Source organism: Cyrtonyx montezumae, unplaced genomic scaffold (assembly GCF_038088225.1).
Source record: "Cyrtonyx montezumae isolate F1298 unplaced genomic scaffold, pur_monq_1.0 scaffold_2, whole genome shotgun sequence".
NCBI lineage: Eukaryota > Metazoa > Chordata > Aves > Galliformes > Odontophoridae > Cyrtonyx > Cyrtonyx montezumae.
The window spans coordinates 5,302,247-5,446,425 of NW_027071936.1; the positions used below are offsets into that span (position 1 = coordinate 5,302,247).

General features: G+C 39.0%; 2 protein-coding genes across 2 annotated transcripts; both read left to right on the forward strand.

The window, feature by feature from the left end:
• The first annotated feature begins 370 nt into the window (after positions 1–370).
• Positions 371–76,281, forward strand: SH3RF1 (SH3 domain containing ring finger 1). The gene is made up of 12 exons (XM_065736302.1): positions 371–430; positions 901–1,390; positions 38,484–38,759; positions 40,087–40,182; positions 47,470–47,772; positions 48,578–48,688; positions 59,085–59,242; positions 62,045–62,215; positions 62,366–62,625; positions 66,187–66,545; positions 68,631–68,965; positions 75,151–76,281. The coding sequence occupies exons 2-12, from the start codon at positions 1,004–1,006 to the stop codon at positions 75,317–75,319; spliced, it is 2,625 nt and encodes an 874-aa protein (XP_065592374.1). The 5' UTR covers positions 371–430; positions 901–1,003; the 3' UTR covers positions 75,320–76,281.
• A 15,090-nt stretch (positions 76,282–91,371) lies between these two features.
• CBR4 (carbonyl reductase 4) lies at positions 91,372–96,424 on the forward strand. The gene is made up of 6 exons (XM_065736284.1): positions 91,372–91,463; positions 92,779–92,921; positions 93,445–93,565; positions 93,968–94,104; positions 94,683–94,817; positions 96,119–96,424. The coding sequence occupies exons 2-6, from the start codon at positions 92,780–92,782 to the stop codon at positions 96,295–96,297; spliced, it is 714 nt and encodes a 237-aa protein (XP_065592356.1). The 5' UTR covers positions 91,372–91,463; position 92,779; the 3' UTR covers positions 96,298–96,424.
• Positions 96,425–144,179: the final 47,755 nt, after the last annotated feature.

The following is a 144,179-nucleotide window of genomic DNA, read 5'->3' on the forward strand; positions in this document are numbered from 1 at the left end:
CGAGCAGCAGCTCTTACCACCCCGTCAGCCGCGGGCCCGAACCCGGCACCTCTCCCACCCGCTTCCCTTCCCGCCCCGCCCCGTCCGGAGTACAGCTCCATCTCAGCACCTGGCGAGGGGGCGGAAGGGGCGGCCCTACGGCCGCGGCCCCCTCTGTGGGGTGGTGCCGGGCGGGGCGGAGCCGCCCCTCACGTCAGCCCGGCGCTGCGGGCGGGAGGGGCCGGCGGCCTCGACGCTGCCGCGGCGGGAGAGGCGCCGGTGGGGTTGGTGGCGGCGGCTTCTCTGGGGAACAAAGCGGGGCCGGCAACGCACGGTGAGAGGCGGGAGGGCCGCGGCTGAGGTGGAGTGACAGCTCCCGTCCCTCTCGGGCCCGGCCAGCGCTGAAGTGGGGAACGGGCGGGGAGGGAAGAAGCGGCGAGCCAACATGGAGGTGCGAGCCGCCTCAGGTAGGCGCGGGGTTGGGGCGGGCCGGCGGCTCCCGACGGCTCGCAAGCGCGGCCGCTTCCTGCTCGGGGCTCGGGCTGGCGGCGGTATTGCGGCCGCTCCTCTCCCTCTTTGTGGCTGCATGCGTGTTGTGGTTGCGCGGTTGCCGCCCGCTCCGGGTCGCCTGACGAAGCGCGGAGCCCTCGGTGCGTTCGGGGCCGGGGTACAGGCAATCTCCGGGAGCTCGAATTTAATGCCCCCGGCTGTTTGTTATAGTACTCGATCTAATCGGGTACTTAAGAGGTAAGCTGCGGCATCATTTAGTGCTATTGTAATATTTCTTTCCTGTATGGAAAACGCTCTACTGAATTAGAGAAGTGCTACGTTTGGCTCATTGTCGGAATATCTTTAGATAAAATGCTCCTGATGGTGTTTTTTCAGTCTTCTTTATTGCTTTTCTCCCTCAAAAAATTTCAGACATATTCCGGAAGAGGAATGGATGTAACATGATAGCCCTGGAGTCCTCAAAACACGCACATTCTGCGAAGATTTGTTTTTTTTGTTAATTGCTGCAAAGAAAATGGATGAATCAGCTCTGCTGGATCTGTTGGAGTGTCCTGTGTGCTTAGAGCGCCTCGATGCCTCGGCTAAAGTCTTACCTTGCCAACACACGTTCTGCAAACGCTGTCTGCTGGGCATCGTGAGCTCTCGGAATGAGCTTCGCTGTCCGGAGTGCAGGACTTTAGTGGACTGCAGTGTTGATGAACTTCCAAGCAACATTTTGCTTGTTAGACTCTTGGATGGTATAAAACAGCGGCCATGGAAGCCTGGCACTGCTGGTGGGATGGGAGGCACAAATACTTTGAGGGCCCCCATCAACGCTGTTGCTAATTGTGTATCCAAGGACCTGCAGAGCTCTCAGGCTGGACAGCAGCAAAGGGTGCAAGCATGGAGCCCTCCTGTTAGGGTAAGTATCCAGGGAATGTGGTATATTTTGTTGCGATCCTCTTCCTCACTGTTTCAAAACATTACTTGCCCTTGTTTCAGGATAAGAACAGTTAGATAGTAAATGTGGCAAAACAAATCATTTTGGACACTTGTAGATATCTAGCGTCAGTTCTCTTATCAGTGACGGTTTATTTTGATGTAAATATTGACAAGGTAGGAATGATACTTTCATATTGGAGAATTTACTTTGTCTCTTGCCCTTTCTGGTTATCAGTAAGCTTCCTGCGAAGTAGATATGATTGAGTTTAAAAGCGGGAGGAAAGTTAATGCTGTGTTGAAAATGATGAAAGTTTTTCCTTTGGCTTCTAAGGAGCTAGGCTTTTACTTTGAAAAAGAAAAGAACTTTGAATTGACATGGTCTGGTAAGTTTGTTTGTACTTTCAGTCCTCATCTCTTCAATTTTTTTCTTCCTGAAAGTATTTTGTGAAGCAATTAGAAGAATCTGTGTGGTGTAACTGGCAAACATCGTCTCATGTCTGTGCTCTGGTTCCTTCATGGGATCCCTACAACCTGTAAACTTTGTTGTGCCTTGTAATCAAGACTGCAGTGGCCTCAACTATGGTTATCCATTCTAGAGCCCTTATCAGGAAATACCCATTTATGAGACTACTGAGAAGATTGGCTTCCCTGAAGGGTCCTGCTGCCCACTTGGATATGTTGCCTGTCCCGAATCCTTGTGGTGGAAATGAGATTTCTGAATGATTGGTATTTTTTCCTTCTTGTGAGACATCCTATGGACTTTCAAGGAGAGACTTTTAAGTATTAGGCAAGGCTAGTCCTTATCTTCAAGTACATCTGAATGTTTTTGCTTACTTACCAAATGAGGAAAAGCTTGTAAATGCTACTGGAGACAAATAAGCATTATGACTGGAATCTCTAAAACAGCTTAGATACAGCCCTTAATTTTGCATGAGAATTTCAAGCACAGGCGTTCCTTAATCAGATTGTATTGTTTTATCTGCTGGGGTAATCTCATTAGGTTCTTTTCTCTAGAATATAACAGTAATTAGTGTCATGGTGCTTCCTGCTAATGAGTTTGGATCTGTGTGTATGCATGTTGAGGGGAGGTGATGTACTTCTGTTTCAGAAGCTAAGCCTTAAAATAATTCTGTGAAGAAACTTCAGCAGAATAATAAACAATCATCTGGTCTTCCCATAACCTTAAGGAGTTAGCTGTGTCATCTTGTGTTTTCAAAAGCTCCTCAGTTCAAAATAAAGCAAAAATATCCATGTAACTTGCTTTTGTGTGGTCATGCATGTTTTTCAGAGACGTCTTTTTCCTACAGAAAGGCTTCTGGTGTAGCAGTGTACTGCATATGTGAGTGAGTGCACGCTGGAGTTTCTCTAAGTCTCACTAAAAAAAGAATAAAATAGAGTATGGAATATTCTTTTCTAATGTTCCACTATATCCTGTTGTGCAGTGCTGACATTTACAGATGTACGAAGTAGAAAGTGATAATGTATGGCATGTTGCTTCAATTCATTAGCTGTTTTATACCATGTGCCATTTAAATTGTGACTATGTGGATTTCTCCTGCAGTTAATTGGTACTCCGTGTATGTTAGTGGTACACGTCACTGTTTTACAGTAAGTCTGAATACGTCTTTGTTTCTGATGCTTCAAAACTGTGTAGAGTAAAACAGTCAGTTCTTGTGTCTTATTTCCTTTGGGAGACAGGGAAAGATGATCTCTCATCTTCTGTCCACTTAGTCAAGAGTCTTCTTTTAATGAGGATGGCAGTACTTCCAAGAATGAGCCTACTCTGAGTAATGGCAATGGGAGAAAGGAACAATTTTTCCTTTTTCTATGTTAAAGGTTTATAAAAAGAAAGTTCAGAAAACAAATTGCCAATTTAATGGGCAGTACTGAAGTGAATGTTGTATTTGTTTTGGAAATTATGGCATAAACGTGGTTTCAAATACGGTTTGTCGCTGGGAGAAAAATCTGTTTCTAAATGAGGAGCAGTCAGATTTCCTGAACTAATTTGCTGAAGAGGAATTAATAAATGAAAGTTGCTGTTGGCATTAAATGAAGTGAATGTGGATGAAGGCTGTCAAATCATAAACATTCTGCTTATACCCTGAAGTAATACTAAACTCAAAAAATGCCCTTTCAGAAGATGCCATAGTTTTGAGAGAAGGTTAATACAGCATGTTGCAGTGCTGTTTCCTAAACTGTATCAATTGCTATGAAACTGCCAGTGTTGTTTTAGTTCTACCTATGTTGCATTCTCTGGGTGCATGTGATGACACATGGCAACAAACAAATGCTTCCTTGTATCTCAAATCGAATAAAGCTGGGGGTGGTGGGGGTTAATGTGTCTTGCTCCTCGTATCCCTCCCTCTGCAGTAACCCCGTTTCTCTCTGTAACCTGTATAATTTCTCACCACTAAACAACTGCAATTTCTTGTTAGAAATTCCTGACCTCTTTTTGTTCCCTTCTGTTTTAATGCTGAAAGCCCTCTGCAACTTTCCCTGGCTGCCAGTTGGACAAAGGCAGCACAGCACTACACCTGATGGAACTTCCCTTAGCTGAGTATCCAACTCTGCTCTTCTGAGTAGTCACCTTGTCTGGGAGAACAAGTGATGGTTGAGCTCATGCTGCAGCTTTCTCTTTGGTGTGGATGATAATTTAGTGCCTTTTTAAGTGAAAACTTTTCAGCTAGGTTGACACTTTGACAGAGCTTTAAGAACTGCAGCATCCTGTTAGATCTATTTGGGCCTGGGCATCAGGAGCCAAGGTATTGTGGTCTGCTGTGAGGGGCTGCGTAAAGACATCAGCTTTCTTAGGAGGAGTGTGTGAAAATTTGAAGATGCTTGCTTTCAAATTTCTGCTCTTATTATGTATCTTGTCACTTCCACAGAGTATGTTGAACAGGTATTATCTTAGGTTCCCCATGGCAGTTTTATGACATGCTTGTCGCTGGAGGCTTAAAACTAGCTGTATGCATAAGTTAGTAGGTGTTGAAGAGTGTTGTAGTTGCTGTACCAGAGGATAGGATTAAATTGATAGACAAAAATTTATGTCTTGGACAATGAAACTTCAAGGAGAAAAAAAAATACAGATTTTTCCTGCTAGTTTATTTATGGTCTGAGTAGTCAACAAAGTTAGGGCTGTCTTCTTTGCAGAATCTAGAGTGGGGTCATGTAGATAGTCTGAAATGTTAGCACTGTTGAAAATGTTTTGTTGTTCTTCTGTTTTTCATCTGTTGCCTGGTCCAAGTTTAGGCAGAAGAGAGGAGTGAGAGATTAAAATGTTTTTTCCTTTCCAGAAGAAAAATATGAATAGCTCAAAAATTGGCCAAGCCTGATGGAGTTGATGCTTATGTTGAATGAGTACTGATGGTGTAATCTGAGTTATTTATACTGTCAGTGAGAAATGTTCTAGAGAAATCTTACAGTGCAGAAATTGGAACAGTCATGAAGTTTTTTCCATTTTTTTCTTAATTTTCATCTTAAAAATGGTGAATGGTGATGTCTCCTTGAAACAGACAGTTGAAGGAACATTACAGGTTCTTAGGAGATGCTCCCTTTTGATGCTCACGCGGGCTTTCTCATTTCTTTAATTCCTCAAGCTTTTTCTTTTCAGAGTTACTAACATCTCAGGTGTTTTGAGATATATTCTTTTAAACGACTTTTCTTTTTAAAAGACTGAAAACAAGCCTGTGGAACAAGCTTTTCTGCTAATGAATACATGGCTCTGTGACATTGGGTTGTAATCCAGTGCCTGGTTTACCCCAGGTTTGAACAGTAAGGTTTAAGGCATAGTAATAGTTTAAAACTCCATGTTGTTACTGCAGCAGTGAATGCTGTATTCTAACAGGTTTGTCTGTTATCAGTACCTGTGCTGCTGAAGCAGCTGCAAGGCTGAGAAGAGAGAGATTGAGATTCTTTTCCAAGTGGTGATGTCTGAACTAGGCACATAGCTTTGGGCAGCAGGTATGATGTACTGCCTTCTCTTCTGTCAGGATTTGGGGAAGCCTGACCCATTTATCTGTTGAATTTGATGTGTGGTGCTGGCAATGGGTTTTCCTTTTTGCTCAAAAGCTCTGAAGAGCCCAGGCTGGCAGTCTGCACAGCTGGATGTTTGGGCAGGACTCATGGACCCTCTGTGAGCTAAAGTGAGTGTTGCTGCTGTAGGCATGGTGCTCACTGGCCAACTGATACCTTGTCAGGACTTTATGTCAGAAGAAAACACTGGGATTGCAAATGTGCTATTCATACATCTGTAACTTTAACAAAGGATTGAAAAAAAAAACATGGGTCCAGTTGGGGTTCTGACCAAGCACAACATCAGATGTTGAGTGGAATATATGTTTAAAAACTGCTCTGAACAAGAGTTAGCAAAACAGAATAGTACTGGGAAATGTCCTTTTGGTAAATATCTGCTGGTCAGAGGCCCATGCTGTGATGACAGGTCAGATTGTAAAGTGGGCCTCTTTTAAAAAAAAATTCACTGTTGTAGAAACATGCAGTTGCTAATTCAGTTAGTTTCAAGCCTGGTATTTGTGCAGATAGGCTAGCAAGGCATTACCTGGCTTTGCTTGAGTTTTGAGGACTATACTTGTACAAAATCTGTTTTTTTTTAAGGTGTAGTTTACTGTTGTCTGTGCAGTTTTAATCATATTTCTGCATGTATTTTTTCCTAGAAAAGTAGAAAGATGCAAGGTGCAACTCAAAGGGATTTCTTACATTGATTGCAGGGGGAGATGCCCATTTGTATTTAGCAGACATGATTAGAAAATATTTTGAGAAATGTCTCTAAAACATGGGCGTGCACTTCTGTTGCCTCTCACACTTTCTGAAACAACAGATTCTGGTTTTATATCTGAAATTGCTTGTACCACTATAATTACTTCTTTGTAAGCCTTCTTTATGCTATGTTAAGCTAGATAAAAATTTAATGGAGATTGTAAATATAAATGAACAGCACATTCTCTTATATTAATGTGTCTGGCTGCGAGATAACTAATTGAGTAGAGAAAAGGAGTAGGAAAAATGGTCTTTCTCTGAAAATACTGGGCTCAGAGTCAGTGCTTCCAGCTCAGTTCCTGACTTTCCCATAGTTATGTTATAACCTTGCACCAAGTCATCCACAGCCCTTTGTGCCTCTGTTTCCCATCTGCAGATACGTCTGATTGTATGTTCTTTGTCTCAGTTGCTATTTAAACTGTATGTTCTGTAGAGCAAGGATTGACTTTTTATTTTGGATAGATGTGTTTTACAATGGATTCACAGCCTCAGCTAAGGTCAGAAGATACTGCAGTGCACTCAATAAATAGTTGACTTACAGATTACTGAAGAGCTGTTGATAATCCATTTCCTGTACCAGAAATGGTCCAGTGCCCAGTGTTGATTTGTTAAAAGGATTTCCTTTTAACAAATTCCATTGTGTTTGGGTGTTTATGTGACTATCAAACATCTTGGTGAAGAAAAGCCAGACACTTAAAAATAGTTGGAAGCTGGTGTTCCATTCTTTATTTTGGGAAATTTATATCTGACTGGAAGACTTATGTAGACTTGAAGTGTATTTTGAAAGGAATGAAAAGAGAATATCTAATGTGAACGACGCTGGTAGCACTGAAATATTTAATTTCATGCTTTGAACCTTGATAGCAGTCTTCTTCTGCAAGCTAACAGTGATCTGCTTGATGTAGTAGGTGAGAAACCACTGTGATTCTTTTATTATAACTAATTAGGTTTTGGAGTAGCTTGACCTAAAAACAAAAACTCAAAAACGAATTCACAGTGTTTGTTTGGCACTTAAATCTTCTGGTTTTGTTGCTCTGTCATATTTTTGCATGTTAATGTTTAACAGTATTGTATGAGGGCTGCTCTGAAAGTAATGCCTCCTGTGATATTTACCCATGACACCACAGGCAGATATTGATGGTATGGCAGTAGAGGCTGAACCTTCCCACCAGTGTTCCAGTCCAGTTTGTTGCTGTGTGTCAGATGGCAGAAGAACAACCTAACAGAATGGCTTCTGATGTTGAAGTGTATATGAAACAAAGGTGTGTTGTTGCATTTCTCCATACAGGAAAAAATGTTGCACAGTGACATCATTAGTGGTGACAGGTAATGTCATGTGGTATTGCTTCTATGAGATGGGAGTCAAGATGGCAGTCCACAGAGTGATGACATGTGAGTTTTGCATCAATGGAAAAAACTCAAGATGCTCCCCTTGGCGGGTAAAGTGTGTCTTCTGGGATTGGAAAGAGGTCATCCTTATGGAACCTGGACAGACTATGCGCTCTGATATCATCTGACTGTGATGCTGAAGGCATGAACTTCCAGAGTCAGGCCACAGAAGAGAACCTTTCTCTTGCAACATGGGAGCCCCAGGCTCCGTAGCAGGTTCAAAACTGTAGTGCACGTTGCCTATATTGGCTGGAAAGTCCTACTATATCTACTGTGAAGTCTAGATCTGGTGCCTTCTGTCTTCCATGCAAATTAAAGACGGACTGTGTGAGCAACATTTTCCTAGCAATGATGCTGTGATAGCAGCTGTGACATAGTGGGTCATCTCTGCTGATGCAGATTTATTTTTACAAGCACAGCATGCAGGCTTTTCTTGATGCCTGGCAAAAATGCATAGCTAATGGTAGTAACTGTGTTTAAAAAAGTACTGTTTTGCAGCTGAGAAATTGCTCTGTTCAATGGTGTTATTGTGCTCTTCGTATCTGTTGTAATTTTCATCGAAATAAATAGGAAGCATTACTTTCATAGTGACATATCTATCATTTTTTTCCTTTACAGGAAGAGGAGGGGACTGTCTTCACTTCCTTTCTTTTCTTGATTTAATATTGGTATTTGTGCATCGCTATAGAAGTGTTTAAAACTTAGCGATAATATGGTCTTTTTTTTTTGCATTCTAACTTGGCCACTGGGTTACAGGTTATTGCTTGGATAATTCAGGAAAATGTAGACTTCTGCACAAAAAAAGCTTCAAGAATTTTTTTTAATTGTCCGATGAAGGGCAGCAGTCTTTCTTTAAGGATATGAAAGTCTTTTTTACTTTTTCTCTCTACTACCATAGAAATTGGTATGAATACAGTTGCTTTACATAGATGGTCCAGGTTCTAGTTTAAAGAAAAAACACAACACATTGCAGTAGTACTATTGCTGTGTTCTTTTCATGCATTGTGCTGAGCTTTTTATGATTGGTGTCTCTTGTTCTGTGGCTTAATAGATGCACTGTAATGTAGGAGAAACTAGAGGAAGAAGGTGATTAAAATGGGGCTCACCTAGAAATCTTTCTTCCCTCTTCTTTACCTGAGTGAAATGGTTTTCAGGTGGTATTTCCTTTTCTTCCTCATTTTACATGTTCTTATAGGCCTGCTGTTCTTTGCGTTATGCAACTGCAGCTGTAGTAATAAAACCTGGAACTCTTACCTTCAGTTGTTTGTTTTTCAGTAGACTTCCCATTGCAGTGGTTTCTTCGTTTGGCCCCATTGTTCAACTATCTAATCTTTGATCTTAAATAGTGTACTTCTTCCAAAGGGAAAGAAAACATATCTTGCTTCCCTTTTGTGTCCAACTTGCCATGCATTGTGTCAAGCATAAGGAAAATGAAATAAACAGTAAGGAAAAAAAATTTCTGCAATCCAGACTCTGAAGCGTCTGGATTGCAGAAACTCATGTGGTATTTGTGATTATCTACTGAATGAATGAAGACTATAAAGCATATATAAAGCATAGGTTAATGCTATGTTGGTTAAGTTGTAAAGGAGTGCCTTCTCCTTTTTATCACTTGCTATATGTATAGGAATGTGTCTTTGTAATTGAAGCTGAAATATCATCTGGTCAGTTCTGTCCACACATGTGCCTTTTTAGTGTGTGCACAAAGGGAAGTGTACATCTGTTATGTCTCAGTCCCAGTCAGATCCCAGGCAGAAAAGCTTCATATCAGAAAATCAACTGTGAACTCTTGGGTCAGCTGTATTATGCTTTTCTTTTCATGTCATCACATTGGAATCTTTTTAAGAGCAGCTCTTTTGGACCAAGAATGCCTGCTTTGAGGTGAGCTGGATTAATTTTAGGAAGTAAGCAGCCCTGAAGTGGGAGAATAGCGTATTCAGATAAAGCAGCCTATTATGCACATTCCTCACCTTCCATGCTCGTGAAGATTGCAAAGTAAAGCATCTTGATGAAGTAATTGATACCTTGACTCTGGCACATGTTCATGATATTGAAGAACAATGATATAGCAAGTGTTATTTATAGATTTCTACCTTCCTATTGATCTGAATTGAGGAAAGAAATCCTGTCTGATGGAAGAGCTTCAGAGGTAGCTTCCTTAGAATTGTGCCTGCTTTTTGAGTAATGTGTTGCAGTATTATTCGTGGACTGTAGTTATGCTTTGATGTCTGCAGTCCAAGAAGTGTTAACATAAAGAAACAGTGGCTCAACTATCTTAAAAGTCCTTTGTTCATGTTTGGTTTCTGAATCTATCATTTTCTGGCCAAGCAATGCTGACAGTTGAAAATAGCATCTTGACAGATATCTCCTAGGCATTGGACTGCCTGTGCAGCCAGGACTGTCGTATGAGTTGTCATGTTTGATCATCAGGCTGGGGGCATCATCCAAGTTTAAACCTTGCTGCACTGTGTGTGAGTAACAGCTTTCATTTGTGCTCATCCTGTAGGTACTGCTTGGGCTGTGTGTCAGTTGAGCCCCTAGCTGGTTTGGTGAGCACAGAGGCAAACAGTTAAGCCTTTTCTTCCTCAGTTCTCTTAAGTGTCAGGTAATCATCAGGACTCAGGTGTTTTTCTACAGCATCCACATGTAATCATCTTGTTTTCTTAAAGGTACTCCCTAATCAACTAATTAATATTCTGTTGTTTCTTCCAGGAGTTAGAAACATCAGGTGGTTCTGGGAGGGGGATTAGACGCTGTACTTTGAACTCTTCATGTTCCATTTACAGACAGACACCAGTGCTAAGGTGTCTGGGACTCTTAGCCTGCTGGGTGAAAGTCTGTTGTGGGAAATGAGCAATCCATCATGGAGTCATTTAGCCTGTGTACTCTTACAAGCTTATATGATTGTGACAGTCACTTGACACTTAAGCGTCTGATTTTCATTATTCAACATAAGGTTTTTGTAGTATAGGAATATCAGTGCTTCAGAATTTAAGGTAACTGAATGTATTGTCTGGGCCTTCTCTCTTAGGTGACTCTTGATTGTGTTTTTCCATCTGCATTGTAAGTGCCTAAACTTTAAAGTATAAAAACAGAACCTGCAAGAATGTGTCTTCTGTCCTCAAAATTATTCCCTTTGATGCATTTATATGCTATTTCTTTTGTGCAGTGATTTTGTTTAAAACAGTACTGATAAATTCTGCCTTCCATGCAGAAGGCTTAAAACATGACATAAATGCGTGGATGTAGTGTTCACTTGTTAGCTTTTGAAATGAAAGGTCTTAGGGTAAGAACAGTTAAACTCCCCCTCTATTTCTTTAAAGCTGAGTTGGTTGGTCATTTCTGTGTTCTGTAAATGTGTGAAGTGTAACTCAATTTCTAGCTGGGGAGTAAGCTATTTATCTTATATGTGTTTTGGACTGCAGGTGAGCATTTGAAAAGTGCTTAAAAACTGATACAGATGTCCTTTTCTTTCTCTGAAAAGCGAGTTCCTTCAGCATTGCGCAGCACCCTAATTTTCAGCCTAAAATGAAGTCAGACACCAGTGAATATTTTATAGAAAACTGATTTTCTTCATGTCCTTGGCATTACAATAAGATGAGATAACCATTCTCCTTTTAATCAGGATATATATATTGCCTCTCTTGGATTCCTTTTCAGTACCTGAACTTTGAAAATTTATATGGACATTCAAAAGCTTTTTGAAGAACAGAAGCACTTTTATTTTGTGTGAAGCACAATTTTCCAAGGCAAGCATTTGAGAAGTTCTGGTTACAGACAAAAGTACCCACTCCTACTAGTCTTTCATAACTGCTGAACTAAGGGAACGTAGTCTTGCTTTCACAGGGATGTGAGAGGATCAATGCTGAATAATTTGGAACAGGTCTTCTGAATTATTCTTTGTTAGCATACTTTATTACTTTAGGTTATATACTTTACATTTTATTTGGTTTTTTTTTTTTTTTAATATAGACCCTTTTGACTGATTTACATGCTAGAAGTATTCAAAGATGATCAAATGACTGACTTGACACACACAGGGCATAGTTATTCTAGAAACTTATTTTAAACAGAGTAAAGATGCAATTGGTGTGCTGTGGTAACCCACGTTAAGAAAAGGTGAAGCTTTTATTTTGAAGCTTGGAGATTGCCAGGAGAAAGCTTGAGGACTTTCGCTTGTTTGTATATGTCAGTACACTGCTGTCTCACATAGTTGTCTTTTTCATGAGCTAGATAAAGATCTGAAGGGAGACTCTTAAATCTTATCCACACTAGCAGAGTTAAGCTATTTTCAAAACCTGTTTAATTTAACACAGTTTTAAACCCATAGCCTTATTAAGTTAACAAGCCTTCAGCCTTGCCACTAGGTTCTGTAATCCTCTTAGATCTTCAGTGTAAGCAGGGCAGGGATAGTCAATAAGCAGATGAATAGGTAATCTTTCAAAAGACATATAGGTCTTCCAGAAATAAGTCTTGACATCTAGACTGGTTTTTGAAAGGCTGAGAAATACTAGTTTGAGTTTGGTTTAGTATAAAATGTACTATCACACTAAGTGAATACAGCTAAGCGCTATTGCTTATTTGTTGGAGGAGGGAGGTGGAAAGTTTTTCTACTCATTTTTACAGCCCAAAACAGTTACTGCAGTGCAAGAGATTTTAAATATAAAGTAGGGTAAATAAAAATAAGATTGTTTCATTTGCATACAGCCAAAAACAATGAAAAGCTTCTTTGTGGTTTCTTCCTGTGCTATCTTTTAAATCTTTCATGCAATCAGTAATCCACAAATCACAGTTTTAAAAGCGTGAATGCAGATAATGTGGTATTTGCTACCACCACAATCTATTCAATTTTGGCTCTTCAAGGCATGTCAGTCTTAAGCTGTATCTGTCTCCTGAACAGGGCTGTGGAGATAGGTAGTGCAGCTAGAGGAAGGGGCTGGGAGAACCATGCTGGGGAAGAAGTCAGCCTTAGGATCTGTGCCTGGCACACCCACACAGTGTGGGACCAGGAGCAGGGGAAGTATGTGTGGGGTGCAGGACAGGGCTGGGGATCCCAAGGTTGACCTTGCACTTGGGAGAGCAGAAAAGCTGAGTAGGTACATGGAAAGGGTGAGGTGTGAAGGAGATCACTTACCTCGTTGGAGGAATGGATGAATGCTTTGGGATAACTGAGAAGCAGGGAAATTTTGGTGCTGGTGGGTGCTGAAGAGCAGAAAGGTAATGTGGGATGATTGTGAATTAGGATGAAAGAAAACAAACTACGTCAGTATATTCAGGATACAGCAGTCGACACACTGGAGGAGAAATAGAGGAGGAGGAAAACTGGATCAAACAGCTTACTCACTGTAATTGAGCTTGACACTTGAGGAGGAGAAAATGCACTAGAAACTAGTTGAAGAAGTAACTGGATTTTTTAGGAAGGTTCTGGAAAGTGTAAAAATAGAAGAGCTGAGTAGACAATAGGTGAGAATGGGAATTATGTTGACTGCTATGACCTCTGTATTACTCTGGTATATGTGTATTTTAGCTTTAAAATACTGTGTATGGTTTTGTTTGAAATAGTGTCATGTGCTGTGTGGCATTAGAATATTTCAGTTCAAGTAAATGCTGAAGGTTGAAGAACTTCTCGTATGGCATTGCAAAGTATGTCTAGCCCTTTGCTCTTACCAGTGCAGTGTTCTCTTGCGTGAAATTGCTATGAGGTATGTTCCAAGTGGTAGAAAAAAATAAATTTTAGGAGCTCCAAGTTATCACTGGGCATTTGAAGGCCTCATTAGTTAATTTTTATTTAAACTGAAACACTGAGCAATGTGATGCCATGATTTTTTGTCTCCCTTTTGGAAGAGCAAAATAGAACCACAGTCTTCTGCCTCCTAGGCAAGAGAGCAACGAGGGCTGTGCAGATGTAGTGTTATTGAGAATTACAAGTGTATACTCGTCTTACAGCTCCAGGTGATGTGTAACTGTTCTACTTTACTCATGCATGTGGGGAACATAATAGCAATTGTGATATGCTATATAAAACGTTGGCACTAGAAAACTGAACTGCTGTTGTATGGAAATTATCTCTTTGTTCTCTTTTCACAGTCTTCATTAACCCTATGCTGTATTTTAAATAAAAATCAAAATTATAATTTTCATGAGTTTGTCATTATGTATGTAGTTATGTATTACTTGATTATTTTTTAAATGTAAATTGTGTTGCTTGAGTTGATTTTCTTGATCTCTTTTGACTTCAAGGTGCTTCAGTGCTGACTTTTCTCGAACTTGTTGCACTTTGTCTTGGTGTCAACTATTTTTTTTTTAATTTTTTATTTAGAAGGTTGGCTGCCAGTGTGTGCAGAGATAAGGCTGTTGGACTGACTTTACACTCCGTGGTCTAAGTTCCTCAGGAATAATTAGTACAGGCATTACTGATTGTTCCAGCCAGGCTGCATTAGTGCTGAGTCTCTAATGAACCTCTTGTGTCTCGTTTTGTTTCATTAGTATTGGCAATGGTAGAAGCAGAGGAGTGCTGCCAAGGTTATTAACAGTATATGACCCGGACTCTTCCTTTTTCTGAGGGTGTGTGGAGAATGTTAAACTGCTGGAGCCTAGCTTGCATCAGTACTCTGCTTTGGATATAACTTAGGCCAAGGATGGCAAAATCTGTAGATTTTTCCACAAAAAGGAAGGCTAGTACATATTTTTGATCCAGGAAGATCAATTAAAAATGCCTCCAAATCAGTATGAGGGATACTATACTGTCTTCATTTTCTGAAGGCAAAATTAAGGTTTGTTTGTTTTATGCTTGTGATGAGGGTATTAAGCAACTCTGGTAGCAGTACACTAACATCGTGATATAAAACTGGCGAAATAGATGTAAGGTAGTAAGGAGAGAAGTTTTAAATTAGAACAGAACAGCCACAGCTGAGGATCCTGTGTAGACAGAGTATTATGTTATCGGTCAGATACAACCAAATTCATGCACAGTGGGAAATGTGTTTCTGTCAGGCTTTTAGGATTTTTTTGTTACCCTTTTCTTGCTTCTCTGTAAATATGGGAGTTACACTAGAGGACACAGTTTTAAGAAAACAAACTGTAAATAGGTGCCTCATGGTGCTTAGATTTATGTGAACTTCCCAAATAAAAATCAGGCTGATGTACTTCAAGTAGAGAAAGAGGTGTCAGCATTTTGACTGAGCAAATAAGAATTGCCTCCAGTCACTTCATTTACCAATACAGTTTATATTTTATTTTTGACACTTTGATGTTCAGTCAACAGTGACTTTCAGTATCAGTATTCAGAATTGACCTATATTACTGTATTTAAGTATATATCCAGTATGGATTTTTTAACGATCTTACATAAAATCATTTGAGATTAAATAGTCTTTGGTGATGATGCTCCATGCTACTATTGGTACTCAGCTTCCTTATAAAAAATGTGAGGGAGAAGTCCCTTGAAAAATAAAATCTGTTGCACTAGAAGCTTTGAGAGCATAGGGAAATTACCACTAGAATGGAAAATATGTCTTCAGACATAACAGATTACCTCATGTTATCCTGTTCATATTAATTCATGGTTTTTAAAATGTGGGAATTAGAGCAGCTCAATGCTACCATTACACCTAGGGTTACCTTAGTGCTGGAACTATTGTAGTGGAACTGTATTGTTTTGAAATCATGTATTTTTTAAAAAACAAAGTTAGGAAAAAAGATTTAGGTGAAATAGAGACTACTGTTTATGTCCTTTTCACAGAGGAAATAATCCTTAGCTTTGAACTGCTGATGCATAGTTCGTGTTGGACAAATGAGGCAAAAGACTTTTCAGGATGATTTAAAAAAAAAAACTGTAAGGTTGTTTTATGATACTTTGAACCATAATTTTCTTATCATAAATAATTTTCCTTTTGTATCAGAAAGTAGTATTTCTGACTTGGAAAATGACTGCGATATGAGCTATTCTGCACTTCCTACACTGCGGTTGTTCCATGGCATGACAGTGATCAGCTATGTATATTTTGCTTCTTAATTTTAAATTGAATGGTCTAATTTAAAACTTAAGATGTAGATGAAGGAATCAAGAATGATAAATTGTAGACTTAAGTGGTATGAAAAGGAAAGAGCCAAGATTTCAGGTCTGTTACACCTCAGATATCCAAAAAATGCCTCTTAAAAATATATAACTTGAATGTTATGATTAAGAAAGCATTTAATTTAAATTTCTGCTGAGACAGATTATTTCCTGTTTTCTGTAAGTATAATATACAGAAAAAATATTTTAAGTGTACAGGTACTGTACACAACTGTTTAAAAACATCACAAGAAGGTGGTGTCAATTAAGAATTGGTATTTTGTTTAATAGCGATTCACTTGGGTATGTTATGGCAAACTATTTTGTTATAATAAGAGATTAAGTCAGTATTGCTAGATTTTAGGGAGGAGAAGGACAAAAAATAGCATTCTAATAGTTTTATCTGGATATTTATCTTCTACTTAACAAACGCCATTTTTTTTTTTCCTTTTGAAGGATTCACCATATTAGTCTGAGTGCTTGTTAAAATGATTATGTTATGATACTACATTGTTTTATATGGAATATGTTATCTATGAGTTGGATTGCTTTTTAGGTCCTGTTCCCAGCATGGGGAAATGAGGCCCATAATTCTAAGGAAGTAAATTTGAGTGGAACAAAGTTAAATCGAATCCAGTTCACAAGCCCTATAATGAAGATGCTTTTACAAACTGGGTGATATACATTTTCACTTTGCTGAAATTTTAGGGCAGTTTGTCTTAATGTCAACTGCAGTAACTATGGCAAGTTACGAAAATACGGTGGTATTTTCAGAGTTCTGATTGAAGCCCACTATTTCCTTTCAGACAAATAATAGGTTGTATGAGAAAGCTGTTTTTACTTCTGTATGTGTGAATGTGCAAACACAGTAACTGCATATATGAATATATTGATATAGTAGTCAGTGTATTTATACCTTCATAAATATTGATCTGTGTGTTCAGCCAGTGTTGCACGCAAGGGGTATGCTACCTCCTCTCCACGTTTTTATTTCCTACTGTATTGGCAGTTTTTCTTTTGTGCTTGGGTTTCATGAACTAGTGGAAACCATTATTATTATTATTACTATTACTATTATTACTAATATTCTAGACTTCTTTCATTGCTTAACAGTACAGATTAATCATCTCCCATATTCCTTCTACTGTGGTGAGCTCAAGTATTTGTATTGAATAAGTATGGTATACTTTTGAAGCAAAACATGAAATTCCATGTTATGAAATGAGACAGCTTGGCCTTTTTAATCAGAAAAATGAAAGGAGAAATAGCAAGTAAAGTTGATCTCTGTCCATTGCTGTGGACAGTTAGCTGTATTTGTTTTCTACTAAAGCAATTGCTTCTTCCGGGGTTTTTATTTCTCAGTTTTCTTCCCTTTCACTGATTGACTCCTGTTTTTGAAAAGAAGGACAAAGGAAACATTACTGTGAAGAGAAATGATCGACTCCAACTGAATGTGCTGAAAATTAGATGACCCTATATTATAACTTTGGAGTGAATCTAGCTATTTCAATTCAGATTCATACCTTCAGGGTTGCTCACTAGCCTATCTGTACAAAAATACGACACTGTATGAATTTAAAAAAAATCTGTTTTGCAAGAGATAATATTCTAGATAAGCTGCAATGTTTTTGCAGTTTTCTGTAGGTTTGTTTTTAAGCAGAGTTTTATGTGACAGAACAGAAAAGTGGAAGCATTTAAAAAATAGGAAGTAGAGAATGAATTCAAAAACTTCATTTTTTACCCTCAGTAATAAAATGTGCTAATGAACAGTATCTTGTGGATAAGGCTAACAATTATAGTGTTAAGTTCAAGCTCTTAAGCTGAATATATGCTGGACAAATCACTAAGTCTCTATGTGAAGTGAATCAGGATCTTTGACAGGTTTATCTGAGGCAATTTCAGCTGTTATCACTCCTGTCTTCTGCTGAAGGTTGTGACAAAGTCAGTTGAGGCTAATCTGCAGGTTATGAGCTGGGCCTGCTGTTGTGCTAGCGTGCAGGTTTTTCCTCTTGTCCTTGCTAAAGGGACAATAACCCACTGTGGGAATGTGGGGTAAAAAATAGAGGCAGTAACATCTTAGATGCTGTTGTGATGTCTTCTAGAGACAGTGAATTAATCTTCCATTTTTCCAGTGTGGAATGAATATGACACCTTTCCATGCTTTCTCACTTTTTAAAAACTGTTTATTGCTAGCTTACTTTGTACATATGATTGTAGAGGGTGGAGTTACAGAAATCATTTTAGCCACTGGATTGATGGCACATCAGAGAAGTTGTGCCTTTTTTTAGTTTATTTATCTCTCAGTTTTATGCTTGTTGAAATCCATGATGTGTCACTTATTAAATACATGAAAAGTGCATTCTTTTCTGTTAAATAATTAACCAATAAATACCTATTACCCACTGTTTTGCTTCTAGCACATTCTGATCTTCATTGTGGGTGTAATAGATAAGAAATCTCAAACATGGAAGTACTGCATATTGATGATGTTTAGAATTAGAATTCTGTGTGGTGCTTTTCAGATGATATATCTTGCTCTGGGATTCTGTAGCACAAGAAATTACTTACTTGTAAATGTGTTTTTAACTATTCTGTGTACATGCTTGTTGAAATGGAGTCATCGTACTGATGAAACAGAATGAACAGAAGTTTCCTAATGGTGAGAAGGGTATTAAAAGAATGTGTGCAACTATTGGCAATTTTTTTTTTTTAAAGCATAAGTTGCTGTAGGGTGAATGACCTGAAGGAATAGTATCCACAGAAAATAATGAGGTGGATGGTACACTTTGCTTGGCTTATCTGGGTGGTAAATAGACTACCAGTAACTAAAGAAAGGATCACCAGAAACTCTGCAAAGGAGGGATTTCCAACAAGAGATCCTTCCCCAGCGGTGGTCAGCCCTTCAATGGGGTCTGGGAGAGGTGGAGCCAGACTCCACCCCTTCTGGTCACACAGGTGCATTGCCTTCACCTGTGCTCCTGCAGCTGACTTCAGTGCTTGCCTCTGGTGATCAATCAGTAGTTCAGGCCACGATTCAATAGTTAGATTAACTGTATAATGCGCTGTGTTTGTGGGTGACTTTATTAATTACTCTTTTATCCATTCAATAAACGGGAACGTGGTATGTGTCTATCACTTCACTAATACTGGGTTGCCTATTCACTTCAGAAAATTGCAGTTGAAGTAGCATACAGTCTTGTCTTTAGCCTTTTAATCTTGGGGCCCTTAATTACTTTAGTTATGACTTCTTTTAATAGGGTTTTAAAAATTTTGGATGTATGCATATTTTGATCTCTTTAGTTTGATAAAACCTTAATCTGTATGCAGGAGAGCTGGTGAGGAGCAGCTCTGTGCCCTGCTGCCTGCTGGGCTGCAGGGAAGTGAACATATAAGGCTGTTTGCTCCTCCTCTGAACTTTCTGACATTTTGATGAATATGTAGGAGGCTATTTAATTTTGTTCAGTAGTTAACTGTTTTGGGACAGTAGTTAACATACCTGCGTAGGAATGGGTACTGGTGCCCTCTCCTCTGTCTGGTGCTGGTGTTGGTTGCCCTCTGGTAGAAGAGAAGGAGAGTGAACTGGCAGCACCTTGCTGTGTGCATGACTTGGCATCATGTTTTACTCTTCCTGCTCATGGCACAGTATATCAAGCTTTTGGAACTGTAGAATTACAAATAGGAAAAAAAAAATTTCCTCATCATTTCCTCATCATTCCTCATCATAAATCATTTGTACCACAGACACAGAGAGCAGTATCTGGTGAACTAGAAGAAAAGGAGCAGAAACATTTTTCCCTCCAGGGTTGCTGGTTCACAGTAGATGGTCGTAATTTTGGCTACCCAGTATCTCCTCATCTACATCCTCTTATTTTTTATTCTGCAGAGATTTAAATTGAGCCTTTCTCATTGAACAGTTGTCAGTGTGAACAGTGTTGCCTTGTTAACAGCAATGTTTTGTATCATTTTTGTAACAGCAAGTTATTCACAACTGTTTGCATGTAATGTTTATTATTCCCAAGGATGATATAACATACTTATTTTACTATGTGTTGCCACTTATATTTCTGAGAGTTAGGCTTGGTTGTCAAGGTATGTTTTAATACCTAGAAGCTGTCAAGAGTTTAAAATGTTGAACTTTAGTAGCTGATGCACTCCAGCAATCTTTGGATACTTTCATTTTTTGTTGTTAATATCTTCACTGCTCTTATGCAGAGCTGTGGTCAAGGAGGATTGTTAGTCTGTATTGCAGGATGTGAAAATGCCATTATTATATATTAATTGAGGAAATTGAATGGCATTTTTGTTTTTCGGTGCTTAAGATGAACAAACATTTTTAAGTACTTTTTCAAAGACATTTGCAAAGAAATGTGGTCTTACTCTGTTTGGTCAGCTAATGCTGGCTCAGCTGGAGATCTGCCTTTGTCCTTTGGCTTCAGAAGTAGCATTAGCAACAGTGCAAATATTTTGTGAAAACTACTAGTGCAGGAAAGGGTTATACCTTTACTAAATGATTCCTAAGGGAAAGGTCTTTATGGAATGAAGGATACGTGTGGATTGATCCAGGATGGCAACACAACTCCTTTTCCATTATGAACTAATGTGTCCCGCTCTCTCTCCCAATGTATATATGCTCTTCTGAAGACGTAAACAAAAGTGGCAGGAAAACTAAGGCAATAATGAGTTGAAATGTGCTACAAAGGGATGAATGACATTCCTAAGGGAAACAAAGTAGGAGGGCAAGGCAGAGGTCATTTAAACACTGGACAGTAGCAGCTATTGTCTGCTGGGAAAATGGAGGGCTAACAAAAGCCTATTCCTTCTCAACAGTTTATATTCCCTATTACAAACGTTCAGGGAAAACAAAACAAACTCTAATCTTTGGCACTCAAACTGCGTTTTTCTATGAAATGAGGCTTTTTGCATGACTACAGAACTTACACCTACTCCAGAGGAAGTTAGTTATCTTTTGACAGTGTACGATCATTTCTCTAATTAGACTTTGAGGGATTGGATTGGAGAATTGTGTATTTTCTAAGTCATGCATTAAAGTAGTCCCTTTTTGACTGTGTCCAAAATGTTCTTTAGTAACACTGGCTAACTTCTAAACTAATCCGATATTAGCCCACAAGTTTTGAGAAACAGGAAAATAGTTAAATCTTTTTTTAAAATGAGTTGAAATATAATAAATGCACAAAACCTGCTATAGTAAGAATGCTGACTACCATTATAGTGACAAGCAGTTTGGAAGATGAGTCTGTATGCATTGCCATGGGTGTAAAGGGATATTTTTAAATAATCATTTATTTAGAAAGTCTTTCACAAGCTGTGTCTTAATGTAGTCAGGAACTATTGCATTAAGTATTTTTGAGATACTGAATGTTTTTTCTTGAATTTCCTGACATAATTTATTTATTTTTTGGAGTGACCAGAGTCTCACTGCACATCTGGAGATAGCTGATTTCTAATTCATAGATCCTTTGAAATGCAAATGTACAAACAGTATACAGAAAATAGCTAGCTGATGGGCATTAGCTTTGCATTTTCAGTTTCCCACCTCAAATACTGTAATCCTAACTATGAGTCAGACTTCAGAATACTCTGTGAGATTAGGAAAGTGCAGGGTGAATTTAAATGGCTTATTTGAAAGAGCTTTTTTATAATATTAACTGAGTAGATTTCTTTTTTACTATTGAACATTAGGAAATACATTTGCAGAGCACAATTTTTCCATTTTTGAAATAGAATGTGGAGGATGAAGGGAGAAATAAGGATGTTCTTGTTTAATCAAAGGTGAAAGTGTACCACAGTTGCAATTTTTTTTTTACCATTTTGTACTTAAAACTCAAGCGTAATCTAAATTTTAAAGATTTCCTAATGAAGTACAGATAACAATGGCCTATAAGGCTAACCCAGTGATTCAGTTCCATCTCAGTTATCCTCTCTCCCTTTTGAGGAAGACATAAATGAGACTGTCCATGAGGGAAGGGAAGAGTCTTATCTGGGCAAGGAAAGGGTACAGACTGAGAATAAACTAATTTTAAATGTGTGTAAGTTCGTTAATTTTAAATGTGTACAGCCAGTTTCTCCTGGGCAATTCTCATATTTACACAAACTTATCTACAGCTAACTAAAAGTTCAGTTTATGTCAGGGAAGCATAGAAGACTTAAAGCAAGGGATGAATTCTATAATCTAATGCATATCTATGGGATGTAAATAGTGCTTTGTTACAAAAACTTGTGTTTGAGTTATTTTAATCATGCACGTGTTTATAAGCCTTCCATCCTGCAAGGCTGCTTAAGCTTTTTTTTAGCTGGTCTGCTGAGCCAGAATGGACTGGAAAAGGCTGCAAACGAGAAATGCAGGGAAGGAATTAGTTTCCTCCAAAGGCCAATACTTTTGAATCTGTTATCAGAGAAGACTGAATCCAACAACCAGTTCACTGTGGACAGCCACAGATGTCAGAGGCTGATAAAAGCAATACTGCTTAAAGGGAGACCCATCCAAATCTCATCTCAAGCATCCTAGATAAATAATTCTTTCATATTTTCGCTTATTAAAGTTTGGAAAGGGAAAGTGTGCTTCCTCTTCACCTGTGGTCCATTAGTAGCCATCTGAGTACTTCAGGTGTTCGTAGTGGTTGCATGATGTCTTGCATTTCTCCAGACTTTGTAGTTAAACAAATTTAAGTGCTAAGTAGTAACGTATTATTAATTCAACAGCATGCAGTAGTTTCCTGTTCAGAAAAAATGTGCGCATTGATATTCATGTTGAAGACATCTCTGGTACTTGTTCTGGGTGTTGCTGAACACTCACTGCCTGCTTTCTGTATCCTGGGAAGGAGAGCTGGAAGAGAGAGCAACAAAACAAGTCACCTAAAAGGAACAAGGGATTGTGTTAGCTTTTTGCTTCCATGTGAGTCAAGAAAGTTACACCACTCCTTCATCTCATCAGCATTTATGAATATTTATAAGTAACAAGATATTGCTTACCATAATTAAAACCTTAGTAAGGTAAATTAAGACTTAGTAGTTGGGGTTGGTCAAATGATTAGGACATGGAGACGTAAGACAACCAATCAATTGTAAGAAAAGAATATAACAGTATCTCCTCTAAAAACTAGAACAGTGATCATGTAATTGAAGATTATAGTTCAGAGGGATAAGGTAAAGGTCTTAAGGCTCTATTAGCTCAGCATTTCTGACTGTAAGGACCTAACTCCCATATTACTGATTTTTAACATAAATTGCAATTGAAGGGAAGAGGCTGTAGAGGAGTTCCCTTGTGCCTACATGTTAAGTTCTACTAAATAACTACTGCGACTATTGTTGGAGGAGTTGCTTTGCTTTGAACAGAAATGTCTTTTATCTTCAGATCCCATTATAAACATCGGTAGGTGTATAACAGTCTCTGCTACTCACTTTTCCATCTCTCCAGGGAAATTAGCTTATTACCTTTTTATTGTTGTCTGGACAGGTTAAGCTAAGGTTGGCATCATACGGATTTTGCTGTATTTTTAAAAATCCCTTTGGTTAAAAATAGGTGGGATAAGGAGAACTACTTAGATTCTACAACAGGTTGACTTTTGTTGAGCTGGTGACTGACTGGCAGATCCAGCAATGTACCAGTATGATTTATGAAATTCATTAAATAAAAAACATTAAATAAACAATTTGTATTTCAGACTTCCTCAGGATAATGCAAAAAGTTGACATTAGATTCAAATCCTTATTTTTGTTACAGTGTGTCCTATTGATAGCTTTCCTCTTAAATATAAAATGGTGTATTACCTTTCAGGAGAGATCTCTTAAGTTACACAGGGCAGAGCCTCTCTTACCTTTGTCCTCTAATTTGCCACACATCCTTTACCTATCCTTCATTTTTTCACTTGGGTGTTGGGTTAAATTCCACAAATAATTCGCTTTCTGATGAAATGCATTAAGATGCTGATTATCTGAAAGCTATCTCTGTTGCAAGTCCAGATTTCCATGGCTCTGTTGTTTGTGCTTCATTGCTAAACAAACCAGAATTGAACATCTTACGTTTCTGAAAGTGATGAATGTCAGTCACTTCATCAGAGTAAATGCTGAACTCCTTGAGGAGTAGATTTGCTCGAGTAATTTGTGAGGGTATAGACCTGGCCATGGGGGTACTTGTGCTGTTGAAGCCTTTTTGGAGGCATCTTATTCCAGGCTTACAGAAACAGCTTAGCTAGAATCCTTTCCTACTGCACTTAGTTGTATCTGGTGGAAATGAGTGAATCACAGAATTGTAGGGGTTGAAAGGGACCTCTAGAGACCATCTAGTCCAACCCCCTATTCCAAAAGCAGGCTCACTAGGCCAGATTGCACAGGTAGGCATCCATGCGGGTCTTGAATTTAATCTCATAAAAAGGTGTCATTAAAATTATCTTTTAAGGTGAGATGTGATGAGATCATTGTCTTTGCTTACGTAAAGTAGCTTAGTACGTTCTGTGTTACAAAGCATAAGCTGTATTTTTTTATTTTTATTTTTTGAAAATCTGGAATTAAGTCTACTTTGCTGACTGCATGTTGATGTGATGGAAAGTAACAATTCAGAAGAAGCAATAAATGATTTCCATGGAATGACTTCAGTACTGTTTTAGAAAAATATGCACTTTGATGTATTCTGTGCCAGAAGGTGAACTTTTATGTGGCAGGATGCAGGTAGTCCTGATCCATACTGAGAGACAGGTGAGTAACAAGTGACCTGTGGAGCTACTGGGGCCTCTTGCAACTGTGCAGGACAGGTTTTGAAAGCTGTGCAGGTTTCCCAGTGTGAGCAGTGTATTAAATGTCCTTATTCTCCGTGGTCACCATGTTACACATTGCACAAGTGGCAAGTTGAGATTTGCTTCTATTTTTGTGGTGAACGAGTTATACCATGAGACAGGAGCAGTATTCTTATCTTATTCATGCAGTAGTGAAGCAGTTACTGCTCTGGAAGCACTAGGGCCTGAATTTTGGTAGTAGCCTCTTGCAATGAAACTGAATAAAAGAAAGTACTGCTTTTATTCTTATCCATCTACGTTATTTCACCAATGTGAACGCACGCAACTTTCTGGAAAGGCATTTAAACTTTTAGTCCTCTTCAATTAAGAGATTTGCTTATACCAACCCTGTGGTAAACTCCAATGACTCCTTGTGTACTGCGTTGGCTGCTACCACAGTATTTTGACTGCTTATCACTCGTCCCTTGCCAGCAAGTTGGAGAAGAGACACCTCTGACTGGTGCCCAGCCGTGCATGTTGGCACCACAGATCCAGCAGCCACGGGGAGCATGGCATGAGTACGGCACTCAGCCACTCTGTGTGCCTGCTTGCTTTAATGCAGCTCTGTGGAGAGGGGAGCAGAGCTGGCCAAGGCAGCAGGGATTCCTTTTCAAATGTAACCAAGCTAAAAATTGCTTTTGGCTCAACAGCAAGCATGGCACATCTCAAACAAATTGGAGTTTTTCATAAAGTCACGATTGGATCGTGGAATTTTCATCCGTGTTATTAAGGTTTATATTCTAACTCATGCTTACAGCAGATGTTAATAATAACAGTTATTGTGTAGAACAAGTTTCCAAAGTATGTGTGGCTTTTATTATTATTGTCTTTAATATTTTAAGAGAAAATCAAGAACATGCTTTTGAAATGACAGTGCTGATTTTTAAAATATGGTTGCTTCAGATACTAAGTTTTTATGCTAACCTCTTCTGTATAGGAATCAAAGACGTGGAGTTTAAACAGAAGATTGGCATGCAGTTAATTTTAAAGTCAGTGTTACAGATGTAGATTGAATTGGTAAGGAATATTTTTAATGGCTTCTCGTATTTAAATAAATAGCATTTCATAAAAGCTTCTGTCAGTTGCAGAGAACTGAGGAAACTGAACTCTACTGTGTTACACATCTGGCAAAGCTTTTACTTGTAATTAGCTATTGGACTTTTTTCAGAGGCCATTGTGTTATGTTTATGCTTACAAAACTATTAAGTGAACTCCTAGAAATTTTATTTATTAGTGTTGTGCTTTTTAAGCTGAGGAGAGGCTGTATTGCATATCTGAACCTGCTAAGCTGTAGTAACTTCTACATTTAATTGGAAAAGCCAGCTGTCAAGTCTTATGTTACTAAGCTGTCCAACTGTATAACTCTGCAAAAACTGTGTATATTTAGTACTCCCAATTGAAAGAGAAATAAAAAAATAATAGTGTTAGGAGCACTGGAGACATCATGTTGCTGAGCTTGGCCATTCTTAGTTAAAACTAACTATCTGCTGTTCATCTGAATTTTATACTAAATATAAGCTGTTAATTTACACATAAAAACAGCATGGAAGTTAAATTTGATGACTTGAATAATGGGACAATAGGTTTGGTTTCCTTTAGGTAGTGTTTTGAAGTTCCAATGTGGGTTTTTTTTCTGATGCATAGGTGTTACATGCTGATTGCAGCATTGTGTGTATGCTGCAGAGCAGCATACCTGGAAGAAGCATGGTGTCACACTCATTTTTTTGGAAGGCTACAATATTGTTTCTGCTGCAGGATGGTTGTGCTGCTGCCTAAAATGAAAGTGGCCTTTACTTTCTTAATTATATTAAGACTGTTAAGGGATTCAGAGAAAACTCATTTAAGTCTATTAATAGAGAAGACTGGAGTTTTTCTGAAGAGGAGACAAAGTGTACTTTGAATACGTTTGCTAGTAGGTGTCTTCTTTCATGTACTCCAAATTTCAGTTAAGAGACATTAGAGAGACTAGTCAGTCTCTGATACTGTCAGTTGAAACATTCAGAATAGAGTTGGAGAGCCTCCAAATTCATGCCTAAGGAAAAAAATCTCATTTGGAGGTAACAGATTTTGAAACTACAGCCCTTTTTTTCTTTTTTCCAGAGCTAGAAGGTTTTTATCTTTATTTTGAATACATCAGAGAGTATATTTAAATAACAGCGAGCCCACTGTTTTGAAATATTAAAATCTGAAAATGACTGGAAATCACAGAAACTGGAATGATGTGCCAATTTTCATACGCTTCTGGAATTTGCAGTATTCGGAGTTACTCATGTGCTACTTATGTGTAAATGCTGCAGAGCTTGTGCTGGTGTGACTTGTTCCTTCTGTTTTAGAGAAGAAAACTTGCAGTACAGCAATGATAACAGCAATATTGATGCAACCATTCTGATCTGTGAAATCCTAACTTGGAAGATACTTCCTCGGGGTTTGTTACTGATAAAGAGAATAGGGGAATTGCCTCCAGGTAGCTGCAAGCAACAGCTTGTCGAATTGTAAGTATTGTTAATGCATTTAGGAGTAGGCTGTAGGTATTCTTACAGTCTGTCTTCTATCTCCTCCAGGATTCATAACTGATATATATATGACGAAGTATGATCAGCAGAACTTAGTATTTGAGAGAAGTTAATTTGCTGGGAAACATGAGGAGACCTTAAATAGTATTTCAGGAAAGAAGAGAGCCAAGAGAAATTATGCCTAATTATATGTCAGCTCTTTAAATGATTAAAAAAATCCACCCTCAATGTTACATTAAGGAAATTAAACTGAAAATTTTCAGGATAACAGTCTTATTCTGAAGACCTTAAGCAACTCGATTATCATAATTTTAGTTTCTTAATAATGTAGGTGATTATTTTCCTGTATAGAATATAGCAAAATATGTAAAATATGATTGAAATATAACTTCCTGGTCTGGGATCTCAGTCATTTTGGCTGTTGTAATGAAGGTAGAGACAAGTAGTGGTTGCTTATAAAGACAGTAAATTCTATGAAGTATTAGCAACTTCTGACTTGGTAAGTCAAGAGAGCTACCACCCTACAGCGGAAAAAACCTGAAGGTCGAGTAAAATTAAGGCTTCTATAACAAGTGAGAGAGAGAGGGTATAGTGATTAATATGGATTACAGCTTTATGTAATCAGAATGGTGATGATAAAGGACAGGCTAGAACTACCAAGAAACAGTACAAATACATGAAGGACTGTTTGTCTGTGATGTCCTAATGATGTCAAGTCAGAAGATTTAGGATGGACTGCTTAATTGCAGTCATCAGCATTTTGATACTGTACTTTCCAAAACTGATCAGTTCAGATGCTAAACCTCAGCCTTCCTAGAAAGAGAGAATTGAGTTGACTGGCAAGAATAATTCGAATCTTAAGATAACTTGATAGGGAGAACAGTTAGGAGGAATGCAGGAGTTTTGTTGCATACAAGTTGTTTCACTTGGAGCTCATTGAGGGAGGGTTTGAAGAGTGTTTCACTTGCAAGAAAGTTTAATGTATGTGACAACTACATGTTTGTTGGCTTCATATCACTGTTGTCATGTCATGCACCTACAAGAACGTATATTCATGACTTTCAGTTCAGGACAGCATTTCTCTGTCAACACTAATTCACACAAATGTGCTGAATGAAACAGTTACCAAGTGTTTATTATTGTAGTTGTGATCCATAGGGTTTTCGCAGTGTTTATGGGTTGTTGGTGTTTTTTTTTCTTTTTTTTACCTTAAAGAGTAGTTGATTGATGTGGTTTTGTCTAGATGAGGTAGAATTTCATGTGAGATCTGAGAAAAGCCAGCTCTGGTAGTGGTGGGACCCCAGGCTGCAAGCTCTTCTACCAACATGGTCAAAACAGGGACAAGAAATCACAAACAGATGGTTGAGTTTCAGTCAGTCTGAGCAAACAGCTCGAGGAGTCATCTTGCATCAGGCCATGCAGGAGTCTAAATCAAAGTCCTCAAAAGCAGCACTAACAACATCTATTTTTCAAATATATCTTAAACAGTTTAGTAGCATGAGTACTTGAGAGAGAATTAAAGCACCATCAGCCTTTCATTATCCTATCTTAAGTCTTGGCTCCGAAGCAGAGCTTTCCATTATAATAGATTATGATTGAACCACATAATTAAAATACTTTTTTATCTAAATGGGAGAGTTGTACATATTGTAAGCTGTTCTTTGGAATTTATTTGTGAGACATAATTATTCTGTGTTTCCTATTAAAGTAAGTAGATGGTTATTAATTTTGCTTACTGTGGAGTCTGAAGAGCCAGAGGTACTTATGCAGTAGATCTTGACAGAGTCCTTAAAGTTTTAGAAGTTAAAATTGCTCAAGAAGTGGCAGTGCCCAAGTGCATGGTCTTAACCCACCGGAAAAGCTTTCTGTTTCCTACAAAAGAGTTTATGACACCTAGTTGGTTCTTGTTACTGAGAAGTTTTACTGTCCTTAGAAGGCAAGTTTGGGGGAAAAAAAAGTCTGGGTAACATAGAATTAACTTTCATGGAATAAGCTTCTAGTAGGGTTAACCTGGCTGGAATAAGAAGTGTTTTAATTATTCAAAGAAGATCATGACATATATCACATCTGAGAACCAGATGACTGAAATCTTCTTTAGGTTGAGAAAATTTTATTGACATTAGTCATATATAGTGTGAGTGGGTCCACTTGATACTGTAGACTTTGTGGTCATATCCTGTATTTTTTTCAGACGTAATACATTTAGCCAACTCTGTTTTCAATGAATGAATAATCATCAGATTTATTGTTAGAGCATATTTTCCATTTTATTTTCATCAAAAAGTGGTGCAGTTCTTGCAGTTTAAGACTTCTCCAAAATGGAAAAAAAAGGTAAGAATGTACTACTTATAAAGCTTTATCATTCACATAACCAGTTCACAGAATCACAGAATTGTAGGGGTTGGAAGGGACTCGAGGTCATCGAGTCCAACCCCCTGCCAAAGCAGCTCCTTAGCCCAGGTTGCACAGGTAGGTGTCCAGGTGGGTCTTGAATTTCATCTCTAGAGAAGGAGACTCCACCACCTCTCTGTGCAGCCTGTGCCAGTGCTCCGTCACCCTTACAGTGAAGAATTTCCCATTCACATTTGCATGGAACTTCTGTGCATCAGTTTGTGACCATTTCCCCTCATCCTGTTGTCACACACCGCTGAGAAGAGTCAGGCCTTGTCCTTTGCCTCCTGCACCTTATATATTTCCTCTGAGTCCTCTTTTCTCAAGGCTGAACAGCCCCAGGTCTCTCAGCCTCTCCTCATAAGGGAGGTCTTCCACGTCCGTTGTCATCTTTGTAGCCCTCCGCTGGACTCTTGAGGAGATCCCTGTCTTTTTTGTACCTGGGAGCCCACTTGATTAAAATGAATATATATAGAGAGATGTTAATTTGTGGCATGAATATAAATAAAAACTACTAGTAGATCTGAGACAGCTAATAGTATTAAATATGAATCTACCTTTGTTAGTTGAAGAAAAAATGTAATTTTCATTGAGCTGGATAAGAGAATGTGTTTATATCGTAGGCAAATGGGAAAAGTTGACTAATGTTTTCTAGTATTTGAAGGTTAAAAACACAACAAAACTCGTGTAAACTTATTTTTCATAAATGCAGAGACTGATGAGTAGTGATACAAGTCCAGGAGTTATTTTGGACTTCATTTTACAAATGACTGTCAAGTTCTTGTAACATTTGGAGAGGTAAAGGACTTGTAGAGAATTTTGTCTAACCATAGGGTGCAGCCGGTGTTAGAGTGCTGTTTGAAGAAGAAAAGATGTGTACTTTGAAAAGGAGGGCTTCTTCTGAGGAAAGGCTTTCTGCAGATAATACTCTGTACCATTTTGAGGCAGTATCTACCAAATACAAAAAGAAAAAAGATGGGTGAAGATTTCCAGGTGAAATAGTCTGTAAACAGAAATGTGATATAATCTGTTATAACACCACAGTAATGATTTACTTGTTATTCTTGAATTTCCTTGACTTTCTGTGCTGAATGCAAATACATTAACTGAAAGACCATTGTTGTAAATAGTTAAAATATTTCTATGCTCTGTGGCATTGTGAAATCTGTCCTTTGGTGTAAATACTACAGTGTCAACAATGTACCAGTGCCATTAAGGACATTCTGGAGCTTGTTAATTTGGATGAAAATTTGGCCACATTCCACTGGATTGGTACCTTATTTAGGTATTAGTTCCCTCCTAAAATCAGTGGTGAATCTTAGAGGAATGAAGGGTTAATGAATATTCAGTGGTGGATTTTCTGCCATGCTTTCAGAGCTGGTCACGTACTGCTGGAAATGGGTTTGCTGGGTGAGGGAGTGGGCTGGCACCAGGGCCCAGGAGAACAGAAGCCCTGGTCTGGGTAAGGCAGGGAGTGGGGTGGGCCTGGTGGGAGGCAGAAGAGACTCCTCACTGAGCACTATTTCACAGTGGAGGGTGCAGGGAGGATGGGAACAGGGACATGTGAAGCTTGAGGCATTTGGCAGCCCTTAGTGTGTAGGTGTGGAACTGATGAAGCCAAAGCCTCCAGACCTGCAGCTGCGAAGGATGTGGAGGGCAGCAAGAGGGGCCTCTCTTAAGGCACAGGAACAGCAAAAGGGGAGTGTGGTGATACATGGTATGTCTGAGAAATGCCTGTGTCTCAATTGATAAACTTGAGACACATTGATTAGTTTTGCACTCTACGCCAATACTTCCATACTAAAGCTGTTTGTTTGAGCAGTATGTAACATGAAGTGTGGTGATATGTTTCAGTATGCGTAATAGATTCAAATCTCTTCTAGTGGGACTGCGCTCAGCAGAAGGCACACGGTAGCTGGGCCCTTCATATACCTTTTACAGTCTAGCTTGGATTGTGAGGTGCAAACTCCAGCTTGTCATTGCACAGAAGATAAATGTTAATGTAGCGTTTTTCAGGGTCAGTCAGCTTTTCTGTTATAGTAAGGAACATTTCTTTTGCAAAAACTGCTCAATTTGGCTGGGATTAGTTGCCTTTTCAAAAGACCAACCAGCTGCTTCAAGAAGGCAAGAAAAAATTAAAGGATACATATAAATAAATAGCAAATATAATTTGTCACTCACTCTGTACACACAGCATACATAAAGATCTTCAAGGAAGTGATAGGGTCTCAGGAGACCTGGTATTGCTTCCAAGTCAAGCTTAGCAGAAGTCTCCCTTGACAAAAGGTATCTATCTATGTGACACCAGACAGCAGTGTGTGACAGAAATATCAAGTTCATCCAGATGATTTGATAAGCAGATGAACATTTACAGAATGCTGAAGGTGACAGGAAGTAAACTTTAAAACACTTTATTGTCAGGTAGTAGAGTGTCAGATGTTATCTTTTTCAAGATCCAATTCACATAAGAGGGGTGTCTGTGATTCGTTTGTGTTTGTTTTTTTTTTTTTAATTTGGCAGAATGGTTTTAATTTTTGTCCTTATGTTGTTTTGGCTTTAACACCTGAACATGATGAAAAGCAAAATATGCTCAAATAAAGTGGCAACCTTAATAGAATTCCATAAAAAAGATGCAGCAACCTCCTCATTTATTACTTTTTTCCCATTGCCCAATTTTAGGCTGCTAAGTATTTCAGAGATTGAAGATGTGTTTCTTCATCCTGAGTTCATCAAGAATGAACTTATAAAGTCATTCTCTTGTTCAGAGTCACTTTTGCTGGCTTTGCTTCTTCTGTATCATGTTCAGACTCCTCACCTTCAAAGCTCAATAAGCCTTTGCTTTCAGCAATCTAATTTCTCTCCTTTTTTCTTCTAGTTTTTTTTTTTTTTTGTATGTATGTCTTTATGTGTGGAATTCCCTCTGCTTTTCTTGGTGCACTAAGTAAACATACTGGTTTTCATATCACAGTGAGCAAAGTTTTGTTTATGCTCATATTCTAAGTGTAAAAGCTTTTAGAACCGTACAGAGTGCAACTCTCAAATTATTACGTTGTTGATAAAACCTTGGGGGAGGGGATTTGATACTTATGCTGAAGCAGCAGTTCCCTCAAGCAGGGACAGGGCCTCCTGTGCTTCAGTGCTCTGTTGGTAAACCAAATGTTGTAATCTCTTCTGCATTAAGTAGATTAACTGCTTTTTTTTTTTTTTAGTGTGAGCAAATAATGTGTTTTGTAAAGTGGTGTTTTAAAGCTTGGATTCATGAAAGAAAATGTGCTGAGGAAGCTGGCATTCTGAAGGCACTCAGTTTTTCATTTTGAAAGAAGTTTACAAAAACAGAGATTGCACAGAAAGTGATGCAGCGGAGTGCCTTTGGGAACCTTTGTAAAGGTCCCTTTCTAACCTTCTGTGCTATTACTCCGATTGTTTTTGCCCTAAGGCAACATTTTTAAATTCCTTACATTCTCATGTATTCCAACTTTTAATTTCAACACCTTTGTGGGAGATAGTTTCACATACTTACGGCAAACAACCTTTTATTTATTTCTTGACATCAGACAGGAAAAATATGCCAAAATATTTTCTTCTGTGTATGCTAAAAACAGTTAAGTCAGAGGAAGCAAAAATGTCTTTCATAAACCAACTCTATTGCTTTGAGTTACCCACTGGTAGTTTACACCAAAAGAAGATATGAAAGTTATTTGGGTATGGAGAGGTGCAGCCCTAATCTTCAAAGTGCAAGATTTTTCTGATCCTGTCTTGTGGAGTTCTGCTGAAAGTTGCCAAGAGCAAATTTAACTGATAAAGGACTTGTAAGAGTTGGGCAGCCAAAGGGCTCTAGCAGTACATGCAACTCCAAGCTGTTAAGGGTCTGAAACCTGAAAGTTAACATTCTTTACTTTGAGTAGTATCCTGATACATCTAGTACTAGAATGGGTGTCAAGAATCAGTTTAGAATAGGAAAAAAAGTGTTTTGTGGTAGCTAGCTGTTAGCAGAGGATAGAATTTTTGAAGATCTACTAAAGAGACCTGAACCTGATCGTTGAGTTAAATAATTGTAAAAATAGTGTCTAGTTTCTTCATTAGTCTAGTATTTTTCCTGATTGATTTGTTTAGCTTCTCCAAAAGTATAAAAACTTTGTTGATGAGATTGTACTAATTGTCCTGCATCCTGCTTTTTTTTTGAAGTTTGTTTCAGAGCTCTGATGTGGGGCACTGCCAATTTGCACAAAGATGGTGGATTTCAAGGGGTAATGTGACTAGCTAATTTTCTCATGATGCTATTTGTTTAAAAAAGCTGAATAAAGAACTGTGCAAAGTGTAATGTAGGTAGATATGGTGTTTCAAGACAACTATAAAATCTTTTTGGTACTTTAAATCAAATGTGTGACTGTCTTATAACCTGAGAAGAATGAGAACTAGTACAGCTATCTCATAAACAAATAGAAATGGATGTAGTTGCCCACATTAACATTGCCTACTTCCCTAATCTAGTGAGCTGTCATAGGAAAAAAAGTGAGTTGTCATACACTTTTTCATGATAGTCAGCAATAGTAATTCACATCACGTGAATACCAGAGGTTTGTTTTTATGGATACTGCAGCATTCTGACAACCTGGTAGAACCTCCTGACACAGAAGTATCTTTTTCATCATTTTTACTGCAGGTAATTCATAAGCTCTCTAACTAGAAATCATTTCATTTATGCTCATGACCTCTGCAGTCTTCCAAAAAAGTTCTGGTGTTATCAGAATGTAAAATGCATTCCACTAATAATTTAGTATTGGGTGCAGGTTAATGGTGCTTCACTGTAGCCTTTCTTTGAGCAAATTTGACCTTGTTTGTGTCATTCCTTGAATAAGGAAAATAAAACAAAAGTTTTGTTTTTATGATTCTTCTTGGACAATGGAAACACTTTGTGTTTTAGAAATCAAAAAGAAATTGAGAGATTTAGTTGAAAATGTTAAACATCTAGGTTTGTGTTTTCTGTAAATCTGGCTGTTCAGATTTGTAGGTAGGACTGAGTATTTTGGTAAACATGAAACAAGGCAAGAAAGGAAAAATGCATATCTAAAGAAAAATGCAATTGAAGGATCTAAGGCAAGATGAAGGAGAAGGAACTAGAAGATTAAAAGAAACAATACTCTCATTGAAAAGTTTTTTTTTCAATGGGAGTCAAAAGATGAAATCTTTGGGCTACCTGCATCTGCTGGAGTACATACGTGCAAAGAATTTGCTTGACCCAAATCTGCCCTCTAAACAAGCTGACTGCATGTTTACTGCAGCATGTTAACACCTTTCTTAAGTAAAGACAGTTTTTACTGGTAACTGAGTGTTGTACAATACTGATTCTCAAGGCAAAAAAAAGTGTTGCTTTGATAAAAGTACTTCTATAACACTGCCATATTTGTACTTACTATTACCCTGTCATTGGAGATTTTCAGAAATCAATTTCTAATCTTGTGTTGGTTATTAATGTGCTTGGTTTAGGAGCTCCATAGAAAAGCAAGTAAAAAGAGAGGAAGGAAATCCCATTTTTCTGCCTTTGCCTGTAATAAAATCGGAAATAACTGCTGATAATTAAAGATCCTGTTATAATATGGATCAAAATGATGGTAATTCCCAGTTTTGGATTTTCCCAATGAAAAGGCAGGGGTTACATAGGGAAGCTGGGCATAAAAATTGTTGCTGAGTTGTCTTTTTAGAGGCAAGACAGTGCTTCGGTTTTGCATTTAGACAGTTCCAGAAAGCTTTTTTGTCTGTCCCGTGCTCTGTAAAAAGAAGACAGCCTGCTCACTTGGAGGCACTCAGTGTCTGGGAATCTGGTATAGCTAGAAGCTCCATGGATATTGTATCTAAGTTCATCTGGTTCAGAGGGTCTCTCAGGACACATTGCAGCCTGGCAGCAGGAGAAATCCGTCTTGGAAAGGGATGACCAGCAGTGCTGCAGTGGAGGCTGGTGAGGAGAATTGCCTGGGGAATGCTTTTCCCAGTGAAGTAGGAGTTGGGAGGCTATTCTTGTGCTCCTCAGCTTACACCATTTCTCCAAATGAAAGAAGTTACACAATGAGCCCTGTTTTATGCCAGTGTAAGCATATTTACATTTGGGCTTCTGCCACAGAAACTTCTTTTTAAAAGGAAATTGGATCTCATGTTTCTGTGGAATAAGTTTCTCTTGGCTTAAGCTCATGAATAATATAAACAGTTGCGCACTGTCCGTTAAAAAGGTAAAAGTAAAGTTAGAAATAAGGAGACTAAAGAGAAAGCGTAAATCCACAGGGAATTCTGTAAGTTTCTAAGGCAGAGTATCTGGATGGGAAGAAATAAAAGGAAGTGTAAGAAATCCTAGCCTCATATAAATAAATGCGTATGCACTTCCTGATATTCTTGTTGAGCTGTTTGTTTTGCCATTGTATTTCTTCTGTAAAGGAATCTTGCAAGTGAAAAATTATGTATATCTATGTCTTAGCTAAAACTAAGTTTAAACTGTTTGTATGTAAGCAGTAGCATTGAAAATGTGAATAAATATGGAATATTAATAAATATGCATAGTGTAAATATGCATAAAGATGACTGAGGGAATAATTCTAAGAAATGTGTTTTACATGGACTCTTTCTGAGTTTTTTAATTTAATTTTCTAAAATGTTTTTTGTCTCTTTCGATTTCTTTCTGAATGAGCTTCAGGGTAAATGGCAGCTGTAAACCTCAGGGCAGCCTGCAAAGTTTTTCTTCCAAAGCCTTCCTTTCATGTGTAGCCAAGTGAAAGGCAGCGTGAGCTGAAAACTCTGGCTCAGTGTTATCGCTGCAGCTGGCTATGGGGCTGGGAGGCTGGGAGGCTGAGCAGCAAGGTTGTCTGGTGCAGCAGCCAAGAGCTGTGGCAGCCCAGAGGACTGTGTCCTGAGCACATGTGCCTGTGTGCACCCCGTCATGCCTGCTTCAACCTTGGCCTATTGCAGAAGGCATTTTCTGTCTTTATTTTTCTGATTGTTTAAGCGTTTATCCTTAGTTGCTGGCAGCTGACTGAGAACAAGTTTGTATTTTGTTGAAGGTTGTTCTTTTGGAGACTGTTTTTATTTAATGCTATGAAAAGGCTTTGGAGAAACTCGGTCTGTTCATCAGTAGTTAATTCTTTTAGGCTTGATATGAAAGTGCAAGTGTATAAAATACACACAGATGTTTGTGTGTTTGATTGAAGCTTCATTCATGTGGGGCTTTGTGATAAATGCAACATCGAGTTCACTTTGACATAATCTGTTCCACTCCTATTCTGGTTTTGTTTGTGTATCCAAAAATGTTTTTTTTTTCTAAACAGTCTTAAGAGTTCTTCCCCACTACAGGAAGACAGGTGACTTTATCCTGGGACACCTACAGTTATTCTTCTCAGTGAAAGACACAGACTGTCTTGTCATAGCCACAACCACTGGGTGCAGTTTTCTACTACTGATGTTCTTGGGATAATAATCTGTGAAGAGCATCTGGGTTTTTTTTGTTAGTTTGTTTGATTTACTGTGGAAGGAAATGGATGAACAGACCAGTGGTTCCTTTGTTATCCAGAGGCATGCTTCTTCTGTGGCCCTGAATTTCCCTTCAACCATTTAGTGCCCACAAATTCTCTAGCTAATATCTTTGTCTTTTTCCCAGTCTGGTCTCATACAGGGTATGCCCTCATTGTTTGTAATGTGCATCAGTGCAGTTAAGTGTGGTCTGGAAAACATACATTATTTTCATCAGCCTGAAGATCTCCAGATTTTTGTGAACAATTATGTGAATAGCGATAATATAAAGGATTTAGTGTCCATCCTAGTTGTTATAGAATGAACTGTGGCCTGCCTGTATTCCTGTGTAAATCAAACTCATCCAAAAATCTGTTTGTGTATGTATATATTATTATCCTTTGACACTGATATAGGAAGAAAACTGTAAAATAAGTTTACGAATAGATAATACTTTTAAAATAAAATTATTACTGTGATTGTAAAGTCATGCACAGAATGTCAGAGTCCAAAGAAATTGGATTCCATTGAAAGATAAAATTTCAAATAGTAAATATGAAATAAATTATCAAATACTCTGCTTTCTGACTAACAACACAGACTTTGAGTGGTAATTCCTTCTGAGGATTTCCTGGTATTGCACACCTCTTGAGATAGATTGTACACTGCAATTGCACATGCACTGTGATTGTAGAGGAGAGACATACCATCGTGTAGACCTTTCTGAGTAATATTACCAGCACTGAGTTTCATTGCATGTCTTTTCTATTATATCTTTAACGCAATTCCATAAAAAGTACTGTACCGTAGTTGACTATAAATGCTACCTTTTTTATGGAAAAACATCTTGGTAATGCAAGTTGCTGCTGCTTACATTAGTAAGGGGTTGCACTCCCTTCTATATATTTATAATTAGAGAGATAAGAGTTCTGAAGGAAGTAGCTCTAATGCTGGACTTTTATGGTTCATTCTTTAAGGAGGGATGACAGTATTGTTTTGTAATCCTTGCATGTAGCACTTATCACAGTATTCAGATACTACAGAGGAATTGGAGGAAAAGACAAGGATGGTCACTTTAAACTGTTTTATTTTTAGTAATTCTTTTTAGATATGTTTGGAAAATAAATTATAGTGGTTGTTCAGGATGAAAGCTCTCATCTTTAATAAAGTGAGATTTGTTTTTCAGACTGGAAAACACCTCCCTTATGTCCTCATTGTCATCATTAATAAGCAAGCCAGACAGGCAGAAAACGTGCCTCAGAGGTCTCACAGCAAATTTGTTATTCTAATGCTGTATTTTCTTGCAGAATTTTTCTGTCATCTCTGTCACGTGGTCAGAGTAGTTTCCACTACTGCTGCTTTCCTCCTCCCTTTTTTTATATATTGAACTGATAAAGCCTAGTGCTTTTGCATATAAACATCTAGGTGCAGTGGTTTTTATTTTGCTTCTTTTGTGTCTTGTAATGCTGCAGTGTTGCTAAAAAATAGAACTGAAACTCTTAAGACAAAGTCAGTAGAGTTACTACAAGTGACATAATTATATTATGTATAATTTTACTTCTCAGTTTTCTATGTTTACTTTCATTCATCACTCCCCAAAGAATGTAGTATAAATTCTGTTTAGTGATAGTTAACCAACTCTACTAATCTTTTCTTTTTCTTATTCTATAGGGTGTACCTCAGTTACCATGTGCCAAAGCACTGTACAACTATGAGGGAAAAGAACCTGGAGATCTTAAGTTCAGCAAAGGAGACATCATCATTTTGCGTCGACAGGTGGATGAAAATTGGTATCATGGAGAAGTCAATGGCATCCATGGCTTTTTTCCTACCAACTTCGTTCAGATTATTAAACCTTTACCTGAACCTCCGCCTCAGTGCAAAGCACTTTATGACTTTGAAGTAAAAGACAAGGAAGCAGATAAGGACTGTTTACCGTTTGCAAAGGTAAAATCTGAATAAAATAAATATTTTCTTTGAATAATTTCACTCACTTAGAAAAGAAATAATAAAATGTATGTAGTCTTGTCTAGATTTTTCATGGATCTATACAAATATGAAAAGGGCAGATAATTCTGTAGGTATTTTATTTCTCTTACATAAATTAGTTTTGCATTCCTTTTCTTCCTAAGTTGCATACATTTTCTCTATGGTTTAGTTTTTATAGATGCAGATTTTCATAATTGCAGGAGTAGCATTCTTAATTTCTAAGAAATAACCTACATTATGAATTAAGTGTTCAGTCTTTGGAAGATAGTAATATTCTTCATATTCTCACCTATACATATTGTATGATTTTTAGGCTCTAGATACTAAATACAAAGCACTAATCTTTGTCATGATATTATCATCACTAATTGCCTTTTGGAAGATATGACAATCTTAAATTGTCACTGTTCATCTTTTAAGGCTATGTTTTAAGAAGAATTAGACATCTTCCTTTTTGTGTTTCTGATTCTTTATCAGATTCCACAAAAATGTTTCAGGATCAGATGTGACCTAATTGCATTTTCATCCTTGCCTATTAAAAATGGAAAGGATGGCTAATAATTCTAAAAGCAAAAGGTTTTATCTTTTCATGTGAAAACCGTACATGTGGACAGGCAGTGGTTTTTACTATATGTAGCTGTTAATGTTGAGGATGGTTGTCATTAGCTTGTATATTTTGATTAGATTGTAGGCAAACTGTATTTTTTGATCCTCAGTCATGCTTGAATTGGCATCCTATGTTTCCACATGCTTTAACATATCTGAAACAAAGATAAATCTCAGTATTGCAATGTTTTATAATCACATGATGCTGTTTTTAGGTCATGCTGAAAGCCATATCAAGAAATGAAAACTCAGGATGTATCACAAAGGAGCCTTGCCACTTACATGCTCCTAAATGTTTAAGTAGAAAAGCAATGTCTATGGAGCGTTACTGATAATGAGTCAGCTGAGATGTAAGAATAAGTAGGGGTCATGGATTAATGTGAACATTTAAAAAGGGGATTGATTGAGTACCACAGGCTAAACATGCCTGGGAGTCTGTTATGAAAGGCAAAGTCAAATGTCTGAGGTTGGCTGTGGACAGTTAGTTTACTTTCATCAAAGTAGGAAAAGGAACACCTGGAACAGACATCAGCCCCAAGTATGGCATATTTGTATTACAGAATGTTTTCTGTGTGGTTTTTGTCCCTGTATCACCTTCTCTCATCATGTACTATGGAGGGAAATTTAATGAGAAGTTTAATTAGAGTTGGGAGACATTAATTGCTGTATGTTCCCACAGGATGATGTTCTGACTGTAATTCGCCGAGTGGATGAAAACTGGGCAGAAGGAATGCTAGCGGACAGGATAGGAATATTTCCAATCTCATATGTTGAGGTGAGTTGTGCTATCAGTAAGGTTGTGCCCATTGTGTACTTCATCTTCTACAAATGAAGTATTGCAATTAATGAATAGCATTTCTAAAATAGTGGGTATTGTTGATGATTCTAAAGTAACGTGAGATAGACTATTCTGGGTCTCAAATGATTTCTAAGATCTGTGTGCTTAGTTTGGGGAAGTTCATGTCTTCACCAGTTGAACCATTGGTTTTTACATTGTCATTTGATATCTGTTTTCATCAAATGAAATTGGAATGAAAGTGTTGGAGGCAGGTAATGTATTTACTTGTTAATACTGTGAGTTATGTAGTCAATCGCAGATCACACTTAACCACAAAAAGAAAGCAGTCAGCTAGGCAGAAAATAGTGATACTGTCCCTCTCAAACAAAATCAACACAGCTAGAAAGTTAGAGAAGATAGGCTGTTGAGCAAGCAAAGCATTGTATTTTATGTCAGATAGACTTGCATAACATTTTCTGTCTTCCCGCATTTCTTGAGGTAGTGCTTGAGAGAGTCTCCCCCAACATTTTAGGGTGTCACATTTGAAAGCTCTTTATCTTCTGTATGAGTAAGTAATTAAGAAGTTTCTACAACTGCAACAGTAGTTACTGTAATCTTCATCGCAGAAAGATACAGAGGCTAGGAATAGCGTTTGTCTTTTTCTAGTAGGTACACTGTGGTTATCTGTTAACAGACTTTTTGCACCGAAGTGACTTTGTTTAAATAAATGAGATGGGATGATAAAAGGAAGCATTTTCACATTATAGTTGGGATGAGAAATTTGTACCTTATGTCACAGGAGAAATGTGTAACCATATTATGCATTCAGTCAGGTGTTATTAATGCAATTCCTGAATTCCCTGCAGAGATGGGAACTTGCTAAAAAATAAAAATAAAAAAACCATACTGTTTTCAGACAACATAGAATACTTTCTTAAAAAAAGGAAAGATGTGTGTATTCATATTTGTAGGTTGGTTTAAGGATCTGTATACCTGGGGAGGGAAAACTTCAAATGACTTAAAAATAAAAACTATTTCTAATAATAAATCACAAGAAAAACATTTCGATCTTGAACAGAAGACAAAATTGAACTGAGAAGAAGATTTCAGAAGCTGATTTAAGATATTCTTGCCCCTGGCTACTCATTTCTAGCTCCTTGCAGTTAACTGTCTCTTCAGCTCCAGCTAGCACAGCTTTTTCTGGTACATCTTTGAACTAAATCACTTGAGTCAAGCAAGTTAGAAAAAAAATGTTCTCTAGGGCTGCCATTTGGGCTACCTAGCTAACTGTTCAGATCCCATTTCTATGAAAATCTGCAAAATGGAAATTTACTTTTGAAAGCAGTTTATATAAAAACGATAGTCACAAAATTTCACAGTTTCACTTAAATTTTCAAATAAATTCTATCAGCTAAGAAAATGTCTTAAACTAACCCTTTTAGATAAACTAACAGTTTTAGAACAGGCACAAGCACTTTTATACGCAGTCTCAAATCCTAGTATCGTTTTGAGAATCTAGAATGAACTAAATTACAAAAGCAAAGGACAGTGGAAGTTGGAAGGGACTGTTGAAGATCATCTGGTCCTGCTCATGGAAGGCTCCCCTAGGGTACATTACCTAGTCCCGTGCCCAGATGACTATTGACAATTTCCAGGGAAGGGAATTCCACAAGCTCTCTGGACAGCCTGTTCTAGTATTTAGTCACCCATACAGTAAAGTTTTTCCTCACATTCAGGTGGAACCCAAAGGGTTACTTCAGATCATGTAGGTGTTTTTTTGTTTTTTTTTAAATATATATTGACCTACTTGTATACCAATTACTACTTTTGTACTTAAATACTGCACCTGCTGTAATGAAGAGCAGTGAGCTATGTCAAAAAATAAATGTTTGAAGTTTGGAATTTTTATTTTCCAAGATTATGTAACCATTGCAAACAGTTGATGGAACCAAGTGAACTGAACCATTCATAGGTACATTATATTATATTTATTATATATGAAGACTAAAGTAATTTTTTTTTAGTCCTTTTGGTATGTTTTTTTAGATATATTTACTACTCCTGTAATCATTACCTGTTTTTGTCACAATGACAGATGCATCTCTGCCTTGTACATGTCAGTACATATTTTTTAATTATTTTTTTGATCACGCAGTAGCTGCATTTACTGGAAGTCTTAATGGCTTCTGTCATTAAGTTTAAAATGAGTATAATCTGTCCTGTTTATTCTGTAAGAACTTAAAATATGTCTTGCACTGTGATGTCATGGATGTCATCACTTCAGTTATCTTGAACTCTGTGATAGACTCTAATTGACTGTGTTTGTGGACAAAATACTACCTGGAAGAATATCCCCTAATTCAGTGATTGCCAGTCTGCTCCATTCATTTATATAACGTAACCATATTAAGTATGTGATAATAATAAAAGTTAAGACTGACAGTGGTTTGAAAGGTATTTTAATAGTGATGACATTAAGAGAGTAATTGTAACTGACTCTCAAATCATTGTCTTTATTGGTAGACCCATGACACTGTTAAATAATCATTTCTCTCTCTGAGTGAAAAATAAATACTGCAAAACATTACTAAAAAAGAATGTCTGTTTTCTAAGAAGGAGAAATGCTAAGACAAAATACTAGAAAAAGCCCTCTAGCTTTATTAGAGTAAGTCCTAACAAATATTATCTAAATGACTAAACTTTCGACTGGCAGAATTTCAACATATTTACTTTAAAAGTAGATACAGTTCTGAGTAGAATATAAATTAATTGGCACATCAAATTCGATAGTTTGATGTGGATTGACATCTAGTAAGCAGACTCAAAATCTAAAAACTATTTAATTTATTGCAAGTCATTGAGAACTCTTGAAAAACAGCTAGAAAAATACAAATATCCAGAATGGAAATAAGACTGCAAAATAAATCATTTTTCAATTAAAATGGCAGTAGAAAGTAAAGACAGCTCTCGTTTTCCCAACTTAATGGGAACTGGGAAACACCTCTTTATTAATCTATGTCCTCTAGTTTTATTTATAAGCGGTCTTTCAGAAGTACAGTGAAGTACTGTTAGCTGTATCTTGAATGCTCGTTGTATAGCTGTGAGTTTAAGCTGCTACATCCATCAACTAATGTAACATTTTCAAAAATGGTAAGATAAGATTTTATGTACCTACTGTGTCATGGTTGTTGTGTTTTTTTAATTAGTATCTTTTCCAGTACTAAACAAGAAGTTTCAAAACTTTTTTTTAACGTTTCTGTAAATTTCAGATGATTTTTAGATTGGATTTTTCTTAAACATTATACTTACTAGACTCAATAAACATTATACTTACTAGACTCAACTTTCTATCACTGTTAGATGGTGTGATCTAATGGAAATAGTTTCGTAGCAATACTGACTCAGAAGAATACTTAGACTCTTTTGGCTGACCGAAACAGAAAATCTATGCATGAAGTGGATATTTTATATTATGCTTGTACCCTGAAATAGTTAGGTTTAAGTAGAAAATGATAGTCAAATTCACATAATATTTGAATGTGGTAACCTTAGCGTTGCCATTTCAATAACAATTACCAAGTGTTATAATTCTGATCAGTTTACCCTACAAAAATTGCAGTGCAGGACTCATGAGTTTATTTTGGAAATTAATATAAACGCAGCTCTGCTTCTGGCTGTCAGCTGTTGAAGTTTTGTAAAATGATTCTTCTACTGGTTTGGACAGAGTATATTCTGAAACCTTAATTACAAAGCTGAATTTAGATTTCTAAGCTATTACCTGCCTTCCAGGGGGGATGTTTAGCAAGAGTAGTAATGTAAGTGAGGACAATATTTGCCTCTGGTTGCACTTAGATTTTGTTTGAAAATACATGGGTGAAAGTGAAATGCAGTATAGGAGGTTGTATTTGACCAGCAGTGTTGGTGATGGGGGAAAAACAGCTCCTTGATGCGTGATAATGGGGTAAAATTCTGTGAGTAAAAATTCTGGATGAAGTATAATGAGGATGACTTCAGGGAGCAGGCTTTGATTTAGTTTCAGAAGGCGATAGTATTTGATATTCCATCTGTCTACACGTGAATGAAAAGTACTGGAGTTCATTTGTTAAATAAGTGAAGTAAAGCACAAGTAGAAGGCTGGTGGTAGCCATTTGTGGTGGTCTGCCTGATCCTTTCTCCAGACAGCTGCAAGGAGATGGAAGCCCTGACCCCTGCAGGGCCATTGAGCTGCTTTGAAGCCTGCTGACTGTGCTGTTACCATCTGGGAAATTGTTATATTTCCTGGGGATTGGTGGAGAGGGGACTTGGTTTTCAGGTGACTGGATAAGGCAAAGATTTTATTAATTACAGAGTAAAATTATGTGAATGTGAAAGTTAAAGGTGTTTCTATTTAAATGTGTCTCCTCAGGAAAACCTATGATAGAAAGTAAGGAAATAGATGCAGGGGCATTTGTTGGAGAAAGGAATACTGTATTCAAACACTTGGTAGTAGTGGCTAGCCATTTCTTTGGAAATGGCTTTAATTTCCCAACAAATGGATGAGGTATATTCTCTAAAGTACTGTTGTCCTCAGGTTGTTTCTTTGAAAAGGCCTGCCATCCATTCACAGCCATCATTAGGTGGCATGTTACCATCCTGTGCTTGTTTCTGGCTTTAAGCAAGATCATTGTAGTGCTCATATTTGAATCGTTCCCATGAGCAGGCTTTAACTTTTCTCTAATGTTGTTTTCTTTATAAAATAACCAGATTCTGCAGGCATTATTAGTTTCAGGAGGTTAACAAACATAATTAGCTGTAACTGTGGTGTCCCAGGATGCTTCTGGCAGTGAGGCTTTTTTGTTTTCATTTTGTTTTTCACTCATGGGCGATCCCTTTTCTGATTAGATAATTCCTATTTTAGAAGTGTGTACTGTCTTTCTTTTTCCAATCTATGTTATTTGTGAACAAAGTGTTAAATGAGTGATAGAGAACAGACTGGATAAGTTTGCCAGTGTTATAAGACAATGTGAAATACACAACGGATTCTCAGGTAGGGTGTGGAGAACTCAGTTTTAAGTTGAAAAATAGAAAATGACTACCAGTACAAAATACAGAAAACTATTAGTCTATGAAAAGCCTGCCTGTTCTTCCATGTTGAAGAGTAGGTAGCAGAACAGTCTTTCTTTGGGCCTATTTTGCTGTTTGTTTCATATCCTTCAATCTCTTGTTGGTGTTCTGTGCTAAAATAATTGTTTTCACTAGTCTTTTAAAAGTATGTACAATCTAAATTTAAAATTCAACAACAGAAAAAAGTAAAAATACAAATAATGAATTTATGAATTAGTTGTAGAAAGCTGCATGGATGCTCTATATACTATATAGACAATATAAAAATATTTTATCTGTATGATTCATGCCCAGTGGGAGGAAAACCTAGTGTTTACACTTCTCTCAGGAGTGTTTATTACTGTGCCATGGTTCTCTACTATTCTTCCTTTCCAGCTACATTTTAAAGAACCAAAAATGTGAACTAGTATGAATCTTTTCTGTGTTGTCCTCTTCATATCCTTTTTCAAACCCTCCTTTGTTCCCATCCTCCTCTGTACCATGTTGTGGGTTCTTTTTCCTTGTTAAGGCCTTTCATAACTTCATCTTTCCTGCCTTTATGACCTAACAGGTTTTTATGTCAGTTCCTCATTGTTCAGTAATTCCCATTTTGGTCCTTGTTTACTTCTTCTGTCTATGCATGTAATTTCCTCTAGAACTTGTCTTTTAAATACTGTTTGAAAATCTTTTGTTTATTTAACGTATTTGTGTGTGTATGGTGCGTATGCATATGTGTGTAAGCATATGGTGTGTATACACATATGCATACACATTTTACCACTTTATATTATCTATTTGTTGTCAGAGCTCAGAAGGTGTTCAGAATATAAGCTACTGACATTTCTATGACACACACTTAAGTCAGTGTTGATACTAAAATGGTTAATAATGTGAAACTTGTGTAGAAAAATGTTGATGGGACAGATACTTCAAAACTCCTTATGAGCATAGTTTGGTGTCTTAAGATTTGTCGGAAAATAATGAAAATAAATAGAAAAAATACATTGAAAAGAAGAAGTAGAGCTTCCATAGTTGCTAATTTCGTTCTTTCATTGTGTTGTATTTGAGATAAGTTTTTTTTTCTTCCTAATGGTTTGAATTACCTGAGTAACACGATTCATATTTAATGGCATGTATTAACATTAATCTATTTTTTCAAAAAATTGGTGCTTTTTTACATCAGCTTATGAATAAATGAGAGTCCTGATACTATTGTTTATGGTAACTTTAAAATATTCATGAGATGAAATCAAGGTTTTGTGAAAAATCTAGATTTGTTCCCTCTTTCTGCCTAATCTACTGTAACAGGAAAATGTACAGGATTCCGTACTTCGTTATCAGAGAGGAAGGATTTGTTTCCATTTTATGTCATATTGTTACAACAAATTAGCAAACAGGGACTGTTTTGTTCTGGGGAAAAAAAATCCCATTAGATAAACTTAAAAAAGAAGAATTGATTTTAAGCTCTTCCATGCAAATGCTCTGTCTCAGCATTGGAGAATTCAGAGGCTACAGATTGTTTAAAACTGAGAAGATATTTCCACCAGGTTCTTGATGTGTGTTTCTCTTCTCCTTATCCTATTCTATAGTTGTATGCTGCTTGTTGTCAGGCAGTATGTGGATATAGCTGGATCCACCCTACTACGTATTTAAATCTGTGTTTAAGAAGCCTATTTTTCACTATTGCTAGTGTTAAATATAAGTGCATAGATGGAATGAGATGCTAAGAGGAACATCTTCAGGAGCCTACATGCAAAGGTTGGTGTTGATAACATAAACAACAAAAAAGGCTTAAAATGAAATGAAGCTTTTATGCAATACAGATGCTTATATTATAAGGTCAAAGGAGACTGTTCTGATTTAGTCTGACTTCTAGATAACACAAACCACAAATATGGATGAATTAATCCAAGTTCGGACCAGTTCATTTTGTCCTTTCTGCACTGATGTTATACCTCCTGTAGGTAGTCCACGCCAGTCTGAATTTAGCCATGCTAAGTTTGTATTGAAAGACTCATAAATCTTTGTCGACTAATTTGTTGGTCATTATGGCACATTTTTGAGTTGTATGGTTTAAATTTTGTTATAATATGAATAGTATAATTAATTAGTTAAATAGGAAAATAAATTTTGGTTGTCTATAGGTGATCTTTATAAAGAAAAGAATACTAATTTTTCATGTGTGAATATTTTTTTTTGTAGTTCAACACAGCAGCCAAACAGCTGATAGAATTGGATAAGCCCTCAGGTTCTGCTGTAGACTCTGGAGAAGGTACCTCTGGGGCAGCCCTCAACAGTTCAGTCCAGAAGCATGCTGATACTAAGAAAAACACCAAAAAACGACACTCTTTTACCTCCCTCACTATGTCCAACAAGTCCTCCCAGTCTTCTCAACATCGCCACTCGATGGAAATTAGTCCTCCGGTCCTCATCAGCTCTAGCAACCCAACTGCAGCAGCACGTATAAGTGAGCTGACAGGACTTTCTTGTAGTGCCCCTTCTCAGGTAATTTATGTGAAATTAAGTATTAATCATGCTTTATTTTTCTTGTTCCATTATTTACTCCAAATTATTTCTTATATGCAATTAATATGACGACTTCACAAAGCTCATCTTCTAACTTTTTTTAAAGAAGATTTTAAAGAAGAATTTAAAGAAGAATGTTTACAGATTTTAAAGAAGAATGTTTACAACAGTCCCAAAAAATGACTGCAGATATTTTTAGTCTTGTGAGTTAGTTTTTTTCACTGCTTATGATTTCTTAAGAGTCACAAGTGGTTGTTAAAGTTTAGAAGTGGTGACTTAATTTCTTCATTTTCTTTTAAATTGAATATAAAATTGGATATTAATAAAGCATTTGAAAGAAAAAGGTAAATTCAGTGTGATAATTACATACATTCCAGAAACATACCACATTAATCTTAAGTAAAAGTAAGTAGTAGTTATCTGGCTTAATTTATTCATTAACCTCATGCTTCTTCAGTGCCTTTATTTACAAGTGACAGCAGTTGGTGAGCAATTGTCTGCTTCACATAAAGAATACCCTTTGAGAGTGAAGTGTTCAGTACGTAGTTCAGTGCAACTCCAAAATTGCAGAAACATCAGAATTTTTTTTAAACTGAGGACTATGATGCAGTACCTTTCTCATGAGTAACTAACCAAAAAAAATATTTCTACTGTAAAACTTTGGATAATAGAATGCTGGTGATTTTGGCCATGAAGCTTACAGCTGTGTCAAAAACTGTTGCCATAAAACTAGGCAGAACTGACTCTGTAGCTCTTCGTTTGTTTTTTTTTTTTTTTCCAACAGGTTCATATCGGTACTACAGGGCTAATTGTGACTCCACCCCCTAGCAGCCCAGTCACAACAGGTCCTTCATTTACCTTCCCATCAGAGGTTACCTACCAAGCTGCTCTTGGTGTAAGTACTATTTAGGTAGAACACAGCCATCTCATACATCTTTGGTTTGTGCAGTCACTTTTCTTTCTGGAATTCTGATATGCTGGTTTGAAATAATGGTCTTATGATGATAATCTGTGTAGTAGATGATGGTATAAATTACAGTGCTAAATGCAATATGGCATGAACCTTCGCCACGTGATTGTCCTGTATCCTGCTGTGATGCTTTCTCTTTGTGTCAGCCATTCCTCCTAGCTTTGTATCATCAGCAAACTTGTTGAGGGTGGGCTCTATCCCCTCGTCATTGATGAGGATGTGGGCCAGGATCAGACCCAGCACCGACCCCTGAGGAACACCACTAAGTACAGGACTCCAACTGGACTCTGCTCCACCAGTAGCAATCCTCTGAGCTCTGCTAGTCAGCCAGCTCCCAACCCAGCTCACCGTCCGTGCATCTATTCCACACTTCCTCAACTTTGTTATAAGGATGCTGTGGGAGACAGTGTCAAATGCCTTGCTGAAATCAAGGTGGACTACATCCACTGCTCTCCCCCCATCCACACATCCAGTAATGACTTCATAGAAAGCCACCAGGTTGATCAAGCATGACCTCTCCCTGGTGAAACCATGCTGACTCATCCTGATAACCCTCTTCTCATCCTGTTGCCTGGAAACAGCATCCAGAACAAACTGTTCCATCACCTTTCCAGGGACAGATTTGAGGCTGAGGGGCCTGTAGTTCCCCAGACCCTCCTTCTTGCCCTTTCTCATTGACGTACTTAAAAATCCCCTTTCTTATTATCATTTATCTCCTTTGCCAGGTTCAATTCCAGGTTGGCTTTGTCCTTCCTTGTTGCATCCCTGCAGGTTCTGTGTTTAGAACATTCCTGTATGAAACATTCCTATATTCTTCTCAAGTGGTCAGACCCTTTTTCCACATTTCTTGGACCTTTCTCTTCCCTTTGAGTTTATGCATGAGCTCCTTGCTCATCCACACAGGTCTCCTGCCACCTTTGCTGATTTCTTACTCACAGGGATACATCGATCCTGAGCTTGGAAGAAGTGCTGTTTAAATGCTGACCAGCTCTTACAGCCCCCTTGCCTTCTAACACCCGAGCCCATGGAGTAACTCCAAGAAGGTCCTGGAAGAGATCAGAATCAGCTCTACAGAAGTCCAGGGTAGCAGTCCTACTTTTTGTTTTGCTTCTTCCACTCAGGATCTTGAACTCCACCATCTCATAATCACTGCATCCCAATCTGCCCCTAACCTTCACTTCCCTAACAAGCTCATCCTTATTGGTAAGAAGAAGGTCCAGCAACCCCCCACTTCTCCTCGGCTCCTGCACCACCTGTATCAGAAAGTTATCTTCAGCACACTGCAGGAACTGTTCGGAGAGTGCATGCCTGGCCATGTTGCTTTCCCAACAAATATCTGTATAATTGAAGTCCCCCATAAGAACCAGCACTTAAGATCGTGAGGCGACTTCTAGCTGCTTGTAGAAGGTGTCATCAACTTCCTCATCAGGGGGCCTATAATGCACACCCACAGCAGTGTCACCCACACTGGCCTGCCCCTTAATTCTCACGTACAAGCTCTCCACTGGTACATCACCTTCCCCCAGCTGAAGTTTGATATATTCCAGCTGCTCTCTCACATAAAAAGCTTTCACCACCCCACCTCACCATCCTGTCTTTCCTAAAAAGCACGTAGCCATCCATGACAGCATTCCAGTCTTTGAGCTGTCCCACTACATCTCTGTGATCTCTATGAGACCATGGCCTTGTGACCACATGCAGACCTCCAACTCTTTTTGTTTATTTCCCATGCTGTGCACATTAGCATACAGACACTTTAGGAAAGAACAGGTGCAGCAGGTATCCCTAAAGGGACTGGAGAAGATTTCAGGCAGGGAATTCGCAATGGTAACTCCTCTGGGGAATCCTCACAAGATCCTACAGGACAATTCAGATTTATTTCTCTGCAATCACCTACAACAAAAACATCCCCAAGCCCTTCTCTGTCCCATTGACCTCCACCCTTTCTCCATCAGATCTAGTTCACAACTCTGAATTACTCGCTCCACCCTAGCAAGGGACATTTTCTCCCCTTCCCCCTTCATACCTAGTTTAAAGCTCTCCTAATGAGCCCTGCCTGCCAGCTCCTGGCCTAGAACCTGCTTTCCCCTCGGAGACAGGCGAGAACCGTCTGCAGCCATCAGGCCAGGTGCTGAGTAAAGCACCCCATGATCAAAGAACCCAAAGTTCTTGTGGTGGCACCAGCCCTTCAGCCACTTATTCAGAGCCTGAGTTTTCCTAGACAGCTCTGTATCCCTCATCACCCCAGAAGGCAGGGAGGAAAACACCACTTGTGCTCCCACTCCCTCAACCAACCTCCCTAAACCCCTGAAATCCCTTTTGGTAGCTCATAGGCTTCCCTGAGAGGGAATTCATCACTGCGTGCCTGAACTATCAATAACAGATAATAATCAGAGGATCAAACCAGACCTGGGAGCTTTTTAGTGGCATCCCTGACCCAGGCCCCAGGGAGGCAGCACACCTCTCTACAGGTTGGGTTGGGTCTGCATATGGGACCCTCTGTTCCCCTGAGGGGGGAATCACCTAACACAATTACCCTTTCTGTCTTTCCTGGCAGAGGCGGTCTCAAGGCATGGGGATGACTGCTTTGCCCTAGTCCCCCTCTTAGGTGGATCCTCCCTTGTCTCCCCACTCACCTCCATCAGTTTCCAGCACCATAAACCTATTGCTTAGGGGGACCTGGGGTAGCGGGGTAGGCAGCCATGACTTTTTTCCAATCCTTCTTACGTGTCAGATCTGTCTGACACAGGAAAGAGAGTCCACCACTTTATTGAGAGTATCTCCCTGGCATCTCTCCCTTTGACACCTCAGGGATTCACTGCAGCAGTCAACCTCCTGCTCACACTCCCTGATCACTCTCAGTATCTCCACCTCCTCCCTGAGTTCCACCACCAGGCTGAGCAGCTCATCCACCTGCTTGCACATCACACAGATGAAATCCTGGCCATCTTCCCCCAGCAGCAGCAGGCTCAGGCACTCCATGCAGCCAGGTGCCATACTGCCACATTTCTAGGCAGGCTCTCCATCTGACTTGCTACAGTCTTCCTGTGGGAAGCAACAGCACTTGTACACCCTTGCCACTCGACCCACCTCCCCTTCCTGCTGCTACAGTACTGTGTAGGCAGTATGGGCTCCCCTCACACTCTGACTTCCCCTTTCTACTGTCAGTGAGCCGCAACACGCTTTCTCACTTGATACGCTGGGGCTGTTTGTAGCCTTGCAGCCAAGGGTCAAGGTCAGAGTCAAGAGATAAAGAGTGGGTGGTGCCAGCTCCACCCCTGCTAGCTAAGCAGTCTGCCTGCAAGCTGCCAGTCCTGGCACAGGCATGGTGTCTTGCTGCCTTCAAAAAAGCCCTAAGAAGAGCTTTTTGGTTGGCCTTTTTTTGCTTTAGATCCCTTGCCTAGTGCAGTCTTACTCTGCCTTGAAGCTGGTTTGTGCAGAAATGACTGGTTCACACGTCAGTAGGGTGTTTAAACTTACTGTGATTGTGCCAGCTCCACCCCTGCTGGCTAAGCAGCCTGCCTGCAAGCTGCTGGCACAGGCACAGTGCTTTGCTGCCTTCAAAAAAGCCCTAAGAAGAGCTTTTTGGTTGGCCTTTTTTTGTTTTAGATCCCTTGCCTAGTGCAGTCTTACCTGCCTTGAAGCTGATCTCTGCAGCTATCAGCTGTAGCTGTTAAGCTACAGAACAATTGTGCTGAATGATACAATATTCCAGTGATTGGCCTGGGTCTTTTTGCTGTTCTATTTATTTTTGCTTGAGTATAAGCTCTTGCACTTCTCAAAGCTTCCTTTACCTTTTTTCTTCATTTATGAATACTAATCAAATGACAGGAGGGCTGGGATGGAACAAGGGTGTTTTTCACATGAGTATGATTTATTTGGATACTGTATCTGTTGATCATTTTGGTGTTTATGACTATTTGAAGTAATCGATTATTTTTTGAGAACAAGCCATTTGATGCAACTTTTTTCACTTTGTGCTGAACTCAGATAAAGGGTGAAGGAATAAATAAGAAAATATGAGTATACTTCACAACCAGTTATGAACAGAAAGATATATTCCTTTGCTATAATTAAAGTAGATTTGATTAGGAAAGGGGTGTACAGTGCGACAGAAGAGCGCGTCAAATCCTCAGATTTGTCCCAGAGGAATTTGGGGAGAACTTCTCCAAGAAGATAAAGTGACTTATAGCCCATCTAAAGTGCCAATGTGCACAGCATGGTAAATAAGCAAGAGGAGATGGGCACTGTGGTGAATTAGAGAACTAGGACCTAATTGCTGTCATAGAAGCATGGTGGGATGAATTACACAGATGGAATACTATGATTGAGGGCTATAAGGTTTTCACAAGGGATAGGCAGGGTAGGAGGGGTGGGGGATTTAACCTCTATGTTCAGAGGTGGATGGATTACAGAGAGCTGCCTCTGAGAGACAGTCACAACCAGGTTGAGAACTTGTGGGTTAAAGTCAAGGTCTGGGCCAGTAAAGGACTCTGATAGTTGGGGTTTACTACAGGCATGATTAGGGGGAGCCTGTTGATGAGGACTCTGTGCTTTAAGATAATAGGAGGCATTGTGCTTGCAGACTCTCATGATGGGAGATTTCAGCCAGTCAGATGTCAGCTGGGAAAGCAACATGGCCAGGAGACTTCCTGGTCCAGATGCTGGACAGACTGACCAGAGATGAAGCATTAGTGGACCAAGTGAGTGCTCACAAATGCAGGAGAGATAATTCAAGAGGTTAAGATTGAAAGCAGTCTGGGCTGTAGTGACCTTGTGTCATGGTTTTATGATTTTTGGTACTGGTATTCCAGATCATAACATCGTGTAGTGCATTTAGAGTTAAAGAGTTAATGCTCCAGCTCCGTGGATCATCGATAGTTCCAGGTATACCTGTCTCAGAAGAGCAGAAGAACTCCATTCCCCAGAGGACTTTGCGATGCTTTGCGTTCTTATGTGTTTACGCTCAGAGGGAAAGATAAAAACTGTCTGTGGTCACAGGACACGCTCTTTCCTTTGGGATGGACTCAGCAGTGGGTGCTCGCTGCCGTCCGCCTTCAGCGTTAGCGTAAGGCCTTCGGTTTATCGGACACTCTCTCTTGCTCATTTTATTTGATTTATTAGCTTCAATTCCAATTATATTGTATTATATTGTGTTATTTTGCTTTCCGATATCTATTTATTAAATTAGCTTTCCTCCTCAGATCGTTGCCGCTGTTTTGTTTCTAGGCCCATCTCCCATTTCCCTTTCCTCTTCCCCTTTCCTGGGGCGTGGGTCCGTGGGTCCCCCGCACCAATTGTCACGGAACTGGGTCGAACCTGCCCGTAAACCGTTGACACCTTGCACTGACCTTGCACTGAGTTTGTCATCTTATGGAATATGGGCCTGGCATATGGCAGTCAGGACCTTGAACTACAGAAGAGCAACCTTCCAGCTGTTTAAGGAAATCAGGGAATTGTAGGGGTTGGAAGGGACCTCTGGAGATCAGTGAGTCCAACCCCCTGCCAAAGCAGCTCCCCAGCCCAGGTTGCACAGGTAGGCATCCAGGTGAGTCTTGAACAACTCCAGAGTAGAAGACTCCACCACCTCTCTGTGCAGCCTGTACCAGTGCTCTGTCACCTGTACTGTTTGTGGCCATTTCCCCTTGTCCTGTTGCTAAAAACTGCTGAGAAGAGTCCAGTCTCGTCCTTTTGCCTCCTGCTCCTTAGATATTTCTAGACGTGGATCAGATCCCCTCTGAGTCTTCTTTTTTCAAGGCTGAACAGACCCAGGTCTCTCAGCCTCTCCTCCGAAGGGAGAAAAAACTGTCCTTAGGGACAAAGGAACATTACAGAGCTGCTAGTTCTTTCAAGGAGACATTTCTGAGGGAACAAGAGGTTTCCATCCCCCAACACAAGAAATCAAGCAGAGGAAGCAGAAAACTGGCATGGCTGAGTGAGGGACTGCTGGTTAAACTGTGGGAAAAGAAGGAAATGTACAGGCAGTAGCAGCAGGGACTGTGACCTGGGAAGAATACAGGGATGTTGTCCAGATGTGCAGTGAAGACAGGCTGAGGGCTCATTCAACCTGAAGAATAGAAGGCTCCAAGAAGACTTCATTGCAGCCTTCCAGTACTTGAAGGGTACTTATAAACAGGATGGGGACCAGCTGTTTGCATGGTCTAATAGTGATAGGACAAGGGGGAAAAAGGGAAACTGAAGAGGAGAGATTTAGGTTAGATGTTAGGTGGAAATTCTTTACTCTGAGAGTAGTGAGGCACTGGAACAGGCTTCCCAGAGACTTTGTGGATGCCTCACTCCTGGAGGTGTGCAAGGGCAGGTTGGAAACTTGATCTAGTGGTTGGCAACCCTGCCCACAGCGTAGAGGGTTGGAACAGAATGATCTCTGAGGTTGCTTCCAACCCTAGCCCTGTGATTCTATGAGAATACTGTATTTATGCTTTTTTTGTTGCATTTATCTGTCCTGAATCTACAAGTGAAGAAAAGTTAGACTGCTCTTACCTTCTGTAAGACATATGTGGATTTTTTAGAGAAGTTATTTTTACCTGTCTTGTTTGGGTAGAAAGTAACTTTTACTAAGATGGTTGAAATGACTTCCTAGCCTCCAAGTTTGTAACTCTTGTATCTGTGTACAGTTATAGGATGACACTTTATTACATTGCTTTTTGGGAAATAATACAGTAGTTCAGAAGATTCCACTTGCATTCATTTTATTTTGTTGACAGTCTTTTGTAGATGATATTTGGTAACAGAAGTTGTATGAGTTGTATGTTAGAAATTTGTAGCCCAAACTGACACAAGTAAGAATTGAATGTGTTGAATGGCTATCTACTGCATGTATCCCATTGGCAAATTTGCATTAAGAAAGTGTGGTAATTCAACTTTTATTTTACAGCAGCAGTTCTTTTAACTAGTTCATTTGCTAGGAAATCTCATTTTGAGGTTTGGTTCTTTGAAATTGAAGAAGCTATGAACTGAGACAAACTTCTCATAGCTGAGGCTTTTTATCTATACTATCGCTTACACTGTTCTCTGGAACTTCAGACTGCAGCTTTGTCCTTAATAGAGGCATTAATTGGTCTTCTGTTCTTGGCTACTGGTGTTGTTGAACCTTGTAGATACTTAGCATATTTGAAATTGTTTATAAATAGCAAGTGTCAAGTTCAGTAGTTGTTGGGTGAAAATAGGTACACTCAGTTATGTAATCCTCATTTACTTGGGAGGAAGCTCTTGGATATAGTTTATAAGACAGTTATATAATAGAGGAGATCTAGATGCCATAGTCTTTGCCAGAAAGAAGTTAGAGGAAGTATGTGTCTTGAGCCATGATACAAAATAAAAAGATGAAATCCACCACAGCAAAGTTCATTACATTCATAAGCAGTGTTAAGAAAAACAGACTAACAGCAACAGATAGCTTACCATCCTTTCATTCTATCTTTATATTCCCTTGAGATGTGGAGTGTGTGTTGGACTGTATTTGCCTAGATATCCGTATTCCTATTTATTCAAGTTAAGTATGTTATATTCGAAAGAGCAGTATATGCAAAATAGATTATCTGTATTTGGATGATTCACATTAGTTTATGTGCTGAAGGTTTAAAAAATTTAAAAATTCCTTCTCTCTCTGTTTCTGTTTGTTCTCTCACCCACCCACACAAAAACTGCCCTTTTGTGCTAAAGTACATAAGGTAGTCTGATCTGTTAGTGATGAGACACAAGCTGTGAGAATTAAAGTGTATTGATGAGTTTCAACTCTCTTTCATGTTGTTCCAGCAGGTTCAGTACTGTTCGTCAGGAGGAGGTTTAAATGAAAACAATCTGAGTTTAAACTGACAAGTATTCAAATTAACTTCTGGTTAAAGAAATGATGAGGTTTTATGTGAGAGGCCTGCTCTTGTTAGCGTACAGTTCAGGAATTGTGTTACATATGAGTTTTAATTTCTTAGGTCTGAGGGGATTTTGTGTGCTGGGTGTTTTTTTTTTTTCAAGTCCTTGTGGGGATGAAGGTAGTTAATATTTTTTTCCACCGCTGTGCCTTTTGTTATTCTTTGGTGAGCTCGTTGCTGGTCTGCAGCTGACTGATGAGAATGAAGCCTAAATATATTTAAAATGAGTGATATGCACGAGTTTCTAGAACGTGCTTAGAAGTTGTATTGTGTAATGTTTCATCTTTCAGTTAAGAAACAATCATCACACTTGGGAGATGCATGTAAGATGCCATTTTATGTTGAAAGTACATTTGCTGTATAAAGATTAGTTGCAGAAAGTTTTTTTTACCAACTCAACTGCCTGATTAAAAAAAATATATATTTTGATAAGTATATTTTATTTAGTCATAAGGGACTTGCATATATTCTTTCACAAAATATTGACTATGGAAACCATCAAAACTAGCCTGTGCCAGAGGTGGGTATTTTTTTCAATAGCTTCAAATAGCTTAGGTGTTGGAAAACTTAGTAAAAAACTTGGCTATAGCATTTGGGGCCATTTTATTAAGCTGCAAGCTGAGAAGCAGTTGTCTTCTAAAGTCTATCAGGTAGTTTGTTCAGATTTCTAAGTACTAGCCCAGTCTTTAGGAGCTTAATTGAGCTGTGGTTCACTGCAGGTTTCATTACCATAGCAATAGACACGGGTAGGGGAGCAGAACCTGAATGAAACAAAATAAAGCAGAGCTGGGAATGTGCCTTTATTGCAGCTGAAAATTCTATCTATATTGTGTGATCTGATGAATAAATACAACAGCCAGCATTTATAGCTTTAGAGATACAGGAAGTATGAAATATTGACAACTTGATATTGTGCATGAATAGGTGTAGAGGTCTTCAACTAATATCTCTAATATGAATTAATAGACTCCACAATGTATAACTGAACCTGCATTCCTAAAAGAAGAATTTATATTATTTAGACCAGTTGCCTAAAATTTAGTTGCTTACATTCAACTTGGATTCATATACAGTGCTTGCAGAAGCTGATTGAGAGAGGAAATTAACTTCTGCTGTGAAGCAATTAAAAGAGAAATGCTAGTATTTCAGTATGGAAGATATTTTTTAAATATTGTTGACTCGGTAGGAGTCTAGAATGTGAAGCAAGTATGTGTACAGTTCTTTCAAAAGTTGTTAATATCAAAGCTCACAGTTATTTTTCATGTCTGCTTTGTGTTGGATACAGTTGGTCTGGTTTTAAAAAAAAAATGCGTTAATAAATTCATTAGGAAAATAAAATTAAAGAAAAAAGTACTTTGCAGTTTACCTTTCTGTTCATACCTAGTTTAGTGTAAGAAGTTTGACAGAAACTATGATTGCTGTAAGAGATGGTCAGTCTTCTCTAGGTTTTGTAGCTTTTAATTGTGTAATACTTTACACTGTCTTGACAATGTAGGACTAGTTCAGAGAATCATCTTTTATTAACACTTGACAAAATGCAGCGAGGTACTAATCCTACATGGTGTAGAACTACTTTGTACCTTTTTGTTTAGGAAAACAATAGGTTTTCAAATGTAGGCTGTTTGAGGGGAATTAAAATTACTTTTCAGTGTGTTTATATGCAGATTTACAGAGTGAGCCAGGCAACATTTCAGTACGTTTTGTTAATTTCTATTTTTGTGGGTTTTTTAGATCTCAGTCAGCATGAATTAGAGTGTTAAAGATTGATTTAAGTCAGAGATCACATATGAAATGAATTCTGTTTTACATTTTGAAATATGTGAGGGTTTTTTTATTTGTTTGTTGTAATACAAATAATTATTTTTGAAAGGAGGAAGGGAACATTCTGCTTTTGTGAGATAATTTTCCCAGGAGTGTCAGTACACAAGCTCCTCAATAATGCCTGTGGCTTTATAGAGCAGAAGGTAACAGTTGCTCCACTGAGTCTCAAAAGGCATAGAATCCTGTAGGCAGAACCCCTGTTAATATCTGCCTGTAAAGCAACGTTTTACTGGTGTGTTTGTTAAAGATTACCAATCTTGATATTACTGAATTTCAAAAGTAAGTGAAAGCAGTAACAGTAGCTCAGTACTATGATCTCATACTGTGCTTGCTTTTTGTTACCCATACATCAAAAAAGACTTCCCCCCCAAAGGGGGTGGTTTTGGGTGCACTGCTGTTGAATAGTATATTATGTTTCAGCTTTAGGTTACAAAAACAATAATGTTTTGAAGTACAGTCAGAAGTGGGATGCAGAATCAAGAAGGAGGTTTTTTTTCTTGTTTGTTTGCTTTCTTAGCATATCATACTTTCGTTTGATAAGTTGAAACAGCTGGGGAAAAAAAAGATCATTTGTTGCTTTCTGTTTTTTTGTTCCTTTTTACCCCTCAAAGCATCAGAATATGAATCCCCCACTTCCACCACCACCTCTGTCTGCTGCAGTCATTGCATCGGCCTCTTCTGGACCTCAGTCTGCAGGTGTAATTCAAAGGTCTGCATCAGGATCAGCTGATCAAATGGCACATTTAAGACCACAAACTCGTCCAAGCGTGTAAGTAAAATCGAAACATTCTGCCAGTCACAAAAATGCAACGAGATCAGTAACTTCATTTTGTAATTACTTCATGTCACGTGGTTATGTTCTGCTAAAATTCCCATGAAGCTACACATACTACTTTAAAAAAAATGCAGCAAGGCATACACAATGGTGATATCCTCAAATGGCCTTAGTACTGAGTGTTATTTATGTCCTAAGTAAATATCATCAGCTGATGCCATGTGTTAAAAAAACTCACTTCAGAACTATAAAGTATTTATCGTACAGAATATGAATGAATATTGAAGTTAGTGATGAAAACTGTATAGCTTGCTAGTGGCCAACACTGGAGTGAATTTATTCAATGTTTTCTGTTACAAATGGAATGAAAATACTTTTCTCATATGGAACAATTTAGGCTAAAACGTAGAAATGCTGTTCTCGTTTAGTCTGTTACATGTGCATGTCACTGTTAGAGTCTGCTTGTGTAAGTTGCAACTGAGATTTGATTGAGAATTCTATGGTTCATTTAATTACTGTGTGTCAATTTGAAACGAAGGCGGAAAGCTGCCAGTTAGTATTATGTTTTCACATTTATACAAGCAAAAGTGCACGATCTTTCTAGATGAAAGTATTTTTTTATTAACATCATCATTATATTGACATCATCTTTATTCTTGGGAACTTCATTGTATGCAGTTCAGAGAATAAGAAAGGAAAAAATCAAAATTAAGGAGTGGCTGAGCCATCTGATATGACACATTTGAATAATGCAAGGACCCCTATTGTACTGTCTGCTTTTATCACTACAACAGGTTTCCTTCCACTCCAAAAGAGAACCCATCTTGTTTATCAGGTGCCTCTTGATTTGGACTGTTTCTTTGGTGTCAAGCATTTTTAACATTGCTTCTCATGGATCATTGTTGCTTAGTGCCATTAATAAAGTTCCATCTCTTTTAATTCCCTCCTCCATCATCAAAGGATTGCTTTATTTGAGGATGCTAATGAAATTTTGAATGATTTGACTAAAAGGGAAGTTAATGAACACCAGTTAAAGCACACTGTTTGCTTTCCCATAGAGGTTCATTACAGGGCTTGGTGGATCACCCCTACATCACACGCCATTTAATCTTTTTGTTGCCAGTGTACCATATTGCCTTTAATGCATATTTTGGGCTTGCTTTACTGAGTACCTTTAAAGCATTTCTGCAGGTAATGCAGAGATTGTTGGGTGAACATCAAAGAACACAAGTCTAATATAAATCATAGAATCACTCAGGTTGGAAAAGACCTTAAAGGTCATTGAGTCCAACCACGACCTAACCATACTGCCCAGACTCTAACAGCCCTCCACTAAATCATGTACCTGAGCACCATATCCAAACAGTTTTTAAACACATCCAGGGATGGTGACTCAACCACCTCCCTGTTTCCTGATATCCAACCTAAACTTACCCTGGTGCAACTTAAGGCCATTTGCCCTCATCCTGTTACCTGTCACCAGTGAGAAGAGACCAACGCCGCTCTCGCTGTAAGCACCTTTCAGACATTGGAAGAGAGCAATAAGGTCTACCCTCAGCATCCTTTTCCCCAGACTAAATCAAATATAAGAAGATAAGCATATAGTTAATGCTGTCATTACTGTGCATAAAAGTCAACTTTGACCACAGAATGCTTTGTAAAGCTGGCTTTTAACCCTTGGGTTAACAAGGAGAGTGGGAAACGCTAGCTGTGCAAGTAATTGTGGATCCTTTTTCAAAACAGATTATTCTACTCATCTACAACGACTGGCTATGTCTTGTGAAAAAATACATTCTTTTTGAGAAAATATGATTTGTTATATTACCATTTGCCATAGGTCAGGGTACAGTTATATAGACATCTTTATTCAAGTGATTTAAACAGGTTTTCTTTTCAAATTGTGGCAAAAATAGAACAAGGTTCATTAAAACAGTATCATTTTTTAGATTTGAAGGAAAATTTTTTCTCTGAAAGAGTGGTCAGGCACTGGAATGGCCTGCCTAGGGAGGCACCATCCCTAGCACTGTTCAAGAAGCGTTTAGATGCGGTGCTAAGGGGTTTGATTTAGTAGTTCAGTGGGTAGGGATGGTGATAGGAGGATGGTTGGACTAGATGATCTTGTAGGTCCTTTCCAACCTAATGTACCTATGAACCTATGTGACACTGTGCAACCTTACTTGAGGACTTCCCTAGGAGTATTTTAGCATGCAAATGCAGAAGCTTGAGTTTTATTTTTGCTTTTTCCTCCCGTAAATTTAGACAGTTTTCCACAAATCATTCTTAGAAAAGGTAAAACATTTCTCAACTCTCACTGTGATTTCAGTTGTGTTGTACTATGCAGTAATGCTGCTTTGCAAGGAAAAAATAAAACTTTAAAAGGTTAATAACTGCTAGCTAACTTAACTATGAACTTTGAGTTCTAGTAAAACTTGGCGTGTCATATAATGTAAAATATATTAGAAGCAAGTGTAGTGAGAGAGAGGTGGGTTTTGGTGGGATCTGCAGCTGATCAACACCTATTTAATTAAAAGCACTAACAATTAAGAAAGTGGTCAGTTTTACTGGAAGTAAGGTACATTACAATAAAGTGCAATTAGGAGAATATTTTAAATTGTCATTGCTTCCACTGATGTTGCCAGACTTTTGCTTCAACATTACAACAGTGTGATGGATCAGCTAGCACATAGCCTTTTCTACTACGTCTTCTAATTTCTGGCTCTGAACTCTTAGTTCAGAAATGCAAGCGATGTTGTTAGATGTAGTCGTTAAAAATAAAACATTGTTCCTGTCTTTCAGATATATTGCTGTATACCCTTATACGCCTCGAAAAGAGGATGAACTGGAACTGCATAAGGGAGAAATGTTCTTAGTATTTGAACGCTGCCAAGATGGCTGGTTCAAGGGAACTTCTATGCATACAAGCAAGATTGGTGTTTTTCCTGGCAATTATGTGGCTCCAGCTACGAGGTATATTTTTAAATCGGTGTCTATAAATAGCTTTCCTAATTTCTGATCCAAAATGATTGTGTATTTAATCCTAAAGCTAGGTACTGGAAAAGCTGCAGATGAGTATCAGTATGCATTGTGTTTCAGTATTTTGTTGTTAAATTTTGACAGGGCAGTGACAAGTGCATCGCAAACGAAAGTTCCCATGTCTACTGCTGGTCAAACAGGACGAGTGGTAACTATGGTCAGCCCTTCCACTGCTAGTGGGACATCTCAGAAGCTCCAAGGGAATGGTGTGGCAGTGAACTCTAGCACCGTACCCACAGCTGTTGTTTCTGCAGCACATATCCAAACTAGCCCGCAAACCAAAGTCCTTATGCATGTGACAGGACAAATGACAGTCAACCAGGCTCGCAACGCAGTTAGAACAGGTAAAAGAAAAAAGAAATTAAAAAAAAGCTTTGTATGTGCAGTGGTATCTTTGTGGTAGACAAACTGTAGGGTCTGTCTGAGCAGTGGCTTAATTCAGGATGTGTATTAATATGTTGGGTTTCTTAAACATTTTTTAAATGTTGTCTTATGGAGCTGAGTACTTTCTAGAATTCCAGTGCGTATCTTTGAATTGTTATATCTTTTATTATTTTCCTCCAATCAGTTTTATGCACATACACACTCCTCCTGTTGGAAACTTACTTATATATGGGTGCTTCAGGTGCAATTAGTTTTTTATTCCAACAGTACCTGGAATTGAGGCATTCTGTGATCTCCACTGCTTGTTTGCAGTTCATATGGTAATAAAAATGATAATAACAAGGGTCATAGCTTATTTTTTCATATTAACTGCATACAGATAATTGCATAACTTCAAATTGCTGTAATTCAGCATTTATCTCTGACTTATCTTTGAAGATGTCTAGCATTCATTTATTCTTTTTCTCAGGGCTCAGCATTGGTCCTTAGACGTTCTAGTCTGTAGTTTGCACTTGACTGTAACTTGTTCCAGCTTTGACTCTGAAACCATTAAGACTGTACTGGCTTCAAGATGCATACCATCTATGTAATAAAGTTCATTATTTCTGGCAGGCCAGATAATAGTGAAACACACCTTCTTAGTATTTAAATACTGATCCTAAAAGATTGATAGTGCTGTTTTCAGGAGTTTTTGTTTACCAAATCTGTGTGTTCCATTGTGAATTTGCCAAGCTAGGAAAATATCATGCAACTGGATCCTAATCTGATTCAGTTGTCTGTTTTTTTCTTTCTCTTCTTTTTTTTTGAAGAAAAGTCCAAAACCAAGAAAACAAAACCCCAAAACCCCAAATCAGCCCCCATTGAAAATTATCCCATTGTTCCATCTTTCAGCCTAGGCTTTAAGGTCTCTTGGCTGAAAGAGTCATTAATGATATTTTTTTTATTCACTAGATCCTTATTGGCAAAGCAGAAGAGAAAAGGAGTTGCAAATGGTATAATCTGTTATTAGTTTAAGGATAATTGCTCCTTATATTCTCAATATCCATGGATTTGTGGAGCCCATCCTTCCTTCAGAGTCGCTTATCTCCCAAACACTGTACGCATACTCAGATGTCAGCACTAGGTTTGTTTTTCAAGTCAGGATCTGTGCATAGGTCTTTAGATACTGTATTTCCTTAATCGTCCCATCTTCCTACAGTCTGATCTTAGGCTGGAACAGATGCAATAATCATTTGTTACTAATTCTTTCTTTACTTGTAGATTTAAAAAAAAAAAAAAAAGAGAGAAAAACACCAGGTGCTATTGGCAGGCTGTAAGAGAAACTAAGCAAAACACATGTACTTTCTTGCCTCTCAGGCACAGGTGGTTCCTACTTTAAATCCTTTTAAGCTTGAAAGTGACAGTGAAAGGAGAAAGCTCCTGTGGGCTCTGAAAGCTTTTCTATCTCTGCATCTACACTTCTGTCAAGATGAATACGCTCTCACAGTTTATTCAGCTGGAAAACATGACAGCATGCTGCCCATCAACTTCTCAGGTCCCAGATGCAAAATTCAGAGCAGCAGGACTCTCTTTGTGGGGAACTTAATATTGAAGTGTGGTTTGAGAGTGTACTGCTCAGATACCGCTATGGATCCGTTCATTGTAAGGGCCTCTTTAACTAAAACTGGAGAAATAATGTCTGCTTTCTATTCAAATGTTAGAACTGTGTAGTCAAGCATCTGAAACGTGATCATCCTGATCTTTTTGCTGGTTATTACTCTCTTGATTAAGCTTCACAGGCCAATGCTGCAATTTGTAGGGCTCTTTTCCAGTTTTTGTTTAGCCTGGGACTTTGAGGATTGTTCTTCACGTTACCTTAGACATTACTTGTCTTCACTGGCCCTGAGGAATTTGTGTTCCTTGATTGAAAGGAACTGGGAAGGAACAGTATGTTATGCTTGTTTCATTAAAGGATGAATTTTATGGAAATAGAAGGACTTCAGGTGTTTACCTGCAGTTTCCATCGCAGTTCAGAAAACAAAGCCAGAAAGCAATCCCATACTTGCACTCCATTGTTTGCATGCAAGCATAGACATGGCTTGCAGAAGAGCAGGTACCTGCAAGAAAACTGGCTTTATATCCTGAATGAGAGGCAGTTAATAATTGTTGGAGTTTTTGTAGCGTTCTTGTTCTGTGTTTGTTTGTTGTTTTTTTTTTTTAATAATTGAAAAGCTTGCTGCTTTTGTTTTTAGACTAGGTATTCTTCCTTTTTGAAATGCTCCCTATATTTAAAAAGATCTGGTATGGTGGAAGAGTTTACATGTCAAAAAGTATATGTAGCATTTAGTACTAATTTCTTTATAGGAAAGAATTTGTATTTCTTATCTCAGAGATTGCAGTTGGGTATCATACTTACTGTAGTATTGTTATATCAAACTTATGAACTGTGTCAGTTTTCTCTAATACACTGTTGGTACAGTCTACCAAGGGAATTCATAGAGGACAGATTGACGAGAGGAAAGCTCTAGAGGCTTGATTCCAGGATATCACTTCTGTAACAAGTCTGGAACTCAGATCTGTATCTGAAAAATCAAAGTGAATCAGTATATTTGAGAAGTGCATGCACCACACCAGAGGGCTGATCTCTTCCTAGGTACAGAGTTTCAGCATATTTGAAGGAAAGACTGTGCAACAATGGAATGTTAGATTTTGCTTTGTTCAGGTGAGATGTCTGCACTAAATACCACCTGGTGGTACAGAAGTATCCAACCTGTTTAAATGAGCTGAAGTATACACTGTTGATTGTTTTACCATAAGATTAATGTTGCTTCTTGGAAAGGATAAATTCACCCAGAAATCAGTGCTTTGCAGCTGGGCTGCAGCCCGGGTTCATATATTCATCCCTACACTGTTCTCCAATTTCTGGCATAAATGTTGCTTTTATTTCACAAGGGTATGAGTAAATCCATTTCTGTCTTTAAACATCCAAAGAGACAGTAGCGTATGTTTTCAGTAAAACCACTCATAGCAGTAACTGGCACTGTAATTACTGTTTGAAGGACCCACTAAGTCTGTTGTGGATTTTGTTTAGGGAAAACAGTCCAGTTATATATTTTTATCAGCTTCTATAAAGGAGTATTTCTTTCTCCATTGTTTTATGTGCACTGACAACTACACAGCATGTAAGGACCAAACAAATTCCAGGCAGTATTTTTCTAGCTCTTGTGAACTAAAATGAAATATTTGTGTCACTTTCTGCATGTGAAGTACTTTGCTTAGTGGCTTGGAAATGTCCAAAGTAACTGCAGTGCTGTTAGTTTTCCTCTTGCATACTGGTGCAAGTAGTTTACCAGGCAAATGCTGCTCTATTATTAGGTTGAGATCAGTCGGATTCTTTGTAAGATGTTATTATGATAATACAAATGGAAGTGATGTAGTAGGAAGAAAACTTAAAATCAACTAGTTGCAAGCCAGTGACAGTACCTCTTTTTTTGCATGCCTTGTTTAAAGCTGAATTCTCTCATATTATCCTTTTGTTCTAGTTGCTGTACACAGTCAAGACCGGCCTACAGCAGCAGTTACACCCATACAAGCACAAAATCAAACATGCCTTATTCCTGCAGCTGTGATCATTCCCCACCACTCTGTTGCCTCCCAGCAGTTCCAGCCTCAGCTTCCAAATACTGCTGCTTATGTCACAGCTGTGAATGCGAACCGTTCAACCATCCCACTGGCATGTGCAGCAGCTTCACTGAATTCTCCCAATGTTCCTGCTTCATCTTTGGAGGGAGATATAAGTGGGAGAACTGTGAACACTCACCCTGTAGCTCCTGCATCTCCAGAGAGCTCTTCAGGAGCTGGTGGAAGTGCTGCCATCAGTAAGTCAGACAAGGATGTCAAGGTGCGTAGAGAATCCAATCACTCCCTTGAATGCTCTAATTTTCATCATGCACATTTCTTAGAGATCTATACTTTTTTTTCTTACGTTTGCTGACTAGCAGCGTTTAAGGTTAACGAGGCTTAGCCTGAAACTCAGACAACCATTTTGTGACTACACTATGGGCAGAACATTCATGGCCATTCAAGAATAAGGATATATGTAATACAGAGCAAATGCTGGAGAAGGATTGAAATAGAGTAGCTGCTTCATGCTGTTTTTTGGATTAAAAGTGCTAAGTTGAGTAAGTTCAGAAGAGCTGACTGACTGTTGGGATTTTTAACAGTTTGTATTCTGGACCTGAAGCCAGGTTGCTGGATACCTAAGAAAGTTGCATGGTTAGAAAATGTTATCCATAAGTATCTCTAAATTTACATATTCATGTGGTAATTGAGGAAAACAAAGTAAACAAAAAAAGATGATGAACTTACAGGACAATTAGAGGTTCAAGGTAATAAAATTCATATTTAGTGTTAATCAGTATTCTTTCAGGTTGGGTAAATGAGTGGAAAAAATAAGACAAAAATTGTCTTAGTTGTTAAGCAGACACAGATTAAGAAAAATGTGTTACAAGCAGTGTTTGTTGCACAAAGAAAAAATTAAGCTGAAAAAGCAGATATGTAACTTTCCTAAATGAAGGTCAGTCTAGTGGTTCTATTGTTCTTCTTTCCCATTTGAAGTACTTTACTTTGCATCTAATTTCATTTTTACTGTCCAACAGTGTCATTATGTTACACTGTTGTCAGTAACTTTCCTCCAAATTTCAAACCATTTTTTTGTTTTACAGAGTATTTGAAACCTTTTTTTGTTTCTTTTTTCCTTTTTCTTTTTTTGTTTTGTTTGTTTTTACAACTTCACTTAGATCTCACATGTTTTAGGCATTACCTTGCTACTTTTCACCCATACTCTCCTTAATGAAGTTTATGAAAGTTTTAATCATAGGCTGTAACAGTAATCTCACCCACTTTTTATTTAATTGTTTTTGTTGATTATTGTTGAATGGAGAAGCGTAGAACTTTATTTTTAAATGACTTTCAGCTGTACCCAGTGAAATGAGACCAAGGTGCCTATAGGAAGGACTCTTAAAAAATAGACTTAGAGTTTAAGGTGAAAAATGATAACGTATTTAGGCTACACTAATTCCTTTGAGTTTCCGTTTTTCTTTCCCATTTCATAGACAGCAGCTCTTTGCTGAAATAGCTTGAAGTTATTGGAGAATTGGAAAAAAGACAGGATTTTTCATTCACAATTCACCAATTCTGCTGCATCCTAAGCTATAATAAAAGTCTCATATTGCTGAGCTTTTCTCTTTCTGTGGTTAGCTTATAGCTTATTTTTGTCTTCAGGGCTTACAAACTGGCACTTCTCATAAGCACTAAATTCACTTAGGCAAAGAGTTGGTAAGATGATCGCTGCCACGCCCCTTAAAAAACAAGAAACACAAATGCAGCTTAAATAATTCTCTTCAGGGTAAATCCTAGTCTTTAGAAATTCCTGTCTGGACAGGCAAAAAGAATATTTACAATTCTCCCCTCTAGCAGAGCAGCAAAACACAATACATTCCCCTTGTGGCAAATTTTTGCTAAATCACAAAGGCCTTCTGTTACTGAAGGAGAATAAATAAAAGACACGTATCAAAACAGCAGCCTCCAGGGCAGACTTTTCTCACTGCTTGGTCTGAAATAACTCTGTATGCCTTCTTAGAAAGCTCCATCTTAGCTGTTTTACTTCTTGGATTCCCCTTTGTGGGTTTTGAATGCTTCTCTTCCTTTTTGTTGAAGGCCTTATGGTCCACTGTCGTTGGCTTTCAAGGTTAGCCTTAACTTAACTAAGCAAAAGGGCTTAGCTGATTTTTGAGCAAAATGAGTTACTGCCTTTCTCTTCAGAGTTTCAGTAATTCTCTTTCTCTTTTATAATTTTAATTGTCTTGAAATAATTTCTATAATATCAAGCATTTTCTCATTACTAAGTCTCTTCCAGACAAGAGAAGTGTTAAACTCTTTGTAGAATACCTTTGTTCTAAAACGAGGTACTGCCCTTTGCTTACAGAAAGAAAAAAAGGGTTTGCTGAAACTGCTTTCTGGAGCATCCACTAAACGCAAGCCACGGTTGTCACCTCCAGCATCTCCAACTCTGGAGGTTGAGCAAGCAGCCACGGAGTTAGCCCTGCAAGGTGCAACTGGGCCAGAGCTTCTGTCAGCAGGTGGTCATAGCAGAGCTGCAGCCTGTCCCACTGACTGCGAGGTCTCTGGGCCGGCGCAGGAGATGCTGCAGAGGAAAACGAGTTCCTTGGATTCTGCTCTTCCGATAGCACCACCACCTCGGCTGCCTTGTTCATCCCTGGGTCCAGTCTTGAATGAGACCAGGCCTCTTGTCTGTGAAAGGTAAGTTATCCTCAGCCACAAAACGTAGACAAACCAATAAAAAATTGCACTCTGTGATGTTCTCTGTATATCAGAACTGGTAGCAGCTCTTCAGAATGAGATCCTGTAGAAAGATAAGTTTAGTCTTCTAACAATGCTTTATGTGCTTACCAGCCAACTCTAATCTTTGTGTTCGTTTGCTTTATGTTTCTTAATGTTTTGGCATAAATAGATGGTAAAATGCAGTGATCTAGCTCTGGTATAAGAGCTAAGGTAGAGAGAATAGGTCTCTTTTGCAAAACACAAACATTAAAATTTTGCATATAGGATTATCAGGTTCTAACCTTTAGGATTATTAGCAGTACTTAACTACCAACCCAGACTATTTTTCGTAAGTAATTTATCTGTGTGTTAGATTAATACATGATTTCTTAAACTGTTGCAGAGATGCTTTTTCTACATGAATACCTTGTTACTATGCACTCTGCATGGGAATTGTTAGGACAACCTCTGCATCTTGACAAGTAAGACTAGAAAGTGCACAGCTGTCTGAAGCTGCCAGGCAGTTACTTAAAAGTTCAGTCACTTTCCTTTTATATCCGCCCAATATTTTCAGATTTCAAGGTCCTTGGTTAGTTGTAGGGACGGGGAAGAAAGAGGCAATTTTCTGACTACTGTCTCTTTTTATTACCTTTGGAAGTAGAAAAGCAATATGAAGACTATTGAAGGATTTTTTTTTCATGGTAGCTACAGTACTGTGGAGTACGCAGAAAAAAACAGTAGGGTTGCAGTTTAATGGTTCTAAACTGAACACTGCTGACTAGTGTAGAGCTTGTTCCCATACTCCTAACACATGATACGTGGGCATACCATTGTACTTTGAGTCTCATTGATCTTAAGCTACATCCAAGTATTAAGAGCCAGATAGTACATAAGCTCTTACTTTGTCTTATACCTTCAACATTATTTAAAAGTTTATTACTGTTTCTATGCAGTTTCTTTGAGGAAATTTCTATTTCATATGGAATTTCAGAAGTAGATTTACACTTACAGATGGAAATTAAAAAACAAGATTTTTCTTGAGAAATAATTTATTTTCACAAAATCATGAGCCATTTTGGCACAGTAGGATATTTTTATCCTTTGAATGTGACAATAATATCAAATTAATTCTGGTATGATCAGCGAATACTTGTATAAAGCTATTTGCATCTTCACAAAAAAATAGATTTTTTTTTTTACTTCCATGACAGAGACTCATTTCTTGGAACTAATTGTTGAGAACGATGATGTGTACTGCTGTTGATCTAATAATAGCACATATAAAAAGAAAAATTCTTTTAATTTAACTCTGTATTCTCAATATTTAGTGAAGTAATAATAACTACCGGAGAAGTGCTACCACAAAATCATTCTCCCCGCTACTTGCGCAGAATTATTATATTATATGTCAGTGTATTTGAACAGAATTTAATCTGGATTCCTTTTGTGATTTTCAGGACAGGTTTGATATTTCTCTTGCTGATGTGCTCTTGTCATGTTTCTGTTTCTTTAGGCCAAATTACTTGTGTTGCTTAATAGTACTATGCACTTATGGCTTAGCCTGTACTCTGACTTCAGAGTAACTTGTGAACATGAATCAGTCTTCTCAGTTCTATGGAGAGATGTGTAGAGAACACGCTGTATCTTGAGTTAAAATTTTGGGGGAGGGATGGAAAATGTTAATGAAAGAAACCTCAACAAAGAGCTAAAGAACAGAGGAATTCCCTGCTAAGATTGTTCTGCTCTTACATATCACAATTCCAATCACAAGCTGTACTCTGTCTGGAAAAAATACAGTACTCTATTTTAACTTTGGAGAATGATGATTAGTGTTCAAGTTCTATTTTCAAAGTTGACAAGAGGATTTAGGAGTTATGTTCTGCTGATAATCTGCATGAATAAGAAGCAGAAGTCCCTGGATCAACTCTGAAAAACACTTGAATACATTTATTTGATACTGAGTTTTCCCTGGAGCCTTGCCTTCGTTTAAGACATGAGAACACATGCTTCAATGTAATCCCACTGTTCCTCCATTCAGTAGAATTGCCAAGATCTTTTACAGTATATTTAATGTATGTTCTGGAGAAAATGGGAAGTAAAAGTCAAACCATTAGAGAGCTTGTTTCCGTTGATACAGAATAACTGGATTAACAGATTTGAGAATACACATGCTCTTTGTGGCATGGATTTGCAGATAAATATTTTGATACCTGCAGACATTTCTCCAAAGGAAGAGAAGATGGTGGCATTCCCATGCATTTGCTACTGCGAGTCTTCTTCGTAGTGAACCAGCAGTTTGCTTCCCATTACTATACTTACTTTTCTCCTGTGAGCTAAGTTGACTGCCTGTTGGCATCCACTCTCCTTCATTTCTTTACTGTACAGGAGGTCCAAGGAAGTTACACAGAAATAACAGCCAAACCTTGCTTCAAGTTTGGAGCTGTTTGGAGAATCTTGTCACCTCACAGTGTGTATGAGATTACCTGAGACTTTGCAATGGTGTTCAGTTATTTCTTTTGACTCTCCAGCCAAGATGCAAGTTATCTTAAAATGGTACTTTTTCCCCAAGAGTTTTCACTTTTAGAAAGAAACAGTGAGTAAATATTCTTAGGTTTTACAGTAAGTTTACAGGACTGTGATAATGAACTTTCCAGCACTCCTCATGGGTGTTAAAAGGCACATCACTGCATATCCTGAACAATAATAGAAGTACTTCATCCAGTTGTAGTGAAGGGACAGCAGTAACTTTGTTCTGCGAGTAAATTAGTTCCAAGTCATTTTACCCACCACAAAATGGGTGAGAAGGCTGGTGAATGTGGAGGGCAGCAGGTTTGGTCTGGTCAGGCCACAGCAATAAGTGCTGTTGAGAGTCAGTCTGCTATAGACAGCAGGGGGTGATAAGCTGTGGGCATCTGGGCACCTACTGAGCAGATGAGGGAGATGTACAACAGCAGTACATGAGCTGAAAAGTAAAAAGGGAAAAAAAAATCTGAAATGTTGGCTGTAAAGTTAACATACAGAAAGTTGGAATCACTGTTATTACAGTATCTCTTTTCAACTGAATTTTTCTGCATGTGAGGAAGTATTTATATCCCCTTGGTGATCAGACATATGATTCATAGAACAAGGTAGGAAAAGTGTAAATAAAATATTCTGAAAAAAGCCTTATAAAAAGTCAGAAAGAAAGTTGGTGTTTTGCATCTAGTAAAAGAGAAGCAATTAAGAAACACATGAGAACTATAATCCTTTTTCTGTTATAATTAAGTGCAGCAAATGCCAATATTACAAATAAAAAGTAAAATGGAGAAATGTGAAGCTAGACCACCATACCTGCCCCAAAAACCATTTCACAAATACAAAGTGTAAGAGCATTATGGGATGCAGCCAGAATCACTAGGAATATCAGAAAATAACTGAAGGCAAATACAGTGGTTGTTTTGGTAAGCTGATGTAAGTTTATATTGCTAAAATTTGATCATGAGTGGATTAAAAAGAAGTAGAATAGCAACTTTTGTTTTGTTTTAAGAACTTCTGAGCTAAAGCATAAGCTTTTTTACTCTGCATGAAGTTGGTAATTTTGGCAGTTTTTTGTAGGTAATGATGTAGGTAGTAGAACAGGTTTTGTTCCATACCTGATAAGAGACTTGAATAGATAGCTGTGTGAATTTATGATGAGTCTGGATAGGATTACCTCTGGGCAAATAGAATTCATGAGACGTGACATAATGACTTGATGGTTTGCTGTCATGTAAAGAGATGTAATTTAAAGGTGTAAATTCTCATGGGTTTCTTGCTTATCATTAAACATTGTAGCAGATAGTAAAAATGCACGTAAATGCCAGAGTGTTGTGTTTTGCATTAGTCATTAGATTACAAAGTGAAAATCAAAGTACTTGGAAAGTTAATAAAGAATTCTGTTGCAGGATTGTGGGTGTTCACAACCATATGGCAGTCTTTGTATTTCTATGCAAGCTTGTGATAGCCTAGGGAGAGCTAAGAGAAGATAAATATTTGCAAAGCTGTTAGTTTTAATACTCAAGAGGCAGCAGAAGAAACTAGGGAAAAAATAGCCTAGTCTATCCGTTCAGGAAAATGCAGAGATGACTGGTGGACAACATTAGAAGCTGGAACCAAAGATATTTCAAGTAGAACAAATATTTACAGGGCAAAATTTGAAAGAATGCAATATTACAAGTATTCTTTCTTAAAACTCGCTAAGTAGGCTTTCTTCTTGTCATGATTCTGTGACTTCTGTTATTTGTATTCCGTATCATAACATCATGTAGTGCATTGAGAATTAAAGAGTTAATGCTCCAGCTCTGTGGATCATCTCTGGGTACAACTGTCTCAGAGGAGAACTACGTACCCCAGCGTTGCTTTGCATTTTTCTGTTTTCCGCTCAGAGGGAAAGATAAAAACTGTTTGTGTGTCATGAGCCACTCTTTTCCCTTTCACATCCACCCAGCAGTGGGTGCTCGCTGCTGTCTCGATTTCAGCATTTAGCATAATATCTTTGGTTTATTGGACACTCTCTCTTGCTCATTTTATTTGATTTATTAGCTTCAATTCCAATTATATTCTATTATGTTGTGTTATTTTGCATTCCAATATCTTATTTAGTAAATTAGCTTTCCTTCTCAGATCGTTGCCGCTGTTTTGTTTTTAGGCCCATCTCCCTTTTCGCTTTCCCCCTTTCCTTGGGTGTGGGTCCATGGGTCCCCCTCCCCAGTTGTCACAGAACCGGGCCAAACCAGCCCATAAAACATTGACACTTTTGCATAAATCTCTGTATTATGTGGGTACTGGTAATTTTTCAACCCTAAGGCAACTATTGCAATAGAAGTTCTGTCTAGCTTTGTTGCAGCTGTCTTCTGCCATCTTGTCCTGATTAGAGAACTGATTAAGTCCCAGTATGATTTGCTATTCATACATCTCCAAAGAGACTTTAACTATTTACACAGTGCCGCTACCCTTTTCTAAATGCTTTTAAAGATGGGGGCAGACTTCATTTTTGTATTATATATTCTTAAGCAGAACGCACTACTTTAATCTTTGGATATTACAGAATTAACTGGTGCTATTGTGGGTCTTATATATGTAGTCAGTATTTTGTCTTCAACAGACTGTTAGTTTATTGTTTTTCTCTTAGGAAAAAAAAATGTGTTCAGTGTTCTGATTTTAACCAGGATCTAGACTTTGTCCAACACACCTTGTAGCATTGTACTGAAGGTTCTTTAACCTTAGAAGCTTTTAATTCTATTCTGTTTCAAGATGCAGACATTACTGTCTGTATAGCTACAAACTCATTATAGTAATTATCAGAAAACTTTAAGAAGTTGACTTAATTTTCTGTAGAGGTATAACATTTAAATTTTAAGGTTATGTGAACTCAAGCCATCATAGAAGAGACTAACAAGAGTATTAGAAGCCTGTAATAAATGCATAAGGTAGGTTGTATTTGAAAAGTGATTTTACTATGAAAAGCTGGAAGAATACATTTTTATCAGCCAGGTGCTAAAGAAAATTGTCGGACTGAACACTTCTTAAAATGTTTATTTTTAATAAAGTTGTACACAAATTGTGCATTTGTTTAATTAATGTGACACATATTCTTTTCCTGAAAAGCTCTTAGATAATCAAAAATAATTAAAACCAGATGCAAATTAGTAAATTTTTTTTGTTGCTTATTTTTGCTCTATGCACGCTTTCCTTAAGAGCATTCCCTGAGATAGCATCATATTAAACATACAGTTGTAAAATTATGCTCAATTTCTGTTCTGAATGCTTTGATAATTGTTGAATTGTACTGTTTGGAAGAGCCTCAAAGTTATCTTCAAAAATGTGCCTGCAGTTTTCTCTTGTTAATTGCCTTTTGTGCTTATTTTTACAGGAGTCATAGTTAAAGAAAACATCCTGATAGAAGATGCATACTTTTAACTTAAATTTGTTACGTTATTCTTGTTATTTTCTGTTCATGGTGTGCTTAACTTTTAAGTTGCTGTATGCTCAATGCTCAGTGCTAAACAGTTCTAGGAAGTTTCTCGTTCTGAAAAGTTTGAACATGTATAGAGATATTTGAACAGAATTGGGTTAAAAAAAAGCCTAAAGTTTGTTGTTGTTTTTTTTGCTGTTGTTATTGTTGTTTTTTTTTTTCTATTAAACAGGTACAGAGTTGTGGTATCCTATCCTCCTCAGAGTGAAGCAGAACTTGAACTTAAAGAAGGTGACATTGTATTTGTACATAAAAAACGTGAGGATGGCTGGTTCAAAGGCACTCTGCAACGAAATGGAAAAACTGGCCTTTTCCCTGGCAGCTTTGTAGAGAGCGTATGAGAAAACTGATTCCAAGAGCTTCAAATCATACTGTACTGTAAAGTAGCACAAGTATTTTACCAGAAAAAGCACAGTCATGAATTATTTTCAAATGACTGTAATGTAAAGAAAAATATACATATTTTTGCAGTGTCTATAGCACAATGACACCAGCAAACAAAGAAGATGAAGGCTGCTGGTTTTATCACTTTTGATTCTTGAGTGTGATGTGTGCCTTGTACTGTCTGATTTATTATATACAAGAACTTTTTTTCCCCACGTTACATAAATGAACAATTGTTTACAAGGCTGTAACTAATTTATTGTTGTTTTTTTAAACTTGAATTTTGTGTAATAGCTAAAAATCTTGTGATTTTAACAAATTATTAATTTATGAAAGAATAACTAAGGGGAAGCTGGATTCTCTCCTCATGAGCAAGCAATTATATCTGATAAAGAGCCTCCCATTTATCCTCTAGATATTTTTCCCCTGCTGTGTTTAACAGTGGAGTAAGTCTGTTTTATGAGTTAATATTGAATGGTGGTGATGTGGCGTCAAATAGAATTTCTGAAGTGGGGAAAAAAATATGTTCTGTTCTTTGGATGGAGGAGGAAAGTCAGTGGTTTTCTTGAGTCCAGTTCTATTCCTTCAGAGATCACCCAAGTGGAGTAATGTTTCCAGGAGGCAAATATGTATGTGAATAAATGATTAGAATTCAACCATCACAAGGTTAGGAAGGAAGAAAGTTAAGAGTGTCGATGAGAATTTTCCTATGCCTTCTGATTTTGTAATAACGTCTGTTTCAACAAAGCTTAGCTTTGTATATTTGGCCTTTTTTTTTTTTTTTTTGGGGGGGGGGGGCATTTTGTGCTTGGGGTCCAACAAAATTGGAGGGAATATTAAAGCCCAATACTTAGAAGAATAATATCTTGAAAACACCTGTTTGATAAGACTGAATATAAAAATAAAATTATAAGTTTTACTTATTGTCTAAAAATGCCTAATAAGTGTAATTTGCTGTTTTCTTCTCAAACCAATCTGCATGGCCAAGAGGCGTTTTAAAATGTCTGAGAAATAGTGGTGGTAAGTCATACACTTGTGTCAAAGTAAAGGCTGTATGAAACACTGTGAAAATTTTACTAAAGTCTTAACCATTTCTACTTCAGTATCTTCTAACCTTTTCTTGTCTTGCGTGTGTTAACTCAATTCTTGCAGTAAAATAGCTTTGCATGATTCGTGTTTTCCTTTTCAATTACCAGTTACTGGGTTATTTTGCTCTGAAAGTTTTCCAAAAGCCAAAACTAGTGAGCAGCTCACTTTCAACCATAGAAGGTGTCCAGTGTTTGAATCATTAGTAAAATATTTTTATTTCCTTGCAGCTGACGGGTTTAAAGAATGCAGCCTGCAAGGAAAATGTTATCAGAGTTTCTCTGATATGTCTATCAGAGTTCTGTTAGAGATTTGCCACTTTTATTTTTTGATTGTTGAAGTTCAGTTGTCATTTTTAGCAAGACACGGAGCACCATCATCTCCAGTTAAATCTGATGTAATTTGGCTGTTAATCTGCACTTTACAAAGGGAAGCCAGTAGTGTGATTCAATATCACACAGTGTATAAAAGTGATGAACAAGTACACAGCAATGTGTTAAATCCTTGTTTTATTTTTTTAACATTATACACTGAAAAATATCAAATGCTAATGACAAGCATTATTTGCCATTATCATGTAGAATCATTGTGATGGTCTTAAAAATAAGAATATATATATATATAAATATGTGTAGTTGAACATGACAGCACTCCCAAATTAACTATCTCTCTGAAACACTGTATAATTCAGTTTTTGTTCTTTTTAATATTTTTAAATAGTTTACTTCAATATTCATGTAATATATAAAGGTTTTGTGAAACAATTTTTCAGTTAGAAAGGAGCTGATAACAGTTTTTGTCAGCATAAATTGGCACTAGTGTGTCATAGTATTCTTATTTTGAAAAATGTAGTGCATTTTATATTAAAGACTACTAAAGGTTAATTTTTTCTATTTCTGCTCTCCATATTTTAAACTAAGTGACTAAGTTACCTCTGTTAATAGATTTTCATGGTCTAAAGTCAATACAAAATCAGCTGTTAATCCAATAGTTCTGTTAGATGGAATACGTTTTAATTTTTTTAACAATAAATGTTTGTAGAAAGGGCTTATTACATAGCAGTGCAATGACAAAATGCAGTTATCCTGCCTTTTTTTGTGATCTTTTATGAGTTATTTTTTGGTATTGGCTTGGGATTAACTCAGTGTTGAAACAGACAAACCCTTGCATTTGCTTTGTGTAATTCCATACAAAATTTTTTTGTAAGGTGTTTTACATCTATGTTTGAAGTTCAGTGAATGTTAAGTGTTTGATTTACTATGTTAAACTTCCAATTGTAATAAATATTTTCTTAGCAAACGGCTAAATCAAAACGTGTATGCAAACATTGAGCATCAATTTTTTGTAAGGAATTTGACAATAAAATGACCAGAACTTAATTTTAGAATTTAAAGGAGGATATTCCTGCTCATGAAGTCTTCAGATTCCGTCATGTTGGAAGTTTGGAATGATGAGTGTTATGCAAAAATTGTAGAGTGAACTGATGGCTGATCTTTTCCCTTTCCGTATGTGTCAAGCAGCTTCAGAACATGTTGGTAACTTCCATCTCAACCTGATCACGACTGACACATTTGCTCTAGGTCTTGTTAAATCATGCACAGAGGAGTTAAGTGCTTCCCCTAGTGGATGAAGTGTCTAGTGTAGTAGTTTGCTGTGTATGCATTGAAGGAGGTGCCCCTGCTCTAATGTTGAAGCAGCTACACTAACTTTTTCTGAGGGTAGAAGTGTTGGGTGGTAGGAGGCTGCTTTCTCCTGAAGACATTTGCTGTGTGTGGCAGACGAACAGTAAAGCCTAATTAGACCTTCTTGATTCAGATGCATTCATCTGTCTACATGTAGCTGATGGGAGAAAGAAGAAATCTAGGGGCTTTGGGAGTGGAGCCAAGAGGAGACAGCATTGCTAGAGATGGAGAAGAGGGATTGTTGAATAACAGCTTTTTTTTTCCCTCCAGAACTGTGACCAGACATCGGTGTTTACATAGGAGGAAAAAAATCATGGTAAGAAGTAAAACTGCTTTATCTCTGCCTTAAAATAATGATGCCAGTAGCTTTGCATAGGCTCAGAAACATAGCTTCTGAGCATCCTAGCTTTTTTGATAGAAATGGCAAAACGTTTTAGCTGGATAGCTCTGTCCAGTAGCTTTAAGCAGGAGTGTTTGAAGGTGAGTATTGACTTTAATGAAACCATCTATTTAAAAACCTTTGTGCCTGGCATAAAACTGTGACAGTATGGTCTCATACTTGTATATATTAATATTTTTACAATAAATAATAATATTCTTGGTTTCTGTAGGACATGCCAATGCAGCCTTCTTTTGGGGATTCTTACCGTGAATCTCATGCATGTGTACTTCTCAATCACTGTCAAGTGCTTTCTTCCTGCACTGTGGCAGACAGTTAATGGTAAATCGTATACCATCTGAAGCTTGAGCAAAACCAATGTCATCGTGCTTTTGAATAAATTGATCATTCATCAGCTGGTAGATACATAATATAATATAGATATCTAGTAGAATATAAGCTGAAAGTGGTGATGGTGGAAGATGAGGAGCCAGATATTAAGTGTAAGGACGGAGTTGGAAGACCTGTGCATGGCACCTGAATCTTACCTGACTTATTTGTGATGTAACTTCTGTTATCAGACTCCAGCTTTGTGAAAGGACCTAAGAGGCACTTGAAAGTCTAAGACTGAAAATGCTTCCCTTGATCTTTACATAGTTTTTTAAGCCTATGGTTGTTTGTCTGTCTAAAACTACTACTGTTCTGGTTGATCTGAACTGCATAATTCTCTCATGTCAAAACATGTTTGAAATCTGTATTCCTGAATTACCTGAAAGGCACCAGAGGATGCACTTTGAGAATATTGCATTGAGTACTTACTTAAGTTTAAAAAACAAAATAAAAAATCTGGCCACAAAAGCCACAAGAGGAGTTACAGGTTGTTGCTAATAAACAGTGGTAGTGTTTGCTTACAGTGCAGTCTATATGGTACACTGATATTTGAGGGTTGTCTTTGGAAATAGTATGGATACGACAAAGTCGTACTCCACAGCATTCCTCTCTAGGGGACAAACTTGTTGAGGCCCGTGAAGTTAGCAGCTGCTCTTAAAAACCCAAGATCTCTTATTTTGAACCTCAGTTTCTTCATTTGCCAAACTGACAGTTCCAGTTCTTCTGAGGTATGTGATGCTGATCCTGTTTTGAATGTAAGTGCTCACTTTTGAGTGAACTTGCTGATGAATTCATCAGCTGGAACACCTAGACCCGTCTCATAGAGAAGTCTCCTACAGACTTATTTTGTGGGTGAGAGACTTAGCTGACTTGCAATGCAGTTGAAGAGCAGTTTGATCCGAATCAGCCTGATACAAGGAACAAAACAAATATGAATATACAGTATCTAATCTGTCATGTGCAGATGCCATTCAGAACGTAACGTGTTTTATGTGTGCCTATCAAATCATGGAAATTACACTGAATATAATGTTAGTAGATATCAGAAAATACTATTTGTTCCTTCTACTGTTCTCTTTCCTGCCAGCTGTATTATTTTGCTCAAAATGCAAGTGGCAAAATCATTTCTTAACTTCTCTGCTGTTCCTGCTTAGTGGATTAAAGACAACTTAAGCACAATAACATTAGCCTCGGATTTCAATTACTCACAGCTATAACTAGCTTGTAAAAATTCCTCTTAGCACATTTACTATTCATATTTAAATGAATATTAATATTAAATATGAATATTAATATTAAAGACCTGTATTATGGTCCAGTTCATGTGGCATGCAGAACCCAAAGGCCTTCAGATGTTTGCATCTGGTAGTTACTTAAATCAAAACCAATTCAGGAGATGTGCCCAAACTGTAGCTATATTTTAATTTCAGAGTGCTGGGAACAGTGTTTACAGACCAAAGAGTAGAAACTGGACACAGAAAGAAAAACTTATACTGTATTACAAAGGCAGATGGAAGATTTTAAAATATCTGTGCAGGTGTTTACTGTCCCTACTGTCTTAGATGCAGCCCCATTCCACAAAACAAATGGACTTTGATTCCTTCTGCTTCAGGCCCCCTACCCCCACCCTCTACACACACTTCCCAGAAAGTAAGGCTTTTAAAACATCCAAATTCTTTGGCACTGGAACACATGATTGTACTCTCAATTACTGCAAATCATTGCTACTTCATTGATTTCATTAAATTTTGCTGGCATATGCTGAATATGCCTCCTGCTGTTAAACAGTGAAGGAAAATATCTTCAATGGAGAAATGAGTATATTTGAAAGAAACTGAGCTTGTTGATTGTCATAGTTGGAAAATAAGAGCTCCTAGGGCTGTGTTATCCTTTTCTGAAAAACTGTTTGTGCCACTAATACGGATAAGGCATAGGTCAAAGATGATGCCATCTAACTGCTCTGTGAAGTGTAGTTCTTGGTTACTTTTCAGTCCAATCTATAAATTTTCAGATCCACAATTACAGCATAGGGTTTGATTTGCAGATGGCTGCTAGCCCCAGAATACTTTACGGTTAGCTCCTGCTGTATTTTCTCATGGAATATCTTTGGATGCTTGGAAGAGAAGATGATTCAGAAACCGAGTGACTTTAAAGTGGTCACTGACATTGTTTTCCACAAAAAGAATCTGACCTAGGTCAAATATCTTATTTCAGCTGGTTGAACTTCTGAATAAGCTGAAGAATGCTAGCTCTTAAATGTTTACAGTTCAAAGAAGTTTTCTCCACTGGTAGTCAATCTCGCTGTGACTTCTGAATGCATACATGCAGATCACGAAAATCTGCTGGTTTTCTGCTCCATTATCAAGTTTCCTCTGTGCCTCTGTCCAGCTGGTGAGTTAATAGTATACAAATAACTGCTGTCCTGCATATCACGGAAATTCTTTGTGTGTCCTAATTTACACCTGATATACATTATTATTTTTTTCCTACAAAATAAAATTCAGTAATTTTTTAAAATAGTGCTCATCTATGTGAAGGTCAGACTTTTCAGGGAGGATGAAAAAACATGCTAACAGATGAATGTTGTAAAACTTAAAAAAAAAAAAAAAAAGTTTAAAAAAGATTGTACTTACTCTGGCTATGCATTCAGTATTCTTGCACAAGGGCATATTCCTTAACACTGAATAGGTGGTGTTTGTCAAAGACTGCTAGGCATAGCCTTACAAAGCTTGAAGTGCTTCTTTTGAGAATATCTCCAGTAAATAAGGAGAGCAAGAGTGACATGGTGTCTTAATTCTGTCGCGTGAACCAGAAAGGGGTTCTGAGCCAGCAACAGAGCCAGTTGTGCATGCCAACTTCGCTTATGAAAATGCCAGAAAACATTCCTGGTTTCTACCTGTTCAGATGCAGAATATTCTTTGATGAGGATATCAATGTTAACCTGGTATCAAATTCATGTAAGATTTGGCCATATCAAAAAAAAACGAGTGTTCTTGTAATTTGTTTCCTCTCATTTGATGTAGTATTGATAAACATATAAAATATCAAGGAGACCTGGAAGGATCTTTGAGTCCAAGAATATATAAATATACATTTCTGTAGGTAGCATTTCTCAGATGTTCCTGCAGCACAGGATCAGCTGGTCTCAGTTTTGAGTTTGGAGATGTTACTGCAGTTATCTTGGCATGGCAGGATGGGCATGTTCAGCAGTGAATGTGCAAGTGGGGAATGAACAGGAGAACAGCCCTGTGAATGTGCAAGTGGGGAATGAACAGGAGAACAGCCCTGTAATTAAAGAGATCCATGAAACACTGTCTGGTTTAACCACAACTGTTTCTTTTTTTGTTGCTAACCTCTTCCACCACAGGGCTTATGGTAGTTCCTTACTGGTTATGACCATGTGTTTGGATGTCTGGGAGATGAGGGCCACAACAGAGCTTGACTACTGTCATATATTTGAGTTTCCTCTTAGTGAGGCCCCTGCCATAATCCCTCAAGTGCTGGCACAGGCTAGGCTGAGCTGGTGGTGGAGCTGCATGGCATTCTCAGATGGCTAAACCAAGCCATGAAAGCTGTTTGCTCCTGGAGCAGTTGCATCTTTTCAGAGGTTGTGCTGGTGGAAAAAGATCAATCAGTAGGTTGTGTCTGTCCTCACACCATAGTGTATTTATTTCGGCAAACTTCTGTGGTGTAGACTCAGCCAAAGTGCATTACTGATGAACAGGAATGATGTGGGAATTTTTCCATCTACTTTCTTCCTACTTTTGCTGACCTGTGTAACTAATTTGGTATTAACTGAAGTATCATGCTCAGAGCCAATAGTAATAGAACATGCTCACACAGCTGTGATTTGGTTACACTATAGCCCTATTTCTGAGTAATGGCTAAATCCACCAGTACAAAAGGTGTCTTCTGCCAAGTGCAAGGACTAGTTTAGAGAAAAATTAGCGAATCTGTACTGAGCTTTTTGAACTTTAACATCAGATAATGCTGGCAGATATCTCCTCCTAGTTGTGTGTGAGTCTGAAGGTCTGTCTTCATTTTTTTTTTTTTTGTTTTAAAATCAAAAGCAATATTTTTAAGGAAATAGTTAAAAGTTGAAGTAATTTTTTCAAGGGCAAATACTAGATTTTAGTACATTTCTGATAGATGTTTTTTTCTTAAAAGTTGCCAATGTGTCAGGCATAGTAAAATAAGTAAATAAATAACTAGCATGTATTCTTGCAACTGAAAGCTCTACTGATGAATTTACAGTAGCTTATAGCTGGCTTATGCTATCTTTTGTAATACAATATAATGTTCTGGGAACAGGTATTGTAAGTGGAAATACTGATACCAGATATAAAAGAGGTCACTAGGACATGAATGTAATTTCTTGCTTCTAACTTTAAATTTCATTTTGTAATTACAGCAAATGTCTAATGGTTAATTGTGAAGTAGCCTGATGGCGTGCCCAGCCACCTCTCTCACACATGCTTTTAACTTCCTAGGCCTTCTGTTCACAGAATCACAGAATTGTAGGGGTTGGGAGACCTCTAGAGATCAGTGAGTCCAACCCCCTGCCAAAGCAGCTCCCCAGCCCAGGTTGCACAGGTAGGTGTCCAGGCAGGTCTTGAACATCTCCAGAGAAGGAGACTCCACCACCTCTCTGTGCATCTGTGCCAGTGCTCCATCACTGCACTGTGTAGAAGTTCCCACATATATTTGTGCAGAACTTTCTGTGCCAGTTTGTGGCCATTTCCCCTCGTCTTATCACCACACACTGATGAGAAGAGTCCGGCCTCATCCCTTTGCCTCCTGCTCCTTAGATATTTATAGACATGGATCGGATCCCCACTGAACCTTATTTTCTCAAGGCTGAACAGCCCCAGCTCTCAGCATCTCCTCATAAGGGAGGTGTTCCACACCCTTTATCATCTCTGTGGCCTTCTGCTGTTCTTTCTTCAGGAGATCCCTGTCTGTTTTGTACCGGGGAGCCCAGAACTGGATGCAGTACTCCAAGCGAGGCCTCACCAGGACAGAGTAGAGGGGCAGGATCACCTCCCTTGACCTGCTGGCCAAAAAAAAGAATAAAAAAAAATAAAAAAAGAAGCAACTTTATGTACAAAGGAATGTTATTTACACACCTCTGAACCAGCAAAAATAAATGTATTGATGTTTCAAACCTGTAATTGTGTTTTTTTGGGGGGGGAGTGCTTTAATACTTAGATCTGAAGGGAAACTACAACACTTTGGATAACTCAGGGAATGTTTTCTATTTTCCCATTTGAGATTTTATGGTCATGATTCACTGAATTATCCCTGATTACTTTTTCCCTTCCTCCCACATTATGCATTAGTCACCATGGTTGCATTTGGTATAATCCTGTGGTGTACACACTAAAGCTGCACTGATTCTAGTGACAGTTTTGGGTACTTGTGAATTTTACAGAATCAGAGACTTAAATGATGTCTTGGTCTATGCTTAAGCAAATAATCCCAGAGAATTCTCCAACTGGGTGTTTGTTTTCAGACCCAAAGACTTTTATGACTGAATCTGCTAGTAAGAGTAGTGTGTGTCTCCACAGAAAGTGAGTTTGGAGCAAAAGCTTTCAGTGCTGTAATCAAGCAGCTCAGCACATGGATCAAGACTTGTTCCAAGAAATCCTAGCAGTGCTGACAGTAAATTCAATCTGTTTATTAATGTCCCACATTAGTAGGAGAACTGTTTACTATAGCTCCTCTATAGTGGAATGTTACATATGCTCGTAACTTGAACACATAGAGGTGGGAGAAGAAGGCCTTTTTATAGAGTAGATGTGAGAAGGTCCTTAATTTCAGGGTGACCAAAATCTGGCTTATTTAAAACAGCTTTTATCTTCTGTGTTTTAGGAAGAATTTATGGCTTGACAAAATCTGCATGCCCAATTGTCTGGATGTGCTTTTTTTTTTTTGGTCCCTCTGTACTTTTTAGAAAGGAGATGATTGGCTTTGGGGAAAGGAAAGATGGAGACAAATGATTCCTTGCCTTACAAGAGAACTGGTTGGAGGGCACAGAGGGAAGAAGTCTTAAGAAAGAACTGGAATTGCATCAGCAAGGATGAGCAGTAATTCTGGGACTGATACTGGTGCTTGGTATCAGCTGCAGGAAGGGTTGGAAATAATCTGACAAAATTGCAGTACCTAGAAATTGAATGGCTGCACACCTCAGTAACTGTAAGATTTATGCTTATATAATGTGCTGAAGGTATGAAAATGATGGCAAATGTGTAGCCTGCGTTGAAGCCTGCAAAAAAGACCTGCCTTTCAAATGATGCTATAAAACAAAATTAGGACCTGTAGCATTGCAACACTCTGTTCTCAAAAGCAGTGTAGACAGATGAATGCTACACCATTAGTATTTGTGTGGCTTTAGTTGTTTTGCCTCAACATTTCTGTGCTAATGAGTGCTTTTCTGAAAGTACCAAATCATGCTGTAGCAGAATAAATTGTAATAATTGCAGGAAATAGGGCTATAGTGTAAAGCTGTGATCCATGCAGATGGTCTTTGTTCTGATTAGATATTAGTTAGTGCACTTGTTTATACTTTGAATAGTGTATTTATCTGCTGGAAAAAATATCTTATTTATAAAATAAATATATTTAGAGACGTAGGAAGTACAAAAAGTAATGTTATGGTAAGAGAGCTTTAGTCAGATGGTTGAACTGGGCTTTGTGTTTTGCATTTTTCAGTCACGTGAGTGTAATTCTCCTGAGTTTGGAAGTAGTTGGAATGCAGATACTATAAGGGAGAATATTATCCTGTGTGTTTTTTATGTTTGGCAGAAGAAATGAACTAATAATTCACTTGCTCGGCTGATAAAATATACAGAAGTGGTTAGTGTTAGTGACAGTTGTGATTTCTCAGCTAGTGTAAAGATCTTCAAGTTTATGCTGCTTTTTGAGTTTCTGCAGGTGTCATATCTAACTTCATCCTGCTTTTGCCAGCATATCCATTTCATCAAATGAATCTCTGCATGGCTGCTTACACATGCCCTGAGCTGTTCATTAGGAGCAGCAATGGCTTGTCTCTCTTTAACATAAATCTGCTAGCACAAACATTGCATGCTAATTCCACATACATGGGTTTTCTCATCCCTCAGGGAGAAGTCTGTCTATCAGAACTGGAATGACCCTCCTGTCAGCATAACAGATGCATTAACTTCCAAGAATCTTGATTTGGAACCTCCTGCTGTGTTGTGAAGTTCCAGATGGCAAAGCACAAGAGCATGGCAGCAGTTGTATTTGCCTGTGAGCTCTGTCCACATCCATTAACTGACTTGTCTTGCTTACAATTTCTGAGTGTCTGGGTACAGAAGCCCAGCAGCAAAATTCTTCCTTTTGCAGCTAAATAATGGCACTCGCTGCCTTATTTATTTCCCAGTCTTATCTTTTTTTTTCCTCAGCTGCTTAACAAAATAGGCAGCATAGATTGGTTAGTGCTATGGAGGATGTTGCAACTGGATGTAGCATTGCAGCCAAAATGGGTTATAAAAACATTATGCAGAGTTCTGCTACTAAAAATAGCTATGCAGTGAGTTGAGGAAAATGCAGAGAGGCTGTATAAGGTCAGTCAACACAACCTTACCCAGTACGGAAAATCTACCCACTGCGTCCACATGTTTTTCAGGAGTGGAGTCCTGCTGTGTACTGGATGAAGCTTTTCTGATTTTCTCTTCTCAGCCCATTTGGTTTTCTGTTGCCTTCCTTTTCTGCACTCCCCAGGATGTTTTTGGCAGATATTCAGCTTGTTCTTTTTTCTTGCATCGTTGTTACCAGGCAGTGTACCAATATGTCATAAATAGAATTGCCTAACACATATTTAGCAGATCATTTATTTACATGTATTTAACAGCATTTTAACCTAGATACACATTACCAAAAAAGCTATTTAAAAAAAAAAAAAAGAACTCCCCTACTCTTTCCTAATGAAGTTTTTGTTTTCTATGAAAAAAGCAATTACTGTTTCATTACAAAAGATAATGCATTTCCAGATGGGGCTTAAGGCCTATATCTGGTGATTCTTTTTTTTTTTTTTTCAGGTGCATTTCTCTTTCTACATTAAATCCTAAAAGTGTTTCTACAAAACTAACAAAAAAAAAAACAGCCAACCCTGTACACTGAAATATTTCCCCAGGGCTGTGACAATAAGAGAGCAGACAACCATTAGCCTCAATTAAAGATGGGAGAACTAACATTCAGAGGGGAAAAACACTAAGTGGTTTGGCAAGTCTTAAAAGAAATGTGTAGCATGTCTTCTGAACTGCAGTTTGCAAGATCACCCCTCCTGTTATCAACCTAAACAGTCTATAGCTTTAGCTTCCTGTTCCTTTGCTAGTCATTCTTCCTTCTTCATTTCACTTGGAAAATAAAACTGGACTGCAGAGTTCTGGGAAGTAGAGCTGCCCTGCTGCTTTGTTTGCTAAATGACTTTCAGATTCTGTGTTGTAAGAAATTGAAATATAAAAAAAATTAAAACTTTTTTTTCTTGCTTTTATCATTGGTAAACACATATATTTGTAAGTGGTGCTTATCATGTAATGTTAGCTTCCTTAAACCTTCATATTCCAATGGATTTAATGAGCGTTTAGGAGCCAGATGGTTTTTTTTTTTTGGAAACACTTTAGAGCACATGACAGGCAACTAATGTTGACAGGAGTACTTCATTGAGGTGTCTGCAAAGTAAATGTGTGAGTTGTTATTAGAGCAGAAAATTGTGAAAAGCATCCTGAAATTGAGCAATGGTTTGATAAAGTAAACAGGAATGAGTTCTATGTAAACGCTGCGCACTGCAGAAATGTTACCCATTTGTACAGGATGCCTAAAATAATAGAGATCTGAGTGGATGATGCAGAGTTGTATTATGCAGTGATAGTCAATCCAGATATGGACAGCTTTGCTTGAAAATCTTCAATCTGTAAGCAAAAATTATAGGAAAAAAGTGATTGTGGATGATAAAGACAAATGTTTCATTTTCCTGTAATAGGAAGAGAGAAGAACACGGAAGGAATAATCAAATAGAAGGAAGAACTGAGAAAAGCAATGCACTATCACCATTTCAGTTAAGGTTGGTTGGAGCTGCAGGTACATCATAAATAATCATGCTTGATGGACCTCTTGTTGTAGAGAGCAAGCTGGGAGAAGAAGCCAGCTGTGTGGTTTTGGGAAGTAGCAAGAGTTCTGATCATGATCTGATCATTGCTTATGCACCTTTTCTGGAATAGAGGTAAACTGAGACAGTTAGTAGAGAAACACTACCTTGATTTTTCTTCGAATATTTATTATTTCAGCTAAGTAATAATGTAAAAGGTAAACCTTTCAAGTTTTCTTAAAAAATAAATAAAATAAACAACAACAAAACAAAACACGGACAAATGAATGTTTTTCACTTTTTTTTTTTCAAAAAGGCATATTATTCATGAATTTCTATGTAATTTTCAGTGCTCTTCAGAACTTTTTGTTTTGCTAATGTGTAGTTCCCTAAAAAAAATTTACTCTGTTCAGGCAGTGGTATTTGAATGTTGTAACTGCTGAAAGAAATTGGATGGGCAGGGGGTAAATGTTTCCTGCATTCAAGAATACAGAAAATGATGTGAAGAAACTGGATGATGAGGAGAGTTGAACTCTGGCAGAGAGTTTATCCACAGAAAGCTGGGGATAATCTTATCATTGTACTATGTAGAACACACAATATTATGTATGTTCAGTATAAAAACAATACAAAACCTTACACAGAGAGTTCAGGCAAGCAAGGATAAAAACAAAAAAGTACTTAAAATGTGTAAGTGAATTTTCTGTTCTGGAAAATTAACTCAGACTCCTGTTGCACCCTACAGGTGTATCGTCTTGCATCACATTTTCACAGCCAGCAATAATCACAGTGTGGTAAAAGACATACCTTCTAGACTGATCTTCTAAGTTGCTCCTTTTTTTTCCACTTTGGAATTAATATTTTCTATAAAATTAGTAACTGTAAGTATATGTCATTCATAAAATTTCCTTCTGGGATTTCAGGACAGTAGCTTGTGCCATCCTAGGTTTCTGTAAGCCACACTTCAATTATGTGGATGTGCAGGAGTGGTTACCAGATCACTTATAGGGAGTTTGTTGGACTTCTAGGAGAATCTTGTAATAACTGTGCCCTTGAAAATCCATACCTATGATAAGTGATTAAAGCTGTTGAAACAAAATGTATACATTTTATATAAATGGGCACTTTATCTCACATGTCTAGAGTAAGCAATAGATAATTATTTTCAAGGATGCTAATTGCTTCTGATATATATATATATATAAATATTCACTAAAATATCTAAATATTCACTATTAAGATAAACTAAAAAATGGTGCCAACAGTCACCTAAAATAGTTCTTCTCATCTTTAATAACCTACTTTCTACCTCATTAAGCCAGCCGATTGGGTAATATTATGCTTTGCTACTTTAATGCTCAGCCATTGGAAGGAACTGCAACAGCAAAGGTTTCTGTATCTCACAAGGAGATGAAGTCTTTAGCTGCTTAGTGAAATGCATGAACAGGATGAAATGACAACAGCATATTTCTGTGAGGAGGTGAGATATGAAACTAGATTTATTTAGGACAATCTGATAGAGAAAACTGAATGTCAGGAATTGAGTTCCTTGAAAGCCTTCCAAGTATTACTGCATATGTTTCAAGCTGCAAAATGAGTAACAGCTGTAAAGAATATTGTCTTTGACATTTCCTGTAATACTGGTGAAGATAAAGGAGGTGAGCAGTCTGTAAGATATGAGTGATTGTTGCTATCACTATCACAGTTGCTATTTATTATGGACCGTGTTCAACACTCACTGCTGGCAAATCATCAGCTGAAGTTCTGCCAGTGTAAGTCCTGTTTAGGATTACAGCTATTTGCAGTTATGGAGGAATGGCTGCTTGCTGCTTTCTGTCAGTAAGTAGATGTGCCACATAAAACCAGGTATTCCTGTACTCAGTGTATCTGTGCCTCATTAGAGCTAATCTTGCAAATGTTTTCAGGGTCCTACATTGAACAATCCTGCAAAACAGGTGAGGCTTAATGCTATTATGCCTTTGGTTTCTTGCTTCTAACAGCCTGTGGTCTCTTCCTATGTTACAGATTTCTAAGTAGATACTAGGAGAAATCATGAAAGTGTTTCACTTGTGTGTCTCAGGTCTGTGTGCTAATTACTGTCTCCATAAAAACAAAACTTATGCTTCTCTGAGCTCTTAAATTTTATAGAAGAAAGGGAGTTGAAGGAACAAGTCATTCTGCTTATTAACTGTCATTTACTACTCCTGCAGTGTAGACCTTCAGTTGAGATTTTTTAATCCTATTTAGTTCAGTCTAAATCATTTTTTCCTCATTTATTAACCTCTTTCTTTCTGACTTTTTGCTCCCTTCTCCTTGTTGTCATCTCCCAGCATCCCTGTTTCTTCCTTTTTCCCAACAAAACAAACTTGAAGATGTAGTAAATACAGTGCACTAAATGGAAACACGAGGAGATGCAGAAATGAATTTTACTGCAGTACGGGAGCTGAGTGGGCAACAATGCCAAGTTACCTATACCACGCGTGGAGATTTTATACTTGAAGTTGTGATTAGAGGTCTGTCAGGGTAGGTGATACTCACCATCATACTGTGGTGGAAATGCTGGCTGTTTAGAATGTTTTGTTGTTAGTGCTAATTCTGACAGCTATTTTCTGCATGCTTATGAACTAAAACCCAGTTGTGTTTGCTGATAAATGCTCATCAAAAATACTTGTTTAACTGGCAATTGGAATAATATCCAAACGGGCTGTCACAGGATAAATTCTTGAAGTGATTGCCGTAGGTGTTATCTTGCCAGTATAAACACTGAGCAAACATGAGTAGGGATGAGGCGGACTGACGAAGTTGAGACTGTGCTGATTCATGGTGGACTGATGCACTCCCTGGCACTGCACTCAAGTGAGGAGGTGATGCATCAAGGGAGGCGCAGCGAGACATCATCTCTGCAATGCTTCCTGAATATCTCTTTTGAAGACTGGCTATGGTGGGAGGGGGGATGGTTTTTATTTCATGTGTAACGTGACAGCCCTGGGAGTGAGGTGCAGGATGCGAGCAGCAGCTGGAGCAGAAGGGCTGCAGCTCCTCACTGCCCGGGTGCTGCAGCTCAAGGGCCTCACGCCCCAGTCAGCTCAGCTCAGCTGTGAGATATCGGGCTGCAGTGGGGAAACCTGTTCGGTATTGTTCCTCCCTGTCAGCCCTGCGTGCCACTGCTGCTCCCTGCCGCCCCGCCCTGCTCTCGTGGCGGGTACGGCGCGCCCCGGCGTGCCCTGCGGCCCCTGGGCGGGCTGCGCTCTCCCCGGGGTGCCATCTTGAGCCCGCCGTGCTGCGGGGCCGGCATAACGCGGGCGCCCCCTGGCGGCCCCTGGTTGCGCGCGGGCCGGAGCGCAGGCGCACTCCGCTCTGTGGGGCCGCGGGCCCGAGGAGAGTGGCGGCGGCGGCGGCTTGCAGGCCGGGCCTTCTCTTCCCCTCCCGAAATAAGGGGAAATAATAAAGAGAAGGTTTGCTGGGGGCAGAGGAGGTTGCGTGTGAGGGATGCGGGGCGGGGCGGGCCCTGGGAGGCGCGTCCCCAGGGTCTGTGGTTGATTCTGTGGAAGGATAGATCCTAGTGAGGCTGTAGTACCCATGTTTTATCACTAAGTTGTCTTCACACAGCACGTCTTTTTGTATGCGTTCTTTTGAAAGGGTGCCTATCTGAGATAGAAGCGTTTATCTTCTTCCTGCTCCTAGAAATCCAGCGTGGGAAGGACGTGCATGGATTGATTTCAGGCACTTAGATTCTTTCCGTTCATTCTCTAGTCTGTAAAAGGATGGGCTGTTCCCTCTGGTAGATTTTGCTCTTCTTTAATCAAAATCTGACAGAAGGAGCACCCGGTCCTTTTCTGGTCCTCTGTGACTAAAATCATCATGCAATTATAGGAATTGATAGTGTCCTTGTATGTGCAGTTTCAGTTAAAACACATCAGAAAGGGCATATATACAAAACTCACTGCCTCGAGATATTGGAAAAGCAAAGTGTAATTGGGTTCAAAAAGAATTTATTTAAATATATGTAAAGTAAGTTCATTACTATTGTTTGGATCCTTTCCTTGGCTCAAGAAGACCCTAAGCAATTGATGATTGCTTCCTAGAGGTTTCAAATTAAAACCTCATTCTACAGGAGCAGATTGTTACAGTCCTGCCTATACATCTAAGATAGCTATTTCTCAGTTATTTCAGATTTCAGAAAGCATTTTCTGTCTACAAAAGTAGAAAATCATACAAACAAACTCTAACGCTACTGCTCAAACATAGGATTATGTAGTGAAACTTAGTATTAATCTACTGTAAATATGGTGTTATCGAGTCATACTCTGGCATTGTCTGCAGTTTGGGTGTCCTGCACAGATACATAGGATGGAGAGAGACCTTGAGGCTAAATTTGGTAGTAGAATAGTTGAGAAACAATATAATTATATCCACTGTGTTGGCTTTTAATAAACAGCTGAGTGATACATTGTGCTTTTTATATACAGAAATCATATATTTCCTCAAATAAATAGGAGTTATTGTAACATTAGTACTGAAATTCTAGACTATTTTTTTACTAGTTCAGAAATTTTTAAGAATTAAATTGAAATTGTTGAAGAGGTATCTAATAGAGTTCAGCTATTTATTTTTTTCTATGAATAAAATAAAATCACAACTTTTATAATTCAGTATTACAAAATGCTGCAGACTTGTTAGGATCATTATACTGACAAAGACAGTGGTTGTTCTCTGCAGTGTTTGGCCTGAAATTTGTGCTTTATTTGCAATTTGTGAATTATTTTTTAGGATGGGCAAGGTTTGTGCCATTTTTGGAGGATCCCGAGGAATAGGAAAAGCTGTTGCAGAATTACTGGCACAGAAAGGCTGCCACCTGGCAGTTATTGCTAGGAATCTTGAAGTAGCCCAAACCACTGCATGCAGTCTTGGTGGTACGTATCCTGCTTTGCAATGATTTCTTCACTGTCTAATGCTTAGGTAACTTGTGAAAGTAGCAAGTCATTAAATTAACTGTATTGATTAACTAGATGAGGAATCTGAGGGCGGAGGAGAAGCTATTTCACTGCACTTTGTTTTTATATGATTCTTTGGGAAAAGTAAATATGCTGCAATTCGTATTGTGCGGGTAGAGTAGATTCAAGGAGTCATTCAAGGTCACGGCAGGAAGTTCGTAGGAATCAAGTCATACATGGCTCTTGACCAAGCCAGAACAGAGGCCAGTCAGGTCATGCTGAAGTTCTCACTTCAAAAGACTGAAAATATGATGAGAGTTGTCATGTAACAAATTAGTATAGTTCTTGAAAATTGTACTGATTTAATTCCCTGGAGAAGAAATGGATTCCTCGAGTTATAACTAGTTCAACATCTGTTTTTTCAGTTGAGTTTATGAATTCTTAAGATTCGTGAGTTACAGACTTTTTACTCTTCTTATTATGTGCCTTTATTTCAATGCAGCTGGCCATCTGGCACTTAGTTGTGATATATCCAAGGAACAAGAAGTCCAACATGCTTTTGAGGAAATGCAGAGGAATTTAGGTCCTATTAACTACTTGGTTAATGCAGCTGGGATCAACAGGTAAGTTATTAGTTACAAGGTAGTACAGTATCAGTTGTTCACTGGTATTATATTTCAGATGGAAGTAAAATTATAACAGATTATAATAGCTTTCACTGTAGATTCTGAATTGTGACTTTTCAAGTTCCACCTCTATTTTCTTTCTTCTATCTGTTCTCCCTGAAATAGTCCAGAGCAGTAGTCCAAAGCCGTATTTATTGCTAATGAAACTTTGTTATCAGAATAGCAGTATGCTTTTTACTGTGTGTCATCCTGACCATGTCAAATTTTTGAATGCTAGAATGTATAGAACTACATGAATCCCCTTTAACATTCTGCTCATTGATCATGTTTTACTGTGAGTAAATGTAATCCCTAAGGTTGTGCAGTGAGCTATTTTGTATTTTTTGGTCTGTTTATCAGGGACAGCTTGTTACTGAGAGCCAAGACTGAAGATATGATATCCCAGATTCACACAAACCTTTTGGGAACAATGTTGACATGCAAAGCTGCTGTAAAAAGTATGATTCATCATCAAGGAGGTGCTATTGTTAATATAGGTAAATTGCTTGTCTAATCCAGTGGAATTATATGGACAGTACTTTTCTAAAATGGCTTGGCATGTGTAATGTTGAAATGTCGTTTTTTGCAGTTGGCTGTTTTCTTTATATTTCTTTCTATTCTGTGCTTAGTGTTTCTTTGTGAGTGCTTATTCCTTTATCTAATTTCAGCAACTTCTAAATATTGCTTAACTGCTTGTTTCAATAATAAACACCTGAGAGTTTAAATATTTCTGAAAATAAACCAAAACAATTTTACCATTGCTTATCAAGTGACTTGAAGTAGCTAAATCTACCAGCTGCTGGTTATAAGAATTAAATTGGTGTGGTAGTTCTTTTTTTTCAGTGCCATGATAGTTTTACGTTTTACTTTCCTGGTACATGTTCCTCAACATAGATAGGCACTTATCACAAAAATCATAGATGAGTGAGGGATTTGCTCATCGCGATAGACTGTAAAGTGCATTGAGTAATATACTTCTAACTGCTTTTCCTTATACTCATTTCCTATTAAAAAATTAAAACTGAAGCAATAAAGCTATTAGCCATCTAACCTCTTCCATGTTTCTTTATTTTAGGAAGTGTTATAGGACTTAAAGGCAACTCTGGTCAAAGTGTATACAGCGCTAGCAAAGCAGGAATAGTTGGATTTTCACGCTCTCTTGCTAAAGAAGTAGCAAGAAAGCAAATCCGAGTCAACGTGGTTGCTCCAGGTTAGTTCTTGGGAAGTTTGTGAATCCTTGATTACTGCAGTAAGTGGTGTTCAAGACTGCTAGTATTTGTATTTGGCATACTCTGAAAGTACTTAAAACAGAGTATTGTTTTGTTCTTCAGCCTTTCTAAGCAAGTTTTTTTTTAATTTTTTTCCTCCCCTGTTTAAGATATAGTATATTCTTTTATAACCACTTTAGTTTTCCCAAGGGAACGCTGAGAAATCTGGGAGGATGCATCTACCTGTTCTTCTATCCATGCTTACATTAAAAAAATGGCTTTTTTTCTATATTCCTCCTTCAAAGCCTGCCATCCTTACTGATGGAAGAATTATAAATAGCTTTATACAATATATAAATACCTTTGTGTCCTGCTAATGGATGTTTATTTGTTATTAGAGAAACATGTAAGACCGTGAGAAGCTGTCTTGAAAACATCTCTGTCTTTCCTTTTAGTAAACAGAGATGGTCTGGAAATAAACTTTATGAGGATGGTTAAGACAGTCTGTTCCAGGCAAACCACCATCCTTAAGGAAAAAGTTAATGTCTTTTCTGACATTCTGTGCTCTGAGTTATGTGTGACTCTGCTGCTCGCCTTGTGCTGCTGTGTCTTTCAGACTTCACATGAACCAATTCAGCTCACGAACTAGGCAGGAAAAATACCTTTTCTTTGTTAGTGAACTGAGCAGCTCACGGGGGAGATTTGTAGAGCAGAAAGTAAAGCTGAGACTTAGTAACAGATGGACATTAGATAGCTCTTTATGAAGCTGCAGTTTATGTGAAGGGAAGTGCAACAGTGGAAAAATTAGGTCTCAGAAAATTGAAATTGTGAAAAATTGCCCTTCAAGATTATAAGGAATGTAAAGTATTCTTCAGTTAAAAGTAACGATAGAAATTCTGCAAGTTCTGGAATAAGCTTTAAAATTCAATAAAAGCACTTAGCAGCTGTGGGTGTTTCTTGTCTGGGATTTCACACCCATGTTTTTTATTGTGCATGTTTTGATGGTGTGTTTATTTTTTATCTTTCAGAAAAGTGATACTGTGTTTTTTGAGCACAATTTTAGAGTTACTTTTTTTTTTTTTTTCCCTGCTGACTTACACAGATGTCTGCATTTTAATTATTACATCAATGCTTCCAAAACTATTTTTTTGGTTGGGTAAAAAAAAAAAAAATTGATGCGGACTGACTTCTAAGGCTTTGAAGAATGGTTGCTGGGGATCATCACGTCGGAGGTTTCCAGGGAGAGTCCACTGGAAAAATGTAATTGGAAATTAGGTTGCTCTTCATGTTTTTCCTTTCTTAGGCTTTGTTCGCACAGAGATGACTGCTCATTTGGAGGAAGATGAGTTGAAGAAAGCAATTCCCCTTGGAAGATTCGGTGACCCTCATGAAGTTGCTCAAGCTGTTTTATTTCTTCTGGAGTCCCCATATGTTACAGGGAGTACTCTAATTGTGGATGGAGGATTGCAGCTTTTGATTTAAATACTACCTTGAATAAGGACCTGCTTAAATGTCACGATAGTAATATATAAATACATGCTAATTAAGGAGGGGGAAATTAGCCCAAGATTCATGTTCATGTAATTGTCTTTGTGTTCTTTAATTAGATGAGTAAAAAAGGGTCAAAAAGGTCTTCCTTTGGTATGGTGATAGTTATAAATAACTTCCTGATGGATGTTTAAAGCACTATTTTTATGAAGTCACGTTTTCCAGTTTGGAAATGGAGTAGAGATTTTAATCTGAATTATCATGTTATACAAAGGTGAATAAAATGCAGGGGCGTGTTTATTTGCTGTCAGTTATGATTACCTCAAGTAATTTTTATATGTTGAAGATTGTGAACTGTATGATTTTCTTATTCTTATCCATCAGTCCCAAAGAGTTTCCTTTGTTTGTTTTTTTTTGTTGATAGCAGAAACTATGAATGTCGAAGCTTCTTGGTCTCCAGCATACCTGAATTGCCTTTATAAGATGTAATTATATGCAGTATCTTTTTATGAAAACAAAAACTGTGTAATTCTGTTCTTAAATGTATGTACAGAGGTTATTTAGTTCAGTAGCACTTGGTCAGATTAAAGGGCCATTGGTTGGTCGCAGAGTTGCTAATTCTGTAATTTCCTGAGTTCCAACTACATAAACACTGGTCACTGGTGTAGGGTGTGGTTGTGGGCCTTGCTGCATCAGAGTCTTTTCACAGACTTTGTACATGCTGAGAAGACAAGTATTTTGAAGTGCAAAGTGTTGTTGTGTGACTTCTTCAGCTCTGTCCAACTGTGTTAGTTGATATGTATATACAGTCAATAAAATAGCCATTTATTTTACTCAAAGCAGCTTTTGAAGCAAGGTAATTATTCAACTGTAAATGATTTTGAATGTTCCTCTCTTACTGAAAAGTTAGTAAAAGGTTGACCTCGGGCTTTCTATTGAGTTCAAATAATTTTTGGTATTTTATGCTTTTATCTTCTCTGAAGACTGCGAATGTGGTTTAGAATTTTCTCTTCTTAGCTCCAGTGTTCTTTGCATCATGATCCAGATGTTGATTCAGCTTTTGAAATTCCCACCTTGACACAAACTGAAGTGCAGAAAGAAGAGATCCCACTGATGATAACTTTTGAGATTTTCTTTGTTTGTGTGGCTGGGAAGTTTTGTCTTTGTGCCAGAAGACAGCACATTTTCAAGCTTCTCAGTGGTATGTATTAAACACTAGAAAGAATGGTTGTATTTTCAGGGAGTTTTAGAATTGTTATTGTTGGTTACTTTGGAATGTAAAATATTGGTAAATGTAGAACTTTTAGGAGGCCCTATCTTACTGATATCTCTGATGAGAGGTGGCGTTACTTGTTGTGAAAAGTTGTGTTTTGTATTTGTCTGTTCAAAAAATGTAACTGCTAATTGTGTTTCTCTTTGATAGGAGGAACCAGCCAGAGAATAGTTGAATCTCTTTAGAAAGCACTGAAGGAGAAGGGCAGCTGATACTCACATTTTTACTAGTCAAGTGGTCGATCATATGTCAGTAATTTGGCTGCTGCCCATGCCTGCCCTTGTTTTTTTATTAGCAAAATCTATGTGGTGGATCTTGACCAGAAACCAAATGTAAGAGACTAAAAATAATTTTCTGCTGGTGAGTTTTGGCCCTAATTATTGTTATTGACCATGGTTTTGTTTAATAAAGGGAATGTTAAATAAATAGCAATAGCGTTTTTATTGTATGATTAAAACCTGGATTAATACTCTCAGAAGAATCTCAGTAGGCTGCTAAATAATTATCTAAAAACATCCCAATTGTTCTGTTGTTTTTAAATACAATATGGGACCTGACTGAAGTATTGGTAGCCTTCTTAAAATATTTTTTTTTCTCTTCAAATCTGGAAATCAGAACTGAAAACCATATGAAAACAAGAATCCATTTTGTAGGAATCCATTTTATAGTTTACTGTGTATGGCTCCTCTGAAAGGTAGTATCTGTATTTGTCAGGCTAAGTTTGTCTGGCCTGGTGTGCTGTGTTAGGCAGTGGAACTAGTGAATGCGTAGGGTAGGTGACAGATCAAGTATGTGGTGAAGTCCCTTTAGAACTCTCTTTTGAATGTCTAGAACAGGCATTCAAATCTTGTGCATCTAGCATTTATCCCAAACTGTATAAAAATATTTTGGTTTCTCTGTTGTGTGAGCAGTTCTTAAATAGGACAGTGTGCTTCACTGACTTAGCATGATTTCTCATTTGAATTTTGAAAATCTCAGTCTACTCTCTTACTAGTAGTAATCCAAAGTTTCTGTGATTCCATTCCTAGTTGAAATACGTGATTTATACTCTGATTCATGTGCTATTTCTTCGCCTGCTATATTGTTTACAATTCTCTGTAATCTTTTCATAGAATCAGTAAGGTTGGAAAAGACCTCTGAGATAATCTAGTCCAACTGTCCACCTACCACCAAACTTGACCCCATTTACTACTTTTGATAACTACCAGTATTCTGTTACCTTGTTGGTTTAGGATGAACTCTTCTAGAAATTCTCACTATTCCAACAGTTTCTGTAGTATTCCTCTTCCTACAAATTTCTCTCTTCAGGCATGTACTTGAAATGTTGCCTCAGCATCTGTTTTTGAGACTGTTTTCAAGCAGGCTGTGATCCAGAGTTCGTGTTCAGCTTACCCTGTGTTTTATTCCAGGTCTTTTCTTCTGCCCCAGTGACACCCTTGTGTCAGTGATGTCTGCATGGCCTGTCACCGTCTCCCCGCAATTTCTAAAGAGACTGCCAAGACATGTTTTGAGGTTGGCTACTTTTGTAGCAGTCATTTTAGTTGCCGTGGGGTCCTCTTTAACTCCTTTCTGACTCACCTATCTTCATGGTGGGTGATTTTACTTGGAACTAGGTTACTGTTTCAGAAAGGGTGGATATCCTTGCTGAAGGAAGACTGTGTGCTGCAGTATTCACTCCTTTATAAAACTGCTCTTCTACAGAATTTACACTTGATTAAGTTTACGTTTTGTATGTGATTTGCATGTTCTCAGTTTTAGTTGATGTCTGGAGGGTGTTGCAGGCCTAGCATGTTAATTTCTTTGTATCTCTTTTCTGCTTTAGGGAAGATAATGGACTAATTGTGGTTTTTTTTTCCCTAGCTTAATCAATGAACTACTTCCACTTCTCTGTTCAGAAACATGTTTGTAACTTAGAACTTGCTATAGCGAGCCGTGCCTGGCTTTTCCTGTTTTATAGGCACATATTGCAAGTGATTATCATCAGTAAAAGCCTCTAACAGGACATGTAATGTGGGTAATGTTTTTTTAATTTTTTTTACTATTGCAGCTTGTAAGTAGGAGATGTAGGGAGGAGCAGGTTTTGCTGAGTATATGGTCTGTGTGAGATATCCCATGAAGGGATCTCAGTTCAGCCTCCTGAGGGCAGTCTATCCTAAGGCATTATTACATCAGAATTCAGTAATATATGCATTTCTAAGGAAATGGGGCAACCTGTATAGATATAAAGTTGATACTGGCATCACTATTACTAATTTCATAAAATCCGTATCCTGAACTGTTCGGGGATGTAAGGCATGATTTTGAAAAATAAATTTCAATTACTGAAACTGAATTATTTCAATGTTGAGTTCAGTGAATTTGGATAAAAAGTGGCTATCTAAATTTCCACTTTTGAAGTGTCTTGACTACATTGTTATCTACAGTTAAAACACATGCAACAGACCTCTGTCATTGTTTTCATCTTCTGATGTGCTGTGTAGTGTGAGGGCTGGTACTGCATGAAACAGAGATGTATGCCCTGTTGCAAATATGTGGCTTTTTTGTTTGTTTTTGAAGTAGTGTTTTTCTTTAGTGTCCTTTACCACTGTGGTCTGGTATTCTGCAATAAAAACTAGCATTCTTGTCTTAGCTGTTAAAAGCACAAACTCTTACTTGGTATCACTGCACCCAAATCAGCACCTTTAGTCATGGTACACCAGTAACTCCCATGCTTAACTTCTCATTTTGATAAAAGTCAGTCCTTTAAGAAATACCTGGTGTAGTTTTTGACATGCTTTAGTGATCACAGTTATTTATATTTTTTTTAGTACTTTGTTAGAATTTTTCACCTTCTTACTAGCTTACTAGATAATACTTGAATTTCTCATTTTCAAGATCACTACAAAGGAGTGATAACTATTGGTCTTGTTGATTGCTGTCTTCACAATATGGCAAGAGCTGAAATTTTGATCACAAAACACGTCTAACTGATATTCATTGTATGGTGAGTTTATGAGTGAGTGAGAGCACATTTCAGAAGAGAAAGGATAGACAGTTCAGAGGGAAAATCCTGATAATTAGAATTGTTTGACTTCATCTTTGTGCACGTATATTGAGAGTAATAGGTTGGGCACATGTCACAGAGTGAATGCCCCTCTGAGCAAATAGAGTGTAGTTCTGCTGAAAGCTTCCTGCAGCCCTGCAGAAAGGAAACAATAGAGTCATTGCATGTGTTTTATACAGATGCCATTTAGTCTGCATGCTTGATTTTTGGCCATAAGATGGCTCTGCCAGCAGTAGGCTAGAACTGCATATTCTTGTAGCTCTTGCTGGAAAGGCGTGTTGAATGGAGACCCTCTGTAGTTTTACAGTTCACCATGATTTTTGGGCAGCACTAGAATGGAGATCATGCTAAGCTTGCTATGCAGTGGAGCAGTTTATTGGTAAATATTACATCAGTTATTAAAGTACTGCACATTTCTGCAAAGTTGCTCACTGTGTTTTCTGTAAAATCTTACAGCACCACGGTGCATTCTTCCTAATAACCATGTCTGCACTATCTGGCTTCCAGCAATACTCTACGTGCCTGTACCTCTTGTGGATTAATCAAGGTGGCATCCTTCTGTTTGTGTGAGAACCACATGTTACAGTGGATTAACATGCAGTGAGTTTTATTCGTAAGAAGTGGTTTATTCAGCTCTATTTTTTGATGTATTTTTGTATTGAAGCAGTCCAGGAAGAGCTGTTTGCATTGCAATAGTAGTAAGCTTAGTTTTCACCTTAAAAGTTGAAATTTGAGATCCCCTACTGTGTTATCCTTTGTAAGCAGGAACTTCATTTCTGCTTTAGTAACTGCTGTGCAATGCTCTGCTGTGTCAGTTTTTTCTAACAGATCGAGCTTAACCCCACCTTCTGGAGTTTGGTTCTGAATTCGAACTTGGCATCATCTGAACTCTGAGGCAAGAGCCCTGAAAATGTACTCATCAACATTTTTTATTTTTTTTCCCCATTTTAGGTTCTACGTTCCTTTTATTTTAGATTTGGAATGCTGCTTGCCCTGGACAAAAACTGATGCATTTCTCCTTGGAATTAGTGATTAGAAACACTGTAACAGCCTATCTCCATGCATAGGCTGACCTGAAATTCACTGTTCCAGAATGAAGACGACTTCCTTTTCTTGTACCTGTTCTTATATGTTGCAAGAAAATACTAATAATTGCAAAAAAAAAATCCCTTTGTTTTGTTGTTAGAGGAGTGGTTGCTTTTAATGGATTTGGTGCTCTGAAAATAAAGATGCTTGAAAGTATGCAAGTGTTTAATGTTCAGAATTGCTTCATTCTTCTGTTAGACTTCTTCCTGTTTCCAAGAGAAACAACTAACAGAACCTATTTAATATTAAAATTCTGTTTTTAGATTTGGAAATTTACATTGTGAAATTACATCTTCTAGTGGAAAGTGAATCTGAACCTATTCCTACTGCAGTTCTTGAATTACATTTTTTCTTTTTGTTAACTATTGCATGAATTTATAAAAGATCACAGCTGAAGTTCAGAAAGGTAAAACTTCTATTTTCAATTTACATTATATTACAAAAATGTTCTAGAAATCCAGTTCTGAGGTATTGTTGCAGGAAGTGGGTTAATATGTTGATGGGAAGAAATTGAATGGTGCACTGGGGTTGGGAATGGTAAAAACAGACTGGCTTTCTTTTTGACAGGCCCTTTTGTGTATATAACTTCAGCAGTTGTTCAGGCAAATACTGCAGGTTAAAGAAAACCCACAAAACCACCACCAAAATCTTCTAGTTCTTCTACTGGAGCAGTGATGTGTTGTGTTGCCTGTTACATTTGAAGTCTTATCTTACTGGGTTGTTTTTAATACCTTGTACAGTAACCTGGAAAGGTCCAATCCTTGACAATTTATTTTTATATTTTAGGTTCTTTGTGGAATAACTGTGATTTCTGGGCCAAGAGTTAGCAAACAAATTTTGACAGTCTGTTCAGTTATGTGTTTTGGGGGGGGGGGAAAAAAAAGATGAGAAAAAAGTCCCACCCTGAGGTGCTTCATTTGATGCAATCATTCTGACTGTTGGCCACGTGCTTGTTTTATATTTTCTCCATGTTCTGCAGCTGTTTCTGGGCCATTTGTGCTACTACAGAACTGGAACATGATCCCAATGGCAAGTCTTGGCTCTTCTCTGGGGTTTACCTATTTGCAACACAGTTTTATTATTCTAAATGAAGAATGTATCCTTCCAAGCACTGATGCGTTTATCCTCCTCTGCTGAAAGGTCTGTGCAGGCACTGTTTCTTGTAATTTGGTCTTTTGCTGTAAATGTGAGTTGAGCATTCTTTGAAACAGTGACATTTTAGAGATTTTGAGTTCAGTGTGGGATTATTTTATCCATTAACAATGTAAAGGTTGAAAATTGTGACTGATTTTGAATGAGAATTCCTAACTTTACAACGTTTGAGGGGTACTGTGTGCTGTCTGGAACAGATTGTAAGTTTCTTGGGCCAGGAGATGCTTTTTCAGCTATCTGATGTGTGTTATGTGCTTGAGATTCTGTTCGTGTAGAAATGCTGTCCAGGGGAGAGGCTTTTCTTTTTCACCTGGTCAGGAGAAATAGCATAACTGCAGGTGTGGTTATATTTAAATTGTCTGTATTCATGATTTTGGTAGTCAGCTTGAACACTGTACACAGAACCATCAAGAAAAAAAAAGCAGATATTCAGAACATGAACAGATGTGGTTCGGTCTTAGATTAGAACTCCTACAGCTGCTCTTAATCATCTTTTACAAAAAGTTGATAGATGTTACTGGTGCAGTAGCATGTAGCAATTGTGGTTAGCTCTGAAACAAAAATGACATAGGGTTATGTTAATCAAAAAGATGGTTAGTGAGACCATCACTGATCCGGTTCTGTGACAGTTGGGGTGGGGGACCCACGGACCCACACTTCGGGAATGGGGAAGGGGGAAAGTGGAAAAGGGAGATGGGCCTAAAAACAAAACAGTGGCAGCAGTCTGAGGAGGAAAGCTAATTTACTAAATAAGATATCGGAAAGCAAAATAACACAATATAATTGGAATTGAAGCTGATAAATCAAATGACAGAGAGATTGTCTGAAACAAACCAAAGGCCTTATGCTAAATGCTGAAGGAGAGATGACTAGGGAGCACATGCTGCTGGGTCGATCTGAAAGGGAAGAACCTGTGTCTCATGACACACAAACAGTTTTTATCATTCCCTCTGAGTGGAAATACTTAAAAATACAAAGCAAGACAAAGTCCTCTGGGGAATGTAGTTCTTCTGAGACAGTTGTACTCAGAGCTGTCCATGATCCATGGAGCTGAAGCATTAACCCTTTAACTCCCAATGCACTACACGATGTTATGGTGTGGAATACCAATAAAAAAAAATCATAAAACCATGACAACAGTGGCACGTCCAGTGAAGATAAGTGGAGTTGCTGTTATGGGGGAGTCCCTTGAAGATAAGGAGGCAAAGTTGCAACACAATGCAACCCCTTAAAGATTTTACAAGGATATCATCAGATGGGCCCAGATTCTAGGATGCATGCTTAGAAGGAGGGGACATCCAGTGTATCTGTAACAGATTCCTTGGAAGTGTTATAAATATATATACATTATTGCCTATAAATGTGTAGTCACTGCTTTCCTTGGTGTGCGTGTTCGGGGAGCGATCCCCATGCACCCAGTGCTGTCACAGAGGGAATACCTGCTTGACATAACTCGTCATGTCAAGTTACTTTGCTGGATTTCTTAGCTTCACTTCCCTCCTTGAGCTTAAAACCATTCCCCCTTGTCCTGTTACTATTTACGCTTGTAAAAAGTTTATTCCTCTCCTGTTTGTCGTTCCCTTTTAAATACTGGAAGGCTTCAGTGTTTGCCGAGAGTGGACAAAGAGGAAAAAAATCTGTCAGTCAAGTCTGCTGTAGACAGAAAACTGACAATACACTTGAGAGAAGCAAATAAAATTAATGAATTGGAAAACCAGAAGTAATTTCCAGGGAAGAATATTTGGCTGAAGAGCGAAAACTTTATGTTCCTTTCCATCTTGTGATCTAGTGTCCCAACCTGTAAATTACACTGTCTGCTTTTGAGGATTGTATTTATATTTGACTATAAAGAGCAGCAGATATTTTGGTTTACTTTATTTTGGGCCTTTTTAATTACAAATGGATATGGCTTTCCACCTTTGATTCATTTCTGCTCTTTCTTGCTATTTTTTCTTAGGCTGAAACATATTCAGCTGGATTGTTTTGGTAATAAGACTGGCTAAATGGGGCCAGATTGAGGCAAATATTGAAGTTTTCTGTAGCCTATTAGGGGCTGCTGACATGGCTGCACTTCTTCCTTCTTTGTATTTATTTATTTATTTATTTTTAGGAAACTACAGGGATGATCAGAAAATACCCGAAGCCTGCTATTTAAGGTTCTAGTTTAGGCTGCAGTTTCTTCTCCAAGGAATGTATCAGTTCAATGAGTTGTGTTTCACATGCAGAAATTAGATTTTTAAACTTTTTTTCTTTGCGTTTTCCATGTCTTTAAAAGTGTCTTGTAACTCAGATTTGATCGATAGGTGCGCAGAAGGGATGAAGAAATAAAAACTAAATGAGGTTGTAGGGAAAAGGCAAAATGCAGATTAAGATATTAATCGATCATCTGGTTCCTAGAGTGCTGCTGACATACAGCCACAGAGAAGTTATGACGGAATAGAATGATTCTGCATAAGAACAAGATAAGCATTTAGCTTATGATCTCTGTGGCCATCTAGCATCACAGAAAATAGAAATAAAGATTGTAAATGGATTAGCAATATACAAGTATAGCTATTAACAATTTATGTTTAGCCAGTATGAATATATGTGTGATATTTTGTCACATGACATGCCCGAGGAATTGAGCGCAAGTTGGAACTTGCCTTTCTGAAAAGGCATCAGGAATAAAAGAAGTGTCCTTTGGACAGAAGGGAAGAGAACCTGGGGAGACTCACCATGTAAATACAATAAGAAGAGTTGTGAGACATCTTGGAAACAACAGGATGGTGACTGGCTGGTGGCAAGATAGAATAAGAATCAGAATGTAATTTACAAATGTAAATCTTTGCTGGATTGAGGTAGAATATGAATTAACAAGTGTCAGAATGTAATTAACAAATGTAAATCTGGTAAGATGGTGAACCTGGAGTACCAGCCAATGGGAAAACAGGGCACGGGTAAATCTGTGGGAAAAAGTACAAAAGCTGCAATGGTGTTCCCATAGATGTGCTGCTGTTGGCAGGATGCCCACCATTGCAATTACAAATTAAAAAATTCTTCACCAGAGATCCCGTCTCTTAAAAATTATCTCAGACATTTCTGACAAAGTGTCACTGGTAAAAGAGAAAACTGGATCTTTCTCAAAATACCTTGATCATTCCACTGAAGTGCCATGGTACCAAAACACTTCTCTGTCCTGCAGCTACAGGGCATGAGAAATATAGATAGATGAAGAAAGAGCCTTTGTACCATTATAGCATTGGACATTGATGTTATATCAAGGCAGAACAATTCTTTACAGATGCAGTTTAATACCGTATCTGTATTTAGGAAATGCTATTGGGTTTTGAAATCTTTTGCATAAAAATTGGTTTCCGTATGTCAGTGCATACAGCTAAACCTCTCAAATCCTTCCTATCCTTCAACCTACTGTCAGTTTCCAAAATGTCACAGCTCTAGAATTCTTTGTAAGGTTTTCCTGCAGGGAATGGGGAATACTGAAGTATTTCAATGGGGAATACTGAAGTAACAGTTGTAACAAGAATCTGGGTCTTCTGATTGCATGACTGGTGAAGTACAAGGCAGCTTCAACTAGGGAAACTCCACAGCAGTGGCAAGTCCTTGTGAAGAACACCCAGTAGAACAAAAAAAATCATGAACAGATTGTCAATGCAGTAAAGTATACTTTTCTGAATAGTAAAGTATAGTAGCTAAATTGCAAAGTTTAGACTAATCTGATTTGGTTGACTAAATGCTCTCAGAACAAAGTCAGAGAACAAGGTTTCTAAAATTCAGTTGCTCATACAGCGACATCAGATCATAAATGTACTGGCATTGGAGATTGATGTCTTTGCAGTTGCATCTGCTCTCCACAAAGCCATTTAAGTGGATCTAAAGGTTGGCTTGAAATTAGATCTTCCTTCCTAACTAAACAATAATTCAATCTACATAAACACCTGGATCACTATACAAGGTGCTTTTTTTTCATGTTTATAGGATTATCTCATGAAGTCTGAATATTAAGAAGACAGTCTATATATTTTAAGCACTTTTAATATGTATATAAATGAAGTTACTACCTGCCCTTTTAGATAAATAAAATGTTTTTTCTTGACATGGGTATAATTAACACTCCAGACACTGACACGGTTAAGCAGAAGTTTGCACAAAGAGAAATAAACATTCTGTGAGAGATTCAAAGTACTTTCTATTTTGTAGTGGTATATGTTATTTATCTAGGTGGGGGGATGGTGTAATGTCATTAACATATGGCATAAATTGCACTTCTTCAGTACTGTCAGTGTGATTAATACCCAAACTACAGCTACCAAAATCACCGTGCGATTTAAAAGCCCTACTTATGTCTTAATATACTGAAGTACATTTTGTTATCTGATGCAACAAACTTACTGTGCTGCCAAAAAGTCAGTTTTTGTCACTTTGACTCTCAACAGACAATAGACTGTACATGATAGATTTAGATTTCCCTGTAAGCTATTTGAGGAAAATTGAAGGTGACTTCCTAAAAATTCCTTGTAGAAAAAGTGCTTAGCAGTCAGATACATACAGTGAGCTGACCTTAAGCACTATATTCTCTAAATGAGTTCAGTAACTCAATGATTTTAAATGAGAATTCAATAGTAGAAAATCTTAGATGGTATCTATCTGTCTACAAACATGCAGCTACGTATGAAAACAATCACACAAAACCCTGCACTGTGACACCTTCAATAAAGCACTGCAAAACAAAGCCACTTGTTCAATTAAAACTGGTTGGGTGTTTTGTTGGTTTTTTTTTAATATGAATTCAAATTAAGAGTTCTTAAGTTAAAATGAGAGTATGATGAAAACCGAGCAGTACTGCGAATGAATATTGGAATGAAAAATTAGAAAGAATGTCTCAACATAGTTCCTTTAGATTTAAGTCTCCCTGGTAATCTAGTAGGAATTTTGTGGAACTGCTCTTGAAGCGAGAAGACTCAAGTGCACAACTTGTTCCACTGCAGAACTCAGGATGATGTATCAATCCAGAAATTTGTTTTAAGTTAAAACTACTGGATCGATGGAAACTTAATAATTTTTTGCATATTGATAAAAAAAGGATATGTTGGATCTCAGTTACCAAAATTAGGACATCTAAATTTCCTTTTAGTCGTTCATAGAAATTAAAAACTAGACTGGGTTGATATACTGCAATTCATTTTTTCCATCAATTTTTTCAAGAGGAAATACATGTAATTTATTTTTTTAGATAGATAGACATAGATGTAGGCAAACAAAGCTTACAAACACACACGCCTATGAAGGAATTCCCATTTGCTTGTAAATTTTCTCTGTCTTTCAGAATTAAAAAAATTCATTGACTGTAAGATGCTGCCGCTGATTTGAAGAGGAGTCGCGCCCAGTGATGTTTTAGCCAGTTTTATTTTAACAAGGAATTACTATAATGATTATAAACAGTCAAAAAAGTGTTCCTTAGGAGCTTGTTCAATGCTCATGAGTGCTTTACAGGCAACAGAAGCCTTCCAAACAAACAAAATTTGGGCTGGCAGCTGGCCTTCCAGCTGAAAACCACAGTAAAGAGGTGCTGATGTCATTTCTCTGCACACTGCTATGCCCTCATGCTTGTAGGTATCTTTTACTTCACTAAACCTCCTGTATTGCTCTACCTGACGACAGAGTATAAATTAAAAAGTTTACAAAGATCAAACTAGCCACACTGAAATTTTAAAAATGTATTTCTTTATTTGTTTATTTGTTTCACTCAGGAACTCAGAATGAGATTATTAATTGCTCTTATTTGAGATGAACTCAAAGAAAAATATCCCATTGACTTCAAAAAGCAAAGAATCAGACCCAAAAGCCTCATATGGGATTTATTCCTGGATTATTCATGAACCTATACTCAATGATGATTGTAATTATTGTGATTATGTGATTATTGTGATATGATTGTGATTATTAATTATTGTGATATGATTGTGATTATTCATGAACCTATACTCATTGATGATTGTAACCTACCTTGAAATTATGAACGAACTAGGCCAAGGATATATTTTTAATGGCTATTTTGATTTTAAAATGCAATGAAAAACTGCATCTGTATTTTGATCAACCATTTTGACACTTCTCTGACATCAGTAAAACCTGTAGACAATAGTGAATATTACATGCTGATTAAAGAATACACATTCACTGTCATGCAAATTACAACTTCATATGTTAAGATTAGGGAAACTGACAAAAATAGGAGGGCATAATTCAGGAAACAGGTTTCCACTCCAGATTTACAGGGAGTTCTACAGGTTTAATTAAAAAAAAATGTACAGGATGCATTACTGCATTACCAGAGTTTGGAATGTGATGAATATGCATGTGCTATACCTATAAATATGTATTCGTTTCTCTCTTCGGTGTGCATGTTTGGTGGAGAGATCCCCCATGCACCCAACACTGTAATAAAGGGAATACCTGCTTGACATACAGCATTGCTGTGTCAAGATACTTTGTCAGATTTCTCAGCATCACTGTCAGATAAGGCCCACCCCGTGCAATTCATTAAAGCCTTCTCCCTTGTGCAGGTGACAAACATTCTGTTATGCACAGGAGAAATGAAGAAAAGCAAAAAGGGGCAGTGCCGAACTAAGAAGGCACTGACTTTTTCATAGCACGAAATTATATCATTCAAAAACCAAGGGATTGGGAGAAAAAGGATGAAATGAGAAGAGGAAAAGAAATGCCAAAGAGGTTTCATTTGTTTACAAAGCAGTTAGGACAAGAATTTACAATGGTAATTAAGCTATTATTCAATGACAAGGAGTTAAAAACAAGCAATTACTAAAAAACCTCAGTGACACCTGCCCTAAAGCGATAAATACCTTGGTTAGAAAGCACTCAAAATAAGCAGTGAGAGAACTCTTCTTCATTAATCTTTCCGAGCTCCTCAGTTCTGGGAAATAAACTAACTTTGCAATGGAGTCTTAATATGTAGCTTTAGCATATCTTAGGTAAATTTCAAGTAAGCAGCCAATTCCTGTTCCAGTGCCTCACCGCCCTTATTGTAAAACACCTTTTTCCTAATTCCAATCTGTCAGTTTGAAACCATTTTCCCTTGTCCTGTCACAGCAGGCCCTGCTAAAGAGTGTGCCCTTCTTTCTCATTGCCCCACTTCAGATACTGAAAGACTGCTACCAGGTCACCTCAGAGCCTTCTCTTCTCCAGGTTTAACAGCCCCAGCTCTTTCAGCCTGCCCTTGCAGGAGAGGCGCTCCATTCCTTGAATTGCTTTTTGAGCCCCTCCTCTGGACGTGCTTCAACAGGCTCATTGTCTCTCATGAGGACTCTGTATCTGGATACAGAACTCCAAGTGAGGTCTCACCAGCGCAGAGGGGCAGGATCACCTCCGTTGCCCTGATGACCACGCGTCTTCTGATGCAGCCCAAGATAACAGTTGGCTTTCTGGGCTGTGAGGGAGCACTGCTGGCTCCTGTTCAGTTTGCTGTGCAGCAGTACCCCCAAATTCTTGTCTGTGGGACTGTGCTCAATCTTTTTGTCCCCTGTCATGTAATGATAGTGAAAGTTGCCACAACCATGGAGCAAAACCTTGCACTTGACTTCGTTGAACCTCACGAGGTTCACCCAGTCCCAGTACTTGAGCCCATTTATGCCCTGAGATTGAGTAGCTGGGCTACTTACCTTTAAAAAGAGGTTTTCAGTACATACAAAATGTCATACAAATGCCTACGACTGCTTATATTGTGGTCAAGAAGAACAGACATCTCAAAACTACAGTGCTATTAACTGCTGTGCAACACAAGAACATCTTCATATGAATCTTCAGGGAATGACATCAACTCAGTTGCTTAAGATAGGATATATTCCCTTAAACATAACAAAAAGTGATTTAGAAAAATGAGAAAATCCTTTTAGATCTCTTCTTCGTCCCTTTGCTGTGAACTGTCTGGCTTGTAATACTCAGGAGTAATAAGGGCAATACAATCAGACTTCTTAAATTTTGCAGTGAGATTTCCCATTGGAATCAATAGTTTAAAGAATCTGACTGGAGACAATTCGTAGCTTCTGACAGCAAAGACTCTGTATGTTTGGTAGGAACAATTTGCTGATGTTTTTCTAAATTCTGGAGTAAAAATGTCACGTCAGAATGGCAGTTTGTTTGTCCTTACAGCTAAGTGAATGTAGAAAATAAGCAACGAACTGATAGGCTGCAGGCAAAAGATCCAAATTATGTACTTTAAAAAGCCATCAAATAAGGTACATAAAATTAAATACTGATCCAGAACAATGCATACAGCTTTCTCTTGCAACGTTAAGTGGCCTTTTATATACAAGCACATTTTAAAAAATAATAAAAATTCTATTCGTGTAATGATTATTCATGCATCTTAAGTCAGAAAATACAATGAACAGATTAATGATTGTGACTTTGGCACTTAACAACGCCAAGCACCTTGAAAGTGCTGACATTTTGATAAGACTGATGGGGAGAAAAAGAAAGTCATTACATGGATATCCCGTTAGTGAGTAGTATTGTTTCTCCTAATGTGGAACTACATACATTGAGTACTTAGCTTTAATCCCTGACAACGGGATCACAGATTGAGCAGAAGGTCACTTTCACTTGATTGTTTCCAAGACCTGACAGACAGCTTTATCTTTGATATTTTTAAGAAAGATTAACATCTTAGTGAATACTGTGCTAATAATTAGTTTCAGAGGTCCAGAAATAAATTTTGGACAATATCTGTTCCCAATTGTATGGGTTTCTTTTTGTTGTTGCTGTTTGGTTTTGTTTGTTTTTCAGTTCTGCTATGCATTACAATTACAAACTAAAAATGCAATGTTTATGATTATTATTTTACCCCAAAGTAAACCTGTTCATATGTTGATGAGACCCCTGGAGTTTATTTCCAGTTTGATTTCATCCTAAAGGAATTCAATTCCCATCTTACTGACCAAAGCACAATAACTGAGATAAATTACAGATTTTCTTCAAAAGTCCAGTCTCGCACCAATCCTATGGAGAAATGGGTGCAGTAATACCAGCAAACCACCTCCTGATTCAGTGATAAACTCTGTTCTTCAAGCACCCTTAAGATCTAACAGTGAATGGATTTTACCTCTCACTTTAGTAACATTTGAGATGCCTCTTCTTGTGGGAGCTCTGCTTATGGCAGGCTCTAATTCGTCCAGTCCTACTGGCTTGTGGAAATAGGTCTGTTGCACTAAATTATGTAGTTTCCAACTTTTGCATCGACTCCAACCCCCCTGCCAAAGCAGCTCCCTAACCCAGGTTGCACAGGTAGGCATCCAGGCAGGTCTTGAACATCTCCAGAGAAGGAGACCCCACCACCTCTCTGCTGTTCCAATGCTCCATCATCATTACTGTGAAGAAGTTCTTATGCACACCTATGTGGAACTTCCTATACTTCAGTTTGTAGCCATTTTCCCTTGTCCAATCACCACACGCTACTGAGAAGATTCTGGCCTTGTCCTCTACCTCCCACACCTTAGATATTTCACGGAATCACAGAACTGTAGGGGTTGGAAGGGACCTCTAGAGATCATTGAGTCCATCCTCCCTACCAAAGCAGGCTCCCTATAACAGGTTGCATAGGTAGGCGCCCAGGTGGATATGGAGTAGATCCCCACTGAGTCTTCTTCTCTCAAGGCTGAACAGACCCAGGTCTCTCAGCATCTCCTCATAAGGGAGGTGTTCCACACCCTTTATCATCTCTGTGGCCTTCTGCTGTTCTTTCTTCAGGAGATCCCTGTCTGTTTTGTACCGGGGAGCCCAGAACTGGATGCAGTACTCCAAGCGAGGCCTCACCAGGACAGAGTAGAGGGGCAGGATCACCTCCCTTGACCTGCTGGCCACTTTCTTTTTAATGCACCCCAGGATATCTTTGGCCTTCTTGGCCACCACGGCACACTGCTGGCTTGTGGCCAGCCTGTCATCCACCGGGATCCCTAGGTCCTTCTCTTTCAGAGCTCCTCTCCAGCAGATCATGCCTCAACCTGCACTGATACTTGTAGTTATGCCTCCTTAGGTGCAAGACTCTTGTTAAACCTCATCTAATTCCTCTCTGCCCAGCTCTCCAGCCTGTCCAGGTCTTGCTGAATGGCAGCACAGCCTTCTGGCATGTCAGCTATTCCTCTCAGCTTTGTATCATCTGCATAATCACTGAAGGTGGACACTATCCCCTCATAAAGATCATCATATTGAAGAAGACTGGACCTAGCACCAACCCCTGGGAAACACGGCAAGTTACAGGTCTCCAACCAGACTCTGTGCTGGCAGTCACCACCCTCTGAGCTCTGCCAGTCAGACAGTTCTCAACCCACCTCACTGTCCACTCACTCATCTAATCTCACACTTTCTCAGCTTCAAAGGATGTAATGGGAGGCAGTATCAAAAGCCTTGCTGAAGCCAAGGTGGAATACATACACTGTTCTCCCTCCACCTACCTAGCTGGTGATGCCATCATAGAAGGCTACAAGGTTGGTTAAGCATGATTTCCCCTTGGTGAATCCATGCTAACTACTCCTGATAAACTTCTTCTCTTCCAATTGCCTGGAGATGGCATCCAGATAAAGCTGTTCCATCACCTTTCCAGGGACAGAGGTGAGACTGACTGGCCTGTAGTTTCCTGGATACTTCTTGCCCATTTTGAAGACCTCAGTGACATTGGCTATCCTCCAGTCTTCAGTCATCTCTCCCGTTCTCCATAGACCTCTCCAAGATGATAGAGTGCTCTTCGGAAATCATCTCTGCCAGCTTCCTCAGCACACATGGACACACCTGTATCCATGACAGCCCTCTCCTCCCTCAGGACCGAGAGTGAGCTCCTGTTGTGGTTTTGTGGTTTTGATGCCGGTATTCCACATCAGAGCATCATGCAGCAGTTAAGGAGTTAATGCTGTGGGAGCAGCAGAGGGGAGGGGCGGAGCTCCGCACCGGATGCAGGCGGCGCTCGGTCTGGGCGCGTTGCTCTGGGCTGCCGTGGAGGTTCAGCACGTGTGCTTCCCCTGCAGGTCCTCCTTAACGTAAGCTCACAGCTTTTGGTTTGGAAATTTTTTATCTCTCTTTCAATTGTTCAATTTTATTAGATTTAGTAAAGTTACCGTTCCTTCTCAGATCGTGCCGTTGTTTTCTTGTAGACCCATCTCTTCCCGCCGTTTCCCCCTCCCCCTCCCGGAGCGCGGCTCTGCTCGGGCGGCCGCGCGGCCACTGACGCAGTTTCTTTTTCTCTCCCCTCTCCCTTCTCGGTTTCCTTTGGGTCACTGTCACGGACAACACCGTGACAATTATTGGTGGAGAATGCGGGCAGTGCAGTATTGGCACTCCATTGTAAATCTGGTGCAGAGTGGGCTAAGGTTTTTCATGTACCTCATAGCATGCTGGCGTCTTTTTAAGCTCCTCGCGTTCAGCACCGGAGTAATGTGGATATACAGCTACTTTAGTGTGCTGAGGGGGTTACATGCCTCCTGCCTAAACACCCTGGCTAACGTGACAGATTATGCGGCATTTGGAATGGTTTCCAGTTACTCTTTTCAGGTCTTTACCTATATTCAGGATGTCAGCCCGGCAGTTGTGGCAGCTGTATTATCTGTTTTTCTGAATGCACTCTCTGCAACAGTAATTTACATCATGTGGAGGGAGCGTTCCTCAAAACCAGAGAGTGTTGAATGGCAGGGAAGGTGGAAAAAATTAGGAAAGAAATTAGAAGCGTGGGGACCCCCGGTGTTATGCAGTTTTGATCTTGAGCACCTGTGGGATCCTGAGAAATTCAGTGAGTGTTTAGGTAAGGAGTCGTGTGACTCGGGACGGTCTGAGAAGGAATGTATTGTTTGGGGTCTGGCTTGTGCTTATCAAGCCATAATTGATGTTCTGGAGAGAAATGGTTTCCAAACCAAGGTCCAAAGCAAAAATGAAAACCTCGAAGCTAGACCTGACCAATCACAGGAAGCACCGGCATCAGTGTCGGTTGCCCCTGTGGAAGGCCAGAAATGGACACGGCCGTCTTCGCGCCTAGAATGGAAAGAAGAAGCAGAGAAAAAAAAGGAAGATCCAGGCGAGGGGCCCTCCTCAGCACCACCACCACCACCACCACCTAAAAAGGCCACTAAGAAAAGTGAGAGACATGGAGAAGACAGCGATGATGATGGAGTCACTGTTACCACTACTCGTCGGCCCCTAAAGATGACTGAAATACAAGGTTCAAGAAAGGAGTTTGTACGGCGCTCGGGTGAATCTATTGTCACCTGGTTGCTGCGGTGTTGGGACAGCGGTGCCAGCAGCGTGTCCCTAGATGGTAGCGAAGCCTGCCAACTGGCAAGCGTTGCCCGAGACCCAGCTATCGACAGAGGAATTGGCAGATGTCTGAATGGAGTCGCTACCCTCTGGGAACGAGTACTAGTGGCTGTAAAGGATAGATACCCTTACAAAGATGATCTGGAGCCTAAGGTGGAAAGATGGAACACCGTGGAGAAAGGCATCCAATTTTTGAGAGAAACAGCCGTAGTAGAGATGCTGTATGATCCCAATTTCGTCCCTAACAATCCACACCAGGACCGTGATCCTGATAGAGTAAGGTGCACACCTGATGTATATCGCAAGCTCTCAAAAACAGCACCAGAGAGGTACGCAAGTACACTGGTAGCAATGTTCCATAGATTCGAGGGTCAAGACAGGAGACTCCCAGTTTATGAATTGACTATTACTCTCCAAAACTTTGAACAGCAGTTTCCACCATCACGTGCTTCCATTGCAGCTATAGTAGCAGAAGAAGTAGGTGAGATTAAGGAGACACAGAAAACTGTACTGGAGGAACTGTCATTACTGATGAATAGGGATGAACCTGTGTCAGTATTGGAAACACCTGGTGAAGACGAGCATGACGCAAAGAATCTGATGAAGCAATTGATCAAACTGTTGAAAGTCTCGGCCACCAAAGGCAACCGCCCCTCTGCACGAGCAAATGACGGCAGTAACATCATGTCACGTGTGGCCATGTGGAGCTTCTTACGAGAAAACGGAGAGGACATGAGGAAATGGCATAAAAAACCCACTCCTGCACTGCGAGCACGGGTGAGAGAACTACAGCAGAGATCAGCCACCAATGAAATTGCTCCCGTCACTGCAGGTAACCAATAGAGGGGCCCTGCCCTCAGCCAGGGGAGGGAAAGGGATAATAGGGTGTATTGGACTGTGTGGATTAGATGGCCTGGCACATTAGAGCCACAAAGATATAAGGCACTGGTGGACACTGGTGCACAGTGCACTCTGATGCCCTCGAGTTATAAAGGGACAGAATTGATTCATATTTCTGGAGTGACTGGGGGTTCTCAGGAACTGTCTGTGTTGGAGGCAGAAATAAGCCTCACCGGTAAAACCTGGCAGAAGCATCCCATAGTGACTGGACAGGGGGCTCCATGCATACTCGGTATTGACTATCTCAGAAGGGGACATTTCAAGGATCCCAAGGGGTACCGATGGGCTTTTGGAATAGCTGCTGTAGATGCAGACAACATTCAGCAGCTGTCTGTTTTACCTGGCCTGTCAGAAGATCCGTGTGTTGTGGGGGTACTGAAAGAGCAGCAGGTACCTGTCGCTACAAAAACAGTGCACAGACGGCAGTACCGCACCAACAGGGATTCCTTGCTCCCCATTCATAACTTGATCCGTCAGCTAGAGAGCCAGGGAGTGATCAGCAAGACTCACTCACCTTTTAACAGCCCCATATGGCCGGTGCGTAAAGCCAGTGGAGAATGGAGGCTGACAGTAGATTACCGTGGCCTGAATGAAGTCACACCCCCACTGAGTGCTGCTGTGCCAGACATGCTACAACTCCAGTACGAACTGGAGTCAAAAGCAGCCAAGTGGTATGCCACTATAGACATTGCCAATGCATTCTTTTCTATTCCTTTGGCCACAGAGTGCAGACCACAGTTTGCTTTCACCTGGAGGAGCGTTCAGTACACCTGGAACCGTTTGCCCCAGGGGTGGAAACACAGCCCAACCATCTGCCATGGGCTGATTCAAACCACACTGAAACAGGGTGGGGCACCTGAGCACCTCCAGTACATCGATGACATTGTTGTGTGGGGTGATACAGCAGAGGAAGTTTTTAAAAAAGGAGAGCGAATAATCCAAATTCTTCTGGGTGCTGGTTTTGCTATTAAACGGAACAAAGTGAAGGGTCCTGCCCAAGAAATTCAATTCCTAGGAGTAAAATGGCAAGATGGACGTCGTCACATTCCAGGAGATGTGATTGACAAAATCACCAGTACGTCACCACCCACTAGCAAGAAAGAGACACAGTCTTTTCTGGGTGTAGTAGGTTTTTGGAGGATGCACATCCCAAACTACAGCCTCATAGTAAGCCCCCTCTATCAAGTGACTCGAAAAAAGAATAATTTTGCATGGGGTCCTGAACAGCAGCAGGCCTTTGAGCAGATTAAGCAGGAGATAGCCCGTGCTGTGGCCCTGGGGCCAGTTCGGTTGGGACAGGATGTGAAAAACATCCTCTACACTGCTGCTGGAGAGAAAGGTCCCACTTGGAGTCTGTGGCAAAGAGCCTCTGGGGAGACCCGAGGCCGACCCCTTGGATTTTGGAGCAGAGCGTACAGGGGTTCAGAGGAGTGCTACACTCCAACTGAGAAGGAGATTTTGGCTGCATACGAGGGGGTTCGGGCTGCCTCTGAAGTAATTGGTACTGAGATACAGCTCCTCCTGGCACCTCGACTGCCAGTGCTGAATTGGATGTTCAAAGGAAAGGTTCCCCCCACCCATCATGCTACTGATGCCACCTGGAGTAAGTGGATTGCACTGATTACACAGCGAGCTCGGATGGGGAACCTCAACCGTCCAGGAATCCTGGAGGTGATCATGGACTGGCCTGAAGGCAAGAAATTTGGAACATCCCCATCAGAGGAGATACCACGTGCTAAAGAGGCCCCACCATATAACGAACTACTAGAGAATGAAAAGACGTATGCCCTCTTCACGGATGGATCGTGTCATATTGTTGGGAAGCATCGCAGATGGAAGGCTGCTGTGTGGAGCCCCACACAACGAGTTGCAGAGGCCACTGAAGGAGAAGGAGAGTCAAGTCAATTTGCGGAGGTAAAGGCCGTCCAGCTGGCCTTAGATGTGGCTGAACGGGAGAGGTGGCCCATGCTATATCTTTATACTGACTCTTGGATGGTGGCAAATGCTTTATGGGGGTGGTTGCAGCAGTGGGAACAGGACAACTGGCAACGGAAGGGTAAACCTATTTGGGCTGCTGAACTGTGGAAAGACATTGCTGCCCGAACAAAAAGGTTGGGTGTAAAGGTGCGCCATGTAGATGCTCATGTGCCCAAGAATCGAGCTACTGAAGAGCAGAAAAATAACCATCACGTAGATCGAGCTGCCAGAATTGAGGTGTCTCAGATCGATTTGGACTGGCAGAACAAAGGAGAGCTATTTTTAGCTCGGTGGGCCCATGAGACCTCAGGCCATCAAGGAAGGGATGCGACCTATAAGTGGGCTAGAGACCGAGGGGTGGACTTAACTATGGATGCCGTTGCACAGGTTATCCATGACTGTGACACATGTGCCATAATTAAACAGGCCAAGAGGATGAAACCCCTCTGGCAGGAAGGGCGATGGGAAAAGTATAAATATGGGGAGGCGTGGCAGGTTGATTATATCACCTTGCCACGAACTCGCGATGGTAAGCGTTACGTGCTCACCATGGTGGAGGCAACCACTGGGTGGCTTGAAACATACGCAGTACCCCATGCTACCGCCCGAAACACCATCTTAGGGCTCGAGAAACAAGTCCTATGGCGACATGGCACTCCAGAGAGAATTGAGTCCGATAATGGGACTCATTTCAAAAATTCTCTTGTGGATATCTGGGCCAAAGAACACGGCATTGAATGGATCTACCATATCCCCTACCACGCAGCAGCTGCTGGTAAGATCGAGTGCTACAACGGGTTGTTAAAAACCACGTTGAGAGCAATGGGTGGTGGGACATTCAAGCACTGGGAGAAGCATCTGGCAGAAGCCACCTGGCTGGTCAACACTAGGGGATCAGTCGTCCGGCTCCCTACAGACCATAGAGGGAGATAAGGTCCCTGTGGTACATGTGAGGAGCATGTTGGGAAAAGCGGTGTGGGTCCTTCCAGCCTCTGGAAAGGGCAAACCCCTCCGTGGAACCGTTTTTGCGCAGGGACCTGGGTGCACCTGGTGGGTAATGGATAAAAATGGGGACGTCCAGTGTGTCCCACAAGGGAATTTGATGCTGGGGGAATGCAGTCTGTAATTACGTGTGTATGTATGTATATATATATATATATATATATATATATATATATGTTTCTATGTAACTCATGTTATTACTGTTTGGTTATGTATAGATGTGTGTTAAGCATGATGTGATGATGTGGAATAAGGGGTGGAATGTTGTGGTTTTGTGGTTTTGATGCCGGTATTCCACATCAGAGCATCATGCAGCAGTGAAGGAGTTAATGCTGGGGGAGCAGCAGAGGGGAGGGGCGGAGCTCCGCACCGGATGCAGGCGGCGCTCGGTCTGGGCGCGTTGCTCCGGGCTGCCGTGGAGGTTCAGCACGTGTGCTTCCCCTGCGGGTCCTCCTTAGCGTAAGCTCATAGCTTTTGGTTTGAAAATTTTTCTCTCTCTTTCAATTGTTCAATTTTATTATATTTAGTAAAGTTACCGTTCCTTCTCAGATCGTGCCGTTGTTTTCTTGTAGACCCATCTCTTCCCGCTATTTCCCCCTCCCCCTCCCGGAGCGCGGCTCTGCTCGGGCGGCCGCGCGGCCACTGACGCAGTTTCTTTTTCTCTCCCCTCTCCCTTCTCGGTTTCCCTTGGGTCACTGTCACGGACAACACCGTGACAACAGCTTTCTCTTGCAACGTTAAGTGGCCTTTTATATACAAGCACATTTTAAAAAATAATAAAAATTCTATTCGTGTAATGATTATTCATGCATCTTAAGTCAGAAAATACAATGAACAGATTAATGATTGTGACTTTGGCACTTAACAACGCCAAGCACCTTGAAAGTGCTGACATTTTGATAAGACTGATGGGGAGAAAAAGAAAGTCATTACATGGATATCCCATTAGTGAGTAGTATTGTTTCTCCTAATGTGGAACTACATACATTGAGTACTTAGCTTTAATCCCTGACAGTGGGATCACAGATTGAGCAGAAGGTCACTTTCACTTGATTGTTTCCAAGACCTGACAGACAGCTTTATCTTTGATATTTTTAAGAAAGATTAACATCTTAGTGAATACTGTGCTAATAATTAGTTTCAGAGGTCCAGAAATATATTTTGGACAATATCTGTTCCCAATTGTATGGGTTTCTTTTTGTTGTTGCTGTTTGGTTTTGTTTGTTTTTCAGTTCTGCTATGCATTACAATTACAAACTAAAAATGCAATGTTTATGATTATTATTTTACCCCAAAGTAAACCTATTCATATGTTGATGAGACCCCTGGAGTTTATTTCCAGTTTGATTTCATCCTAAAGGAATTCAATTCCCATCTTACTGACCATAGCACAATAACTGAGATAAATTACAGATTTTCTTCAAAAGTCCAGTCTCGCACCAATCCTATGGAGAAATGGGTGCAGTAATACCAGCAAACCAACTCCTGATTCAGTGATAAACTCTGTTCTTCAAGCACCCTTAAGATCTAACAGTGAATGGATTTTACCTCTCACTTTAGTAACATTTGAGATGCCTCTTCTTGTGGGAGCTCTGCTTATGGCAGGCTCTAATTCGTCCAGTCCTACTGGCTTGTGGAAATAGGTCTGTTGCACTAAATTATGTAGTTTCCAACTTTTGCATCGACTCCAACCCCCCTGCCAAAGCAGCTCCCTAACCCAGGTTGCACAGGTAGGCATCCAGGCAGGTCTTGAACATCTCCAGAGAAGGAGACTCCACCACCTCTCTGCTGTTCCAATGCTCCAATGCTCCATCATCATTACTGTGAAGAAGTTCTTATGCACACCTATGTGGAACTTCCTATACTTCAGTTTGTAGCCATTTTCCCTTGTCCAATCACCACACGCTACTGAGAAGAGTCTGGCCTTGTCCTCTACCTTCCACACCTTAGATATTTCACGGAATCACAGAACTGTAGGGGTTGGAAGGGACCTCTAGAGATCATTGAGTCCATCCTCCCTACCAAAGCAGGCTCCCTATAACAGGTTGCATAGGTAGGCGTCCAGGTGGATATGGAGTAGATCCCCACTGAGTCTTCTTCTCTCAAGGCTGAACAGACCCAGGTCTCTCAGCATCTCCTCATAAGGGAGGTGTTCCACACCCTTTATCATCTCTGTGGCCTTCTGCTGTTCTTTCTTCAGGAGATCCCTGTATGTTTTGTACCGGGGAGCCCAGAACTGGATGCAGTACTCCAAGCGAGGCCTCACCAGGACAGAGCAGAGGGGCAGGATCACCTCCCTTGACCTGCTGGCCACTTTCTTTTTAATGCACCCCAGGATATCTTTGGCCTTCTTGGCCACCACGGCACACTGCTGGCTCGTGGCCAGCCTGTCATCCACCGGGATCCCTAGGTCCTTCTCTTTCAGACGGACACACCTGTATCCATGACAGCCCTCTCCTACCTCAGGACCGAGAGTGAGCTCCAGATTCCAGAGCTCCTCACAGCCAACAGTCTGGACTGACACATCACCTCCCGGGATATCCACCTGGGTGCCCGCATGAGCCCAGAGAGGCTGTATCCCCTTGGCCTGGCCACTGTGGCAGATGCCCGCTGTGGTAACAACAAGAGGCAGCAGGACCTAGAGTTCTCAAAGGAGGAGAGCAGAGAGAAGAAGTGGGGAAGAGAGAAGAGGACCCTCACTGCACCACTCTCCCTGCCCTGTGAGAACTGCCTGCGCTCACTGCCAACCACACTCTGTTTGTGTGTCCTGTTTGCAGTGCCCTGGTGTTGTGCTGCTCCCTAAGGGAAGCTTCTTTTTTTACAGGCAGGGGGCTGGCTGCCATCACTCCCAGCTCTGCCCACATCAGCACCCACGGCAGCACAAGCATGGCTCCTGCTTGATCGGGTGCAGTCTGAGCTGGCTGAGTGGGCAAAACAGCTCTGTGTGGTGGGTCAAGCTGCAGTTTCGAGGGATGGTTCTGTTTACCTCTAGGCCAGGATCCCTCGTTGCAGCTAATCCATGAGGGGTCCTCACTAAAATGGCCATTAGCTCACCATTACTTTCGGGGCAGCCCTCATTTTCATGGTTCGTGTGTAGATTATCAGGAATGTAATTTTGCAGCTGAAAAGAATTGAAAGAGATCTCAATTTGCAGATCTAAGTATCTGTGAATAATAAAGATTTTATTTTTTTAAGAATAAGTCATCAATTCACTTACTGTACTTTCAGTAATGTCATAGGAGGTATCCAGAATTTCAAGTTCTTTCCTACTCTTTTACAGATATTTGATCTATCTTACATACCTTAAAGAAAGCATCAATTTTATCAATTAAACTGAGTACCTCTGGGCAGGTATTTGGCTATTGGTCCTACAGCAGACAACTGGAAGCAACTCAGAACTGTCAATACTTAGTAATGTCCAAAGAAGTATGGACATTTTTCTTAATAATGTTTTATCCTCCACTACTGGACTATTCAGAAAGTACCAAAACACACATTTCTAAATAGGAAAAAAAATTCTACCAACACCTATGTACAAGTAATACTGGAGATTCCAAGAGTAAAGCAAAACATTTATAAACAACATAGTAAAAATCAAATTTAGAATGAAGTCAGGTCTTATTATGCTGTTGCTAGATTCAATTAATAAAAATCAAATACTTCATTGGGCTTCAATTTACAGCTGGGGACAGTTAAAGTGTGAGACTTTAGGAAGAGAAAAGCAAATCCTGATTTTTTAAGGAGTATGCTGAAAGTTACTGCAATGTGAATCCAGATTTCAAGGTACAAAGAAAATGACTAGCACTTGTTAGAAGAAATGTTATTTGTAGATCATAGCTCCTTTGACGTACAGTTCTGTAAAGTAATATAGCAATATATTAAGAAATTATTAACAAACCAGCATCATATGTCTTCCAGGAAAAAAAATCAGTGAAGAACCAGAAAATGCACCGGTATTTTTCTTCCATTAATTCCATGATCAGGGCATGTACTGAGACTTAAATTCCAATCAGTAGTCATAACTACTAAATTGTGAATTACACAAAATCTGGTTGCCTTTCATCAGTTAAAGTTCGTATAAAAAAGCATGCGCCAGTTGTATAGAGCTCAGGAAGAAATGAAGCAAGCATTCAACACAGCAGCAATCCCATTTGGCTCTTTCTGTCCTTAAGGTGCACTGAAGGAGGGGACAACCCACATTTCTGATGACTTGTCAACCTCTTCCAAGTTATGGACTTTTCCTCTAAGACAACTGAAAGCTGAGGACCAAGGTGAGTCTTCAGTAGAGAGCAAAGAACTGGGAAAAGGGACATATTTGATGTGAATGTATATGCTCATCTTCTTAAGTGTTGCAGCTGGACTAACAGTAAGTGCCACATTTTTTTTATTAGGTAATTAGAGCATTCTCTGAATGTCATGTTAAAGATGTGTTCCTTGTGCTTGTAAAAAGATTTTGAATGTAACAACTTGACTTTACTTATTTTACTTGGATAATGGGAAGATTTACAAAACAGAACGATGTAGTCAGAGAAACAAAGTTTCCAAATACTGTACTGATAAAAAGGAAATTAATTCAGCTTATCAGAATTATATAGAAACAACATGCATTTGGTTACCCAGACTGTTTCTCACCTGAAATGTGATTTTTCTTATTTGTCCAGAAAGCAGTGCATTCTATTATCCAAAGTTACTGCATCATGACATAGCAACTGAGCATTGTGCCTTTGACAAAAATGCCTGTAATGGTATTATTTTTTAATTTTTAAATTATTGTTATTCTATTTTTTTATGGTAATCTTACAGGATTACTTGGCAAGGAAGGAGATTTTTTATTTATTTGATCTCTTACATAATACATTTTATCATGTCCTTCTATTCAAGAGAGATAGAGAGGTTAGTACATGGCCTCAGTTTAAAACTCAGGATTTTTGACTTAATATTAAAGCAACTAACAGCAAACAAACAAATAAATACTATTTTTAGGAGTCCTACATAGTCAACAGCTTGCAACACTTAAATAACAAGTTTTTTAAAGGATAAAGAGATTGTGTATGCATATTTTGTAAAAACAATACCTCAATGCCAACAATATAACATTAGAAATCACCAGGTATGTTCATTTCATTCAGCTGAATACAGAAGACAGATGGCAGTTTTTTCCCCCACCACTTTTCAGAGAGGTTTTCCACTTCAGTTAACCAAGCAGCAGAATAATGAGGACACTTAATCACTGGTTATTAATAATGTACATATCGTGTCAAAGCATTGGATATTAGAGGATGGAATAATTCTCTCTGCTTAGTAAATGAACAAAGAGAGGCTTTTATTGTTTCCAATTAAGTACTAAGCAGTTTAAATTTGAGGATATTAATTTGAGATCCAAGTTCTGACTGCCACCTTACACACACTGATGCAACTTTCATGACATCTTCCTTCCTTCCTTCTATTTAGTATAAAGGGAATATAATCCAAATATGATTGCTGTCTCTTCATCCTGCCCAACACAAATAACAGTTTTTACATCCCTGATTCTCCAGCCTTTGCAGACGTCATTGTCCCTTGACATGTCCCTTACAAGTAAAAAGGCACTGTCCTCCCAACAAGACAAATGTCTATTTAGAAGCATGAAAAAGGGACTTACCTTTCACAAAAAGTGTGCAGACAGAGAAGTACTTGGGGGTTCCTGTGATGGTCCAGGCACATGCTACAAATCAGAAACTGCTTGTCAGTCTGACGGACCACAGGACTCGGGCTGTTGGAGACTTCACTGGCCATCCTAGACCACTGGGCCCCTGTTCCCTCCTACCTTGCACACTGCTGGAGTTGGTGGCAGGAAAAAAAAAGAAGAAAGATGTCTCATAATCTCCATGATATAACATAATCAACAATAAATTCACTCATATTTCATGCTGATGCAGGAATTCATATTTCCACATAAGACAAATATAAGGGAGAATAAAACATTGCTGATGAGAGCCTGGGAAACAGCCTACCATATATAACAGCTTTGTTTGAGCAGGCATTCTGGAAAGGCATGTTGCCTCTGAACTGTGAGAGTTACAGAGCTATCTGATTTTAAAGACATCCCATGACAAAAATGTTTTTGTGCCAGAAGGCCAAGCCAGTGCTGAATAATATTGGATTTCTTACATCTACAGTACTTCTGGCTAAATGCTTTAACTGGAACTGCACCAGCCAAATGGTGGCATCAGATAGTTTAAAAATGGTTCACCTAACACTTTTCCACCTTATCAGAGTTCTTTGTGCCAAAGATATGGCAGGTTTGGATTCAAGGAGGCTTAAGTCAATCCTTGGCCTCTAGGCAGCTCAGGCTTTCCAAGACAGAAGTGACAAGCCCTCTGCTGCAGGTGCTGATCACGCTCATTTAAAGGTCACTTGATTCTGCATAGGTTTCTGCAGCCCATGACATTTATCAGCAGTGACACGTGATCTTCCTGTGCTGAATACACAACATGCTGCTCTGCCAGGGCTAAGCTGCTCTCCCTGAGCTGTGTATTGAGTCATGCAGGTATGGCTTACTTATTGCAGCGCACCAATGGGAATTTCTAGGATTACAGCGGTGACCAAGGAAGAGACTGAACTGACCTCCTGGCAACAGAGCCCTGGAGATCCACCTCTTTGCTAGCAGCACAAAGTTAATCACAGTTAAACTACCCCAAAGTAGTAACTAATGTGCTACTCCATGCACAACATTGATGGGAGGCCCTTTTGTGTCCATTTTTATCCCTCTGAAGAAGGGGAAACAGTAATGTTAAAAAATGGTATAATATTCATGCAATGCAATGTTTGTTCACAACCTGTGAAGTACAGAAACTGTTTTCCTTTCTTTTGTCTCAAAGCTTGCTTTGTAAGGCCTTTTCTGGTGATTAGACTCTGACTGATAACTGCCAGTTATCTGGATGGGTGTCATGGTGACTCAGTGTCTCTGCTTATGGTTGTGAAGATAAGCAGAAATAGGTGCAAATAGTCTTTTCTGGTGGGGTATGGCTTGGAGAAGCTGACCACCACAAAAAGGCAACGATGCTCCCGCATCCCATATTACTTAAATGCTAGAGTTAAAAAGGGCTTTACAAGAATTTGAACAAAAATCACTCAGTTTTCACAGATGGGAGTAGAAGGAGAACACTATCCAGTCAAAGAAGTTAATGCATTCAGCCACATCACATGCAGCTCTTCAGTGAAGTGTTTCTAAATACAAACATTTTCAGTATAGGTGCTGCTACATTTACCTCCACGTTCCTGACCAAAGGAGAGCAGGTTAGAACCCAAGCAGAATGGGCACGATAATCAGAATCAAGAGGATTTCTTATCAAAAGCACATTTTCCACACTGAACACCAGTATGTTATGAACAGTGCAGCTTTGCTTTGTTACGCATTAAGCATAGACTACTAAAAAAATGTACCTAAGATATGAAAGGTCTTCCATATAACTACCTGTCATTTAATAGTAGTCCTATAGCAACCAAATGTGATTTCCTGTAAATTGTTTTCAGCCATCAAGCACAGCTACCCCAGTAAATAATGTTTTATTCCTCTCTCTCCCACTCTTGCCATTTGTCGTTTAAAACACAATCCTCTTCACTGTTACAGCATGCAGAAGCATAATGAACACCCAGGGCCAAAACAGAAGGAGCAACCCAGCAGCAGCCACCAGGAACAACACTGAGCAAACCTTTTTAGACCTACCCATCCTTGTAGAAAGACTGCTCAATCAATGCAGGGCTGAGGACAAAATCTTTGCAGGGATGGAGCTGCAGTTCCGCAGTAGTCCAAACAAATACAACATCATCTGTCAATATCTCAAGGTTCAGGTAAAGGATCTCTATCACAGAACAGTCAGTATGAGAGGCTCAGTGTATTTCGTGCTCTGTGAAATAAAGCTCCATCCCACAAGGAGGACAGGTGGAAAGAAAAATGGAAGAATGAGAAGTTGCCCAGTGAAGCCATCATGAATTTTTTTTCCCCATGGGTCACTTACAAGTGGGAGACCCCTTTAGGATTCAAACCAATCAATCTTTATTTAGCACATCTTTTTCTCACTCAGCCTGTGTGGCAAGAGCACAGAAAATTGTGCAAGGGACTGTGGGATAGGGATGCAGCAGAGAGCTGCAACGAGATTCGCTGGGTGATTTTTTTTCCCTCCTTCTCAACAATCAGCTGTTTGGAGGTCACCAGAATGTTATTACAGGATCAGCTGGCAGAGAGAGCCATCACTGTGCATCTGGCATGGCAATGCAGCTGAGAAACAGATATGCAGATATTACTCTCAAATCGGAAGAGGGATTTAACTCCCACGGGGAGAGCGGCTCTTACACAGCCGCGCTACGGGAACAGCGACCACAGACAAACGAAAGCACTTTCACTGAGAGAGGCGGATAAAGCCCAGCACTTAATGAGCGCCTTCTGATTTTTCCAGGATTCACAGCGCTTCCCAGCTGCAACTTCCAGCAGCAGCAACAGACCCCACCTTTGTCCCTGCACGTTTCAAGCAGAGCCGAGGAAGCCGCGCAGAAAGCCGTGCTCCTGACACACAAACCAGCAGCAGTGCTTCACATCTAATTGTTTAATTGACCTGGCCCGACTCAAGACTTCATGGCACAACCGGTGAGCTCATACTGAAGGATCGAGAGGCACCAAGCCAGCCACCTGCTGAGCGCTCCTACGGGTGTTAATGCAGAGCTGCATTCCTTTCCTCTATTCACTGAGTGTAATAAAGAAATCAGAGATCGATTCAGATTTTACCAGATTGTTACCGAAGGAAATAAACAGATCCTTGTGTCAGTGCTTATTCTCAGCTATGCAATCTTGAACACACAGACACTACTGAAGCTAAGCAACGTAGAATTAGCTTTGTTCTCTACTTGCAGAATCAAACTCTATAACACAGTTAGGTTATAAAGCAGATGCTTATTCAGCACTGTTCACACAGCAAGAGGGGTAGCCCCATCTAACTTGCAAACTGAAGAGAGAAGGCACTACATATTTAAAAGCATAAAACATGCATATTCACTACATTTCTGAGAATTGCGATGGATTATTACAATTAACTCCAAGAAGTCATTTCCATAAGACCCGCCTTGAATTTCTTTTCATGTGCAGTGTCTCCCAGTGGCAGTGGGCAGGGGTCCTGAAGATGAAGACTGCAGATCTTCCTTGCTGTGCACTTTTCACCTCTCTGCAGTTGGAGATGCTGATCCAGCTTCTTCTGGTTGCTATCTTACTAAGGTTTTGTGGTCTCAGCTTGTTCCAGTGCAGCAGTTTATCAGGGTGCTCCTCACTATCAATGCATTCCTTATTGTTCTTATTCATGGTCTGTCCCTTTCTCCCCTTTCGCTCAATTTTTAAGTTTTATTTTAACCCATTCTAGTCTCAATTCCCCCCTTTTCTTCAATCTAGCAAATTCCTTTGCTAAATTATTCTGTTAATGCCTAGTGTGGGGTAAATAACTCCCAAGGATGGTACTTCACAACAAAATAGTACAGATGATAGTATATTTTGAGTAGTTCTATATAGATGGAATACAAAAGAGAAGATGGCTCACCTTCAGGATGTCAAGGCTCACAGGGGACTCCACATAGGAGGGATCTCCAAGAAGAGATCCTTCCCTGGTGGTGGTCAGCCCTTAAATGGGGTTTGGGAGAGGTGGAGCCAGGCTCCACCCCTTCCAATCACACAGGTATATCACCTCCACCTGTGGCCCCATGGCTGACTTGGTGCTCACCTCAGGTGACCAATCAGGATTAATGTAATGCGGAGTAGGCAGCCAATAACTGTTTTTCAATCATACTATATCTTTCCTCTGCTCCATGCCACACCTGAGACCAAAATCCAATGGGGGGTCCGAACAGAACTCGGACATTGCCACAGGCCCCAAGAGCTACACACAGCACATAGTCAGTGTAAATCACTTAGCAGCCCACATAATGGACACCTGGCTACTGGACTAAAAAATGCACTTGGTAATACAGGTAGATGAGTCATGAACAAATTTTTCATTTCTATATAAATGATTATATCCACAAGAGACTGAAAGCTGAACAGACCAGCTTTTCAGCCAGAGGAGGGGAATATGAAATACTGTTGCAATACTTGCTTGTATTTTGAATTATTTCTTTCAGTGCCAAGGTGGTGTTTTGCAACAGTTAATTATTATTATGGACACAATCCAGTTCTAATCACCCAAAGGACCAGGCAATTCTGTTACTTTGACTGAGGGCTTATACTGATGGTGAGTATGTGTAAAGAATCCTGTAATGAAAGTAGGTTTCTACTTTTGAACAAGGTTTAATGTTTGCAGAATCCTTCCCACCTGAACTGGAAACTAGGAAATCTTCTGTTTGCTTGAGGAGAAGTATGCAGTTGTAGATGTTGGAGCCTCAGCTAATAAATCAACAGAGATTTCCTGGGATTAATCTGTCATTTAGAGTATGGACCTTGTTTAGACTACTGACATAACAATGGGAATGTGTTGACTGAGTATCAACAGCTGCAAGGAATGCAGATGATGAGCTTTCTCCTTGCCAATGAATGTCAAATCCCTAAACATTTTCACTCAGTTAATATATATTTGCCAGTCAGCAAATGCTGTGAGCAGCAAAGCATAGATTTGAGCTCTGATTTTCTCTCTCCTTGAATAATGCATGTATAGCAAGATAGGATTGCCCATTTCCATTGCACATCTTTCTGTTTTCATTTCAATCTCACTATGAATCAGTTTGTCATGGTTTTATGACTTTTGTTATTGGTATTCCACATCATAACATAATGTGCGACACTGGGAGTTAAAGGGTTAATGCTCTAAGTCTGTGGACTGCCAAATTTCCAGGTACCTGGCTCTAAGAAGAGAAGAAGAACTACATACCCCAGACGACTTTGTGTTCCCATTTTCTATCCAGAGGGAAAGACTGTCATGGTTTTTTTACAAATATAAAACTACACACAAGTCCTGGAGACTTCCTCTTTTACTGTTGTCATGGTTTTATGATTTTTGGTATTGGTATTCCACATCATAACATCATGTAGTGTATTGGGAGTTAAAGAGTGAATGCTCTAGTTGCGTGGATCATCGATAGTTATGGGTATACCTGTCTCAGAAGAGAAGAACTACATTCCCCAGAGGACTGAAAAAGCTCTGCGTTTTTACGTGTTTCCACTCAGAGGGAAAGATAAAAACTGTCTGCAGTCACGGGACTCTCTCTTCCCTTCGGGACCGAGCTCGGCAGTGGGTGTTTGTTGCAGCTGTCCGCCTTCAGCGTTAGTGTAAGGCCTTCGGTTTATCGGACACTCTCTCTCTTGCTCATTTTATTTGATCCATTAGCCTCAATTCCTATTATATTGTATTATATTGTGTTATTTTGCATTCTGATCTCTTACTTAATAAATTAGTTTTCCTCCTCAGATCGTTGCTGCTGTTGTTTTTAGGTCCATCTCCCCACTCTCTCCCTTTCCCCCCTTCCCCATTCCTGAGGCATGGGTCTGTGGGTCCCCCACCTTAATAGTCATGGAACTGGGCTGAACCAGCTTGTAAACCATTGACATAGTTTTACTACTTCTAATTTGAAATGAAAACTAGCCCTTCTTAAGAACTCTTTCTGCTATTAATTATCTTAGCTGGATTTTGCCTAGATTCTCACAAAATCTTCTGCCTGCATTCTTCCATCCACTCTCATATTTGCCTTGTTTGTGCACCCATGTCACAGATTAAACAGACACATCTTTTTGAGCATGACCTTTAGTTGGCATGTTGCAGAAGAATGCTATGGGACTAACTCTTTGATTTATAGTGTTTGGGATGTCTCATTAAGCAGTATTTAGCCCCACAAGTCCTAAATAAATGGTTAAGCTTTGAATTGAAATTTTAGAGGAGGTTTCTTTGGCAAATGTTTTTATGTGCGTGTGTGTTTTTACTTTCTGGATGTAGCAGAAATGCTCAGTCATGGCTTGAACCAGTGATGGAGCACCTGGTGGGAAAGCAGGAGCAACCTGGGGGAGCTCAGGGGTATGCAGTGTACCTGAGTGACAGGAAGGGATGTAGCTAGGATCCATCCCTCCCCAGACCTCATTTCAGGGCTGGCAGTGGAAAGGAGGGTATCTTGCTGGAGATCCTTATGTACCTGAGACCTTCTGAAGGTAAGCAGTTTTTTCCTTTTATTTCTGTGCTCATAGCTGTTATATATGAGCAAATCCTTATATAGTCTGGGAGTTTGATGCTCTGCTGTTATTGCTGTCCATCACGTTATGCTGGAATGCTGTGGGATCTCTAAAAGAAAAAGCATTGTAATGAGAGGATTTGAGTTATCCTTAAAGATCCAAAAATATGTTAGCAGAAATCAGTTTCATTAAAGCAATAGCAGAGGTTTTGTATTTTAAAAAGACCACAATGGAACTTTGCACTTGCTTTCAGCCCAAGATCTCCAGGTGCTCATTAATGATAGGAGTTAGTGGGCAAATGCATGAAGCTTGGGGAAAAGAATGCTGCTCCCACAGAAAAATAGAATCATGGAAAGCTGCATTTGTAACACTACCACGCCAGCGTGACCACTTCATAAAGACTTGATCTCTACATTCACAGCTCCACTTCTAAGCATGACCAAGTATAACAGTTCCAAATGGATGCAGAAGCAGGATCAAGACTAAAAGGGCAAGAAATAGAGCTGAGTATGAGGCTCTTTTCTTGTGCAGAACTTCTGAAGGTAAGTAAAGTTTTTGTTTCTGCATTTAGAGTTGCTCTATTTGGGCTTGTTCTTATCTGTTGTAGCCTAGGATTTTGGTACTCTATTATTATTGCTCTGCTTTCTATCACATTGCTGCATTACACATATACATGTGAGTATCTACCTGCACAGATGAGTGTGTCGATAGTTAAGCCATAGGATGAATTATGTAACTTCTGTCATGTACTTTCTATGGACTTGCTTCCAATTTACCCATTAATCTTTCTCAAGAGATATCTTTGAGATATTTTAAAATTTCCTGTTAATGTAATTGATTTTTTGTGGGTATGAGACATAGCATAACATTTACATTCAAATGGTTGTCTGTCAACTAGAAAAAATGGTTCCAAAGATGTTTATATATATATATATTTCCTTATATATGTTTCCAGGCATTGAGAACATGTCTGGGCCTTTGTTCCATAAAGAAAAAAATAAGCAATATGAACTTTTCTGGGACCAGAAAAGATTTAATTTTAAACCTTGGACACTAGAACACAAACCCAGAGCAGGAACAAAACCTGAGGAATTCTGCAGGAGCTTGTCACTGCAGATGCCTGGAAGAGCCCATAGTAAATGGCTTAATTTTATTGCCCTCTACAGGGACTACAGAATATTGCTTGCTGATAACGTTGGAGAAAAACTCCGGCATAGACACAGATATGTGGTTTCTCACTGTTTAAAAGAATCACGGAATCGAATGCTTCTGGATTTGTAATCTGAAGAGGGGCTCAGGTTTTCTTCTGACTTGCTGAAGGGATATTCTTTTCTTTAGAGAAGAATCCGTGTATGCAGAAAAGAGATCCAAAGTTAAACTTGCCAAGAAAATGGATTTTGTATCCTTAAACTTACAGGAAAAGTAAAAAAGGATGATTTCTTAGTTACGTAAACAGGTGAGTTCGGAGCTGATGAGAGAACTCTTGTGTGAAATTGTGAGGAACTGTTATTTTACTGGCTAGGTGGTTCTGAAGGCACAGTCATATACTGACAGGGGGCTCTGGGCCCAAGGATGTGAAGTGGAAGCAGTGCTGTCTGAATTAATCTCAGACAGGACTTGGCACAGGGAAGGGAAAATGCTCACTAAAATCAGTCAGCAAACTAACAGAGAGTTTCATTACCATGAGGCAGTTATTCCTGTTGTCACAGCTTTGGTTGAATGTCTTTGACTTTTAGACTAAAATATAAAAATAAGTGAGATATGTACCAACATGAGAACTTTACTGATGTATTCCAGTTTGGCTTTCTTTATTTTTAATGTTAAAATTTATGGATGAACAAGTTAATTTGTACAGTGATACAATGAAAGATAATTTCTGAATAAAACTGAGTTTTAACTGTTTTGGATTTTCCTAGTCTTAGTGCATCCCTGGATGCAATGCTGTGAGTAAAAGATAATCATTTGCTTAAGAGTGCTGATGTACATGCATGACTTTAAATCTGTTTATTTTCTTGTGTGATTTGACTGAATGACCTTCCTTAAAAGTGGATAAAGCTGCTTGTCAAATAAAGTAATGTTTTTTTCAAGATCACACAGAATTCCACGTGGTTCTCTGTGTAACATTAAAAATCCTTTATCCTTTTTTACTTCTTCTGAATCCTCAGTTTCATATGCATTCACTGAGTTATTTTTCTCCTTTCTCACCATAAAGTAATACATACTAAACTACTTAAATATGTTATTACTGAACTTTCTTCTTTCTTACATGAACTAAGATTTGATTTTGTCTAGCAGTGTAAGAAGTATTCAGAAATAAATGTTTCTTTCCCCATTTTTTTGTTGTGTAATATTCTTCTCTGTTATTCCATATGACTCAACACATGTCATTTTCATGACACTGAAAGCACAATTTATAACTAGATAGGGGCTCTGAATTTGTGCAGTTGGCAAAAAACATGGACTAAAAAGGTCTTTCAAAATGTTAAAACTGATATTCCACAATAAGTTGTTTTTTTTTTCACATCATTCTATAGCATATAAAATTAATATAATGGAAAGAGACTTCATTAGGCATACTCATCTCTAATCAGAGCTTTGCAAGGCACAATTTGAAGTATATTTTTTCCCATTGAGATTGCCTCTATATTAGATGTTTTATATATTGTTTTCAGTACATTACAAAGTTAATTTTCTCTCTCAGGTGGTCACAAATGATGACTGGCATCCTGAGGAATTCCATTTCTTATGGAAAAAATTAATATTAATAGAGGTAATAATAAGGGTTGATCTGTCACAGCATTCCTGTATGTGATACAGGCAATAAGCTAAGTGTCGTAACAACACAACATGAGGGCTCTAGTAACTGCAAGTCAGATGTTTAATATGCAGTATGTGAACTAATTTTGCATCTGTGATATTGGTCAAAAATCAGAGCTCCTTGCTGATTATTGCGAGTCACATTTATGTGGTTTTGAGCAAAGATGCATGATAAGTTGATGGCCTTCACTTGCAGACAAGGTAGTTAATATACATTGACTTAAATGGGTGAGCATGCTGTGTTTAGCAGTTGAACTGGTCTGAAACTCTGAGACTCTGAGTGTTCTCTTTCTGTATCTTAGGAACCTTGTTCGATCTTAGTCTTCCCATTTCTTTATGTTGTTTTTAGACCTACGTTTTTTATTTTGAGTGATTTTGGCACCCAAGTTGAAATATTGGATATGTACTGCTAGGTGAAAAAATAAATGTTAAGTTGCTAAAAGGAGATGTCTTGTTGCTTATGTAAATCTGCTGAGCTGAGCAATAGTGTGCTTCTTTTTTTTTCATTTAGCAGTGTGGCTGATTTCCAGCCATTCCTATTTTTCATGCAGTGTGAGTTCAGTTCCATTCTCATACATCACTGACCTCATGATAAAAATGGAATTCCATTTACATTCAATATATCTTCATTCCATTTCTTCTTTCTAGAAGGCTTGTTAGTCTCACATCCTCCTCTTCCTGGCATTGTTCCTCCTTTATTTTCTTGGGTTGTGGTTTAAAATCATGAACGTAATTCATTACAGAATGCTTTGTCTGCTTCTCTCCCCTGGCCACGTGATTACTTAGTGACTACTTAGTGCTGAAGAAAATTAATAGCCCTCTCAGTGTATGGACAAAATAGAGAAATGTTTTTTTTTGTCAAATTAATGAAAGTCTGGTACTTCAGCATTGTGTATCATCTGAGTGTTACCTAATTTAAAATAACACAAATACAAGAGTTCTTATGCCATCTATTCTGTTTTGTCTGGGTGATTTTAATGCTGTCATAGGGGGTTATACTTCTATACCAGAAGCTTGCATTGTGACATAAAAAAAAAGTGGGGAAAAATATGACAAAATATCACATAGTTGTTGAAAACATGCTTGTGAGAACATTGACAAGCTTTTAATAAATTCACTCTTTTATTTTTCCTTCCTAATTTCTACAGTCTGCATCAATGTGGGTTATTGGAGTTCTGACTTCTGAAGCCTTTCTGGGCCTTAGCTGTTTGGCAGGCTAACCATCGATATCATGTTTTAAAGAAGGAAACAATGCAACATATTCTAACAAGAGCTGTCTCTCAAAGCTTATTTTACCTGCAAGGATATCACAGAGCAGTAGGGGTTGGAAGGGACCTGTAGAGATTGAGTCCAATCTCCATGCCAAAGCAGCTACCTGGCCCAGGTTGCACGGGTAGGCATGCACGCTGGTCTTGAACATCTCCAGAGAAAGAGACTCCACCACCAATCTGTGCAGCTGTGCCAGTGCTCTGCCACCCTTGTGGAGCCAACAGTGAGCCTTAACCATTGTGAAAGGTGAGCCACTCTCTTCTTGCTAGTTGTCTGTATACCATCTACATAAGCCTACCAAAAATATACCATCTTCCGCAATATCTTTCTTGAGTGCCATTCTTGGGGGTTATTTGCCCTACAGGGTGGGAGGGCATACAGTAATAAAAGATTATGTTTCAGAAGTTACACCTTAAGATGTAATGTTGTCTCATCCATTTGTGGGGGTTTTTCTTCTGAACTGATTAGAATCCTGCAATTTCCTGGAAGAAACTAGTGTTTGTGTAATCTAATGTCTTGCCCAAAACTGGGCTGTCATCAAAGCTAGACCAGTTTGCTCAGGTCCAAGTTTTGATTAACTTCATAGATGAAGATTCTGCAAACAGGCTCTGGATAACTTTTTCAATACTCAAATAGTTATATAATGGCAATGTAAGGATGTTTTCTGAGATGTTTTCTGTTTTGCAACTTGCGTTCATTGCCTTTGATCTCTCATGCATCTCCAGGAACAGTTGTGCTTTCTTCTCTATAATTAATGATTATGTAACTGAAGATAATAGCTTCTCGTGGGCTTCTTTAAATGCTGTCATTTGCTTTTTTGACTCTCATTAGTAAGCATCCTCCCCTGAAATAATACTGAGAAATGCAAGTGTAACTTGGGTTGTAATCTAGAGGCAGTAATGTTCCCAAGCCTTTCTTAATTAGCTCATAAATGGTTTTTAAAATCTTATGTGTAGCTTTAGATGTCAAAATGCCTGTGAAGTTTTGCACAAGACTGCACTTCCATGTCTACACAAGACACGGCACCGAGGATTTTGGTGAGAGGATTCTGTTCTTTTCTTAGAATGTATGCAGTAATAACCATAATGTGATCATGTTTCTTTTTCTATCTAGAAATTCTGCTTGAAAAAAATATAGGTATAGCTTGTCTGTATAAAAAAAAAAACTCTTGTGATTTATATCTGTGACTCAGAATACAACTTCAGAGGCTTTTTTTTTTGGCTTTTGATTGTTTCTGTATAATTTCATTTTTATAGAACTACTTTCAAATGTAAGGATATTAAGCTTTTATAGATACAGATTTTGTCAATTAAGTGTATTTCAATGAAATCAGCCATCCAAGTCTTCCTGCTTGTTTAATTAGATGCTATAGATTCCTTGCTCTTAAGTTCCATGTGTGGAAAATAAAGATTATTATACATTGAATTGTTTGGCTTCTTTCTCACTTTCAATTAATGTACAGTGTTCTAAAGAATGATATCAATGTCTGAAATACTGAATAATCCAATAAATATTGATCAAAATCATTTGAAATATCTTCATCTAAACACTGCTTTTAAAATTTTGGACAAAAGCCAAAAACAACACCACTTCAGGATACTGCTTTTTATTTTTTTTTTCTGATGAATGATGTTCTGTATGTGAGAGACAATAAATTATTCAGTGCTTTTGTTTCATTCATTCCCACTTCTGGCTGTTTCAGATTATACTTTAGAAGCAACAATTGGATTAGAAATTTTCAGGGGAATAGCTGAAGTTATCTAAATAACTCAAAATAAGTCTCCGCAAGACAAAGTGAAGTATTAGCAGCTTCTGAAAATGGGAATTATCACACAGAATTTATTACAGGCATGAAACACTCCACAGTGCTCCCTGAAGGTTCACTTGTATGTTTCTAAGATTTGTCTATTTGAACTCTGAATGCTGCTCTTCATTAGAATTTCATATGGGTTTGTGGCATGCAGAGATCATAATCTGCATCTTACAGTACTTTGCAGGAGTGAGAATCAATGTTAGCTAAGATGGCTTGCTAGTAGCTCATTTCCAGACTTTTTTTTTTAAAACAGGCCTTGCTTCACCCATGGAGACCTGTTCTTGCTTGTCTTACCTGAACTTCCTTTGTTTGCTTTTTTGACAAGCAAAGATGAGGAGAAGATAAAACAAACTGCTCTGTGAGAGTTTTATTTCAGTACTCAATTATTAATCTACAAGAGAAGATTCAACTTGATCCTTCTCAGTGTATCTATACTTGCACATATAGAAAATTCCTATCAGGAATCTGATAAATACAGAAAAATTATAAATGGTTATACAGGCTACACCATGTGTAGGATATCCATTTCTTAAAATATCGAGCTCTGTGATAGGTAGTATAGACTATACTGGTTATACTATCCACAAATCCATTTTACTCTGAAATGGATTTAAACACTTCAACACTGTGAGTACCCCTGAGATATTACTGTATCCTAGAAGAAATCTACCTGTCTGACAGATATTTCCTATGTGTAATATTTGGCCTTGTGCTAGTTATATTTTGTGACAAACTGAATCTAAGATGTGGGAATTTTATTACTTTGGAAAGGATAATACCCACTGGAGTTCACAGCACCTTATTTTTAAAATTACTTTTAGCTCTTCTAGGGCTTTAAATGTTGAAAACATGACAGTTTCATCTGCAACAATATAACACGGAACAGTATAAGGAAAATTAAACATTTAAACATTTTAGCATGGACCAATTCATGAATTACTCCTTTGTACTGCCAAACAGAAACAACTGAGAGAAGACTGAGGCTAATTTCTTATTACTACTTAAACAACTGCCAAAAAATAAATAGAACATCCCATACCATTAATCATTAAAATAAGTAAATAAAATTCTATAAATGGGTAGTGTCCATCTAACATGTGAAGACAAACCGAGAGTAACTAAAGCAGCAAGGAGTAACCTCTTCAATCCTCTATATAAGCTCCCTTCCAGGCATGTGTGCTCCAGATGGTTCCTGCAATGTGTTGAAGATAACTGCCTGATGCAGGTGGTGGAGGAACTAATAAGGAGTGGAGTGCTACTGGACCTTGTTCTTACTGATAAGGATGGGCTTGTTAGGGAAGTGAAGGTTGGGGGTAGATCGGGATGTAGTGATCATGAGATGGAGTACAAGATCTTGAGTGGAAGAAGCAAACCAAAAAGTAGGTTGCTACCCTGGACTTCAGGGGAGCCAACTTTGATCTCTTCTGGAACAGTCTTGGATCTATCCTGTGGGCTAGGGTGTTCTGGTAAGGGTGCCTGTGAGAGCTGGTCAGCATTCAAACAGTGCTTACCTGTGAGTAAGAAATAGGACAAGGGTGTCAGGAGACCTGTGTGGATGAGCAAGGAGCTCATGCATAAATTCAAAGAGAAGAGAAAGCTCTGTGAAATGTGGAAAAAGGGTCTGACCACTTGGGAAGAATATAGGAATGTTGTCAGGGCCTGCAGAGATGTGACAAGGAAGGACAAAGCAAACCTGGAATTAGATATGGCAAAGGAGATAAAGGATAATAAGAAAGGTTATTTTTAAGCATGTCAACAGTAAAAGAAAGACTAGGTAAAATGTGGGTCCCCTCCTAAATGAAGGGGGTGTTCTGGTAATGGGGATACTGAGAAGGCAGAGATACTGAATGCCTTCTTTGTTTCTGTCTTCACTGTGGGAACTCCCCATCAGGACTCTCGAACTGTGGGGATAAATTAGAGGGTCTGGGGAATGGAAGGCTCCCCTTTGGTGAGGGATCAATGTACATTAATCCATGGGCTGCAGTGAGTTGCATCCACGCGTGCTGAGGGAGTTGGCAGAGTGTCACGGTGTTATCTGTGACAGTGACCCAAGGGAAAACCGAGAAGGGAGAGGGGAGAGAAAAAGAAACTGCGTCAGTGGCCGCGCGGCCGCCCGAGCAGAGCCGCGCTCCGGGAGGGGGAGGGGGAAACGGCGGGAAGGGATGGGTCGACAAGAAAACAACGGCACGATTTGAGAAGGAACGGTAACTTTACTAAATCTAATAAAATTGGACAACTGAGAGAGAGATAAAACTTCCAAACCAAAAGCTGTGAGCTTACGTTAAGGAGGAAACTGCAGGGGAAGCACACGCGCTGAACCTCCACGGCAGCCCAGAGGAGCGCGCCCAGACCGAGCGCCGCCTGCATCCGGTGCGGAGCTCCGCCCCTCCCCTCTGCTGCTCCCCCAGCATTAACTCCTTCACTGCTGCATGATGCTCTGATGTGGAATACCGGCATCAAAACCACAAAACCACAACACAGAGGTGATTGCTGAACCACTCTCTATCATCTTTGAGAGGTCTTGGAGAATGGGAGAGGTGCGTGAAGACTGGAGGACAGCCAATGTCACTCTGGTCTTTAAAAAGGGCAAGAAGGAGGATCCGGGGAACTACAGGCCCCTCAGCCTCAAATCTGTCCCTAGAAAGGTGATGGAACAGTTTGTTCTGGAGGCTGTTTCCAGGCAACAGGATGAGAAGAGGGTTATCAGGACGAGTCAGCATGGGTTCACCAGGGGGAGGTCACGCTTAATCAACCTGGTGGCCTTCTATGAAGTCATTACTGGATGTGTGGATAGGGGGAGAGCAGTGGATGTAGTCCACCTTGATTTCAGCAAGGCATTTGACACTGTCTCCCACAGCATCCTTATAACAAAGTTGAGGAAGTGTGGAATAGATGCATGGATGGTGAGCTGGGTTGGGAACTGGATGACTGGCAGAGCTCAGAGGATTGCTACTGGTGGAGCAGAGTCCAGTTGGAGTCTGTACTTAGTGGTGTTCCTCAGGGGTCGGTGCTGGGTCTGATTCTGGCCTACATCTTCATCAGTGACCTTGATGAGTGGATAGAGTCCACCCTCAGCAAGTTTGCTGATGGTACAAAGCTGGGAGGAATAGCTGACACAACAGAAGACTGTGCTACAATTCAGTAAGACCTGGACAGGCAGGAGAGTTAGGCAAAAAGAAACCAGATGAGGTTTAACAAGAGCAACTGTAGAGTCTTGCAGCTAGGGATGAATAGTCACATGCCCTGGTATGGGTTGGGGGATGAGCTGCTGGAGAGGAGCTCTGAGGAGAGGGACCTGGGTGTCCTGGTGGATGACAGGTTGGCCATGAGCCAGCAGTGTGCCCTGGTGGCCAAGAAGGACAATGGGATCCTGGGGTGCATTAAAATGAGCATGGCCAGCACGTCGAGGAAGGGGATCCTCCCCCTCTACTCTGCCCTGGTGAGGCCTCACTTGGAGTACTGTGTCCAGTTCTGGGCTTCCTGGTACTGTCATGATTTTATGATTTTTGCTATATTATTGATATTCCACATCATCTCACTGCTGTGGTGGTGAGAGTGCCGGCTCCTAACCACTAGACCAAGAGCATTAGCTCTCCAACTCCCAACATACTACATGATGTTATGATGTGGAATATCAATAATATAACAAAAATCATAAAACCATGACAGGTACAAAACAGACAGGGATCTCCTTGAAGGAGTCCAGCGGAGGGCTACAAAGATGTTAAAGAGCATGGAACACCTCCCTTATGAGGAAAGGCTGAGAGACCTGGGGCTGTTCAGCCTTGAAGAAGGAAGACTCAGAGGGGATCTGATCCATGTCTATAAACATCTAAGTTGCAGGAAGCAAAGGGATGAGGCTGGACTCTTCTCAGCAGTGTGTGGCAATAGGACAAGGGGAAATGGCCACAAAGTGAAGCATAGGAAGTTCCACACAAATGTGTGTGGGGACTTCTTCATAGTATAAGGATGATGGAATATTGAAACAGGTTGCCCAGAGAGACTCCATGATCTCTATAGGTCCCTTCCAACCCCTACAATTCCATGATTCTGTGAACACTGATTTTTAAGTGCTTTGTCATGTTTTGCCTTGAATGTCTCAAGGGCTGGGGCATCTATTTGGTGGATAAGGAATTTGTTGTAAGGGTGTAGACAGAGGGTTGTGTTGAATGGTGCTATGACCAGGTGGAGGCCAGTGAGAAGCCATGTGCCCCAGGAGTCTGTCTTGGGACCGGTGCTCTTCAACATCTTCATCTGTGATATCAGTGAAGGGCTTGAGTGTACACTCATCAAATTTGCTGATGACATCAAGCTGAGTGGTATGGCTGACCCATTAGAAGGAAGAGGAACCATCCAGAATGACCTCAATAATCTTGAAAGGTGGGCTCATGAAGTTCAACATGGCAATGTGCGAGGTTTTGCATTTGGGTCAGAGTAATCCTAGATACATATACAGACTGGGAGAAGAATTCCTTGAGAGTAGTCCTGTGGTGAAGGACCTGGGGGTCCTGGTGGATGAAAAACTGAACATGAGCCAGCAGTGTGTTTTTGGAGCCCAGAAGGCTAATGGTATCCTAGGCTCCATCTGAACAGGAGTGGCCAACAGGGAGGTGACTGTGCCTCTCTACCCTGCCCTCATAAGGCCTCATCTGGAGTACTGCATACAGGTCTAAGACTAATAGAGGAAAGATGTGGAGCTGTTGGAGAGGGTCCAGATGAAAGCCACAAAGACAATCCAAGGACTAGAGCACCTCCTCTACAAAGACAGGCTGAGAGAATTAGGCTTGTTCAGACTGGAAAAAAGAAGGCTGCAGGGAGACAGAAAAAACAATTGCTTTACTTCTTACACACATAGTGATTTTTGATTTTGTAATGGCAACAGGACCAATGCAATGAGAAGGTGTTGCAATGAAAGAAGAAAATGGAATTTGTACCCCCATCTGCAAGGATCTAGACTCACAGGACAAACACCACAAAGGAGGAATCTGCAACAACAGAATTTTCCTTAGTGGCAGTCAGCCCTTAAATAAGGTCTAAGAGAGGTGGATCCAGACTTCACCTGTGCTTCCAGAGCTGACTGAGGGGTCTTTCTTCAGGTGCTGAATCAGTGGTTCAGGTTGTGACTCAGCAGTTGCCATACATCTTTCCATTAGTTTACTTTTAATAACCTATTAAATTTTACAAGCAGATACAGTTAAAAAAAATAGGAACTTCAAGGCATGTTTTCAGAGGTTCATGTTGTTAAACTTGGGGAAATAATTTCACCATTTCTGTCCTGTGCAGAAGCTTAATGCCAAAGTTAACTAAAAGCCCAGAGACACTGGTCTGTCATTGCTTGTGAAACTGCACATCTGACTTATTTTATTTTCTAGCATCTATGTTCTGTTGTAAGAATGCGATTTCAAAAGCAGAACAGTTTGAAAGTGCTGTAATTTCTGTAATAAAGTGCTGTAATCACAGTTGAGATAATGGGTATATTTCTGTTGCATACATACTGTTTAAGCCTAATAGGATTGGATTATTTATTCTTTTTTTTTTTTTTTTTGCCTACCCACTATAGTAAAATAATTCAGCAGAAATTTTAAATTAGCTCTTTTATTTTACTCCAACACTGCTACAGTCTTTTGGGCAATAGAAATAAACTGTTTTAAATAGTATAAACTACCTGTGATATTAAATCTCCAGAATTTTATGAAATGCTAAGCAGACTTGCTGTCAAACTTCTTATTTTTTTGTTTCCTGCATCTTAGTAAATACTTGAGTGGTTGAGTCCAAATGCAGAGTTGAACAGTTAAAACCTCTTATTTGGGAACTGATCAGATTCAATGATGTGGCAAACAAAAGTCCGGAGTTTGATGGATGAAAAATATTCCTGTAAAAAGAACTTCATCTTGATTTGGTAATGTTATACTCAGTGCATTTGTAAACTCTTTGTGACAGCACGTCTAACACCTGTGAATTTAAACACGAAGGTCAAGATTCTACTTAGCCCTTCTTGTCATGCCATTGTTAGCTAAGAATTTCCAGAGTTTTCATCTGGAAATTTCTTCAGACTGCATGCCCAAAGACTGTGTTTTGTATGCTGCTTGCCACTAGGTGGAAGAAGATGGTTAGCAAAAACTATGTCTCGGTATTATGAGACCAGTTATCCTTAATCAGATCCATTCCTTGTCTTCTAGCAAAGTATAGTGAGTAATTTGCTGCAAATAAAATTTTTTTCTTTCACACTATCCAAGCCTTTTTTAAAGTGGATTTTGTTGCAAGTAATTACAATGCATTTATAATGATGCTACTGAAACTGGGCAGTTAACCTGCATTTCTTGTACTTAGGATTCCTTCCTTTTGCTGTCAGTGAGTGCTTTGGCTTACTGTCTTGTCTCTGAACAGCGCTTCAGCAAAAGCACTTTGGAGTGCTTTAAGCCTCATTAAGTGCCTTTATTTACACTGGATGTAAACAGCTATACACATACTCCGACAAATAGTCTCAGTGAGATCAGTGCAACTGTTAACATAAGAAAGTAAATCACAATCATGTCTCTTTTCCATTTACTTTTTGAAATCAAAGTATCTGTATTACCCAGGGAATCCAGTTCTAGAAGCTAGTTCTATATTAGCATAATGCTTGGCTCTGCTTTTTTTTTTATTTCCTCTGTCCTAAAGCAAGGAAAATCCTTAACTGAAGTGTCCATGGAAGAGTTTTAAGTGATGATTCAGGAGGCTGTTCACATTTGCATTCACTATGAACATATAAAAACGCACTTTCAATTTTTTTATTTTTATTTTTAGAAATGCTATAGTATATCTTAGAGTGCATAAATAATCTGGGCCACTCATGTAGTATATTTGCAGCTATAAATATGTTCTTGCATATTTAGGAAACAAAAACTAAATAAATTGTGTTAAAACAGTACAAAAGAGATTTCTGAATTACTGCATCTTCACTGCTGCCTTAAAACCACCCTAGCTAGACTGATGTATAATATCTGTCATGGAATACACAGCATAATTTTATGAGATAAAGGAGTTTTCTGATATATCCTTTTTAAAATACATAACT

Excerpts from the sequence above, each read along its gene's own strand:
- SH3RF1 (XM_065736302.1), top strand. The coding sequence starts at position 1,004 with ATGGATGAATCAGCTCTGCTGGATCTGTTGGAGTGTCCTGTGTGCTTA. Across the intron at positions 47,773-48,577 it reads CTTGTAGTGCCCCTTCTCAG|GTTCATATCGGTACTACAGG; the intron begins GTAATTTATGTG and ends TTTTTCCAACAG. Across the intron at positions 48,689-59,084 it reads CCTACCAAGCTGCTCTTGGT|CATCAGAATATGAATCCCCC; the intron begins GTAAGTACTATT and ends TACCCCTCAAAG.
- CBR4 (XM_065736284.1), top strand. The coding sequence starts at position 92,780 with ATGGGCAAGGTTTGTGCCATTTTTGGAGGATCCCGAGGAATAGGAAAA. Across the intron at positions 92,922-93,444 it reads CACTGCATGCAGTCTTGGTG|CTGGCCATCTGGCACTTAGT; the intron begins GTACGTATCCTG and ends ATTTCAATGCAG. Across the intron at positions 93,566-93,967 it reads AATGCAGCTGGGATCAACAG|GGACAGCTTGTTACTGAGAG; the intron begins GTAAGTTATTAG and ends TCTGTTTATCAG.